Below are 135,453 nucleotides of genomic sequence, written 5' to 3'. Positions count from 1 at the left end.
GGGGAGGCTCAGGACGGTGCTGGGAAGCGAGGTCGGGCGAGGAAGGAGGCTGGGCGTGCTTCCCGTGCGGGACTCCACGCCCCGGGGTAGCTGGGCGGGGGCTGTTTATACTCGGACTAGCACCTGTTCTGCAGCAGGCTGTAGGGAGACCGCGGAGTGAGGCAGAGGAAGGACCCGGGATGACATCCAGGCCCCCAGCTTGGCCGGCCGGCTCGCTGATGCCCTGATTCGCCGGATGGGGGCAGCTGGGTGAGGAGCCGGTCTGCTGAGGGGAAGTCCGGATCTCAGTCCGTGTTCCTGGAAACCACTCAGGAGACGTGTGGCCAGGCTTTGAGGGGAGGTCCTGACAGGGAGAGGTCAGGGAGGAGTCAAGAGAGGCCAGCGAGGTAGAAGGAAACCTGGGAGCTCCCAGGGAGGAGTGTTTGAAGGGGGACCGCCCTCTGAGCGAATGCTGCTGAGAAACGGATCCAGAACATGATGACAAGAAAGCCTCTTTGATTTGGTGGCCTGGAGTTTGGCGAGAAGCTGATAGGAGTGTATTGCAGAGTAAATAGCTTTTCCCCTTGAACTCGATGTGCTGACGCTAGCGTTCACATGCAAAATGAACAAGCAAAAATAGTCCAAAAAACAAAACAAAACAAAACACCACAACCTCTCAGAAAAAAAGAGTGAGAACCGCTTGCCCCACCAGAGAGCAAAACGTGTTAGAAGGTCCATTCCATCCAGCCACGGAGCACAGACGGCTGCAGGGGGACTGGAGGGGCGGTGAGGGGAGACGGGCCTGGACACACCCGGGGGTTCACGTGTGCGGAAGGCCGCCCTCCAGTCCGTGAAGGCGAAGGTGGGCATTTATTTTATTTTACTTACTTTTTTTTTTTAATAGAGGTACTGAGGATTAAACCCAGGCCCTCATGCATGCTAAGCCAGAACTCTGCCACTGAGCTAACCCCTGCCCACAAGGACTATAGTGTTGCTCATCTGAATAACAGTAAAGTTAAGTCCACAGCTTGACCATATACCATTTAGAACGAAAACATCGACCAGAGATATAAATATGAAAACAAAAAGATACATAATGTAAATGTAGAAGAAGTGAAGCTATAAAAAGGCTAGAAGAAGCCTGGCGAATTCCTTAGCATCGGAGCGGACATGGCTGTGGGAGGGTGGGCAGAGGGCCTGGGCACAGTCAGCCCGAATGAAACGACACCAAAGGCCATGTGCACAGGAAAGGCTGGAACCTCACCTATGACGAGCTAAAGGCAAATGGAGGTGATACCAAGAGGCTGTTTCTCACCTGTCAGAGGTTTTAAAGTCCCAAAGTTTGACAGCACTGTGGGGGCAGAGTTGTAGGGGAGCAGGCGCGGGGAGTGGCGGTAGGTGCACCCACCCCCGAGTCAGCCTGGCCCCTGGAGGATTGCAGGTGTTACTGCCCACTGGGAATGCACACCAAACACCCCGGTATGGAAAGATGTACGACCTAGGTGGCTTGCTGGAGCCCTGCTTGTAACACAAGCGTTTGGGAACCACCCAGGTGTCCGTCTCTAGGAAACCAAATGTACGGTGGTACAGCCAGACCAAGGAACACCGTGCAGCCGAGTAGAAGCGAAGCAGTCAAGGAAGTCCCTATGTGCTGATGTGGGAAGATCTCTATGGTCTTTTTATAAGTTTAAAAAAAAAAGCAACATGCAGAACAGAATATATAGTGTGGCACCTCTTCGGGTGATAATGGGAGTAAAAACTATTTGTATTTACAAAGCCATTGGTGAATGCGCAGGAAACGAGTACTGGTGGTAATGTGAAGGTGGGGGTGTACGGAGTGGGGTGCTCCAACGTGTGTCTTAGTGACAAAGAATAAAGTTGGAAACATAATTCTTAGGGAAAAAGGGAAATAGTACACAGAATTAACAACTCACATGAAAAGTCTTGCTGGGAAGAGCAGAAAAATGTCAGCAGATGCCCACGCGGGGTAAAGGAAGAGGCTTTAAATTTTAAGTAACTCGTTGGAATCGGGAACTAATGATTGGTAGCATGATCCAGGATTTTTAAAAGGTCCCCTGTCTTTCCACACCAGCCACCAATCTCCCTCCCCCTAAGTGGTCAGAATTCCAAGTTATTCACTATTTCAAGAATTTTATTATTTCGTTAGTGTCCTTCCGGAAAGATTTTATACCTGCACAAGTCCTGCACATGGAAACGACCCCTCTTCCTGCACAGCCTTCCTGACTTCTCTTCCTAGTAAGGCGTTCATCCTGCACTGCACACAGACTGAGGGCCTGCACTTCCACGGTGTCCATCCTATCAACACGTGGACCTTGGTGTAGTTAGCTGATTCCCCGCCCCTGGGCATTTAAGCCTTTTCCAGTAATAGTCTGATGAGTGCCTTACATGTAAGTCATTTTGCACATGTGCCAGCTCATCTGTAGGGGAGAGTCCTAGAACTCCTGGGTCAAAGCGTCTGTGCCCTTGTGTCGGGGACAGAGTCATCACACTGCCCTCGGAGTCAGCTCCGTGCTGGCCTGCACCCTGCCCCGATGAGTGTGCTGTTGCTCACGGCCTCCTCAGTAAAGGATGATGCCAGGCTGCTGTCTGCCACTCTGATGCACAATGTATCTGGGTTTTTTTTTTTTTTAACCCTAAACATTTATTACGGAAAGTTTCAAGCACACAAGTGTTTTTAAGTACAGTAAGCCCCTCACAGCTATCACCAGTTTCGACAGCTGCCCTCTCCTCACCCTAGACCTTCGTCGACTCTGGCTCTCCTGCGTCTCGGTCTTTACGCCGCGTGCACGGACATGCGCCAAGCTTCCCTGCATTTAGCCCACAGCTACGTAGCGCGGTGCCCTGTAAAACTCTAGAAACATCCATCACCCCAAAGTTCCCTCAGCTGTCCTCATTCTTCCCCAGAGACGACTACTTTCTGACTAGGGGCATCTGCTCCTCCTACCGTGTGGCTGTCCATCCGCCCGCCTCCCCTCAGGACGGTGACTTCTGCCCACGTTGTGCCTCGCCGGCTTGGTCCCTCTGTGTGGGTTCGGCCCCATGGCATGTTCTGCGGTCAGTTTGCTGGTTCTCCAGTTGACAGACATTTGGGCTGTTTCTAGTTTCTGGACCACATGGAAAAGCTACTGTGAACATTCAAGTAAGGTCCCCCTTGGGACACGTGTGTGATTTCCCCTGGTTAATGCCTAGGAGTGGGGCTGTGGGTCAAATGACAGGTGTACGTTTACCTTCGGGAAAAGCCGGTGCTCCCTTTCCCACTCGGCATGTGAAAGTTCCCGTGGCTCCACGTCCCACCGACACCTGGTGGTGTCGGTCTCTGAATTGCAGGCCAGGTGTGTGGCGACGGCTCACCATGGTTTTATTTCACACTCTTTCATGTGCTGCTCAAACGTTTATGTGTATAACTCTCCTCAGGACGTGTCTGTCCACCCCAGTTACATCCTGGGAGATGGGGCGGGGGACGGGGAGCCCAGGGGAGCAAGGAAGGGATGGTGGGTTACCTGGACAGCATGAGCCTCAAGAGAGCGGGGGTTTTGTGAGAGGGGCCAGCAGAAGCGAGAGGCAGTGGGGACAGAGATGTGCCTCCCTTCCTAGCCCCAGTTGGTGGGGGCTGATGGTTGAAAGGGCTTGTCTGTGACCCTTTCCAGGGGAAGCAGGGTCTGTGAGGGGCAGCCAGGTGGGACGAGCTGAGGGGCCACTCTGGGAATGGTGAGCCCACGGGGAGTGTGTGCACCACATCCCCAGGAGTCTGCTCTTGGACAGAGTGAGGGACGGGGCCTGGGTGATGGTGGGCCCTGTGGTGGGTGTGGATGGAACAGGATCATGCCTGGGGGCTCCTGAGGAGGGCAATGACCCCAGAGCTGTGGCTCCGAATAGCAGCTGGCCCACTGTCCTCGGGTGGAGGACAAACGTGGAAATGTCAACAGGCTTTACCGACAAGCGAACTGCGTGGGCTGGCCCGGACCTGGGCAGAGCCAGGCTGGGACCTGGACCTCCCGGCTCCTGGGGTCCTCCGGCCTCCTTGCCCTTCTGAAAGGTGTGGGTTGGACTGCGTCCCCTCAAATCCACAGGTTGAAGCCCTAACCCCCAGGACCCCAGAATGGGACTGCACTTGAAAATAGAGTCTTTACAAAGGTAATTAAGTTAGAATGAGGTCCCTAGGGTCCCAGTCCAGTCTGCCTGATGTCCTTGTAAAAGGAGGTGACGAGGACACACACACACAAAGGACACGGGGGGAAGACAGCCGTCTGCCGGCCCAGGAGAGAGGCCTCAGGGGAGGCCAGCCCTGCGACTCCTGGACCTGGGACGGCTGGCTCCAGGTAGGGAGACGGTAGTGCCTGCTGTCTAAGCCCCCAGCCTGTGGTGCCGGGCAGTGGAGCCCTGCAGCCAACAAAGCAGCAAGCAACAGGTGTAACAGGAAGATGGAGACTTTTAGTCTTCAGCCCTCTGCTGGCACAGGGCTCCTAACACCCTTGGCATTTCCTAAATGAAGAGAGCAGTCAAGGTGTCTTCTGTTCCGTGAATGATGTGACTTTTGGGAGCACCTAAGGGCGGGGGCTGGTGGCCAGGAGAACCAGCCACGTGATTACATGGCTGGAACTTCCGTCCCCCCTGCCCAGGCCTTGAGGAGGGGAGAGGGGCTGGGGGTTGAGTCAGTCATCGTTGGTCAGTGATTGAATCAGTCACATCCACGCAATGAAGCCTCCGTAAGAACCCAAAAGGGCAAGGTTCAGAGAGCCTCCTGGCTGGTGAGCCTGTGGAGATTCAGAGAGAGTGGCCCGTTCAGAGGGAACTTGGAAGCCCCCCTGACCCTTCCCCACACCTTGTCCTGTGTGTCCCTCCCATCTGGCTGTTCCTGTTACATCTTTTTTTTTAATAAACCAGTGATCTGATAAACTGTGTTCCTGAGTTCTGGGAGCCGCTGCAGCAAATCAGTCTAACCCAACAAAGGGGTCATGGGGGGACCTCCGACCTGTAACCCACGGGTCAGAAACACAGGGGACAACCTGGGCTTGTGACTGCCATCGAAATTGGGAGAGCAGGCTCATAGGACTGAGACCTTAACCGTGGGGTCTGAGCTATAGCTGGATGGATAGTGTCAGAAATGAATTGAATTGTAGGACACCCAGCTGGTGCTAAAGAATTGTTTGTTGGGAGGGATGGCAAACCCTCCCAACCACCCCCACACACAGACACAAACAGACACATACAGTGGAATCGGGTCCAAAACCTAATTTTCAAAGCCCCAGCCATCTGCTGAAGAAGGCAAGAGAATGGGTTTCTCTTGACACAGATTTCTGTTCAAACTGGTGAAAACAAACCCATTTGGGTCCAACTCAGGAAGTGAGCACCCCTGGCCCCCAGATTTCCCAGGATCCCTCAGACCCACTGGCTTCTCTCTGGAGCTGCTGCTAGCCAGGCTGGAGCTGGGCTGGGAGGGGGGCCCAGACACTATGTCAGCCCAGCGGGCGTCCTCTCTGAACTGACCCTGCCTGGCCCCAGCCCCAGCCCTCCAGCCAGCTGTCTGCAGACTCCTCTGCAGCTCCTGGAGTGCACCCACTGCCGTTCACCCTTTGGACTGCTGGGGGCTGGGAGGGCCAGCCGCAGGAGTGGGCGGGAGGGAGGACGAGCGGGGGGCAAGTGGCCGAAGGAGGCCTAGGGCCCGACAGCGATGCTCCAGAAACTGCTGTCACATCGCGCACAGCCCAGTACAGCTGGCGCTCCCGGGGTGAGGGGCACTGCAGTCTGCCCTCTGCCCCTGGGTCGGCCCCTCTGACGTGGGCCATGGTACACCCGGCATCAGCAGCGGTGGCACTGCCTGGGTGCCCACTGGACAGGGCCCCAGGCACCTCTCGGCAGCTGTCTGCCACGGTGCCCATTCAAGAGAGGACAGGAAGTGAGCCGGGCATAAAGGACAAGGACAGGTGACTGGGGGACAGGGGCTGAGTAGCCGACCAAGGAGGACTTCCCTCTGTGCTCGCGTTGGGCGGGGAAGGCACCGACTACCTCGCCTTCTTTGGTACAGGAGTGGCCCAGTGACTGGAGGGCTTGGGAGGGGCAGCAGCAGGCGCTGCAGCACCGCCGGGCGGACGTCCACCCCTGTGTGGCTCCTGCCGTGTCTCAGCTGGCAGATAACCGAGCACCAAGTTCTCAACCGGGAAACGCCTAGATTTCGGGGTCAGTCTCTGCGGGGTTCTACCATAAAGGTAGTGGCGGTGGAGGTGATCGTGGATATGGAGGGGGAGGGAGGTAGAGGACAATGGCCTGTGGGGTCTGGACTATCTACGCAGGAGCAAAGCATGGCAGGGGGCCAGGCAGAGGCGGGGCGGCTGGTGTCCCCTCCAAGCCAGGAGGCAGAGACGGGGTCACACCTGCATCCTGCGTGTCTGTCCTAAGTCTCCTTGGGGTGTCTGGGGACCGCCCTCCCTCACCAGTGGAGGTTGCGGTGCCATTTATGAGTCCAGGAAAGGGGCGAGACCAGGTGTGGGTCGGGTGGGCAACTGGCTGACCCCAGGGCAAGGGGCAGAGCAAGTTGGGGAGGGAGGCCTGAGCCGGGCCAGGACTGCTCTGACCTCTCCTGGCTTCCCTAGGGCCCCCGCCAGCCGTCACACACCCAAACCTGCTCACATGTGACCTCTCCCTCTGCCACCATTGCAGCAGCCGGCCCTCTGCCTGAGCGCCTACCTCCATGCTGTCCACCTGCTGGTGCCTGAGCACCCACCCTGCAAGGAAGTCCCGCCCTCTGTACCGTCTGTGGGCTTCTGTTTACTGCCCTGAGTGTCACCAAGCCAACAGGGGACCCAGGCCAGACAGCTTTGGGGGCCTGTGCCCAGCACTGCTGGGGCAGCTCCTCAAGTCTGGGGAGGGAACTCCTGGGTTTGCCACCCACCAGCCAGTTGGGCCTTTCCATGTGCCTCTGTTTACCATCCAGCCCAGGGGATGAGCTGTGTGGCCTCCACTCAGGGGAAATGGGGCCAACAGCTCCGTGAAGGCCTTGGCAGTGCGCTGAGTGTGAGCACAGCCTGGCAGAGCGGGGCTGGGGGAAGGGGTCCGGGAAGCCCCTCCCCAGCTAGCTCCATCCCCCCAGGTACCTTCTAACAGCCCTCCAACCCTGCCTGGTTGGCATGGCAACAACCTCCTCCCGGGTTCTGGGGAGGCCTGGGCTGAACCTTGGGCGAACTTGGAACACGACAGGACCTCCCTGCGGGACAGTGGCTCTGGTCCAGGAGGAAGTCTCCGTGGGAGGCAGGCTGGGTAGCAGGAGGATGTACCAGGCCCACCCCCTAGAAGCAAGGACTTGCACTTGGGGTAAGGACTGGGAACACCTCAAAGCTTGGCCCCAAACCCAGCAGCCCTTCTGGCACCAGTTCAGCTTGGCGCAGTCTCTGAGGACCTTTTGATGAGCGAGGTCCCCCTGCCCTGCCCTGGGGTCTGTTCTGGCTCTTCCTAGAGGAAGCCTGCTTTGGCTAGGACTAGCCTTGGGATACACCTGCCCATCTTCCCGGGGCCAGGGGAGGAAGGCACAGCTCGTAGGAGGCTCAGGGATCCATCAGCTTCCCGCCCCCGTGCGAAGAGGGGAGGGAACACACCCACCCATCAGCCCCCACCAGCCTGGCCTGGCTCAGGGGTCCCGACTTCATTCGGGCCCTCTAGAGATCAGGCAGGGCTCCACAGGGTGGGGGCGGGGGCAGGAGGGACACAATCCCCTCCCAAGCCTTGCCTACTATTTGCCCAGACCCAGGACAGCCCACCCTGCCCTGAGGAGATGGGTACAAATGAGGTGTGGGGGGAGGGGAAGGTAGATGAGAAGAGGGCAATGAGTTGGGGTTGCCTCTGGAGGGCAGGGGGTCAGGAGGACCCAGGACTCCAGGGTCAGGAGCCTCAGATCTGAGCTCCAAGCCTGTGGCTGCTCAGAAGGCCCCCCACCACCAAGGCAGAAGCCACAAGGCCTCTTGGCCAGGTCTCAGGCTGCATCCTGCTCCCCTGGGACTAAATGGGAGGGATACAAATCTGGAAAAGGAGGGTCTGTCACCTGTCCACAGCCGTGCCCCAGCTCACTGCCCCCAGTGGGACACAGCCAGTGGCACCCAGGACAGGGCTCCCAGAGTGCCCCCCACCCCAAGACCAGCAGGGCCCACACCTCCTGCACGCAATCCTGTCCCCAGGAAGAATCACAGCAGTCTCCACCGGGGGTGGGCTTTATTACCACTGTCATTGAGACGATGATGCGCACACAGGAAGGCAGCACTCATTTCCAGACTGTCACGGCAGGGGGCGTGAGCAGACACCCTCCCACCCAGCGACTGGCCTCCGGGCCTGGAGCCACTCCTCAGGGGCAGAGCAGTGGGCAGGAGGCTGGGCCACCCGGGGGGGCCCCACACAGCAGGCTCCACCCAAACGCCTCTACACACACCTCTGCTACACAATCCCACACAATTAGTGTCTTAAATGTGTGTGTGTGTGTGTGTGTGTGTGTGTGTATTTCATCTGAACTGTGTCAGTTACTAAATTTAAAACTGACCACTTCTCCGTACATGAACTTCACAGTAACTGTGGAAGACAATGAATCCAGTGTTGATAACTCGGGGCCGGCTTCCTGCCCCAGGAAAGTCAATTTCTTCCCCGGTGGAAACCCCTTGGGGAAAACCAGGACCGCTGCCTGTCTCTCAGCTGCCTGCTGGGGTCGCGGGGTGGCTGCCTACCACTGCTGGTGGGCTCGGGCCCCGCCTTGCTGGACCTACATGCCCACACAAGACAGACGGACACACACATGCATGCACGCACACGCACAAGGAAACCGACCATGGAGCACATCGTGCCGCATGTGAGGTCCCACCAGCCCTTCTGGAGGTGGAAGGCGGGAGGCCAGGGCAATCAGAAGCCCGGTTCTCCTTCCCCCAGCTCCCTCTCTGGTCTGCAGGCCAGCCGCCCACACAGCCCATGCACCACGAGAGCCCAGGGCCTGCCGAGGGGAACCAACCCCGCCTGGCCACCTGCTGCAAAGGCCAATGGTCCTCTCACTCCAGGCCAGGCAGACGAATAGATATGACATCAAGTGTTGTCAGGAGCCAAAAAAATAATTTAAACTTGAACTCTAACCTCAGCACCACTTTCAGTCACGGCGGAAGGAGCCCACATGGTCGGGGAAACCAGAGTCCAGGTGGCTCTGTCGCCCGCAGGACCTCTTAGGTTCTGGGAGCAAGATCTGCCTGGTGAGCAGATGGGGTGCCCCCTACCGGACAGGACTGCGGTGGCCTTTGAAGTCCCAGGAACATCAGCCTCTCCAGGCTGTGCGTGGGGAGGGGGCTGGGGCCCCAGCCCAGTGGCCGGCTGACATCCCCTCGCCCCTGCCCTCCAGAGCCGCTTTCACCCACAACCCCCTGCAGGGAAGGGAAACCCAGCAAACACTGCTCCTCATAAGCAGCCTTTGGGCCCCCTGCCCAGTGCTCTGGAAATGACCAGCAGCTCCAGGGAGACCCCAAACAGGCAGACAAGAGAACTTCAGGGCCAGCCCTGCCACGACCTGCGACACTCAAGGTGGGTGGCTGTGCTCCCAGCCCTCCTCGACTCCACCCCAGGGATGCTGAGAGGTGCCTGGGACCCTGTGATCAGGCGGGGGCGCGGCATGCCCCGTCGCCCACAGGCAGACAGCTGGCAGCCCCAGAGGCTCTTTCTGCATCTACAGAGAATCACTTCCAAATCCCAGCTTCCGCTACCCTGACTTACAGCGTGGTCAGGACCGAAGGCTCTGATCACCCACCTCCCCGCCCGCGCCTTTAACTCCAGGGCCACTAAGCTTTTGGCGGGCTCTGCTCCTGCCGCCCTGGGGTCTCTGTTGGGGCCTGCACCCCTGCAACATCAGCTGTGCCTGGATGGCCCCAGCTGGCTCTCATGGTGCCCAAGGTCTCTCCTGCGGGGGCTCCCGCTGCCACCCACCAGGAATGGCCTGTTTCATCTGAGCTCCCTGTCAGGGACTCACACTGACAGCATCTGTGGCACTTGCATCCTTCACCAAGCGTGGTGCCAGGCTTGCTGAGGGCACCCCAAGCATGCCAGCATGGTGGTCAGGGGAGCGTGGATGGAGGGTAAACATGCCTCCTCCCGTGGGGAGCCTGGGCCCAGGCAGAGGAGCCCTTCAGACGCCCCTTAGGACTGGCTGGAGGAGATGGAGAGGAGGACTGTGTCTCTGGGAGCAGGAGTGAGTTGGGGCAGAGAGGCAAGGCAAGTCCGACGCTACGTTCCAGGGACAGCAGGGCTCTCTGCTGGGCAGGCCAGCCTCCAGGGCTTCCATCTGCTGAGTTCTGGCCCCTCAGCCTCCATCCCAGTGTCCCATCTGAGAGGTCCTGCTCCTTCCTTCCACCCTCACCCCTGCAGGGACGCGTCACACCAGCAGGGACTTGACCAGTCCACAGTGAAACTTGCGGACGTGGCGGTAGAGGTCCCCCGACTGCGTGAAGCGGCGCTCACACCAGCGGCAGGCGTGCGGCTTCTCCCGCGTGTGTACCACGGCGTGGCGGCTCAGGTTGTGGGAGTACTGGAAGCTCTTGCCGCACTGCTCACACGTGTAGGGCTTCTCGCCCGAGTGCGTGCGCTCGTGCCTCTTCAGCGTGTACGTGCAGGAGAACGTCTTTCGGCAGAGCGGGCAGGTGGGCACGGTACCGTCGGGCGAGAGCCGGGCACGGCTGCCATCCCGTTCACGGAAGTGGGCGCTGAGGTGCAGCTGCAGCACGTGGGCGCTGGGGAACAGCTTGCTGCACAGTGGGCAGATGCAGAGGTGCCCGCCGGGCCCCAGCTCATCCTCCATTGCCCCGCGCGCCGTATCCAGCTCCAGTTCCCCACTGCCCACCTCGCTGAGCTGCAGCGGCTCCAAGCCCCCTGCCAGGCGCGTGGCGGCAGGAATACGGGGCGGCTGCAGGGGACTGGGGGGGCTTCGAGGGGCGCCGCAGTCCTCCTGTTCCGACAGTGAGTCCGGCTCATCCTTCACTAGATCCTGGGGCCCTTGCTTCCTCCGGCTGCAGGGGGCTACCTGGAGGACGCAGGGTGGGCGGACTGGCTCCTGCCCCGGGCCACGCTTCAGCGACAGGTCCAGCGCCCCGCCCGATTCTGCTGGGACCTGCCAGGGAGGAGGCCCCAGTGCTGGTGGAGGGCGGGTGAACTTGACCCTGGCCAGAGGAAGCCTGGCCTTCCGGGCGGCTGGACAGAGCTCGGGGGCCCAGGCAGGCAGGGGGCGCGGGGACCGGCCAGGCGGCTCCGCGCCGGGGGCCGGGGTCTCCGGGGGCGGCACGCGGCCCTTCTCCCTGAGGCTGCCCTTGCAGACCTTGACGATGTCGTTCATGTGCAGGTAGCTGGCCGCCGCCAGGACGTCCTCGACGGGCAGGCTGCGCAGGTCCAGGCGGCCCTCGTACATGAAGTCCAGCAGACGACCGAAGGCGGGTGCCGTGACGATGTCGCCGTTGAGCCGCACGGTGTCGCGGCTCCCGGCGGGCCGGTCCCTGTAGAAGAGATGGAAGTAGACGCTGCACGCGGCCAGCACGGCGCGGTGGGCCGGGAAGCGCGCGTCGCCCACCAGCACGGTGCAGTCGCACAGGAAGCCCAGCTCGCGCTGCTGCCTCAGGCGGCCCAGCAACCGCCCGCCGTGCTCCGGGAACTCCATGTCGCCGCGGTCATCACCTGGGCACAAACGGGACGCCGTGAGCGCGCCTGGGGACGCCGCTGGCCCCTGGCCGTCCGACGAGCCCTTCCCGGGTGCAAGCAACGCGGGAAGAGGGGCGCCGCGCGTAACTGCCCGCCGGGAGCCGCCCTGGGCACCTGCCCCGAGCAGGAAAAACTCGATCGAAAGTAAACAGAAGCCGCTCCGTCGCGGGGGCGGGTCCCGGGGCGCGGGCGGAGGGGGCCAGAGCCGCGCGAACCTGCCCGAGTCCCCGCTCGGTGCGCCCTCCCCCGCCAGGGCGCCCTGAACTTCACTCCTCGGCGGCCGCCCGCCGCGCCCCCGACGCCGGAGTTGCCGCGCCGCCGCCGCCGCCCCGGCCCGCCGCGCCTCCACGCCGCCTCCAGCTGCCGCCCGGCCCGCCAGATGCCGCCGCCGCCGCCGCCGCGGGCCCCATTTATGGCAGTGCGGCCGCGGGGAGCGGGCCGGCGGGCGGGGCGGGCAGAGCCAGGCGCCCGCCCCTCGCGCTCACCTCCGCCGCCCCGAGCTCCTCGCCGGCCGCTGCCCGCGCCGCGCGCCCTCCCCGGTGCCACTCCGGCGCGTGCGGAGCTGCGGGCAGCGCCCCGGCGGGGAGGGCGCGGGGACGGGGAGTGTGCCGGGCGGGGCGCGCTCCAACTTGGCTGGCCCAGCACCACCCGCCGCTCGCCCCGCCCCGGAGAGAGCGAAACTCGGGGCGGGGGCTGGAGGGGGCGGGCCGAGGCGACTTCCCGGAGCGGCGGAACCGCTGAGGTCACCCTCGCCGCCCCTTCCCTGTCCGCCCCGCCCGGTCGGGCCCCGCGCGCCGCCATCTGGGGCGCTGGGGTGGGAGGGAACGCGGGGCGCGGCGAGAGAGGGGGCTCTCTCGCGATACTTGCTGCCTCGGCCTTGGTGTCCCCCCACATGGGGTCCCAACTGTGCCCGTCTGTTAAGGGACCCCTTCCGAGGACCAGCTCCTCGCCTGGCCGGCGCTTTGGCAGTCACCCGAAGGCAGAGCCGGGACCCTGGCCCCCTGCCACCTCACAGGGCGCCTGCTGGGGGATGGAGAAGGGGGAGTTAGTACATTTTGAGAAGATGACACCCCCTTTTTCGTTGAGAGCCTAAGTCATGTTAGCTGGGATCCTCATCCAAACACTCAGGCGGGATCTGGACATTGGAGTCCAGAACGGAGAACTCTCATCCTCTCAGAGGGCCCTAGGACAGCCTCTGCTGGGAGCCAGGCGCACTGAGCTGTGTGTGGGGAAAGCCTGGGGGACAGGGCACGTTCCAGAAGACACGATAGGGTGAGGGGACCATGGCGGTGATGAAGAGAGGGGAGACGCACCCAGAGCCCAGAGCCAGTGGGAAAGGATTCAGGGAGCAGACACACCTCTAAGGGGCTGGGTTGGCACCCCAGGGTCACAGTTTTTCAGGTGGAAGAGCACTGTGAAGCTGCGAGAGGGCCCCAGGGAAGGAAAAAGGCCGAGAACAATAGCAGTGACTTTGGAGAGGTTGGGGCACCGGGGTGAGGTGGACTTACTGTTGGCTCGGTGTCTTTTCCCAGCCGCTCTTGCCGGAGCAGGATTGAGGCACCGTGTAGCACAGTTCAGCTCTCCACCACAGTCCCGTTAGCTGGGTGCTCTGATTATCACACCCGTTTGGTGGGGGTTAGGTAAGGAGCCCATGGCCACACAGCAGGCAGTAGATTGTTGAACAAGGATTCAAATCTTGCAGTGTCCTTCTGAATTTCCACCTGCACAGCCCAGCAGCCTGGGGTGGGGGTGGGGGATGGAGGATGGGTGGAGTAGGGTTCAGCGGAGGGGCAGAAAGGAGGCCTTGACTAGAAGTGGGGGTGGTGTTGGGGGAGGGGCTGGAATGACAGAGGATGGGACCCCCAGCTGGCCAGGTCTACAAGGGCAGAGGAAGCTGAAAGAGGTGAGGTGTGGGGAACCTTCCAGCCGTGCCCATGGGATGCAGGACCCCTGGGAGGAGGGAGTACCTGCTGTGAGATGGGGGTCGGGGGTGGCCGCCCAGGGATTCTATTCAAACCACGGTGTTTTGGAGGGCAGAGGAGTGGCCAGAGGCCTGGGGACCCACTGCAGTTAGGATCGAAAGTCTGTGGGAAGGAAAGCCACATTCTTACACTGAAAAAATTATTCCTTGTTTATCTGAAATTCAGATTTGCCTGGACAGCTTGCATTTTTTAATTTCCTAAATTCGGCAGTCACAGTTTGGAACCCTGGATTTGCCCTGCACTCAGAGCCACTGAAACCACCCTGGCTCCCCTGGCCCTTGCTCTCTGGGGACTCTTCCTGAGGAGGGCTAAACCACCCCCACCACCGGCTCTGCCCCAGCCCCCAGTGGGAGCAGCTGAGTTCCAGTCTGATGAGGGTGAAGCCAGATGGGACTGCCACCTTGGGTCTTGCCTGGGTCCGAGCACTGCCCCTGCCCTGTCCCAGACTTGGGTATGACAGTATGACACTTCACCTCTGAGGATCTTAGTAGTCTCATCTGCAAAATGGGAAGATTAACTGCAGGGCCTGGCCGGACCCCAGGGCCTTTCATGGCCAGCCACTCAGGTTCCACATGTGTTTCCCCGGCGAGCCCTTCCCTGGCTCCTCCCTGTTCCCGTCTGCTCCGGCAGCACCCCCAGGAGTGGCCTTTCCTGAGCACACCGGCTAAGCTCCCCCTCAACTCCCCAGGTCACGTGACCTTGCTAGTCCACACTCTCCACGGTGTCCCTGGTGCCAAGAAGTTGGGGGGACACAAAGCAAGGGAGTAATTGAGTAATCTTCAGCGAAAGCACAGTGATGGTGTTTGTGGGATACCGCCATCCTGACCCTGACTGCTCTGCTCTGCCAACTCTGCAGCCCTGCCTCCACAGGCCAGCCCTGAGCCCAGAGGCAGGGAGGGGAGACAGGCCCCCGGGGGCTCCAGAGTGAGACCCTAGGCAGGCAGAGTGTCCCAGCCTTCCCTGCCTGGCTCCTTGGGGCCCTGATAGAAGCTGTGGGGCATGGGGACGGGTCAGAGCAGGTCAGGACACTCCCAGCAAGAGGCTGGGGTTGGGGAGGCCAGTAGGGGTGTCTGGAGGAGAAGGAGGAATGTGACTGGGGAGGGGACAGTGGGAGAGGCGCCTCGGGGCTGTTCAGGTCAGAAGGTCTGCACTGAGTCCTCCTGGAGTGAAGTCTCGGGTGTGCTGTCCGCCCCTCAGCCCTCAGATCCCTCTTTGGCCTGGCACAGTCGCAGGCCCAAGGATGACAGGAGGCCGTCGCAGTGGTGGGAGCAGAGGTGCCCCGAATGCAGTGGCCAGGCGGCCAGGCGGCCATCTGGCCTGGGAGCTGCACCGAGGCCCTGTCCTGCAGCTGCTGTAGAGACCAGGCAGCCCAGCTCGCTGGTCCCTGAGTCCTGCCCGACAGCCAGCAGCTGCAGAAGGTGACAGATCATCCTCCCCGGGGCCCCATGCAGCCATTTCTGTTGCAAACACCTGGCCAAGGGCCCCCGTCCCCGGTCAAGGTGGGCGTGTGGGGCTGGGTCCTCCCCCTGACATTCCATTCCTGGGGGGCAGGTGGGTGGGAGGTGTTCTTGAGGAGAGGGGCTCTGTTTTCCCTCCACAGGTCAGAGGAGGGCACTAGCCCCACCCGCAGAGATGCCCCAGCCGCACGGCAGGCTCACACCAGCACCGAAGGGCGCCGCGCAGGATGGGGAGTGGGGCTCACAGCAGGTCACAGGCGCTCGGCGGGCAGACCGGGCAGGGAGGCCTCCTGGAGATGGCCAGCGGAGAGGAAGCCGGGAGGCTTTGGACCACTGAGACGCCGCCTCCTGGCCAAAATGTTCTTTAAATGGCCAGCAGGCCCTAGGAGTCACTATATTGTCCACGAGAGGGCGCCCTCCCACTGCTATGCCCCGCCCCTCACCAGTGGCCCCATCTGTTCTTATCCTCACCAGCCCAGGATGGGAGAGGGTGCGGAAACCCCTCCTGGGAGAGCAGTGAGTGGATGGGAAAGTCCCAGAGGGCCTGTCCCCTGAGGGCCCACAGGGAGGGTTTGGGAGATGAGCGATGGTCAGCTGTCTGACACCTGGGGGTGACTCTCAGGTCAGGTGTCTGGCCCCAGCAGCATGGACTGGTCAGGCCTCTCCCTCAGCCCCCTGGACGCAGGGCCTGGGGGTGCACGTTCAGAGCTGGAACAGCTGTTTGGGGTCACAAGGTTGGCGTGCCAAGGAGAGAGACCAGGAACTGGGAGTCCTTGTCCCGAGGAGCGTGTCACCCTGAACAGGGGAGACAGTCCTTCCCTGGGGAGTGTCCTTCTCTAGGACAGCCCCAGGAGGCAGGCACGGAGCCCCAGTTTCAGCTGTGGACGCTGTCCTGAGTGCCTAGCTGCTCCTACCTCTGACCCAGATGAAGTGTCTGTACTCCCCAGGCTGAACTCTGACCCTGGATGAAGAACAAAAATGCCCTCCTTCCCACCAAATACATATCAACCCTGGAAAGGTAGCTCACGAGGCTTCCTTTTACAGAAGGATTACCGTCAACTTGGAGGCCTCCCTCCGGGTTGGGGGGAGGGGCAGCTGTCGGAGAGACTTTCTGCAGGGGCCCGGGGAGGGGTCGGGGCCAAAGCTGTCTGCAGTGTCCTGTGAATCTGTAGGAGGAGAAGGCTGGAGTCCCTCCCCCTCGCTGGCCCCTTAGCTGTCCCCCAGTGGACACGAGGGCCGATACTGGGCAGCCTCAGCTGTCACAGCTCCTCTTGGGTCTGCCTCTGCCCTGGCTCCCGGCATCCCCTCTGGGTGTCTGCACCCAGCTCAGGGTGGCCACTCCAGGCCAGATGTGCTGAATGAAGCCAGTGACAGGTGGATGCCCTTCCACCGGTCTCTGTGGCCCTCTTCTCCCTCCATCACCGCATGGAGTCCCCACCTACATTTGTAGCTGCCAGCTGTCAGTACCTTCCTTGGGGGTGGGGGGGGTGGGGGTGGGGGTGGGGGAAGACCTCTCCAGGGATGGAAGGCTCAGACTCCTTGTTACTCCAGGGCCCAGCCCAGGGCCAGATCCACAGTAGGTGTTCAGCACATAGATGACCCATTGGCCCCAGAACTTCCGGTGTCCACCTTCCAGCCAGCCTCCTGCACGCCCTAAGGGGGATCTGCCCTTGCTCCGCAGGGGCCTTGGATGGGTATTTTAGGACAGTCTTGGCCCCTGGAGCCCCCAGCTCACCATCTTGGAGCTACCCACTCAGGGTGCATTCTGAAAGTCGGACTAACCTGACCCCCTCCCGACCCCCACTCATTGGAGGCAGAAGCCCAGAAGTCGTCCCAGACCAGCCCTTTTAACAAGGCCGTGCATAGAACTGGGCCGAGAAGTGCGGGCTCACTGGACAAACTGGGAAACTGAGGCCAGAGAGGACGTGGCCTGGGGACAGGCCCCAGCAGCGGGGCGGCGGCCGGCCGGGCTCAGCTAGCCGCTCGGCCCTGGCCCCCTTCGCGAGCTCCCGGCCCGCGGTGGGGGCGCCCCGGGCGGGCGGCGGAGGCGGATGTGGGCGGGCGGCCGGGCGGGGCGGGCGCGGGGCGGGGAGAGGGCGGGCCGGCGGGACCGAGCGCGGCGGGCGGGCGGGCGGCCGGCCCAGCGCAGCCAGGGCAGCCAGCGCAGCCCGGAGGAGCGACCCGGCGGCCGCGCACGAGCTCCGGGTCCGGCGGCGCGCGAGGCCCGCCCGAGCAACGCCCGCCGCGGCCTCCAGCCCGGCCCCGGCCGGCCGGCCCGCGGGGATGCGGAGCGGCGGGCGCCGGAGGCCGCGGCCCGGCTAGGCCCGCGCTCGCGCCGGACGCGGCGCCCGGTGAGTCCCCGCCCGCCCGCCTGCCCGCCTGCCCGCCGCCGCCCGCCGCCCGGGCCCGGATTTCCTCCCCGCGGCCCGGCCGCTTTGTTCGCGGCCGGCGGGGCCCGGGCGCGGGCCGCGCGCAGCCGGAATGGAGGAGCGGGAGCAGGAAGTGGCCGAGCGCGGCCTGGGCGGGGAGGGCGCGGGCCGGGCCGCCGCCGGGGGTGCGGGCCGCCGGCCCCTGCCTCCCTCATGACCTTGGGGAAGCGGCTCCGCCGGGCGAGGCCCGGGCCGCGGCGGAGGGGTGCGGCCGGGCGCCGAGGGCCGGAGGCTGGGACACCCTTGCGGCCGGGGGCTCTCCGGGCGCCAGGCCAGCGGGGCGCGGCGCACAGGAGGTGCTCGGGGGGCTGAGGAAAAGGCTCGCCCCGGCCCTCGTTCAAGTTTGTGGGTGGGCCCTGGAAGGAGACCTCGTTTTCCCGTAGACAGAAAGTTGTACATGGTGGCTAGGTGCCCAGGCCAGCCCACAAAGGACTACAACCCTCCTGGGCCCAGAAACTGGTTCCTGACCTGGGTGGGTTCTGGAGTGCTCTCCACCCACCCCAGAGGCTTGGGGCCTGGAGGGCGGCTGGGCCCTGTGGCCCGACCTGGGGTATCCCGGGGCAGCTGGTGAACTTGTCAGTGGGTGGGACTGGTTCCTAAGTATGGCCGTGGTGGACAGAGCTGGGGCCATGGGCCGCGGCATTCACTCCTGGCCTCCTCCCACCTAGCTCCAGACCAGCCCTGACCGTTCTGAGCCCCTGGTCTAAGTAAGGATCGGGGTACACTGGTGGAGGCTTGGTTCCCTGCCACCTAGCCAGACATAACAGATCATAAAACAGTGTTTTGGAGGCAGAGGCAGAGGGCCCCTTCAGAGCATAGATGATGATTATTTTTTTAAAGTTGTGACTTAAGTAACAATAGTAGTAGTACACCTGTATGGTGCAGGCACCCCCAGTACAGAAGCAGCGGGAAACAGAGGGCCCCTCCGTGCCTCCCGCCCTGTGCCCAGAGGCAGCCCTGGCGCTGGCTTGGTGTGCGCATTTCTGTGCAGATGCACACTGCCCTGTGTGTGTGCGCAGATACACTTTTACATACGGGGCTCTCGGCAGCTGTCTGACTCTGTCAGCGGCAGGCCTTGCTCACTCCCAATTCGGGGTGGGGGGAAGTCCAGAGGTCTTTGAGTCCCGCCCTCTGCCTCCAGGCCACGCCCACCCAAGTGTGACCAGAGTCCCCTGTACCTATATGCCCTGTGGAGCTCAGAGCCCTGTCCTTGGTGGGGTCTTCCTCCGGGGTCTTCCTCCAGTGTCGCCATTCCTGCCTGTGGGCCTGCACTTTCTTCAGGCAAAGAGCATCTTTCCTCTCCTTGTGTCAGACACGGGGCAGTGAGTGGGGTCTTCCTGTCCTTCCAAATTTAGCCTAAGATCATCAGTGCACAGCGACCTTCTCTGGATGCCCAGCCCATGCCTCAGGAGGCCAATAAGCTGGGCTGCAGGAGAGTGTCTAGGCGGCTGTAGGAAGACCCACATTGAGAGGGATCTGTTCCAGAGTACTCAGGGTCTCTGCCTGGCCTGGGGGGGTCCCAGGGAGGAGTCTTTACTGGCCTGCCCTCAGGATTGCCCATCAGGAGGGGTAGCAGAGGACTGTTCACGGGAAGAGTGTCCTCTCGCAGGATGCCTGGAACCAGTGACGTGGGAACTGGGTTTTGAGGGATGCCTAGGAGTTCATCTAGTGGCGGAGCCATGGGGAGGGCTGTGCAAGATCAATGACCAGAGTGTCCAAGGCTGCTGGTGGGCCACTGCAGGGCGGTGCCAGTGCCTCTGCATTTGTGCAGGCACCCCCCCCCCCATTTGTTGCTTCCTGAATGCTGTGATTATGGGTCTGTAACCACCCTGGACTGGGTGCTCGTTACAGACAGGGCTCATCTGAACCTCTCTTTGTCCGCATCGCCCAGTGCTGAGCCTGGCAAAACCAAAGATACTGGGTACATGTGGGCCGAATGAATGAACCAGATTCAGACTGGCAGGGGCGCTGTGGTTTAGGAGGGGCTTGGGGTTTCTTTGGGGTGGATGGGGGGGGGGTTCATGTCACCCTGGAGGGCCCCGGGCTCTCGTTTGCACTAGCCGCCTGCACTCCTGGCCCTGACTTCTTCATGTTTGAATTTCTCTCCTCTCCCAGTCTGGGGCAGGGAGGAGGAGCCCTGTGTCTTACCTGGGAACCCCAGCCTGAGGGCAGGAACACCATGGACAGGGAGAACTGGGCACCCTCACCAGAGGATTGGGGAGGCTGAGTGGTGTGGGCCGAAGCAGTCAGGGGGGTCTACCTGGAAGAATTGGCTTCTGCTGGGTCAGCAGGTTAAGGAAGCCAGGATATACCAGGAGGGCCTTTTTGGGGAGGGAGTGATTTGTACAAAGGCCAGGAGGTGGGAATGAGGGCAATAAGGGGGGACAGTGAGCTCTGAGGGCTTGGGGGTCCAGGAGAGGTGGTTGCAAGGGACTTGAAACCCAGGTGGAGGGGAGGCCTTGGCCTAAGGAGCCATGTGAGTGACATGAACTCTATCAGGTTCTGTGGCAGGAAGGCAGTGCTGGGGGTGGCAGTGTCTCTGAAGGCTCCCCTGGGGGTATGAGGAGTGTCCCCAAGCCCAGCACAGCCTTACACTTCCCTTTGCTTCTTCCAGAGGCCGTAGGTGGTGGTTGGGCTCGGGGAGGACCCTGCTGAAAGGAGTGTGAGCGTGGTCTGGGCTGTGTCGGCCCACAGGAGCCTCGGCACCATGAATGACGTGGCCATCGTGAAGGAGGGCTGGCTGCACAAACGAGGTTAGTGTGTGTGAGGTGGCCTGGGCTGGGGGTCCCCAGCTTGCCTGGGCTCCTCAGGTGGCGAGGTGTGGGCAGCCTGGGCTCCTGGACTGGTCTGGGTGAGCGTCCGGGGCCCAATGTCCCTGCAGCCTGAAGGGCGCAGCCTCATGGGACCTCCCGGGCAGGGATGTGAGCCCTGGGGTGGCATGTGGCCTGTAGAGTGGCTGCCTGGCGGGGCTGCGGGCGGGGAGAGCCACCCGCTTTCCTGGAAGGCGGTGAGGACACTGGGGCCCGTCCAAGGCCTGGCACACTGGCGGCCCGGGGCACTGCCCGAGGGCTCCTGAGGGCAGGGCTGGGCCACTTGGCCTGGCCCAGTGCCAGCCTCAGGCCTGGCCATGGAGGGTAGGTGGCTCTGCACCAGCCAGGGCCCTGGCTTAGGGTGTGTTTGTGCTAGAGTGGCTGAGCCTGGTGCCCACCCGGCCTCCCCTCTCCTCACTCACGGGGCCCTGTTCCCAGGGAGGGCTGGGCCAGGAGCTGGTTGGACGAGAACCTGGGCCTTGGCCTCACACTTCCTAGCCCTGCCTATGGCCCCCTGCCCTGCTCCCCTCAGATGCTTAGGGGTCAGCATTGGGGGGATGGACGGGCCACATGGCCAGGGGCCCTGGGCAAGTCACTCCCTCCTGCTCCAGGTTGGGGATTGGCCAGTCACCACCCACCCTCCCCAACTTCCTCTTCCTCCAGACCTGTTCCCTCAAGGCGATCCCACTCTGGCTAGCCACCAGCCAAGTCACTCCTCACGCATGCCCTCTAGGGAGGGTATCCCCCTCCCCACCTCAGGATCCCACAGGCTGTTGGGTGGGGGGGACCTGAGACACAGATGGAGCAGACAGGCATGGCAAAAGTGAGTGTCATGAGACTGGGTTTTGTGGGATGCATAGGAGCTCCCCAGCAGAGCAGGCTGGGAAACTGCAGGAGCTGCGATGGGAAGCAAAGCAGTGACGGAGATGAGACGTCAGGGGGGCTGCAGAGGGCTCGGAGCAGGGCATCGAGGATGTGGTCAGCTGTGTGTGTTTAGTGCTCATTTTGGCAGCTGCAAGGAGGACAGTGTGCTGGGCCTTGAGACCTAAGCGAGGAGGCTGCGGGCGCCTGTGGTCGGTGGTGAGCCCCTCTGCCTGGCGTCCCCCAAGACTTCCTGCACCTGCCAGCCTCCCCCCATGGTTACGTCTTCCTGATGCCAGGAGGACCTCTTCTTGTGCTGGGAGCTCCCTCCATCAGGTCTTGCTCTGTCTGGATCTCATAGTCCTCTTGGTATAAGGGAGCCCCTCCCTGAGTCCCCATCCTCCCCTCTCTGCCTGGTGGCAGCACAAGAACACACCGGGGACCCTTACCTCTTGATCCTTGGCAAATGTTTGTTGACTGCCTGTTAGATTAAGGACCAACCTAGGAGATGCCTGGTCCTTAGGGCTGCCAGGGCCCCTGTCCCAGTTACTGGGGCACTCACTGGGCAGCCAGGGGCAGGAGGGAGTGCCCTCTGACGCCCGGGTGCATCTCAGAGTGCCACTCAGGGTGTACGTTTGGAAGGTGCTGGGGGCACAGGGCATTAGGCCCTGTGGGGCTTCCAGGGAGCTGGATTTTAACCTGATTCGGCCGCCCTGTCACTGTGTCCTTCTCCAAGGGCAAGTCTATTGATTCCTCTGTGGAGGTGGGGGAAGGCTGGAGGGAGCAGAGGGCATGGTTTGTGGGAGGCCCCAGGGACGGGGTGCAGCCCTGCTGCCCAGCCCCCAGTCTCAGGCCAGGAGAGAGGGTCCTAGCCCCCCACTGCCTGGGCTCTTCCTCCAGCCTTCGTGCTACCCCGGGCAGGGTGGTGCAGCAGGGTGGCCGGTCAGGGGCAGCGCTGGCCCTCTTGTGGCCCAAGAGGGGACGTTCCTGCCCCGATGGGTGCCTGGCTCCAGGCCTAGGCCCCGGGTCCCACCTGCACTGCTTGCCCTGCTTGCCCTGCTTGCCGTGGAAGGCCTGCCCTCGAGGATGCCCCCTCCTCCGCCGGCCCCTGGTTCCTGGGGACCCCTGTGCATCGCAGACGTGTCCCGCCGCCCCCACTACTGTCTTATTCTCTCTGGTCTCCCATCCGTCCCTCCTTCCGTCCTTATATGAGTCTGTTATTCCGCACAAGTGGTTGGGCCTCTCCTGCGTGCCTGACGTTGGGGTGACTGGGCAGAAGGGGCAGAGGGGTGGGAGAAGGCTGGGTTTGGGGTAGGTGTTGGGGAACTCAAGGGCGACCCCAACGTGGGGCCGGAAGTACATGGTGGCGCTGTTTCCCGGGGAAAGCGTGCATTTTCTTGGCTGGGGCAGTGGCAGGATCAGGCGGCCTTGGTCCGCAGGCAGGTGGACATGTGGGTTGATAAACTTAATGGGCAGGAGGGTGGATGGTCTGAAGATGCTTCCGCACACGTGCTCCCCTCAAGAGGCCTCCCTGCCTGTGTCCCCACCCCTTCCTCTCAGGAGGAGTTGGAGGAATGGCTGGAGGAGGGAGATGAGCCTCTGTGGGGGCGGCTCTGGGGAGTGGGCAGAGGGCTCCAGCCCTCCTCGGCCCCCCTCCCCATCTGTGGCCAGCAGGGTCATGTTGGCCCAGCCCCTTCTTTGGCCAGGGGTCCGATTCTGAGTGGGAGTGGGGGTAGGTAGGACGGTCCTTTAGGACCCAGCTCCTCACAGACCCGTGCGCCCCCACTCCACACCCCCACGCCCTGCTGTTCCTGCTTCTTCTTACCCGAATACTGGGCGGCTGCTGTGGGATAAAGGCCTGCCCCTGCCCAGTCTGCCGCCTGCCTGGTATCCTGCCTTGGGCCTGCACATGAGGGGTGATGGTACCTTCAGGGGCTGCCTGGGGGTTAAGTTGAGAGTTGCGGGGTGGGGGACAGACCCCTGGGCCCTGCTCCTCCTCCCAGCCCTGGGGACATGGGCTCCCATCTCTTGGGAGTAGCTCAGGCTACTTCCCTGGGGTAGAGCAGCCAAGGAGGCAGAGGACAGCCCGGCTGGGCAGCCCGTGTGGCATCTCTGGTCCCAGCCTTGTGCTGACCTGCAGGACCCAGGCAAGTCCTCCGGGCCCTAGTGCCCCTGAGTGTCCAGCAGGGGGCTGGTCCCCAGGAGAGTGAGGTCAGGCTGCTAAAGGCCCAGAAAGTAGTAAAGAGGAGGGTGGGGCCGGGTGAGGCCAACAGGGACTGGGGGCAGTTGTCCCGGGTGGCAGGTGGACATCCCAAGCTGTGAGTAGGTGTCTCCAGAGGCGGGCGGACTTCTTGAGTGAGAGCGGGACATCCCGCGTGACAGGCAGGTGTTCCGCGTGGTGGGCAGACACCCCAAGTGGTGGGCAGCCCTGCTCCAGCCCTGGTGCTGGGGCCGGCGGATGTGGTGCTGCTCAGATCATTGTTAAAGATTCGGTCTGTTACGTGCGCTCCACTGATTTTTAAAGGTTGATAGTTTATAAAATCCACCCTCCTTCAGGGTCAAAGTCTGGCTGGACTTGGCCCAAGGCCTCTGGTTTGCAGACTGTGTTCTGTGTGCAAGGACCCAGGCCTGAATCTGTGCCCCCAAGGCCCTGTGGTCCCTGCCCACTTGCCCTGGTGCCTGCTGGGCTGTGCATCACCTGGGCTGCCACCCAGCCCCGTAAAGAGCTGCTCCTTCACCAGGAAAGCCCTGCGTGCAGGGTCCCATGCTCGGAGCCTGTGGTGTGGTAGTGGCCACCCAGCCAGGCCTGTGACTGTCCTCCTGGGTGTCCCTAACCCATGGACGGGCCAGCTGGACCAGATGGGCTGGGAGAAGGCAGGAGGCTAGCCAGATGCTGGGCCCGGGGTGGAGGAAGGGACTGCAGGCTTGCACAGCTGAGCAGGGCCTGGGTAGGGGGGAGGGTGCCGCCCTGGGTCACCCCTGGGCTCAAGAGGGACCAGCAGAGGAGCCACCAGGCCACAATCTGGCAACCCAGGGTTGAGGGGCAGGTGGAGGAGAGCCAGCCTGTGGGTGTGAGGATCTTCTCGCCCCTGGGATCCTGCGAGGTTTGCCCGGCGTGTGCACATATGTGTGTATGTCCCAGCTTAACTTCACCTCTGGGAGTGGCGGGCCTGGCGGGGCCCTGTATCCATGGAGCTCTGGGGGCCAGTGCCTGGTGCATCTCAGGCCTTGCTGTGCCCCCCACCCTGAGCCCATTTCTGGCTCGCACCCTCCCCCGGCTCCAGGCCAGAGTGGGCAGGCCCTTGTCACCCCTGCTGAGCTGGTCCCCGGTGTCTGGTGGGGGAGTGGGTTCCTGGGCCCTGGCTCCTCCCCCACCCCCAGACCAGGCTAGATCCTGCTTCCTGGGGCGGCCATAGGCATTACCTGCCCCTTCAGGTGGCTCTGAGATAGAGAGATGGCGGTTCCACTTGCTGACACAGGCTTCCACTCATCCCCAGTCCTGGGGTGCCACAGCAGGGAGCCCTGGAGGGAACATAGAGGGGCCGGCAGCAGGGGCTGAGGCCTGCGGGGGGTCTGTTGATCCCCTCTGAGCACGCACTGCCTGGAGGCCCTGCGGGGCTGAGGGTGTGCACGTGCATGCTGCTAGTTGCTCTGCTGGCGTGAGGGGCCCCTAGGACCATTTGGTGGGGGGGCTGCTTCCATCTCCCTGCGCCCGGGCTGGGGGATGGGCTGTCCTGGGCCTCCAGCCCCTCAGTTTCCCTGGCTGTCGGGTGAGAGGTGCTTAGGTCTCGTCCAGGACGTGCTGCGGTGGATGTGGCTTTGGTCTGAGGGTCCCCTCGGTCTACTGAGGCAGCTCATGCAACACTGGCCTCCACAGGGGTCCAGCGCTACCCGGGGGCAGGTCAGTGCAGGCGGCCAGGCCTGAGGGCCTCTGCTCTGAACAACAGTGCCCAGGACGGAGGGAGCCTGCTTCTGGAGGGGTGCTCCTGAGGCCGCTGGTGGTGGCACGAGGCTGTGGCGTGTGGCTGTGGCCAAGGCTGGCCGGCTGGCGTGGGGCCAGGTTTCCTGTTTTGTGAGTGTGTTGAGTTTTCCTTTCAAAGCAAACAACAAAAGAGGAAGTTGGGGCGTCCTTGCGCTGAGGGGTGAGGGGTCACTGCCCGCCCCCGCCCTGGGTTCCTGGGCCTGAGCCTGCTGGGCCTTGGTGGGCGGTGCTCCCGCCACCTTCCTGGTCCTGAGGTGGAGGGAAGGGGACCCGGGCCACAGGACCCACCCAGCCACCGTGGCCCTGGGACGGCCTCTGCTGACACCCCGGCCGCCCCAGGGAGCAGCATAGTGTGTGCTGGATAGGAGGGAAGCTGAGGCCTGGAACCGGAGGGGCTGGAAGGCCAGGGCAGAGTCTGGAGCCCCAGCCCCAGACCCCTGTCCGCTGCCAGCGCTCAGGAGAGGCCTGGGCTGGGTTGCATTAGGCCAGTTCCTAGAAGTGCCCTGGGAAGGCGGGGGCAGGAGGGACTGGCTCGCCGCGGCTGGCGTCCCCTCTGCCCAGGCACACCCGGCCAGGCTCATGGCCAGCGCCCTCCCCGCGGGCCCTCCAGTAACCAGAGCCAGCGGCTGTCTCTGTGGGTGGAGGAGGCTGCTGCTCCCGCCCCCTCATCACACACCGCCCCGGCCCTGCGGCCTGCGAGAAGGGCCCCCCAGCCCGGACCTGGCCTCGGGCGGGTTGGCAGAGGGCCCTGGGGCCCCAGGCGGGCATGGAGCTGCGTGCCCTCCACTCTGCCACGCCCTCGCTGCCTCTGCCACGCCCTCCGCTCTGCCACGCCCGTGCTGCTCTCTTCCCGCTCTCCGCGTGTTTCTTTAACCTTAGGACACGATAGACTTGTGTTTCAGTGATGTTGGAGTTGATGGTGTAGGCTCTTTGCTGCCAACTGTGCAGGCTTTGGGCTCAGATTCCCTGGGCACTGGATTGGGGCTCACAGATCCCTGGACGGGCCCTGGAGCGCAGCCCTCTGGCCCCGTCATCTCCTGATGGTTCCGCCTGCTCAGAGGCCTCAGCTGGTTTTCCCCATCAGGGGTAGGAGCCCGACAGCGGGCCAGCCTCACGGAGGAGCCCTCCAGCGGGCGAGGGACTGGTGCTCCACTCCGGGCTGGGGGAGGGGGACAGCCAGCCCTGCGTCGGGCATGCAGCCAGCCCGGGTTTGGGGGATCTGTGATGAGCTCAGCTGGGGTGTTGGGGGTGAGGTCCGGGTGAGTGGCCAGGGACATGAGGTGACAGGGTTGGGGACTGGGAGGATGGTCTGCCACCGTCTCACGGTGGGGGCTGAGAGAGGGCGCGCTGTCAGAGCCAGGCCTCGCTGACCTCCAGGCTGTCCTGCCGCGGATGTGGCTCTAAGTTAGTGAACAATAAATGAGGCAGGCAGCTGGGAGGTGGAAGGCCCTTTGGAGGGTCCCTCTTGGCCTGGCCCTCTTTCCGTGGTCCCCTCCCCTGTGCAGGTGTACTTTTTCCTGGGAGATTTAGTGCTTGGAGCCCCACCGCATCCCTGGAGGCCCTGGCTCAGTGAGGCTGGGGGTCACTTAGACGCCAGGGTCTTGCTTCTGCAGGGAGGGAGGTGTGGGTAAGGCTGGCAACCGTGGGCTGTCCTGGCCCCTCAGGCTGCACCCTGGAATGAGTCTCCGCCAAGGCTGTGTCCACGGGGATGGCTCGGCTGCCGTCCCACCTGCCCGCCAGGAGCCAGTGCTGCCTGTGTTCACTCCAGCCCGCTCCCCTCCTCTGCCCTGCCAGGGGAGCCCTGGTACTTCTCTTGGTTTGGCTGGGTCCCTCCTAGGTTCTTGGCACAGCTGTGAGAGGTGTGTCCCTAGGGAAACGTTCTAGAAACCAGAACTTGCATGCCATGTGGACTTGGGCAGGGGCTGCCCGCGGGCCTGGGCCAGGACTGGGGGTGTCAGGAGTCCCTTCTTCTGGAGCCCGTGACCCAGGAGCCAGCGGATGGGGGGATGCTGGTGGACTGAGAGGCCTGGAGGCTGCCCGCTTTACCTCCTGGGTCCCCCCTACCCCTAAAAGTGCAGGCCCCAGATGCCCCTGCAGGCAGAGGTGTCGCTGTGGCTGCCCCTGGACCCTGGACCCAGCCCAGGTCATTCAAACCCAGCTCCCCCGAGCCCTGCAGTGGTGAGGCCAGGTGCACATCAGGTGGAGAGGGCAGGCGAGGCGGTGCCCTAGCAGCCAGCTCAGCTGAGGGAGTCGAGGAACGGGCTGAGGGAGGCACCCACGCGGGGCTCAGGAGGCTGGATAAAGCCCGCTGGGTCCAGCGCAGGGGGAGCAGGTGGGGACGGGAGGAGCCCCTGGGCAGTAGGGCAGTGGTCGTGTCTGGGGTGTCTCTGAATAGGCAGTGATGTGGGTGAGGGTCACTAGGCCTCCAGGGGCAGGGAGACTAGAGGTGGTGGGCGCAGGCCAGGGGCCCAGCAGACCAAGGAAAGGCCCTGGGGACCAAGCCAAGTGAGCAGATCCAGGAGGAACCTGGGGCACCGCTCCAGTGTGCTTGGCAGTGGCCAGGTGTGTGGTGGGCTAGGGTTGGGTGGCCTCTTTTCTGGCCTGTGTGGTGCCCGAGGAGGGGGCAGGGTTTTCAGAGATGGCTGGGCAGGAGGGATGTCCAGGCCGAGGTGGTCTGCAGCTGGCTGCAGCTGAGGGGGGTGGGTGGGGGCAGTAGGTGGTGAGAGGCCCCGAAGCTGGCGCCAGCACTGTCCTGGAGCTGCAGGAGGGAGCAGAGCAGCCCGCAGGGCCTTCGGCTGTGCTGCCCCCGACGGCGTCCCTCCCTCCCTCCCAGCCCATCCCCGGCCTCCAGAATCCGGTGCACTGGGCTGTGGCCTTGGGGCCCTGCCAGCTTGATGGCAGGGACCAAAGGCCTGCGAGGAGTCCTGTTTGTGTCAAGGAGTAAGGCCAGCCCATGCAGCAGGACCTGGGACTCTGGTCACCACATGCCTCCCTGGGACCTGAGAGCCCTTCACGCTGGCCTCAGTGCCCTGGGGAGCCAGTTGGTGGGGTGATCCCGCCTCCTCTGCCTGTCTGCTGCATGGGGCCGGCCCAGCCAGGCTCGGGGCTGTGCTGGGGGAACCCCTGTCTTCCTCCACGTCACCCCCTTGCTCTCCTCTCTTCCAAACTGGTGGTTCATGCCCTTCCGGGGAGGACCCCGGGAGTGCTGCCCTCTGAAAGGCCGTGTCCTGAGAAGCAAGGAGCAGGCTACATGTGTCACCCAACAGGCCAGGGCTCGCCGTGAGTCTGGTGTGCCCCCTGCCCCACGCTGGACACTGGTTCCTGGGCCCCAGGGCTTTGGCCGACTGTTCGTGACCTTGCATTTTGCCAGTGGGACAGGGACGTGGGGATACGGGGGTCTGGGCACAGGCCGAGGCCCAGCAGGCTGGGCTTTGAGATGACCTGAGCCCGCACCAGCCCCGTGCGGACGGACCGCCGTCAGCAGGCCGCTTGCTCACTGCGCTGGAGGAGGGAGGTGGGCGCCCTGCCGCTGTCGGCAAGCGATGGTTGTCTCGACGGCAGGGGACCGCGCGGTCGTCGCTGTCAGCTGGCGCCTGCTCCCCGGGCCTGCTGGGGCTCGCTTTGCTGTGGAGAAACAGCTCGGCGCCGCCTGGCGCCCTGCCAGCCACCGCCTGCCACCGCCACCACCGCTGCGGCAAAGTGTTTATCCAGCAGTTTCCCCGAGAGCTGGAGACTCAGTATTCACGGAGCTCAGGGCGTGGCGGCCGGTGGGCTGTGTGCTGGGGGCTTACAGGCCCCCCACCCCCACCCCGAGACGCCTGGCAGGGGGTACTCACATGTGTCAGGCCTGGGACACAGAGAGCCTGCCCAGGGTAACTGCTTCCTTGCCTGGAGCCCTTGCTGCAGGCGGGTGGGCCTTGGGGTCACGGGTTCAGGGTGACATGGGTCCCCTTCGCTGGTGGCTGGTCAGGACTGGGGTAAGTGTGGTGCCGTAGGAACTGGGGGCATTGTGGGTCCCTCCTCAACCCTGGCCCGGGGCTGGGCTTCTGAGAGAATCCCAAGGGGGCTGAGCAGCTGCCTCCTGCCTGCCCGCCCAGGACAGACCCTCCAGGTGGGGGTGGGCACCCAGGTTCCTCCCGGTGCCTGCCCCCAGGCTCCAGGCTCCGGCAGCAGGCACAGGGGCCTGCTGAACCAGCCATGATGTGGGGCTCCAGGCCCTGGTCTGAAGTGTCCACCCCGGTGGGACAGGGTGGGTGGGGGCCCTTCTGAAGTACTGGGTTGAGCTTGGGTGGAGTGGCAGGGGCTGGGTACCTGCTGACCTTTGACGTGGCCTCTGTCGGGAGATCACCCCAGTTGTGCGTGAGCATCTGGCCTGGGAGAATGGTGGGGAGCCCTATTTAGGGAACAGCTTTCTGAGAGGCAGCCTTGGGCTTCTCTGTCTGTTCCCAGACGGAGGTTTGGCGGCTCCCACTCTGAGCATGGACTGTGCATCTGTCTTGCCTTCATCCCCTTGCTGGCCCATGGGTGTGTATGGCCCAGAGGACAGAGCACAGCTGTGGCGGGGCACGGGGTGGCTGCCTGCTCCCCTCCCCCCATCCTGTGTCACCCCCAGTTCCAGGGGTGAGGAGGGTCTGAGGCCCCATCTGTCTGGGCTGACTGCCCACCCGGTGTCCTGTCTGGCCTGAACTCATTCAGATGCAGGCCACGGCCCAGGTCACAGCTGGAAGCCCCCAAGTGACCAGCTGGCTGGACCTCTGCAGGCGGGAGCGTCCAAGGGGCTGAAGAAAGGGGGCTGTGTGTCTCAGGGTCTTGGCCCTGGCCTCCCCAGTGCCCCCCAGGGTTCCCGCTCCTCCTCTGGGGGCCCGTGTGCCAATCTGCTGAGGAGGAGGCCCAAGGGAGGCTGAGGCCCCAGGGAGGCTGCCTTCCCCGCCGGCCATCGCTCCCCACAGTGTGCTTTCGGCTCCTGTGCCCTTCATGTGGGGTGGCATCAGGGGACAGTGAGGGGCTGGCCCTGGGTCTGGGGGCTGGCAGGAGGGCCCAGCAGGCTTGTGGCCCCTCCCCACAGGCTCAACAGTGTTGGGTGTTTGCCCCCTCCCCTGGTTCTGGGCTCCAGGACCTTCCCAGGCAGGCTCCTGGGGTGTCGGTGCGGGGTCATGTGGCGGGGGGCGGGGCCACGTTCCAGGGGGGTCCCGGACCCGATGAACTGCCAGCCTTACCCACAGCGGGGTCTGAGCCCAGCCTGGTGTGCGGGTCCTGCGGAGCTTGCCGACTGCCTGTGCGGGTGCGGTGCTGGGGGCCGTGCTGGGCGCGGTGGGGGCAGCAGCAGTTGGTGAATCAAGATGGATTTTCGGGGCGGCGCGAGGCGCTCATCACTCTCCCCGTGCAGTTAGCGTCCTGGGGAGCAGCAGCTGGCAGGATGGGAGGCACTCCATCAGGCGCCGACAGCTCCAGACTGGCACGCAGGCGGGTGGGAGCGAGCCCGCTCCGCTTGTGCCCCCACCCCCGCCGCGGCTGTGCTGGCCAGGAAGGGGTGCCCGAGAGGCTGCATGGAACCCGTGAGTGCTGGAGGGGTCCAGGGCTGGGGGGCGGAGCCAGTGTCTGAAGGTGGCCGCACACAGCCTTCCCAGCTGGTGTCCCCAGGGCTTTGGAGGGCTCTGCGGGACTGGGGGGAGGCCTGCCAAATGCTGTTGGGGTTGGGGGCCAGTGACTGGCTGAGTCTTGTGTCTTCCTTGTGTTGGTGGTGACCCCTGCCTGGGCTCCCTGGGGAGGGGTGCTGGTAGTGGCTGGAGCCCTGGTCATCCATCCCCCCAGAGGCCCTGGGTCCTGCATGGGGGGGTGGGGCAGACAGAGGGGGCGCATCTGGGATGGGGCCTTTGCCAGGTGCCTGTGTCTGGGGCCCAGCTTGTCAGGAAAGCCTGGCCTGGAGCTCAGGGACCCCTTCCTGCTCCCCGCCCGCTGCCCGGTGGCCCTCTGTTGGAGCGGGTGCCTAATTAGTAAATTCTTCGTTGTTGTTGTTGTTCAAACTCCTTGCTCGGCAAAATGTAAATGAAACATTTTTTCTGGGTGTCAGTATGAAAAATGGCAGCCGCTGCCGTATCGCAGAGGACATCTGCCGTGGTGCCGAAGTGCAAGCGCCTGTATACAGCTGAGGCTGCAGAACTTGGGGGACACTTCCCTGGGCTCTGAGGTGGCTGTGGTGGGATGCAGGGCCAGGACCGCACAGCTGCCCCCCAGAGCTGGCTTCCCTGCGGAGCCCACGGCAGTGCTCTGGGCCCCTGGGCAGTGAGTGTCGTCCCACGGGTGGCAGGGGGCTCTGTCCGGCGTGCCCACCCTGGGGACGTGCTCCAGGTGGGCTTGTGTCACAGGCAAGTCTGTGCATCCCAGTCTGGGTGTGGTGCCAGCCCTCGCACCGCTGGGTCCAGGCTCTATCCTCTGGGCGGGGGCCAGCTGCGGCGGGCAGCCCGCTCGCCATTGTCACAGTGACTGCTGTAGCCCCCACTTGGCAGGACGCTGGGCGGGCGGGGAGTGCTCTCTGCCCTGAAGCCCCCCGGCTGTAGCTGGTGCCTGCACTGTTGCTGGGGACCCTCAGGCTTGGGCCGGCCTCCCGCCAGTCGTACCCCTGCCCCCATGTCCAGGTGCCCACCCACCCCCTTGCCAGCACAGGTTGTGGGGTGGGCTCGCCATCAGAGGCGCTGCACTTTCACGCAGTGAGCCCTGCTTTCTGGCCCGCCCCCTGCGAATCAGGGTCAGCACCCCAGAGTCAGGGCGTCCTGGGTGCAGCCGTGCCGGCATGACAGCTGCGGTTTGCCCTGGGCATGGGGGTGGGCGTGGGGCCCAGCAGCCGCGCCCCTGACGCCCGCTTGCCCTCAGGGGAGTACATCAAAACCTGGCGGCCCCGGTACTTCCTCCTCAAGAGTGACGGCACCTTCACCGGCTACAAGGAGCGGCCACAGGACGTGGAGCAGCGCGAGTCGCCCCTCAACAACTTCTCCGTGGCACGTGAGTGCGCCCACGGCTGCCGGGTCAGGACCAGGGTGCTGGGCTGGTGGGCAGGGTGGAGGGCGCCCCCATGCTGGGTTCCCGGCCTCTGTCTGGGGCCGGCAGCCGGCCGGGGACCAGGCTGGGCACGCTGGCTCCGAGTCTCCTTGGGGACTGGGCAGCGGCCGGCTCTGCTGCCAGGGTCTCTGTGCTGAGGTCCGTTTTGTTCTGAGCACTCTTGCTCTGGAAGCCAGAGGGCCTGGCCTGGGGCAGCTGGCTGGTGGGGGCCCCATTTCCATCGGGGCCACTAGGCCTCTTTCCACAAAGCCCCTGGGCAGGAGGCAGGAAGAGAGTGTGGAAGGGCCACCCAGCTTCTGGGAGCCTCTGTTGCCCCAGCACTGGGTCTCAGAGGCCCCGGACCCCACACTGGGCCTTTGCATCCGCCCTCCACTGGGTGCGGGTCGGGGCTGCCCCGCCCGTGGAAGGGTGAGTGTAGCACTGCCGGCCTGGGGTATCTCCAAATGCTCAACACACTGGTGCTTTTTCTAGACAAAGTGTTACAAGTGGCCTCGTTCCATACCTGCAGGTGGTAGTGGGGTAGGGGGAGCAACAGGTGTGACCCTCTCCATGGGCTGGGAAGACCCAGGCGTGGAGGCAGGCCAGCTGGTGGGATGCTGGACCAGGCGGGCCTTCCAGCCTGGGCCACGTTCCCAGCGCTCAGCCGGGGCTGCTGCGGGACACGGGCCCAGTGGGCGGGTGAGTGATGGGCTCACTGACTGGCAGACCCCCGGGCCCTCCTCAGGCTGCTGCCTGGGAGGCAGAGCAGTCCCAGCTCCGCCCCAGGCTCCTCCTTCCTGTGCCCCTCACCCTCCCTGCCAAACGCCCTGGGAGCCTAGGTCCTCCAGCCCCCTAGCCCGCCAGACCTCGGGTTCTGGGTCCAGGGTCTTGGGAAGGGGCATAGCGGAGGTGGCCTGTCCTCGGGCTGTCGGGGAAGAACTTCTAGCCTCTGTGGCTACAGATTTCCAGAGGTGGGGGGTGGGGGCCATCCTGTCCACACACCGCCGCCCTCTACCCCCGCCGCCATGTGCCTGGCCCTGTGCTGCAGGGGGAGGGGCACGGCCAGCATTCCCCACCCGAGGGCTTCTAATGTGATCAGCAGGGGCCCTTCCTCACAAGGCCCCAAACTGGGGGGGCTCCCTCAGAGGGGTGCTTTAGCAGGGTCTGGTTTCTATGAGCCCTGAGCCCCCAGCCCAGGCTCCTCAAGTCTCAGCAAAGCAGCAGATAAAACAGGAGCCCTGGGATGAAGGGAGGCCTAGGAGGCAGACACCCTGTTCCTGGCTGCCTCATGGCCGTGTGGGAGCCCCCGCTGCAGGCGCCAGGCTTCCCCTAGGGCCTCCCTGGTGGGGCTGGGGCTTCAGGGCTTGGGTAGGAGGCTCGGCCAGGGCGGGTGCTGCCTTGCTGGGGGGTGAGGCCCCTTGGGAGTGTTTCCCACGCTGAATGCGGGGGGCTGGAGTGCTCTCAGGAGGCACATGGAGGGGTGGGCACCAGCCAGAGGGCCTTCCTGAGCAGTGGGTGGGGCTGGGGCCTTGAACCAGGCTTTAGGCCAGCAGGAGCTCTGGGCCAAGGAGCAGAGCCCTGTGGGAAGGGAGGTGGCCGGGTGGGGGCTCCTGCACCAGGGCCTCTTCTTGGGATGGATCCAGGGATGAGGGGCCGAGAAGTCAGGCCCTAGGATGGGTGTCTCCAGTGGGCTGAGAAAGAGGGGGTGCTGGGGACCCAGAAGGCTGGCCACAAAGATTTCCCTCCCTCCCCTGCCCCGTGGATAGGGCATCATCCCCACAGGGCTGGGCCCCAAGCCCCCTCTTGGCCCCCAGGCCTGGCAGACTGATCCTCACTCCCTTGCACTTGGCTGAGCCCGGCCAGGGCCCCTTGCGGTTGCCAGCGCTTAGACGTTGGAATGTCGGCGGCCCCTGTGCTGGCCCCACGTCCCCCTCCCGCCTCGCACAGGCTGGGCCAGAATCCAGGCTCTCTCCAGGCCTGGGGCACCCCTACAGTTCCCCAGCAGCAGGTGTGCGTGTGCTCCAGGTGTGCATGATGCTGGTGTGTGTTCTACGGGTGTGCACAGTCCAGGTGTGTGTGTGTGCCCCAGGTGTGTGTGTGCTGGTGCGTGTTCTCTGGGTGTGCATGGCCCAGGTGTGCGTGTGCTCCCAGGCGTGCTAGCTTGTTTATATTCCCATGTGCATCCAAGGGCCTGGGCTGCAGCGTGGGGTGGGTACAGCCCAGTGACCCCAGGGCGGACAGGCAGCCTCTCCGGAGGGCAAGTCACTACCAGCCTCCATTCTGGGACTGGCCCTGCTCCAAGCAGGGGAGGTTGGGGCGCTGGTCATCGTGTAGTTGGGAAAATGGTGGGCTGCTCCTACTCAGGTTGGGGGAGCTGCTTTCCCACGAGGCCTCCTCTCTGCTGGCCCCTCCCCAGGACCTCTTAACCTCCAGTCAGTTGAGGGCCATGGCCTGGTACACAGGGGGCCCAGAGACCGAAGGAAGGGCCAGGGAGGGTTAACCTGACCCAGCTCCAGACGCCCCTACGGAGTGCCTCACAGCTCAGAGCCGAGGCCCAGCTGGGGCGGGGAGGGCTGGAGACGGGCTCGGGAGGGGCTGGGCCTGGTGCAGATGGATGCCCCCTGCCTGCAGAATGCCAGCTGATGAAGACAGAGCGGCCACGGCCCAACACCTTCATCATCCGCTGCCTGCAGTGGACCACGGTCATCGAGCGCACCTTCCACGTGGAGACAGCCCGAGGAGCGGTAGGAGCTGGCGCCCTCCTCGCAGCCCCGAGGGCCCCGCCTCCTCAGGCCCCTCTGCAGGGCCTGAGCACCTGTGGCGGGCCCAGGCTTCAGGGCAGCGGTCTCCCCGAGGCCCTCGCGGGGGTCGCTGAGGTGGGGCTGTGGAGGGGGAGGCCCCAGACCTGGGCGAGGCTGGGGCCTACCTGACCGCCTTGCAGGGAGGAGTGGACGGCCGCCATCCAGACAGTGGCCGACGGGCTCAAGAGGCAGGAGGAGGAGCTGATGGACTTCCGGTCGGGCTCGCCCAGCGAGAACTCGGGGGCTGAGGACATGGAGGTTTCTCTGGCCAAGCCCAAGCACCGCGTGGTGAGGCCCGTCCCCCTCACCACGGTCAAGGGTCCCCATGGGCTGGCGCAGGAGGACCTCGGCCTTCTGGGTCCCCACCCTGCCTGACTCTAGCACAGGCCGAAGCGAGGGAGGGTCACCAGATCCGGAGGCCCAGGTGCTGTCACTCCCACCATCCCCTCAAACCCCAGGGCTCCGAGTTGGGGCACGTGGCCCTGCGATCTCCTACGAGCCCAGACCCCCACGGGCCCCACCTGTGCTCAGCCCCGAGGCCAGCCATGGTGGCCCCGGGCCTCTGTCAGCCCCGCTGCCCCCTGACCTGGTGCCTGTCTGCTGCCCTCAGACCATGAATGAGTTTGAGTACCTGAAGCTGCTAGGCAAGGGCACCTTCGGGAAGGTGATCCTGGTGAAGGAGAAGGCCACCGGCCGCTACTACGCCATGAAGATCTTGAAGAAGGAGGTCATTGTGGCCAAGGTAGGGGCGGGGCCTGGGCGGGGCCTGGGCGGGGCCGGGGGCCCTGGGTGGAAGCGGGCCGCTCACCGGGCCCTGTCCTCCAGGACGAGGTGGCCCACACACTCACAGAGAACCGTGTCCTCCAGAACTCCCGGCACCCCTTCCTGACGGTGAGTCCCTCCTGGGCGGGCTCACATGGGCCAGCCTCTGCGGCTCGGCCATCCTGCGTGCTCAGAACTCGGGCCGGCGGTGGGGGGGGGGGCGCTGTGTGTGCTGCCGCTGGTGCACAGAGGGCCAGGAGCTCCCCATGCCAGCCCTTTGCACAGCCTTCCACCCCTTTCCCTTGGAGGCTCACGCCAGCAGGGTCCCTGTCCTGGGGGTCCTTGGCCCAGGCAGGGTGTGTGGAACAGCAAGGAATTAGCGAGAATCAGTCTGCCTCTCTGCCGGGCTCGGCCAGCTCTGCTCCCGGGTGGTGGGAGCAGCTTGTCAGCAGTTGGGTCGATGAGGGTCAGGACTTGGGTCCCGAGTACCTGGGGCTGGCCTCCGGGGTCTTGTCCCCAGGGCTGCCCAACGGGCTATCCCCTCTGCTTAGGTCAGTGTCCTCGCTCCAAGGGACGGCTTGGCCCAAAGCAGGGGCAGAGCAGAGAAGCGGTCACACTTGGGGCGATCTTGCTCCTAGGACAGTTTCTCAAGAGAGACGTCTGCCGTATTTGAGAGCAGGCGCCTTTGCTGCCCAGACTCGCTCATTTGCCTCGTTTTGCCCTTCGTTCCGTCTGTCCGGCTGGACTGGGAGGAAAAGACACGCTCTGGCAGGCCCTGCACCCTTCAGTGGGTCCTGTCCCAGACGCCACGTTGAGCTCTGCACGTCCAGCTGGCCCGACCGTGTCCAGCCTCGTGTGGGTCTCTGTGGGGACAGGGGTGGCAGGGGATCTGAGCGCTGGGGAGGGTCCGCGGCCCGAGGTCTGCAGATGGTCTCTCGTGCGTGTCTCTGTGAATGGGCCAGTGACCAGGCCAGCCCTGCAGGGGAGCCTCACAGGGTCACCGGGACCTGCCAGCTTCCAAGACCTTGACTCACCCCCAGACCTTGGCCTTGGCCTGTGGCGGGGTGGCGGTTCCAGCTCTGCTCCCCTCGTAGGCCCTGAAGTACTCCTTCCAGACCCATGACCGCCTGTGCTTCGTCATGGAGTATGCCAATGGCGGTGAGGTAGGGCCGCATCCTGGGCTGGGGTCTCCTCCCGTGAGCCTGGCCCCCAGGGTCCCTGCCCCCACACTGGGCTGCGGTCTCTGCCCGTGGCTCTGGCCCCCAGGGTCCCCCCCCCACCCCGCGCTGGGCTGGGGTCTCTGCCCGTGGCCCGGCCCCCAGGGTCCCCCCCACCCCGCGCTGGGCTGCGGTCTCTGCCCATGAGCCTGGCCCCCGGGGCCCCGGCCACCCCCACCCCGCGCTGGGCTGGGGTCTCTGCCCGTGGCCCGGCCCCCAGGGCCCCTGCTCAGGCTCCCGTCCTGCAGCTCTTCTTCCACCTGTCCCGGGAGCGGGTGTTCCCCGAGGACCGGGCGCGCTTCTATGGCGCTGAGATCGTGTCGGCACTGGACTACCTGCACTCGGAGAAGAACGTGGTGTACCGGGACCTCAAGGTGCGGCGCGGCCTGGGGTGGCGGGGCCGGGGCACGGGGAGGGCGGGCTGACACGGAGGCCGCCTCCCGCAGCTGGAGAACCTCATGCTGGACAAGGACGGGCACATCAAGATCACCGACTTCGGGCTGTGCAAGGAGGGCATCAAGGACGGCGCCACCATGAAGACCTTCTGCGGGACGCCCGAGTACCTGGCCCCCGAGGTGTGCGCCTGCCCGTCCCCCTGACTCCCGCGCTCCGAGCCCCCGCCCGCCCCCGCTGTCCTCCCAGGCGCCCATGTGGCGGCGCCCCGTGAGCGTGCCCCTTGCCCCCAGGTGCTGGAGGACAACGACTACGGCCGGGCGGTGGACTGGTGGGGGCTGGGCGTGGTCATGTACGAGATGATGTGCGGCCGCCTGCCCTTCTACAACCAGGACCACGAGAAGCTGTTCGAGCTCATCCTCATGGAGGAAATCCGATTCCCGCGCACGCTCGGCCCCGAGGCCAAGTCCCTGCTCTCGGGGCTGCTCAAGAAGGACCCCAGGCAGCGGTGAGCCCCGCCCCGGGCTGGCATGCGGCCAGTGGCCTGTCCCCGACACCCCCAGACTCTGGCCAGCAGTCCCCACTCATGGCCGGGGTGATGTCCTTGGTCCCGGCTGACACAGGCCGAGGAGCCCCTCATCTGCTCAGGGAGACCCGGCCCTGCCAGCAGCCCCTGCCCACCGGTGTCCTGCCAGGGACCGGGGCCGTGCTGTCCGGTGCTGCACCCAACCTCAGCCAGTGGGAGGAGGGGCCTGAGGCCTGGCGGGGTGAGGGGGCAGGTGGGATGGGGTGGGGGCGGCACTGTCACGTGGCCTCCCTCCCCCCACAGGCTCGGCGGGGGCTCCGAGGACGCCAAGGAGATCATGCAGCACCGCTTCTTTGCCAGCATCGTGTGGCAGGACGTGTACGAGAAGAAGGTGGGAGGGGCCGTGCACACCTGTGCACACACACATCCAGCCACTCACACCCACCCCTGCACACTCCCCTGCCTGTGTCCCCTGACTGCTGTCCAGGGCCGTCCTTGTTCCTCCATGTGGACTCCCTGCACCTCGTGCCCCGTGAGGCTTGGGCACCAGGGTTCCCTTCTGCAATGCTGCGTGCTGAAGGCTGCTGGTGGGGTGAGCGCACCGCCTCCCTGCTCTCCTAGTTCCTCCAGTTGTCTGACCTTGATCCTTCCTGCTGCAGGAAGGGCCCAGGTCTGCCCTCTGGGCTTGCGGGAGCAGGGATAGCGCCTGCTGTTCTAGCACGTGAGGAGGCCTCCCAGGAGCGAGGCAGCTGCTTCCTGCCCCTGTGCCCCTATCCTTGACCATCTGAGGGGCCTGGGAGCCCTAGGCCTAGCCCAGGCTGGTGGGGTGGCCTGCAGGCTTGGGAAGGCATGGAGCACACTTGCAGCCCTCTCCTCCCCTGCAGGCCCCACATGGCCACACGGCCTCCATCCTCCCTGAGACAGGGCACCCCCACCTGCTCAGCTTGTCCGGGGTCCTGCCCCGAGGCCTGTCCCCTCCTGGCCCTGCCCTCGAGGCTCTGCTGCCTAGTGCTGACCCAAGACCCACTCTGCTGGCTCTCCTGGCTCATGGGGGCAGCCCTGCCCCAGGCCGGGGTCTGGGGTGTGGGCAGGCTTGCTTCCTCCCGAGGCTGTGTGCTCCCTCCATCCCTCTACTGTTGCCCTCACGTCCTGCCTCGCAGCCTAATACTGCCGGAGGCCACAGGGCCACAGTGGGGACCCTGAAGATGGGATCCCTGAAGGGTGAGGCTCCAGAGGGGCCGTGGGCCGAAGAGGGCCCAGTTGCATTCCCATCTTCCGGGTGGGGAGCTGGGTGAGGAGGTCTTGGGGGGCCCATCACGGCGGTGCTTGGGCATAGCGTCCCCCTCATAGAACCGGCCATCTGGCTGGGGCAGGCACTGGCCGGCTGCTCCCCGCGTTCCCTCCTCTATTTGGCTGGCATTAGCTTCTGCTCCCTGGGCCTGTAGGAAGTTTATAAAAAATGCAGAAAGAAAAACAAGAAAGGTAGAAAGAAAGAAAAGTGGGCTTGTCCCCTTCTGCCTGAGGGTGTGGGGTTGGGGTGGGGGGCCTTCGCAGCCGGGCTGCACTAACTCCTGTCACCTGCAGGGGCTGTGAGCACGGCCAGCCCTGCCCTTCGCCAGGGGCACGTGGGCATGGGTCCCCGACCGCTGCCCTTTCCTCCACAAGTCTCTTCCCAGAACGCTGTCTGTGGGCAGGTGACTGCTTGCCCTTTTCTCGGGGCGTCAGTACTGGCTGGGGACACTCCACTGGAGACGGGACGCATGGCCCAAGCCCGGGGCTCGGCTCCCTGGGGGCCCGGTCCAGGGCCAGGTGCTCAGGTGCCTAACCCAGGCCCCCTTCCTGCAGCTCAGTCCGCCCTTCAAGCCGCAGGTCACATCAGAGACGGACACTAGGTATTTTGATGAGGAGTTCACAGCCCAGATGATCACCATCACGCCACCTGACCAAGGTGAGGGTGGGCCCTCCTCTCCCGGCCACAGGACTCAGAGGCTGCTCCCCGCAGGGAAGCCTGCCGTGTTCAGGGTTTTAGTGGAAAGGTTCCCTTTGGAGGGTGGTGATCAGGGTGGGAAGGCCGCAGTCCCCCTGCCCCGGCATTGCGAGCGTGGGGTCACTGAAGCCTGTGTGGCGTCGGGGAGGCTAGCCTTCTGGGGTCGGCCTCGGATTCCCTGGTGCCCAGGTTCCGAGCCCCCCTTTCTGCCTGCCCTCCCACAGATGACAGCATGGAGGGCATGGACAGTGAGCGGAGGCCTCACTTCCCCCAGTTCTCCTACTCAGCCAGCGGCACGGCCTGAGGGGGCCAGCCGGGTGCGCTCAGGACACTGCCATGGGCAGCCATGTGCTCCGGAAGACGGCTTCCGAGGATCGGGAGGAAGCCTCGCTGGGGGTGATCTGTATTTAATGCCCTTTATTTCTGGATGCGTCTGGGCGGAACCATGCCGCTCCGGTTGCGTGCTGTGGGTAGGGCTGCCTGCCTTGGGCGGCGTCCCCCCTGGCCAGCCAGGGCCAGGGGAGAATGGTCGGCAGTTTTTCTTAATTTATTTCATCCGGTTCTCCAGACGTGGCCTCGACCTTCAGAGAGATTAGATTCATGTGGGGAACTGTTGAGGACTTCTGCAGCCACGGGCAGTCGGGGTCAGGGTGGGCCCCCTGCCCACAGTCCCTCCGTCCCCCTCGCCAGCTGTCCCCGGCTGCATCTGTCTGGGCCCGACCTGGGGGCCCCAGAAGCAACCTGGGCGTGCTGTGCTGGCCTGGCCCCTTCTCCCTCAGGGTGGGCCGCGCGGCAGCCCCTGGTGCTGAGCCTGGAGGAAGGCGGCCCTGAGACGGGGTCAGGCTGGGGCTTGCCCATGAGAGGAGCCAGGTGGAATCTGTTGCTGTGTCTCATGCTGTTCACGTGCATATTGGGGGTTGTTCATCTTAGAAGAAAGCCCTCTGTCCACCCCGTCCTGTCGGGACCGCCCTCCCCGATGGCTTCCCCTGTAGCACTTGTCCTGTAGAAGCTTCACTCTCCCGCTGTCACCCCAGCCCCGCCCCAGCGCCCTCTGGAGGGGCCATTGCTGCATCCCCCGTGCCTCCCGGCCAGACGCTGCACTGCACCATGGCGTTTTTTTATATTCAACTTTAGTATTTTTACTATTATGAGCCTTCCCCCTAAATTCTTCAATAAAAAAATTGCTTTTCAGCTTTGTGGCTTGATTTGCTAGGTGAAGGGTGAAGGAGCGTGTGGCTGGCCTGCTTGTGGGGGAGCGCCCTATCCTTCCTGCCTGGCCTGTGCTGGGGTCGGCCCACCCCGCGGCCTCAGGGATGGCCTTTGAGGGAAGATGTCCCGCGACCCAGCTCCGGCCAGGCTCGCTGGAGGGGAGATACCCTGGCCATCCCTGTCCCCACCTGGCTTCACCCCACCCTCATGCCCCTGAGGAGGCCACCCAGACTGCACGGCCATCTACCCACCAGCTCTGTCCACCCGGCAGACTCTGACCACAGGAAGGAGTGGGACCCTGCAGGACCCAGAGCTGGTCAAGGTGGAGACTCACCACAGCCAGGCCCTGGGCCCCAAGGAGGCCCCAAAGAGCCACCTGCTGGGGGTGGCACAGCAAGCCTGGGACAGTGACCACATGGACAGGGGGACCCGCCCTGAGCCCGAGCAGCCCAGCGGGACATGAGACGGGCGCCACCTTGTGGGCGTGGAGAGGAGTCAGCTGCCCAGCTCCAGCCCAGGTGCCCGCGGAGGGGTGGGCGGAGCCCCAGCTGCCGCATCTGTCCTGGGGTGCGGCCAGGGATGCGACTACCAGACGTTCACAGGACCTGGCAGCCAGGCCTAGGGGAGGGGGCAGGAGCTGCCTGCCTCTCCAGGCTCCTGGACTGTTGGCCCTGACAAAAAGGCACTCCTTGTGGTGGGTGGCCACCCCTCTTCTGCTGGAGGGGGTGCCGGCAAGGAGCATGGGGTCGTGGGGGTCAGTCCGGCTGGGGGCGGTGTCCAGAGCAGCCCAGTTCTCCTCTGGGCAGTCCTTTACAGAACTGGTGGTTTCACTCCAGTACACAGTTTTTTTGGAAACCACAAACACACCAAATGTTACCTATTAAGTGATGCTTTGGATTCAGGTTTCAGATACATAAACATACGCGTCAAGTTGGAGCCCTGGGCACTGCTGGAGGGAATGGAGAACAGCAGGGAGGGTCCTTGAGAAACGAGTTTGCAGTGACCCCACAATTCCACTCTGGATACGCACCACGAAGAGTCGCGAGCAGGCAGGTCTGGAGGAGGTAACCCTGCACCTCTAGCAGCACCCTTCACCGTAGCCTCAAAACGTGGATGCAGCCCAACTGCCCGTGGACCACGAAGGGGCTACCAAGACGTGGTCCAGCCACACGACGCAATGTCATCCGGCCTTGGGGAAAGAAGGAAATTCCGACACCTGCCCAACACGGATGGGCCCTGCGGACGTCACGCTGAGTGAAGAGGAAGCCACAAAGGAGCAGAAACTGTGCGACTCCACCTACTTGAGGTCCCAGAGCCGTCAGATTCTTAGACAGAAAGTAGGGTGGGGGGGCCGGGGCTGGGGGAGGGGAGTGGTGTTCAGCAGGGACAGAGCTTCTGTCTGGGAAGATGAGAAGGTTCTGGGGACAGATGGTGGTGACGGATGCACAACCATGTGAATGCACTCAACGCTACAGAAATGTGCTCTTGAAAGAGGTTCAGGGGCTTTTATGTCACGTGTGTTTTAACACAGTAAAGAAAAGGGTATTGTAGAAACCAGGAAACACAGCAGTGTATCCTCAAACTTGGAGCAAGTGGTACCCTGACGTGGCAGGCGTGCTGTGGAAAACGGAGCTGAAGCTGGGCGTCGGGGGGCCCAGCTGGCCAGGTGGAGGGGCATGAGCTGCTCCTTCCCTCGGGACCCCTTAGCTGATGGGGGGATGACTGGGCTGTGGGAGTGACTGGGTGATGGCCTTAGGGACCGTTCCTGTGGCCCCGGACAGGCTTCAAGGTCATGACCTGGACACAAGCACAATCTTGTGTGTCCCAGCCAGGTGGGTGTGGCCACGAGGAAAAGAGGGAAGGGGGACTCCCTGAGAACACCCTGACCTTCCAGGCAGAGCAGTGGGGGTGCAAGGAGACGGGCACCTGGGGGAGAAAAGACCAGAGCAGACAGGGAGGGGCCTGGGCAGTGAGGACCAGCTGGGCTGCAGGGAGGCTGTGGTGCCTTTCCGTGTCCCACCCTGCTCTTCTGAGCCCTGGGCCGGCCTCCAGAGGGACAGGAAGTCAGGAACAGAGGAGCCTTCAGCACATGGAGTGCCCGCATTTCGGCAGGTGTGCGTAAACGAGGCGCTGACCGCACTGCATGCTGCAGACGAGGCCCTGGGGGCTGTGGGCCGGTCAGCAGCTCTGGGTGAGGAGCCAGCAAGGGGGGTGCAGCTGGGTGCTTCGCGCTGGGGTCAGGACGCCGCCACCCAGTGGCTGCCTGCTCACAGGCGGGTTCATCTCTCGGTAGCTACGTAGTCCATCCTTTCACTTCTTCTGTGCCTTTAGTCGGAAGGTGAACTTCTGCGGACAGCAGACGCGGGGGGCGTGCTCTGCGCTGCTGCCTGGGCTCTCCGACGGACCTCCGTCCTGGTGCCGCCAGTGGGGCCGCAGGTAGACTGGGCGGAGATGCAACAGCCTCCTGCTGTTCTGCGTGTCCCGCTGGCTCTTTGTGCCTTCTTTCTTCTCTGTCAGCCTCATTTTGGACTGCAATGAGTATTTTTTAACATCCCATTTTCTCCCTTTTATTGACTTATTTCGATTTCATCGGTTTTTCCACTGATGTTCCTTTTCTGTTCCAGGATCCAATCCAGGGTTCTGTGTGGGATTTATTTATTTAAAAATTCTAAGAAGTTTTTTTGTTTTATTTATGTATTTTCTTAAACTGACGTACCGCGGATTGAGCCCAGGACCTCATGCATGCTAAGCACATGCCCTACCAGGGAGCTGCACCCTGCCCTCCGTGCAGAACTTAGAATAAATCTCTGCTGAATGGATGACTGTGCTCCGGCCTGGCTGCTTTAGGGCTTCAGTGCCGGTCTTTTAGTCAGTCTACCGGCAGCTGAAACGACAGCGCTTCCCACGTGAACCCCTAGGGCAGCGAGCGACACCTCCATCTCTGGTCTCGATGCCACTGTCGTAACTTTTGTTTCCACAAGTTCAAAACCCCCAAAGAACATTATTATTTTTGCTTTGAACAGTCAATTGTCTTTTTAACCTGTAAAATATTTTAACTGGTAAAATCTGTCAAATTTACCCCTTCAACCACTTTTAAGTGACCAGTTCAGCGGCACTAAGTACATTTGTGTGGTTGTGCCACCGTCACCACCATCGGTCCCCAGACCTTTGCATCTTCACAAAGTGGACCTGTTCCCATTAAACACGAATTCCTCCTGCCTCCCCCAGCCCTGGCACCCCCTCCCTGGCCTCTATGAACCCGGCTGCTCCAGGGACCTCACATGAACGGGACGACACAGAACTTGTCCTCCTGCGACTGTCTTGTCTCACTCAGCATGACGCACACAAGGCCCAGCCATGCTGGAGAAGGTGGCAGGATTTCCTTCCTTTTTTAAGGCCGGGTAATAATCCATTGTGTGGATGGACGACGTTTTGCTTATCCATCCATCCCTCAGTGGACACTTGGTCTGTTTGAGCATTTTTACTACTGTGAATAATATTGCTGCGAACACAGTACACAGGTGTCTGAATCCCTGCTGGGTATTCTCCCGGGAGTGGGGCTGCTGGGTCACGGGGTAGCTCTGCTTACCTTTCTGAGGAACTGCCATGCCGTTTTCCACAGCGGCTGCACCATTTCCCGTCCCCACCAGCAGCGCACACGGTTCCAGTGGCTCCACACCCTTGCCACCACTTGTTTTCTGTTGTTTTTAGCAAGTAGCCACCCTGATGGGTGTGAGGCGGCCCCTCCCTGTGACGCTGACCTGCGTCCCCTGGTGACGCTGAGCATCGACCTTGTCACGCGCTCACTGGGGCTGCAGTCTGCAGGGAACGCTGGAAGGAGGGCCAGGCCCCCGCGGGAAGCCAGGTGACAGGAGGAGACCCCACGATGAGGACAGCTAATGGAGCGCTGTTGCCCGTGTCCAGAGCACAGATGGCCCGACGGCCAGGCCCTCACGCCAGCTGGGCCAGGGTGGCCTCTGGAAGTTCTCAGTTCAGGAAGACCTCAAGTTCTCCCTTGCAACCCTCCCAAGACCCAGCTCCCCTGTGGCCTCCTCAGCCCCGCCCCCGCCTCAGTGGCTTCACACTCAGCCCGCAGCAGCAAACCCCACCCCCGCCCGGCTCCACCCACCACCCAGCTTTCTCTAGGAACCCAGGTCACCTGCCCTCCCACACAGTCCAGAGACCCCACTGCCCCCGGGATGCCGTGCTGGCCCCGCCTGCTCCCCGCCCCAAAGAACCTCTCCACTCATCCACGGTTCCTCAGGGAGGCTGGGGCCCTGCAGAGACCCTGGTGTGTGGGAACTGGGGCCCCAGCACCGGGTGAGGAGGCCCTGTAGCCTGCAACTCTGCCTTCACCCTCGGCTGTCCTCCAGGCCACCCCACCACCTCTCCCATCCACTCCCCTCCCTTCAGGCCACACAGACCGCCCCAAAGGGAGCCAGGCCATCACCCCTGCCGGCCAGCACTCCTGGGGGCAGGTCACCCAGCACCTCAGCCACCCAGACAACGGTGTACGGTGGCATTTCAGGGACAGCCTGGGACACGGCCCCACCCCACGGTGCACTGGAGTCAGACAACCTGGGCCCGCACACGCTGGGCTTGTTTCCCCACCTGTAAACAGGGTGATGGGGCAGCTCCTTACCCAGAGCTCAGGGCGCTGACTGAGCTGCCAGGTGACAGCGGGCGCGCAGGCCTGCCCCCCGCCACCTTGGGCTCCCTCCAGGGCCGGGCAGGCCACACGCCCTAGAGGCTGCTGACAAGTGAGTCCCCTCGTCCAAATATAAAGGGTTTATTCACTTCTGTTGTCAGGAGCACAAAATACAAAATACAAAATAGAACCCCCCCCCCGCCCACCCCACAGTTCCTCAGCGTGGACACCACCAGGTCATCCGGGCAGGGCTGGCGTCCACTCCCGCCCTCAGGCCTCGAACATGGCACAGCTGGCACAGAGCACTTCCTCATGAACGTCACTGCCGCTGCGACACGGCGGGGGCAGGGAGAGAGAGGAGCTGGCGTTAGGCAGGGTCGTGCTCCTGGAGCTACAGGGTGAGGTGCTGCCCCCAGGCCCTTGGCTGTATCAGGAGACAGGCCGTTCACTGCAGATGCAATCAGGATGAGGTCCCGGGCAGTGGGGATCCCAATCCCACATGGATGGTGTCCTTAGATAAAGACACACACGTGGAGGGAAGGCGGCCCAAGGACCTCGAGAGAAGGCCAAGTGTGCTAGCGCCCTGGGCCCAGAGCACCACCTCCTTCAGCCCCTGGGGGTGTCAGCCCCGCTCCTTGACAGCCAGGCTCCGTGTGGGATGTGTGTCTGTATTCAGGCCGCCCCCGCCAACGGACACAGCAGAGGAGCCCACCTGTGGCTCAGCCCAGGTCTCAAGTGGGCCCGAAGCCCCCACAGAAACCTTCCAAGTGGTCGGTGAGGGTTTACTGGCCCCTGATGGTTCCCATGGGAAGCACATCAAACAGGGTGAGGACGAGGCAATTCAGTGAATCACGGGGAAACTGATTCACCAGGAGAGACCCTGAAGGGACAGGAAACTGGCAACATGCTGCCTGTCTGACACACATCAGCATGGAGTTGGAGCCGCGTGCCCCCTGGTGTGTGGACCAGAAGCCCGGGCCGGCTCCCACCAGCACCGCCTGCCCGTGGCCATACTGAGAGCCAGAAGGATGACTGGGTGTGGGCTGAGGCGGCAGGGGGCGGGCAGGGGCTGTGGGTGCAGCAGGCCGAGGCCTGGCTTCGGGGGGAAGGGGGTGCCACTGCAGCCTTGTGACCAAGGCAAGCCATCTGTTTATCAAAGGGGCAGAGCCCCTGCCCTGGCCGTGGCCCAGAGAAATGCGTGCGCGGTGAGAGCAGGCTGCCTAGGCACCTCCGCGTGAGCTCTGAGGGCGTCTGGGGATGAGGACATAGAAAGCAGAGGCGGGAAGAGACCAGCTAGGGACTCCCCGCGGACGGCAGTGGGTCGGGCTGAGGGATCTGGGCAGCTCCCCGCTACCCAGGACCTGCCGGGCGCCCACCTCTCCCCATGGCCTGCCCTTCTGTGTGGTCAGTGGCCCTCCAGGGAAAAGGCACTGGCCGCTGGAAGGGCCCTGCGTTTTTCAGTTTACATATAAACAGGAGAAGAAGAAGAATTAAGCTGGCAAAGACAAAAGAAAGGATTCCACGTCTGTAAGTAGCCCGAAAAGTAATCCCCAGACCAGAGTCCCACGCCCCCCGCTGCCAGTGAGGCACTCCTGGCAGATGTTAACTTTCCACAGCGGGTCTTAAGGACTGTTGGGACTAGGCCAGTTTGAGGTCTGCAGACCCTTTCCTACAGGGCACGGCCCAGTCCCACCGACAGCCAAGAGTGGCCCCTGGGACAGGCCAAGGGCTCCTGGGCAGGGACAAGGGACCCCCTGCCCGCGGCTGCACCCGCTCGAGTCTCCTGCCCTCCCCCGTCAGATATCCTCTGCTAAGGAGCACAGCACACAGAAGCACCACATGAGACTCCCTGACCCGAGGGCTTAACGGACCAGAGCAGGAATCACCCAGGACAGACCACAGCCCAGTACAGAGCTGGCGATCTGCAAGGCCTGGGTTTCCTCCAGAAACAACCCGAGGACTTCAGAAGAAACTCAAGCAGGGCCAAGTATTTACTGCCATCACTGTGGCCACGGGCAACGCTGGACAGGCCTGCTCTCCCGCCCCCCTGTGGGGCCCACACTTACTCCACGAGGGCGCACAGGGCGCAGGCCACGGCGCCACAGCCACAACAGGAGCGCACACAGCGCCCGCACAGGGCGCGCTCACACTGGCCGCATGCCGCCCTCCCGTCTGCAGCTCGCACGCACGACGAGCAGGCTGCCCCGGCCAGGTCTGCGAGGAGGAAACACCTGTCAGCCCAAAGGGGACCTGAGTGCTGGGGGCCACTGCCTCCCCACACCTCACTGGGTCCTCCGGACACTGGGTGAGTCACACAGCACCCAGGCCCGCTTCAACAGGAGACCCCAGGTGGTTTCCGCGACTCCACGCTGACTGCTCCTCCCATTTCTCCCGCCACCTAGATGCCGGTCCTGGAAGGACCAGGCTCCCCTGACTGTCCGCACCAGAGCCCTCCAGGCCCTCGTCCCCTGTGCCTCACATCTGCACCTCAAAGTCTGATCCCCGCACCCTGGGCCCCGCCCAGACCCAGAGTGGGAGAGCTTTTAACCAGGACATGGGCGACAGTTCGAGAAGCACGCCACACTGCACAGGGACCCAAACAGGCACTCCCCACAGACAGGGCCCTTTTGAGGAGCTGCAGGGGGAAAGCCGGCAGGACACACAGGGGGTCACCCCGAGGGGTCTGCTCTTTCTGACCCAACAGTCAGAAGCCGGTCACCACCTCCCGGCATGGGTGTCAGTAGGGGCAGAGCCTCCTAACATTGGCTCTTCTGGCGTCTGCCTGGTTCGGCAGACTGGGCAGAGCTCCTGCCTGGTCAAGGAGGAAGAGATCCATAGAATAAAGGGAAGCCTGCGTGCCGCCCCCCTCCTCCGCACACAGCCGGGAAGGGTACGCTGTCGGCCTCACTCACCGGCTTCAGAGGCCGGGGCTCGGCTCCTGGTCAGCCGGCCGTCGGGTCCGATCAGCATCTGCCCACGTGCAGCGCGAGGGGCTTCCATGGGGCCAGGCTTTGGGGACTCCGGCGTGTCGACGATGGCACAGACCTCCTCCCATGTGTGGTCCATGTAGGTCTGGGCCCCGCGGAAGAGGAGCTGTGTGGTTTTCTCTGGGGAAGACAGATGGTTCCTCCGTTTACAGATCCGCCACGTGGAAGCTCCTGCACTTCATCCTGCCAGCTGTGCTCAGTCCCCTCTCAGCCGTCATCCCGTCACCCCAACCGGCTGCTCCCTAGCGAGCTGGGTCCCACTCCCTCTGCCCTCTTGCTCTTCCTTGCCGGGACTCGGTGGCTACCCACTCCAAGAAGGTTCTGGACCCTGCAGCCCCACCTGAGCTCCCTCTCCTGTCACTCTGCTCATTTTCCATCCGTGTGGCCTCACCTCCTTGCTGCCGCTCTCCGCCCCAGCACCCACAATCTGGCTTTGTTCAGCAGGCAAAGCCCCCGCGCTGTGGTGCACCAGTTCACAGCCAGAGACTCGGAGCTAAGCCTCAGGCCAGCATGCACCCCTTCACCTACCGCAGAGCAGCCGGCAAAAGACATGGCAGCAACTGGCACCCGACAAAGTACCCTAGAACTTTCCAGACCTCTGTGGGCCCTGAACACCCCAACCCCAGAGCTGAGGCGGTTTCTCAGCACCCAGAACAGTGCCTTTCCATCAGGGAACTGGGGCTTCCACAAGGTCAATGCTGGGCGCCAGCCCCAGAAATTGCGGTTTTCTGCCTTGTCCCGACAGAGCCAGGGTGGTGACGTTAGGAGCTGTTGGCGCTATGTGCAATTGACAGAAGCAACAGGTACCAGGGAACTGATGACAGCCCCACCTCCCCCAGCCCCTCCCCCACCCCCCGTGGTAGGACAGGAATGGGGGGTCATGTGGTGAGGTTAACGCTTGTCTTCAAGGGCTTGCAGTTCTTTCAAGATAAAGAGGCCAGGCTTCTGGCTTAGAATTTGTTACAGGAGTTCACACTGGCCTCATTCCATCGGCCCTCCTTCCAGATGCCCAGCAGCCACCCCCTGAGGGGGTCCTGCAAGTGATGAGCCTTGGCAAGTGCTCTAGGACATCATGGTCAAGGAAGAAGGCCAAGGGCTGGACTGACTCCATCTTCATTTGTTACTAATTCTTCTCTCTGTCTGCACAGTGTTTACATTTTTTGAATCTCCTGGTGGGGGAGAGCATGTGCACTTTTGCCATAGTATCAATGAAATGTACCAACGAAGTGGCTTCACTCATTTTTATCACCTGCATGGTCTCGGAAAGCATCAGCATTTGCAACCGGAGTGTCCGAGAAAAGAAAGGGCTGAGCAGTGCTGATGGGGGGAGCTGGGGGCGGGGGGTGGGGAGTGCAGGAACAGCAGGACGAAGAGAAGCAGGGTCTCCCCAGGCTGGGCTCTCCCCCAGGTCCCCACTGCACGGCGGCACACTCCATTACAAACACCCAAGTCACTGTCTAACCACTGCACGGGCACAAACCTTGTGCCCCAACCACTAGGTGAGGTAAGCCCCACTCAGGGGTATTAACCACCTCAAAATGACGACCTGTAATATCAGTGCACCTAGAATCTGCATGACAAAGCCAGATGAGAAGGCCCTGGCATCCAGCCACCCTGAGTCCTACTGCACTCTCCGGCTTTCTGGTTTTCACACAGGCTACTGCCTCCACCAGGAGTTCCCTTCCGCTCCCTCTCTGCCTGCCTAACGCTGTAGGATTCGGCTTAGACTGCTCCTCCCCGCGACCTGGCACTGGCAAGTGGTCCTGCGGCGACCGGTGCCTGCTCTGGTGACCTCTGGAGACCCCTCCTCCTGCGGGTCCCCCACTGGACCGGAGGCAGGGTCTCCCGCGCAGCAGCAGGGCCACGCAGGGAAGGCGCGCTCCACAAACGCCTCTCGGGTGACAACGGGCACTTCCGCGGCTTATCCCGCCCGGGACATCCCACCCCCTGGCCTCTCACTGGGCCCGGAGGCTCTTAGAGCTCGTCAAACATCCCCGCAGGGGAGGTGGGGGCACTCCCGACGCCCTACTCACCGCTCCCAAACCGGCCGGACGGCGCCGGGGGCGCGGCTTGCGGAGACCGCCCGCCCAGGCCCCGCTTCGCAGCGAGGAAGCCCAACCTCGCACTCACCGAAGATCTCCCGCGAGAGGCGCTCGGCGCACACGCCGCGACTCAGCTCCCGCGGACCCACACGCACCTTGAGCTGCAGCGGGGCCGCGTCCGCGAACGGGCAGCCCCGCTTGGGCATGGCCGCTGGCCCAGAGCGGCGCAGCTCCCTCGCCGCGCCTCGGTCGCGCGTGACGTCAGGGCCGCGCGTCTAGCCCCGCGCGGGGCGGAGGCGGGGCTCGTGCGCGGCGCGGCGCGGGATAGGCCGAGGGCGAGGGAAGGGCGGGGCTCGTGCCCGGGGAGACACGGGATAGGCCGAGGGCGGGGCGGGGCTCGCGAGCCGGGAGGCGGGACTCGGCAGCGCGGGAAAGTCCAGGAGAGGTCAAGGGTCGGAGCGGGAGCGCCGGGGGCGGAGGAAGAGGGCGGGGCGGAGGAAGAGGGTGGGCGGGGCGGGGCGCAGGCGCCGCGGTATAGGCCGGGGGCGACGTCGGGGGCGGGACTCGTGTGAGGCGCGGCGTCTGATAGGCGGGGGCGAGTTGGGGGCGGGGCTTGGCGTGGCGGCAAGGAAGGGGCCGGCGACTCAGCGCCCCAAACAGCTCCTGAGGGTGGTTACGTTCCCGGTTGGAGGATGGCTCGCTCTTGTGTGATTCTTAACTTGGAGGAGTTGCCCGCCCGCAGGAAGCGGGGAGTGACGTGTGAGCGTGGGCACAAGTCCCGGGCCCATTGCGTCATCGGGGCGGGCCTGACCCAAGGCCGGGCCCGGGCGCCACGGCGCGCCGGCACCTCCTTGGCCGCTCCTCGGCCCCTGCCCGCCGCCGCCGCCGCCGCCGCCGCCGCCTGCGTGGGGTCCGGGCCCGGAGGCCAGGCCCGCGCGGTCCAGCACGAGGCCTTCTGTTAGGGCTCTGCGGCCACTTGTGCTTATCCTGGGAATAGATGAAGCTCTCGGGGCTGCTGGTTTTCGTCTTACAGGTCTTGGTTGGAGGTTTTAAAAGATTTCTTTGCGTTCAGATTTGAAACTGCCATGGGCTTTTTAAGACACAGTAAATAGTGAATTAAACATCATGATTAAAAGAGACCCTTGTCCGCTCTTCTGTTTCAATCTAATTTTAATTTAAGAAATGTCTGTTGAGGGCCCATTAAGTGTTGGTTAGTTTTGTAGAGTTGCCATAACTGCGCTTAGGCTGGGGGCCCAGACAGCAGACACTTACTCTGCTGCAGCTCTGGAGGCCGGGAGTCCAAGATCGAGGCGTCCGCAGGGCTGGTTTCTCCAGAGGACCCCTCTAGGCTTGCAGACACCCTCCTCCCCAGGTCCTCCCGCGGTCGTTCCTGTGCGAGTCTGTCCTCACATCCTCCTCTGGTAAGGACACCAATCAGACTGGATTAAGGCAAACCCATTTGACCTCTTTAAAACTTAACTACCTCCCTGTTCATCAAACAGTTGAAAATAAAACTACCATCTGATCTAGCAATCCCGCTTCTGGGTGTGCAGAGGAAATCATTGTCTTGGAGAGCTATCTGCACCCCAATGTTCACTGCAGCGTTGTTTACAATAACCTAAGTGTTCATCTCTGGATGAATGGGTAAAGAAAATGTATTTGGAATACATATATCATGGAATACATAATAGGATATCAATCAGCCATAAAAAAGGACATCCCGCCAATTGCAGTGACACCCTGGAAGACATGCTAAGTGAAATAAGTCAAAGAAAGACAAATACAGTACTGTATGATCTCACTTACATGTGCAATCTAAAATCATCAGACTCATGTATACATCTGTCAAAATTCATCAAATTGTACGTCTGAAATACGTGGTTTACTGTACAGGAATCAAACCACAATAAAGGTGTTTAAAAATAAGGGGGGGGGGGTATAGCCCAGTGGTAGAGTGCATGCCTAGCATGTCCAGGGTCCTGGGTTCAATCCCCAGTGCCTATATTAAAATAAATAAATAAATAAACCTAATTATCACCAAAGAAGTCAAACAAAAAAACTAATAAAAAATAAACATAAAAATTGACTTTGCAAAGAAAAAGATTAGTACTTACAAAAAAAAAAGTCATCAGACTCACAGAAGCAGAAGAGATGGTGATTATCAGAGGTTGGGGGTGGGGGAAATGAGGAGATGTTGGTAAAGGGTACAAACTTCCAGTGCGAAGGTGGATACCTTCTGGGGAGCTAATTATAGCACAGCATTATAGGTGACCATAGTTAACCCTGTATTGTGTACTTGAAAGTTGCTAAGAGTGGATCTTAAATGCTCTCACCATAACAAAATAGTGATTATATGAGACAAAGATTATCTAACCTGACTGCGCTAAACATTTTTGCAATGTATGTGTGTTTGAAATCATCACATTGTACACCAGAGTGTTGCAAACATTAAGAAACAGAAACCTCCTTTAAAATGGAGCCAAGAGACCAGGAGAGGGAGCAATCAGGCCCCACCCCTCTAAGTTAACTGCAGACCCAGCAGGAAGAGAGCACCTTGCATCTCGGAGAGAAGGTTGTTGCTTCACTGCCCAGCGGGAGGAGGGATTTCTCTCCGCCTGGCAACAGCCCAGCCAATGAGAGACGGCCACAACTCCGCCAATGAAAGACCACATCTAACTCCCAGTTTCCACCAACAGACTCGGCTTATAACAGCCCCTCCCAACCACCCCCCTTCTCTCTATAAAGGAGTTTCCTCTTTGTTCTCCAGGCTTGCTGTGGTTCACCCTAGATGGCATGTCTCAAATTACAATTCTTTGCTATTCCCAAATAAATCCGTTTTGCTGGTCTGTTTTACTGTTTCAGGCCAACAAGTTACAATGAAAGTGTACATCTTATGTCAATTATGTTGTATGTAAACTCTCTCTCAATATGTTTATGTCAGTTATATCTCACTAAACCTTGGGGAAAAGTTAATTACCTCCTTAAAGACCCTACCTCCAAATACAGTCACGTTCGGAGGTACTGGGAGTTGAGACTTCAACATACCGATTTTAAGGGGACACAGTTGAGCCTTAGTAGGTGCAAAGCTCTGCACTAGGCCCGTAGGGATGGTGTTGAGCAGAGCCAACAGGGTCCTCGCCCTCTGGTGAGACAAATGTCACAAAAGGGGACGTTTAGGGGGCTATGGAAGCAAAGTAAGGAGACCTGCCCTGCCTGGGGCTGGGGGGGATCCCCAGGAAAACTGGCTGGCAGGCACCAAACTCATGGAAAGCTTCTGCGTTATAACATCATTTGACCTTAGAAAGATGGACATTCTAGAAGTGAATATACATTGGGTGAGGAAGGAACACACTTTGTTTTCCAGCGAGAAGCTCAGCAAACTTCCCTTCCGGCAAATGCTTAAGGAGACGCTGGCAGGAAACGTCTTCATCAAGGTGTTCCATCACAGCTGCCTCAGGGCTGTGAACCTTTGGTTAATCATGGTCTCAGCTGTTCCACCGTTGTGGAATGTGGTTGTATTGCTTCTTGTAACTTTTAGCTTGGGGTAGAATTTACTTAGAGTGAAGGTGTGAGTATTTAGCCCAGAGGAATGCCCAGACGGTCGTCGGCGAAGTGTAAGTCCTACCCGCTGCCGCTGTGTCCCAGCTGCGCGGGGGGGCCCCCCTTCACCGCACCCCCCCCCTCGCAGACGGACCATCACTTGCTCTGCTTTACATCCCTGTGTCCCTCCTTGCTGTCCTGGAGCCTCATGTGCTCAGCTCATCCTGCACGTGCACCTCGGCATCTGTGCCTCTCCACACGCCAACTCTGAGACCGTCCATCGCCTGGCACCCCTCAGCGGTCCGTTCATTCTGTTACTGAACGTATTCCATGTGAGGATGGACCACAGTTTCTTTACCTGCCACTGGACACTGCTGTGGTGAAGGCACCTGCTCTGAGCAGCCTTGCATAAGGCTTTTCCTGGACTTCTGTGCTCATTTGTTGTGGGTCGGTGCCTCGGAGTAAAATGGCTTGGTGGGAGGGTAGGTGGACAGCGAACTTCTAAGGAAACTGGCAGCTCTCCAAAGTGCTTGGAAGAAAACATGCTCCATCTGCACAGGGGCCGTGTCACTGGGCCCAAGCAGAGAGAGCCCCTGATTATCATTACGCAGACTCTCACAACTCTGGCGCTCCGGCCAAGGGGGCTGTCTGCCCTAACCCGCCCCACAGAGGACAGAGCCTCCTGTCCCTGAGCCACAGGAGAGTGAGGAAGCTGGCGGCAGGGGAGAACTATTTCTCCTCTACGCTGGTGTCTTTTCACCCTATAGAACACCAGCAGATACTCAGAGACATTGCCTGGGGTCGCCTCCCCGAGCTTTCATCCAGAGACGGAAGGTAAAGGCAATGGGCATCTGAGTGGGAGATGCAGCAGGTTCCACAAAACACAGCGGCTTTTTTTCTTTTGCAGCTTTCTAGTTTAAATTGTGGGTCTACCTTGCAAAGCCAGGCGTGTAGCTTTTTATGCAGAATGAAATGGTTTCTCTTTTGAAAAATGCACACTCTAATTTGCTGCCCAAAGCCTGCATCTTCCTGTGGCAGCAAGACTGGTCCAGCTGGTGGTCCCAGGTGAAGCACAGGCCGCCGGGAGGCAGGGAGGACAGCTGGGGCCCAGTGGCACTGCGAGGGTGGCTGCTCTTTGCCTAGGAACTCACCTGCCTTGGGGCTCTCTCCTTCAGTCTCTCCTGCTCTATCATGGGAGGAAGGAATTCTCGGGAAACCCAAAGATCAGTTTCTGCTCGTGTTTCTCACCCAACACAGCTGGTCCACGTTGTGTTCTCCTGACTTCTTTCAAAGGGCTGAAGGCTGTTCTGGGCACTGTTTGGAAAATTTTGCTAGTGTGTGTGAAGTGACGCACCCAGTATGTGGCCTGCTGACCCAATACACTGTCACATGGGTTCAGGACTCCACGGTGTGAGCCGGTGAGATCAGACCCTATGGAACCTTCTGGGGCCAGCGGAGTTAATGGGAAGCAAGCCAAGTCGGACCTTGTGTGACTGCAGTGAGCCCAGCTGACGTTCTCAGCTCCAAAAAGCGAGGATTTAAGCCTGGTGGATGCTGGGTCTCTCTGTGTGTCTAATTCCTTCTCTCTCTGAACTGGCATCAAAAAACCAGTTACTTTGCTGAACTTACTCCAAACTCTGCTGTTGAAGGCAGAGCTGCTGAAGGCAGCTACACAGTTGCTGGGAGAGAGCAGACCCCAGCTGGTTCTCAGCGGCTTCGGCCAGCGAAGAAGTGGCTTCTCAGTCCAGGGGACTTGGAGGGCTGAGGGCAGACTGTGTCCTGGTAACACGGACAGGGCGGCTGTCTGGGCTCAGGCCCCTAGAGCTAATCTGCTGAAGTGTTCAGTTTGGGGAAACGTGTTTGACGCCCGTGATCCCTCTTCCCCGGGGCTGGTGCCACTTAGTTGTCTGAGCACACAACGGCCCGGCTTCGGAGCACCAAGACCGTGTGTCGCCCAGGCTGCTGAGGCAGCAAGGTGTCAGGGGCGCCCTTCAGTGTTTAAAAGCCGAAACAACAAGGACACAGTCAGAACAAAACAGGCACTGACCGCTACTGTCAGCGGCTGTTGGGTTTGTTTATTGCCAGACGCCTCCAGTCGGACACACAACCACATGACAACTCAGGTGCCGTAAAAGCTCTCTGTTCAGAGCCCTCTGTCTCACTTTAAATAGGAGGGTTTTTAAAAATGTAGACAATGCTGGCTCTCAGATGCTTAGAGTAGAAAGCAGCGGTGGAGCTGAAGGCTTAAAGAGAATTAGAAAAGTACAGAATGTTATTTTCATGTTTCCTTGTTTATGGCGTTGGTTCTGCCAGCCGAGGAAGGGGCACCAGTGTGGCCATCTATGTGGGGATGGGGACCTGCTGTGTCCTGCTGGATTCAGCTCTGTCTTCGTCTAAAACAGCTGGATCATCGAATCTCTTGACTTGCCGACACCAACCCATTTCACTGAAAGGGAAAGCAGAGGTTCAGACCAGGGCGCGGCGGGGAGAGGGAGGGCGGCCGGGGTGCACCCACCTGCCACTCCGACATGGTTCTCCACGAACCGGATGTAGCTCTGGGCCTGCGGGGGGAGGTCTTCCCACTTCCTGGCGCCCGTGGTGTCTGCCTTCCACCCAGGCAGTGTTTCATATTCCACCTCCACCTTCTGCAGTATCTCCTGGTTAGCTGGGGGAGCACACGGGGTGGGGGTGAACAGTGTCCTGCACACGTCCGCTCGGTCACGGCCTCGGGACCCCTGCCTGGGGTTGGCTTGCCCCGGGGGTCAGTGGCGAGCAAGGCAAGCTGCCCTGCTTGGTTCTCGCTGGCCAAGGGGTGGTTCTCAGTCACTGGCTGCAGCCCTTCAAGACCAGGGGACACAGCCACCCTGGACATGGACTCACTACGTGCTTTGCTAGGGTGTCCATGGGTGACTGAGCTAAGGAGCTCTGAGGACTCTGCTTGGAAGTTCTAAGGGATCTAGGACCCTGAAGGGTCTATGCCCTCCTCCCCAGGGCAGGACGCCACTTGGCCGGGACCCCAGGGCTCACAGCAGAGACCAACAACCCATCGTTGTCAAAAGATGCCACAATGAGCTGTCCACTGCAAGAATCCTGGACGTGTTCCAAGTCTGAACGCGCCCCTGGGGTCACACCACACTCCTGCTGCGCCCCCTCAAAGGTCAGGGTCAGTTGGGCTGCAGGACACCGGCCAAAAGGACACACCGGGCTCCCACAGCCATGTGGTGCTGGTGGGTGTCCACACACGTGCGGGGGCGGCAGGTGAAGGGCAGCTCGCCCATGGCCGCCCACGGAGGTGGGGTCAAAATATGACCCCTGTCCAGATGCACAAGTCACTATGAAATCCAGGAAAACAGCACTGCCTTTATGCTTTTTAAAAGAAGTTTGCTTTTTGGGGAGGGTATAGCTCAAGTGGCAGAGTGCATGCTTAGCATGCACAAAGTGCTGGGTTCAATCCCCAGTACTGCCTCTAAAAATAAATAGATAAACCTAATTACCCACCCCCTGAAACAGGAATCTAGTTACAGTGTAGGTGGTAGAACTCTAGTTAGATTGTAAACAGTCTCACCAAAAAAACGCATGTTTTCTTAAATCAGAAGTCATCTTCCCACTTGCCCAGAGCTCTGATTGTCCATAGCCCACATCTGCTGTCTCAGGTGAGCCCCCAGGGCTCCCGGGAGGGGGGCCTTGACCCCCAGCTGCCGGAAGGCCTCGCAGAGTCCCCGGGGTCAGGCGTGGCCCTCCAAGTCCCTCTGAGCCCTTTCCAAACTGTGGGAAGCCCTGCAGCTGCCCTGGGCCAGGCCTCCCGTCGGGCGAGAGCCTGTGACAAACGTCTTCCAGACCTGCTCCTGCCCTCGGAATCAACGTGCAGACCCTTCCCCTCGCCACCAGAAACCACGGGCCATGTGTGCTCCCAAGCCCAGCGGCGAGGCGACCCAGGGGCAGCAGAGCCGCCCAGGCACGGACCTGGGAAGTAGGGGATGCGCTTCCCGCTCAGCTTGTATGAGATGCCGACTTTGATCTCGTCCAGGGCATCCAGGATGTCCAGCTTCGTTAAGGCCAGCCTGTCCAAAATCAAAGAGAAGCCGAGATGTGGTCAGCTATGCAGCTGCTTCCTCTGCCTGGTCTCCACCCCTCGCTTCTCCTCTATTTGCCAAGAACAGAAAAGGAAGGTTAAAAAGGCCGCCGACAGCCAGGCATCCCTGCCCTCCTCACCTCACGCCCCATGGGGACTCTGATCCCATGACCTTGGCCTTTCTGCCCTCCTCACGGCCACGTGTAGGGTCTCAGTGCCCATTCATGCCCCTCCGCCCCATGGAGACCCCGTGACTGTGCACAGACCACAGGTGCCCACGGCAGGATCTTCCGCGCGCCATCCACCCAGCACCCGGGAGAAGCTGGGGTCATGTACGTTCCTTTTCTTCCCTCCCCTCCCCGCCGCTCGGCAAGGCCTGAAAGCCACCTCTGGAGGGGTCCCTGTGCTTCCCGGCCCATGGGGGCCGGTGTACATGGTGCCCTTGCCCGGTCCGGAGCTCGCCCATGGCCTTGTGGCCTCCTGAGGCTGCATTCTCTGTTTTGCACACAAGGACTGAGGGTCAAGGACCTCAGACACTGTGTCCTCAGCCACTTCATCCCTCTGCCTCCTGTGGAGGGACAGCTCTGCACGCACTGAGCATGGCTGTGGCTTATCTGCGTGCCACACAATTTTGGTAACAAATGTGCACCTGGAACCATGGCCCGTCTTTATGAGGGGGAAGCAGCAAGCTCCCCATGAGAAGGTCTGAGTTGCCTGACCCGTGACCATCACCAGGAGGAAGCCCGGCTACCCAGTCAGTCCCAGAAGCAGCGTGGGGGCCCCCCGCCTCCCCAGCTGGGACACCACTTTCGGGATTCCCGCTGACATGAGGAGGGGCGCTCCCACTCCCGGGGCCCTCAGGGTCATCCTGTCCGCAGCCATGCAGACCAGGGCTGCAGAGGGGGGCGGCCTGTGGAGCTCCCGCTGTGGGGCTGTAAACCAGGCTGGCTGTTCTCTGGGTCCAGCCCGAGCCGCGCCCCCACTGCGGCCACCCTGAGGGGTCTCAGGGCTTCAGGGGCGGCCTTTCCTGCTGGGGGTGTGTGTTGTACCTGTCTTCCGAGCCCAGTGTCACCTGGTGGTTCAGGGGAAATGGAATGATGGCATTTGGCGCTGGCACAGCGGGGAGATGGTGCCCCCAGCCAGTGGGCCTGTCGGGGTCTCAGAGCTCAGAGTGGCCTCCTTTAGCACTTGGTCACCCGCTGTGTTGGGACAGCATCTCCCCTCCCCTCCCTGTGGGCCCAGACCTGCACCCTAACAGACCAGAGGCCCACTCAGCAGAGGGCGTTGGGCCCGTGAGGACAAGTGTAGGCCCTCTGCTTTGGGCACTGAACCCTGGGTCCAGATGAACTATTTTAACGTCCTACAGGTGCCAAGACACCCTCTGGCTTTCATGAAGTCACCTTCCCTGCCTGTGCTCAGGACCAGACATGGTGCCAGGCCACAGGGCTGGCTTTGATGTGCCCTGGTTGGGCCCCCACGTCACCCCCACTGTGGCCCCGCAGTGTGGAAGGGTCTACCTCTGGTGACAGCCCCCTGCGTGGGGAGATGGTGGCACTGAGCCCGATGCCCAGCCCTGCTTGCTTCTGCAGGGTCCGGGGAGTCAGGGCGGGACCCCGGGGTGGACGGACCCCAGATGGGTGCGCAGTAGCACGTGTGCCAGAGTGGCGGCTTACGCGGTGAATCCGTTGACCATGTGGGCGTATCTCAGGATCATCAGGTCCAACCAGCCGCAGCGCCTCTTCCGGCCAGTGGTCACGCCCCACTCGTGGCCGCGGCTCTGCAGCAGGTCCCCGATCTCCTGCGTGGAGACAGAGCAGGCCCGATGCTGCACGGAAGGGAGCCTGTGCCCGGCCCAACCAACTCTCAGCGCTTCTCTGCGGCCCCCCCGCCCCCACATCCCTGCGGAGCCCCGTGCCTGCTTCTCTGCTCCCTCGTCCCTGGAGCAGCTGCCCCAGCAGCCTCTCCCCCGGGCAGGGCCTTGCTGACCAGCGCCTCCTCCTGGGCCTGGAGGACGAGGCACAGCCTGGCTCACACACGTGCAGGCAGGTGAGGGCAGAGGGGCCCGGCCTTGCACTGCAGCCTTGGGCAAGGTGTGTGTTCATTTCTCAGGGTCCCTATCCTTGTACACCCTGCCCCATTAAAGCCTCCAGGCACTTCCTTTCCCTCTCCAGCCCTCACACACCTCTCCAGACACAAAGGCACAAGGCCAGGTAAGGAGGAAGGCCAGTGGTGTCCTGAGCTTCCAGAAACACCTGTGAGGCTGGAGAGCATGCTTGCTGGATGAGGCTGTTTCTAGCCCTGCTGTATCGGCTGGGACTGAAACCCAGACCAGCCAAAGCCCCCCAAGGGCAGAGGTGGCCTGTGCCCCCAAGGATGAGGCCGAGAGGAGGCTCTCCGTGTCCTCCCTGAGCCGAGGAGCCCGACATGGACACTCATGCGGTGCCACTGGAGCCTGCAGCCTCTGGCATCTCCCCTGGCTCCACCACTGGATGCCCGCCTGCCCGCTCCCCGCCGTGGGCCCCACAGGATCCCACCAGGGCTGGGGACTCACGTTGATCTGCTCGGTGGGGAAGGCCCCGATGCCCACGCGAGTGGTGTAGGCCTTCACCACACCGTAGACTTCGCCTATGTTCTGGGGGGGGATGCCCAGACCGGTGCACACGCCTCCCACTGTGCAGTTGGATGACGTCACAAAGGGGTAGGTCCCTGCGAGACAGAATTGGTCAGGCCACCATCCCTGCAGATCACCCCAGCCCAGGGGAGCCTCTCGGCAGAGGGCGGTTCAGCCCACCATGTCCCCTCCATGGGTTTCCAGGGCCAGCAGTCTGAGGGACCACCCTGGGGGTGTAGCTGGCACAAGGTGCTATGTGTACAGGCTGGGGGGTTAGGGGAGGAAGAAGGTCACTTGGGCTTGGACAAGGTTGGGGGGAATCTTTCTGGCCTGTGGCCACCATGTGACCCCAATGCTGGTGTGTCCCCAGGTCGGGGACCAGATGGACAAAAGCCCACATGGGGCAGTTGGGGCTCCTCAGCCCCGGGCTGTTCCCTCTAAACCTCCATCCCTCATCTTGAGCTCAGCCTCTCTCTTCCCCTCCTGGAAGTTAGGAAAATGAGGGCAGTACGACCATTTCCTGGGTGCGGATGACAGTGTGGCTGTGGGAGGTGGCCCTACCACACCTGTCTCCCCAGCACACATGAAAGAGAGGGTCCATGGGGATTGGGCCCTGGACATACCAAAGTCAATGTCTAGGAGGGCTGCATTGGCACCTTCCACGAGAATTTTCTTGGGGGGGCCGTGGAGCGCCTCGTACATAAAGTAAACACCGTCTCGGACCATGGGTCGGATCCGCTCGGCAAAGCCCTGGGAGAAGGGGTGAGGATGCGGGAACCCGGGCGTCCACCCACTTCTGGCCTCCTCCCCACTGCCCCTCCTTCCAGCAAATTCCTGCCCATCAAGGCGCCTGGTCTGTAACTATCGCTAGCCGTCCATCCCTGTCCACATTCACAGCCCCAGACAAGGGCTGGAGGAGCTAGGTCCCACCTTTGGAAACTTCCAGAAGGGCTCTGCAGTGACACCCTCCCGTCTCCTGCCTGTCCTGTCCCCGTAAGAGTGAGCTGGGCCAGCTTTACCTCCTGCCCCAGACAGATGGGGTAGGCCTCTGTCCCACCCTGCAAGTCCTGGGCTGTTTCCCCAGAAAGGACGGGAAGGGTCAGACCGAGCAGGTGAGCCCGGGCCTCCTAGAAGACCACCCTGACCACGGCTGGTCAGGGGCTCACACAGGAGGCCCGTGACCCCCAAGCTTGAACACCCCATAATAATGCCCGAAACGAGTGTGGTCCATGAGCGTTCACGGACATCAGATGAGATGCTCCGCGCCCCCGGCCCTCCCCCACAGCCCTATGGCACTGGGCCCCAGCTCCCTGACCTCCCTGCCCACTGCGGCGCCCCGCCCCCTCGCGGCGCCCCCACTCTACCTTCAGCCTTTTGAGTTGACCTTCCACGTCTATCTCCAAAGTGGGGAACATGCACTGGTGCTGATGGGCCAAGTTCTTGAATCTGTGGAAGTGACAATGACTGTGACCCCTCGTCCCCGCCTGGATCCCTGCGCCCTCCTCACGAGCCAGTCTCCCCCTTGGGCCGCGGGCGTTTCAGGTACCGGCTGGAAAATTCGTCAAAGTCCGATAGGAGGTCGCAGATGCGGAGGCCTGTGCGGGCCGCTTTGGATGAGTAAGCTGGGCCGATCCCCTTCCTGGTGGTGCCGATGCTGAAAGACAGCCGCGGGGCCGTCAGCACGGGACGCCCTGGCCAGCCCTGGGCACCCTGAGCCGCCTCGCGCCTCAGTTTTCACCCCTATGATCAGAGGCTGAGCTGGGTGACATCTGAGGCGCCCTCCCAGCACCAGTGCCCAGGAGTCTGGGACGGCCCTGAGAGCCGCCGGACTCCTCTAACAGCCAGCGCTCAGGGCCGGGGGCCGCGTGGTGGCACATGCTCTTAGTCCCAGCCCCACCCCTCCCCCACCCCCTGGCCCCACTCTGAGGCCCAGTGCCCGGTGGTGCCCTCCTTGTCCCATCTGCCAGGCTCCCCCTTACCTGGCACTGAGGCCACTGCTCTGGCTGCCCGCTGCCTCCCCTGGGACTGGCACCCACAGTGCCCAACCTGTAGCCACTGCCCCCTGCAGCCCAGCCCAGGCTCAGCGAATGGGGAAGCTCAGCATGGCCACCTGCCTGTGGCCGAGCAGTGCGTGTACGCACGCGCGTGAGCGTGTGTGTACCCGTGTATGAACATGCAGGGGTGTGAATCGTGCGGTGCAGGCACACGGGCGTGTGCGTACACGTGTGTGCACACATGTGTGAGAGGATGCTTGTCCGCTTCACTCCTGTCCCTCCGTGAGAACCTGTTCCTGGCACATCCTAATAAGTATCTCTGGAGAACCAGGGAAAGGCCACTGAGTGCTGGTGGGCAGGATGTGGCACTGTGGCCGCGCTGTGGCCGCGCATGTGGTCAAGGCTGGCCTGCGATTCCAGCAGTGGCGGTGGACGTGGCAAGTGACAGCCGGGTACTCCTGGGGCGGCAGCTGGGGACGACGGTGCAGTCCCGGGACAGGCGGCTCACTTGGGCTTCAGGCCTGGGGAGGCCCGGGGTGGACCAACAGACGCCGTTCTCAGGGGCTCTGAGAGGACGCACCTGCCCCACCCGACACGCCCAGTGCCCTGGTGGGCAGACTGCGAGCCAGCGGAGAAGATACTCACTTCTTCCCCTCCTGGGCCTGCCGCTGCACCTCCTGGAGCCCGTCCACTGCCTGGTGAAAATCGAACACTGCCCAGCAGGGGAGGGTGCCGCGAGTGGGAGAGACAGGCCAGTCACAGGGACTCGCCCACCACACACTGGGGCCTCTGGGGACAAGCTGGCCTCCCCCCCGGGACTCAGGTTCCCCATCTGCCAGTGGAGGCAGTGAGCCCGGCCCAGCGCCCCCGGGAGCCCTTGGAGCGGGCCTGGTGGAGCCACAGGCCACAGCGAGGGCCACTCATCCACCAGCAGGCAGGCCAGCCTGAAACTCACCGAGGTGGGCGCGGTCAGAGATAATGAGTCTCTTCTCCCAGTCTTTCAGGCCTGTGGACACACAGCCCGTGGTCACCACAGGCCACACAGTCACTTCAGGTGCACAGCGCCACCCCTCACCTTGTGGCCTCTCCCTTTGCCAGGGTCCTGGGCCCTCTCCCCTGGGGGACATAGACCCTGGCACCTGGCCAGTAGCCTCGGTCACTGCCTTGCCTGCCACCGCCACCCCCCGAGGAACCCCCAGGAGCCACATCCTTCCCTGAAGGCTTGGTCGGTCCACTGGTCCCCCATGTCAGCTGGACCTTGGGGTCCCCTGGGAGCCTTGTCAAATTCCAGGGTCCAGGGGTTCTTCCTGGATTGCCTGAGTCTACATCTCCCAGTGCCAGCTGTCCCCAGGGTCATGAGAACTCCCCTGTAACACTGAGGCTGTGGCCCGAAGCCAGAGTTTAGAGCCCGCTCTCTGCTTCTGAGCAAGGACCCGGCTTCCTGCACAGGTAGAGCCAGCGGGAAACCGCCTCGTCTGCCCATCTGATGCTGCCCTAGGGAGGGACCACACAGCAAGGCGCTGGCCAGCACGGCTGCTGGGGACACTCGCTCGTCCTGGACCGGGTGGGTCTCCAGGGGACACACCTTTCTTCTCGTTTTTTTCTGCTTCTTCGAACAAGCCTGGTAAGTGGACAACCACCCCGTTGCCTGCAACACAGACAGGAGACTGGACTGGATCATGGACTTTAGGGACTTAGGTTTAGAACAGCGTGGAATGGCACAGCGCTCAGTGGCTAAGACGGGAAGCAGCCCAGGCACCCGTCAACGTGAAGGGACAAAGCAGACGCAGTCCAGCCGCGTGGCAGGATGCTACTCGGCCTTAGCGAGGAAGGACATGCTGACACAGGCTGCAGCCTGCAGGAAGCTTGAGGACATCATATAAAGTGAAATAAGCCAGACGCTGAAGGACAGGGTCTGTTCCTCCCACTCACATGAGGCCCTAGAGGTGGCGGATTCCCGGACACAGAAAGCAGGATGCTGGGGCCAGGGGCTGAGGGAGGGAAAGGGGCAGTGAGTACTCAATGCAGACGGGGTTTCTGTTTAGGGAGATGAGAAGGTTCTGGAGATGGATGGCGGTGACGGCTGGGATGTGCTTATGGCTGCGGAACTGTACAGTTAAAAATGGCTGAATTTATGTAATGGAGATTTGATCACAAGAAAAAATGTTGAAAACAAAACAAAAACCACCATGAAGCATTTACAGAAGGCAGATCAGCAGTTGCTGGGTTGGGGAGGGAAGGAGGATTACCAACAAGTGACCCGGGGGAACGTCTCAGGATGGAATATTCTAGAACTGAATTGTGGTGATGGAGGTACAGTCGTGCCTTCACCGTGAGTGACTTTCATGGTTTGTAAATTACACCTCAAAGAAGCTGTTATGTTTTATTTAAGTGGCGTGGAAATGGGAAAGCAGGAGGTGCAGGGAAATGCAGCCTCCACCAGCTCCCAGGACCCAAGCACCACGTGAAACGGAAGGAGGTTTGCAGAGATGTCCTGCACAGGCAGAGACACAGGCCAGAGAAGGGAGGCACCTCCTCAAGGTCTCAGGCACGCGTCTGTGGCCCAGGCTAAAGCCGACGCTAGCCCCTTCCTCTTCTACCAAAAGCAGACGGCTGGGGACCACCACCACCTTCCTGGGGAGCCTGACCCCTGTGCTGCCCAGCTAGGGTTGGCCAAAGGAGACCGGACATTGGTCCAGATGGGAGTGACTCAGAGACTACGCAAGCCACACGGAGCACAAAAGGTCACCTAAATGCCACGAGTCCTGAAATGACTGCGAGGCAGGCCTGGGGGGTGACGCAGGCTGAGGGGCAGCTACGTGAGCGCCGGCGCGTCCTGCCCCTTGCTAAGTGGGCTGCCTGGGCGCCATCTGGCCAAGCTGGTGACTGCCAGCCTGGGCTCTGGCCGCCACCCCCAACCCACCCCACCTCTTTGGAGACAAGGCAGGGCACAGGTCAAACAGTGCCTCCTTGGCCTCACTTCCCACCGAGTGGGGCCCCAGACCCAGCAGAAAAGCCTTGTGCTCAGAAGCTTCCCGCAGCAGCTGGGCCACAGGTTCCCGGGGAACTGCTCTGTCCTCAGCCACTGCCGGGCCACGTCTGCCCCCACGGAGAAGGCTCTGGGCCACCCTCTCCTCCCGCTCAGCCTGACTGCACAGCCCCACGGCCTCTCTGCCAACACGCTCCTTCCTCTGCTCACGCACGGCTGGCCACACTGGGCCTCCGCTGGGCACACACCTGCCGGGCCACCCCTACTCCCGGCCGGGGAGGGGGCGCGGGCAGAAAGCCATGAGTGTGGCCCCGCTCGGCCGTGGAAAGAATGGGAGAGAACAGCACTAGAAGCCCCATGAGCGTGTCCACGGGGCCTGGCCAGGCCTGGGGCCCAGGAAGAGCTCCTGGGAGCCTGGGAGCGAGAGCTGGGGGCAGGATGGGCGTCGGGCCCGCCACAGAGAGAGACAGAGACTGACAGAGACAGGGAGAGAGTGAGGGAGGGGGGCAGCGGGGGGAGAGGAGGAGACAGAGACAGAGACAGAGGAGACAGAAAAGAGGAGACGGAGGGAGAGATCCCCACAGTTCTGGAGGCCTCACCTCTCTGGGCACGGAGACATTGGAGAGGGGGCGGGGCAGCGGAAGGGCAGTGGGAAGGGGCAGGGGGCAGGAGACTGCAGAGGGATCTGGGGGGGCCAGGAAAAGCAGAGCTTCCCCACACAGACTCCGCCTCCATCCACGAGGCTGGAAGCCAGGCCCGTCCCACACACACACACTCAGGGCAGGCACGCATGCAGACACCTACACACATCGTACGGACTCATACACACGCACACTCACCCACTCACCAGATGCACTCATGCGGCACATGCACGCGTGCACACTTGCACACCCACACGCTCGGGGAGTGCGAGAGCTCAGCAGAGCCTCCTGCACCTTCCCTCCGTCTGGGGCCCAGCCCTGCACGGCTCTGAGGACGGGCTTGGGGATCAGACACCTCTGCCAGGGCCCTGACTCAGGGCTGGTACCTCGAGCCTCCCGGCCCAGGGCCGAGGCCCCAGGTGAGCAGGTTACTCCCACACAAGCACTTGGGCAGGGCAGGGCCCAGGGCCCAGCCCGCACGTGGGCCCAGGATGGACATCGCCCTAGGCCTTTCCCACCCACACGCTGGGACCTGGGGCCGGGCGGGGCACACTCACCGATGAAGGACACGGCCTTGGTGTTGATGATGCCACTGGGCAGCAGGTGGAAGTCATACTCCTTGCCGTCCACCACCACCGTGTGGCCAGCGTTGTTGCCCCCCTGGGAACAGAGACTGGCTGAGTGCCAGGAGCTCCAGGACTTGGACCCTGCCTGGGAGGGCCTGCCAGGTGCCCAGCCTCACTGCAGGCAGCTCTAATGGCAGGCGCTCAGGAGCTGCCTCTAGGCTGCCTGGAGCGGCAGTTCTGTGCCCAGGGAGCACGAGATGCCATCCACGCTTGGACTTGGGGAGTCTGGGCCAGTGGTTGACTCTGACGCATGCCTGGGGTGCTGGGCCAGGGCCCTGCTTCTTGGGTGGGGTGCAGGGGACTGAATCTGAGATTGGGGCTGGCCCAAGCTGGTCCCAGTGCCCAGGACTGTCTCGGGGGCATGTGCTGATTCTCCAGGGAGGCTGGTTCAGTGTGGCCCGAAGCTGCAGACTCGCTCAAAGCCCTGCCCCGCCCATGAGTCCCTCTTGGGGTGTCCCTCCTCTGATGCAAGAATGAGGGGGCCCAATCCTCTGGGAAACAAACTCAGGACCCCACGGCCCCAGCTGCCACACAGCCTGAGCTCCATGGAGGCAGAGGGTGGGCCAGGCAGCACCACTGTTTTGGGGCCAGGTAAGGAGCCAGGGTGCCGGCACGGGCCATCAGCACCTTCCTCTTGGGCTGGTCCTGTGCAGCCCCACACCATCTAAGAATAAAAAAAAAAAGCCATTCTGAGGTCGGTACTGTTCTGGGGGATGCCCAGATGACAAGCTTCCCTTTTTTCTGAACTACTTGCCGTGGGTGGAGGCCGGTTGGGGTGAGTCAGGGGAGCCCGGGAAAGGTCCCACCTTCCAGTCCCAGTTCTGGCCACTAGAGGGCACTGTGGGCCCCAGGGCCGGGTGGAGGTGGGGCTGGGAGGTGGGCTGGCTGGACCCCAGTGCCTGGGCCTGCCCCGTCCCCAGAGTCCTGGAGCCCAGCCAGCCCCGCTTCTGGCTTGAACCTCCTACAGAAACCCAAGCTTATCTGTGAGGCCTCTCCATGGCTGGGCTTCTGCCCTCCACACCCCACGGTCCTCCTGCCTTGCAGAGGGGGTGATGGGCTGCTGGCTCAGAAGGCCTCACCCCTCTGCACAGGGCCTGGCAGGGTGAGTCTCCCTACACACGTGGCCTCTCCTTGCCCCACCCAGGCAGGCTGAACGAGGGCGGCCTCCTCCCGGCAGGGAGCACTGCCCCTTACGCTGGGTCTGGACAAGATTTACATCTCCCAGTTCCTCCATGGAAATAAGCTAGGCGGTGGGTCGGGGCTGGGGGCCCAGGCGCTCTCCCTCCTGGACCTCACTTCACACAGGGGTAAACTAAGAAGTGGGGCTGGAGTTGGACTTCCCCTTCACCAGGGCTCAGCCCCTGCGATCTGTACCCAGGCCCCGGATGGCCCTGCTGGAAACCAATTCCATGAGCCACCCAAGCAAGCCGCTAATAAAATGCACATCTGCAGGTCTGTCTGGCCTGATGTGGGGGCCTGCAGGGCTGAGGCAGCTTTGCCTCTAATAGACTCCTGGGGTCACCACGATCCTGCTGGGCAGCCCGGCTGCATGACCGTGCTGTCCCCACAGCTCAACCATCTCCGACAGCGGGCCTGCTGCCTCCCCAGGTGCCCTGAGCCAGGTGGCTGGCTGTTGGAACTGACCGACCCACAAGCTCTGAGTAAATGACAGGGGAGCAGGACAAAGGGGATGGTGGAGGGGACTGGGAGCCAAGGAGGGAGTGCCCCACGAGCTGGGTCAGGGGCGGCTCAGGATGGAGGCGGTGCTGGGGGGGCCAGGTGGGCTGCCGCTGAGGGAGACACAGGGGCTGCGGGAGGGAAGGGGGCGAAGGGAGCTGACGAAGTGGTGGGGAGGAGAGGCTGTGGGCTCAGGAATCGCCATGACGGACAGGCCTTGGGTTTGGGGGTCACGATGCTCCCTGGGAGACCCCCGTCTTTGTTCAGACCTCAACTCTGTACAGGTGCAGTGTGTCCCCCCACCCCATCCTCTGTTATGCTCACACCGAATCACAGCTACTGCAGGAGGGGCGGCCCCGGGGGCACGGCCTCCTCTGACAGCCCGGAACACAGGTCCTGAGAAGGGAATCTGCAGCAGAGCCCAGGCTAGACTGGGTGGCAGGCCGACTGCCTCCCTGCAGACGCTCTCCCCATATGCCAGGCATCACCCCACAGCTGTGTCCTGCTTGCCCTGGCCAGAGACCAAACAGCCCAGACACCCCGCCTCCCTCCCCCCTGCCCTCCAAGTGCCCAGTGCCAAGTCAGCTGGCCCGAGCGCACCCCCGCCTCTGTTTGGGGTAAACACAGGCACCCAGGAACAGACACAGGCAGGCCGTTGTGGGCCAGTGGGTGGCAGATGACCCCTGCCAGTAGCAGGGCCCAGGCAGCAGGCCACAGTCCACTCCCAGGGGTGTGAGCCAGCCCTGGACACTGAGCCCAGGGCCTGCTGACCTGCAGGGCACGCCTCCCAGCAGCTCTGCTGAGGTCCAGGTGACCCAGAGAGACCCTCGACTGCCCTCCCACAGGCCACATGCGGGCAGGCGCTGAAGTCGGGGCAGAACACTCCCCTGGCCTCCTAAGCCTCAGACCTGCTGCCGCCTGCTGTCTGAGGGCCCAGGGAGAGCTGCGTGAGCGGCTGTCAGGTGGGTGAGCAGCTCTGCCAGCAGTCCATGCAGGGCTTGACCTGGTTTGGAGAACTACTTGGAGGGGAAGTTTGTCCAGGGCCCCGGGCCCAGCCTGGCTGCCTCTGCAGGGCCTTTGCTCCAGGGCCGCGCTCAGCTTCCCTATCCCCAGGTGGGAAGGTTCTGGAGGCTCCGTATCCCAGACCCTGTCAGAATGAGCTGTCGCCGGCCTCATCCCACTTCTGTGCCAGTGGGGGACTGGCCAAGGTGGCAGGAACTGGGCCCAGAGGTGTCCTGGGTGTCAGCCTCTTGAGGCTCTGCCTGCCTGCAGTTTCTCCCCACCGTGATGGAACCTGGAGCCGGGCACAGTTCCGAGCCCCCAGGGACACTGAAGCCACCTGCCGCGGCCTGGCCGGTCACTCAAAGTCCCCTTGGATGCTCTTGTCAGCTGCCTCCCTGACAGCCGAGATCTAAGAAAGTGGACAGACATGGGAACGGGGCCAAGGCCAAGGCTTGCCCACTTGGGAATCTGACCAGCCCTGGACCTTCCCGCAGGTGTCTGGCCAGCCCAGCCTGCTGGGGACCAGAGAAGAGTGGATGTAGCAAGCAGAGAGGCTGAGTGCGGGGCCACAGCGTCTCAGAGGCTGTGAAGCCGCTCCGGCCCCCGGTGTGGTCCTGGCTGGGGTAGGAGGCCTCTGGGCGGCAGTGGCAGTGGCAGCGGCAGCAGCGGGTTTTATCAGGATCTCACACAACACACGGCCAGGGGCCTGGCTCTCAGGGCGGAGATGCTTCTGACCACACCCCCACCCTCGCCCAGGGTCCAGGCGAAACCTCGAAGTCCACCTATGCAGCCCTCACCTCCTACATGTCAGCCGGCAGGTTCCTGTCATTCATTCATTCAGTCATCCACCCCAAGCAGAGCTGCTCTGCCCTCTGAGGCACTGGCGTGAGGCCTGGAGGAAGCAGGGCGTGCACCCCAGGCTGGCACACAGGTCTCTCCTGCCCCGGGCAGACGCGCCCACAGCCACAAGGGGCCGCCAACCTCAGGGGGCCCTGCCCCTGGAGCCACTGCTGGGTGACCGTCAGAGGGTGCAGACGTGGAGGGGAGACTGCTTCTGGAAGCAACTCCCAGCACTTCCGGTCTCCCCACCCCAGAGGCCCCTGGGCCAGCCTGGGGTTCAAGGTGAGGCATTTCCTGGTCCTCTTCGCCCCAAGAAGAGGTCCCAGAGCACCAACAAGCCACAGGGCACGGCCCTTCTTGCAGGGAGGCCGCCGCGGGAGACGAGACACAGGAGCAGATGCTGCATATGGAGGGGAACCCGGCCCGGCGCCCTTGTGCTGAGCCGCCTCACTGCCGATGGAAGGAGGGGGACCTTAAATCCTAACCAGTGTGTGCTGAGGCCTCGGGATCCTGGGCAGGGGCCCAAAGCCTGACGAAGGAACCCTGGACACAGAGGGAGGGCTGGCACTGCGGGCCCTGCGGCAGGGGAGCCCGAGGCCACGATGGCCTGGCCAGGTGAGTGGGCTCTTAGGCTCCTATCTGGGCCACGGGGAGCAGGAAGGACGCTCAGCAGACACAGAAGGGAGCCCGGCCGAGGTGCAGGGACTCCCAGAAGGGCGGGCAGAGCCCCCGGCCTGAGGGCCGCGGGTCCACACAAGGCAGCAAAGAGGACGGTCTCGGGGGTCCTGCCGTGAAGCCGCAGCAGGGCCGTGGCCTGGGAGAGAGGACAGGCCTGGGGCGGAGGGAGGGCTGGCGGAGAGGGCGCGGGCGCAGTACCCGCTCAGGGAGCGGCTGTAGGGGGCGCTGCCCGGGGGATGGGCCCTCGAGGCACAGAAAACAGCAGGAGAGACTCAAGGTCTGAGACATCTCTGGATGGTGAGAAAGGTCTCGGGCGGCTGCTGGGGTGCACGCTGACCACGAGCCCCAAACCACTGAGATGGGAAAGCCACGAGGACGCTGCTGGATGGGCAGGCGGGTCTGCAGACCACTCCTGGGCAGGTGGGCAGTGAGTCCCAGTCAGCAAGGTGGCCGAAGGCCACGAGGGGGCTTCATCGGTGTATGGACGCTGGGACCGGAAGAGACAGGCCTGTTGGTGGTGGAGGGTCAGTGGGGCAAAACCACAGGTAGGGACCAGGACAGCCAGAGGGGGGTCACAGCTGCCACTCGGGATGGCCCCAGGCCCAGGTGACCCTTCCGGTCACTGGGGCTGGCTGGCTTCAGCTTTCTAGGCAGCCACCCAGATGGGACTCCAGCTCCCCCACCACTGGGTCCACTGCACGCGACTTGGCTGCTGGCTTCCCTCAGCGCCTGGGTCCCGAGCCCTGCCCAGCTCCTGGGGCCGTGGTGTGAAGGCCCTGACTGTGGGCTTCAAGCACAGGCATTCTAAAAGCAGCCTTCCCTGGGCCACAGGGCCGGACCCTCCCTGGCCCAGCCCTCGATGTCCAGTGCTGACACAAGGTGGTGCAGCCCATGTCAGGGCCCATGCATGTTGCTTATCCCAATTCCTCACCTTCTCTGGGCCTGCTTCCCTGCCTCACCTGTTTGTTCAAAGGCTGGAGGAGGGAAGGCACTGTGGGCCCCCAAGGCAGCCTGGAGTTCCTCCCACCACCCTGGAGAGCTGCGGCCTGAAGGTGGAGCTGTATCTGATTGCAGTTAGAGAAGTCGTATGGAGGAGAGGGTGCCCGGGAGGCCCCGTGGTTGGTGAGGGGGTTCCAACCAGCTCTGTCCTTGGTTCCTCCCATCAAAGGTTCTTACAAGCTATGGGAGTGGCCAGGGCCTGGCCTGCAGGTCCAGGTGGCAGAGCAGGGAGGGCCTAGTTCTAGAACCATCTCCATAGCCAGGGGAGACTGGCATCTTCAAGATGAGGGTTATCGAGATGGCCACAGACGGGCATGCGAGGCTGGCCAGAACTGGCTGGCTGCACGGAGGGAGGGCCGTGGGTGTCCCCGGAGCAGACAGGCCTGAGGAGGGGACGCCCTCTACCGGGGAGGGAGAGGAGTGGGCACGGAGCATGCGCCCAGCTGCAGGGTCCAGGGAGACGAGCGGGCTGGCTTGTTGTGGCTTAGGGCAGAGAGAGGATGGGAGACCTCCCACCAGCCCAGAAAGCATCTTCTAGGAATCCACCGTCTGTGTCGGGCAGGAGTGGGCCAGGTGGACCTTCCTTGAGCCCAGTGCGTTGGGCTCCTCTGGGAGTGCTGGAGCCCCAGCTCGCCTGGCGGGAGCTCAGGAATGAGGCCACAGAGCCAGGGAGGAGGAGCTCAGAGGGCATCCCTTCCACATTTTTGGCAACATTCCTGTGTGTGGCTGCAGACCCCAATGCATGCGCCCCACAGCTGGCCACTCTGTGCTCTGAGCTGTAAGTCAGCCCACAGGAGCAAGCGTGGCCTGGGGCCCGTGTGGGGGCAGTGCCCCGGAGGGAGTACCCAGTGGCGGTCAAAACAGACGGGGTGCTGAGAGCAGCCACAGCTGGCAGAAGCCCCGCCCCAGGCCCTCAGGGGACAAAGCCTGTGTCTGGCTTCCTAGGTGGCACTGCCAGGCACTGGGTCACCCTGGCCAGAAGTCCGAGGCCCCTCCCTCTCCTCCTTGTCCCTGGCCCGGCTGCCTTCAGGTCCTGGCCTGCTGTTCTGCCCCGGCCTCTGCCTCCTCTTGGCTGACCCCCCCCCCCCCACCAGGGCCACCGTCCCCTAGGCTCTCGGGCACTCAGCCTCCTCAGCATGCACGGACCCCATGCAATCAGCCAGCTCTATCCCAGACCAGACAGAATGAGGAACTGGGGGCCCTCAAACCACCCAGGAGCCCGGGTCCCTGCCCCCCGAACTGTGGAGGGCCCAAAGTCACAGGCATGGCACACCCCACCCCCTGAGGATCGGGTGTCTCCAACTCAGCGACTTGTATTCATAGCTCTGCCCCTGGCCCACTGCCCCGGGGGTGGGGCTGCTGGGAAAGGCGGGTCCCTGGGGGGCAGTGGGGGAGGGAAGCGTGTGCGCCCCTGAGTGGCAGGGGCTTGTGTGAGTGGGTGGTGTGTGCGGGTGAGGGGGTGGGGGAGGCGGCTGGGAAGGGTGTCGGGGTGGGAAGGAGTCCAGGAGGCGTGTCCGGGGAGGGCCGGAGGACGGGGAGGGCCGGAGGACGGGGAGGGCCGGAGGACAGGGAGGACAGGGTCCGTCTGGGTACGAAGGGAGGGGACGGGGGCTCGCTGGGCGGGTTGGGGAGGGACCCGGCGCCCGGCCCGCACCTGGCAGCGGCTGATGATGTCGGCGTCCGTGGCCAGCAGGTCCACCACCTTGCCTTTGCCCTCGTCCCCCCACTGCGCGCCGAGCACCACAGTCACCCGGGAGCCGGTCGTCGCCGCCTCGTGCTGCAGCCGCCCCCGCTTGACACCGCCCGCGCCGGGGGGCCGGTCGTTGGAGGCTCGGGTCCCCGACATGCTGGCTCGGCTCGTCCGCTGCGCTGGGCCGCCCGAGAGCCCGCCGCACCCGCGCGCCGCGCCATTAAAAGGAGCCGGCCCGGGGCGGGGGGCGGGGCCGGGGGCGGGCTCTCGGGCGCCGTGACGCGCCGCGGTGACCTCCGGGCCGCTGGGTCCCGCCTCCTGCCGCCACCCGGGAGCAGAGTGGGGCTGCGAGCCCTGCCGCGGGGCGCACGGGACGCTGGCGCGCTCCGGGGTCCCTCCGCGGGGCCAGACCCGGGGCGCTCGGGGAAGCCTCATGGGGGCTTCCGCGCTCGCCCTTCCCAAGGCGCGGCCTGGGCGCCGCGAACCCGCCCCGCCGGGCCCCGCCACGCCCAGGACCTCAGGGTCCCAGAAGCTGAGGGGGTCTCCTTCTTGGCGGGAGTGCTGTTGGGCAAAGGGGAGCTGCGTCTGTGCGCCCAGCCGCGAGGGTCTGCACAGTGGCTCGGGGTGCGCACCTGCCCCGCGCGGAACCCCGGGACTGGCGCGCACGCCCTCTGGTGGCCGCAGAAAGGACAGCTCCCCACCTCGCACTGCTCCCTCCCCTCACGCACACACTGGGGCAGTGTCTGGCACTGGGGCACGCCGGTTCCCAGCAGAAGGGTTCCATCCGGGTTCTCAGGGCTGAGTCCAGGGAGAAGGAACCAGTGCTGTCACCTGGCCGGGCAGGGGAGCAGCCAAGGATGCTCACCAGCCACAAAGGGCCGGGGTCTCCAAGAGGCCCCATACCAGACCTTTCCTGCCCCAGCCTGTGGAGGGACTGGGTGCCCAGAGAGGGGGTATCGCGGTCTGCTGGACTCTGCAGTTCCCAGCTGAGTGCACTGCCTGGCCCACCCTGCCAGACACAACCTAAGTACACTTGGGTGTGGACTTGGCTAGCCCTACTGGTCGGAGAAGGGACCAGGGATGAGCCCTCCGGGTGGGCGTGCCCCATTAGGTCCCGCCCCAGGGCTGGGAGTCGGTGCCCCTTGTTCCCTCCCTAGGGGGTCTCTCAGTGCAGAAGGTCCCGGTGCCTGCCCGCTGACTTCCAACCCAGGCTCAGAGAGCTGCTGAGCTGCTTGGGCTCCCAGGCCAGACACAGGGAGACCAGACCCTCCCTGGGAGGGAGGGGGTGGACAGTGGTCTTGTCACATACTCGTGTGTGTGACTGAATCAAGCCCCAGCACAGGAGTGCTCTGCGCAGCTGCCCCTCCTCCCACTCTCTTCTCCCTCCCCTGTCCTCCATCCCCCTGGCCTCCTGGCCGGAGCCCTGGCTCCGACCCTGGCTCCAGGTGGGTGGCTTGGCCCTTCTGTGCCCCAGTCCCTCTTCTGTCACACGAGGACACCGTGGGTTACAAGCAGGGGGACCTTTCCTCAATGACGTGATGGACTCAGGGTACAGTGGGCGGCGCCCCCCGCACTTCCCACTCCCCTGGCCACCAGCCTGGAATCGGCCGCAGAGGGGGCAGGAGGGCTGGGTGTGAGGCTCTGAAGCTTCCAGAGGCTGAGGAGGCTGAGGACGGCAGGGGGAGGTGGGGAACGGGGGGCGAACCGTGGGCCTGCAACCAGGGTGGTCTGTCAGACCGCAGGGTGGAGGGTTTCCGGGAGTCAGAGGGTGGGAGGGAATTTGGGGCAAGGGAGGCTGGCCGTGTAGCCGAGGAAGAGGCGGGACTGTAGCAGGAGGGACTGAGAGAGATGGAGATTTCTTGGTTTGCTTGTTTCCAGATGCAAGAGTCAAATCTTTGAATGTTATCAGGAGCCACATAGAGAGATTTGCTGGCGTCACATGCGATTGGGGGCGGGGTGCTTCCACCACTGGGCTGAAGTCCCCGGGCCGGGGCTGCCGGCTCTGAGCCTTTCCTGGGGGAGGCCCAGGGCTCTGGGCCAGCAGGTGTGAAGTGGAGGCTAGGGGGGGGGGGGGGCCAGGGAGACACCACGGGGGTTCAGTCTCCGCAGGGCCACATGCTGGCCGGGGCACCAGCTCCCGAAGCCCGGGTCTATAAATAGCCAGCAGGCCTGGGGTGGGGTGGGGCTTTTCTATAAACAGACCAGTCGCAGCCCAGCAGCTGCCCCCCCCCCCCCCCCCCCCCGCTGCTCACACGGCCCAGCCGGAATTAGAACAGCCCCCTGCCTGGCCCTGTTCACAGTGGGCCTGTCACCAAGGTGGGGGCAGTATAAGTTTCAGGGGGCTCACTGTGTGACCTGGGGTGGCCCACAGAGAGCACGCAGGCCTGGCCACCTGGGGTTATTACCCCTCTTTGGGGGCCACACCTCCCCACGGGGACCATGTCATACATGGCGCCCAGGACATGACACTGCCGATGCTCATGCCCTTGAAGCTGAAATGGTGCCCCACACGAATGAAAAGGGGTGCAGCTGCTTTGGAAAACAGTTTGGCAATTTCTTAAAAAGTTGAAAATAAACTTAGGACAGGCAACCGGATAAAGTGTGCTCTGTCCACAGAACGGCATATTACTCAGCAGTAAACAAGAGTGGAGTCCTGCCACACACTACGGTGGGGGGGGGGTGAACCTCGAAAACAGGCTAAATGCAACAAGCCAGTCCCCAAAGGCCACGTGTTGTCTGATTCTGTTTATATGAAATGTCCACGAAAAGCAAGTCCAGGGACAGAAGGCAGATTAGTGGCTGCCGGGGGTTGGGGGAGTGGCGGGGGGGGGGGGCGACTGAGGGACTTCAGGAGAGGATGGAAACATCCTAACACTGGGTCACAATGCCAAGCGCACAACCTTGTAAGTCTGCTGGAAGCGGTCGCTGGACTGTGCATACCCTTCCAGTGGGTTGGTTTTACGGGTGTGAATTGTACCCCCAGAGAGCCGTGCTGACCTCACCGCTGCCCCGGGGTCTGCCCATATTCCAGGTGTTCTGTGACACCCACCCCTCCCCCCACCCCTGCAGCCACCTACCTGCTCACGCAGCCACCCACCCATCCAACTGTCCATCATCCATCAGTCCACCCACCCACATCGTCACAGCTGTTGCATTCACACCACAGTCACCCACAGCTTCTGAACACAACGTGGTCACGTGCTGGGCCAGCTCTGCTCTTTATTGGCCGAAGTCCCTCCAGCCTCCAGGCTCAGCAGCTCACACCTGGAGGGGGGTGTGTGCAGGGGGCACGGACAGGCTGCCCACAGGGTCACTGGGGAGAGGTGGCAGCCTCGCTGGCTGGGTCCTTCCTGTCCCCAGGCCTGGATCCTCGCCCCCCTCAGCCCAGCAGGGCCCCCTCTGGAGGCAGGAGGGGCAGCTGCTGTGCGGGCTGTGCTGTTGAAAGGTGGCCAGGTCCTGGCTGTGGCGGGGGCAGGCTTGGTTGTGGCTGCCAGGGCAGACACCTTCCCACCCTCAGGGCTTCCAGGGACAGGTGCCAACTCTGTGGAGTCCCCTGCCCAGCTGAGTAGAGAGACCCTTGCCTTCCCATTCACGGCCAGACAGCCTGCCTCAATTCAGAGGCCCTGGGGTCCCCTCATCCACCTGTTTAACCCCAGCTTGGCCACCACAGAACAGTAGAAACAATCACATTTCAGTAAAAACAACTCTGCTGCAGCCCAGCTGAGTGGGTGGGGGGCAGAGCTGTGGAGCAAGGGCTCCCCGCCTGCCTGGCTCCCGGGGCTTCACGGGGAGAGGTCCACGAGGGCCTGCCCCCAGAAGAATCTGGGAACCAGGTCACTGGAGAGCGGGGTCCAAGTTCAGGGCTGCCCAGGGACGCAGCCACCTGTCCCTGTTCCCCTGCAAGAGGGTGGGTGGGCACCGTGGTGCATGCGGTGTGGGGTCGGGGTCTGACACCGGCGTTTGGAAAGCAGGCCTTGAGTGGCCAGGGGCGTGCAGGGAGTGTAGCAGGGCGCCGGGTGGATGAGGCCCCGGTGCCCGTGGGGGTCCCAGCCACAACACCTCAAAGGCCTCAGGAGGCGGTAGCACTGGCTGGGTAAGGCACGGAGTTTTTGGTTTCCCAGGGCCTGGTCCTAGCCTGGCCCTGGAGGGGCCTCGCTCAGCAGCAGCACGTCCAGTGGCCCCTGCTGTGTGGGTCCACTCACTTGGCTTTGGGCCTGGGCCTGAGGCCTGCAGGGAGGGAGAGGAAAGGGTGTGGTTAGGTGTGGCCTGGCCAGGCTCCTGCTGTCCCCTCATCACCATTGTCCGAGGTCCACTCTGACCTCAGGCCCCTTCTTTGGAGCAGCAAGGCTCACCCAGGAGGAAGGTGCTGGAAGACCCCCAGCAAGCTAGCTCTGGTCCAGCAGTCCAGACAAGGGCTGTTTCATCACCTCTGATGGGCGGGCGGGGCCCGTCACTCCCTCTCCCGCGGCTCACTACGCTGTCGCCCCCCCCCCCCCCGCCAGTGCCCTCGGTCACCTCCCCTCACGTGGAGCCTCCTGCCTTGCCTTTCTCCAGTTCTGTCCTCAGGGCGCCAGGGCCCCACACCCAAGGATCCTGCCGCCCGCCTGCCCCCTGCACCCTCTGTGCTCTCTGGTCCCGGGGCCCTTGCTGGCTGTCCCCCCAAATGCCCTGTCCCCACAGCCACCCCAGAGTCAGGGATGTCCGGTTTGAGAGGACGACCGCTCGAAAGAGACAGGTCACGAAAACGAGTCAGGAGTCAGGCAGATGTGGACAGTCAGTCAGTCGCAGCAGGGCTCCCGCCCCAGTCCCACTGCGGAGCCGGGAGGAGTGCTCAGGCAGGGCCAAGGGTGCCGGGGCAGGATGGAGGGGGAACAGGGTTGAGCTCAAGGAAGGACCCGAGGGGATGGAGGGGGCAGCTTGAGGCCACTCGTCCCATGGCCACAGGACGTCACAGCGGAGGACGGGGGCAGATCACCTGCACTGGAGACGTCCGTGATTGAAAAAGAGGGCAGGAGGGAAGTTTGTGGAAGGAAATCACCATTTTGCAGCCGCTGTGCAAACTGGCAGCAGTCACCCCGGGGCATCACCCCCAGGCTGCCTACTCAGCACAGAGGGAAAAACGGTTCCTGTGCAGCGGGGGGCGGGGGTCCGGCAAAACCACCACTGGAACCACTCAGTCAGTGTCAGTGCCGCTGACCACAGGACAAGCAGGCCCCCACGTCCCTCTCACAACGCTCTGGGGAGGACTCCAGTCGAGGGTGTAGGATTCCTGCCCCAAGACAGCCTGGACGTTGTGCCTTCCACGATGTCAGTGTCACGCAAGACAAAAGGGGCTGGATGTGCGGCCCTGGGCACGATCTCGTTTCCAGAACACTGAAGCAACCGCTATGGGACACGTGGCCACCCTTGCCCGGCCGGGGCTGCGGGTGAAGACAGTATGGTGTCCCGGGTGGGGCAGAACAGCCCTGACCTTGGGAGACCCCGGGGACAAACCCAGGGAAGAAGTGTCCGGACGGCTGTAACTCAAATCAGGCCACGAAGGTGGGCGAGGGCAATACAGCAGGTGTTAGCAATTTTCCTAGTTTTTGCAAGTTTTTGCCATTCTGGGGTGAACAGCAGGTGCTGTTCATTATGACCTTGAAAATTTCCTATTGAATTACAGTTTTTTCAAGTAAGAAGCTGGGGAGACAGGAAGGGTGGGATCCCTCCTCCTGCCCTCACCACTGGGGGGATGGGCCCGGCTGGGGGTGAGTGTCGGGGCACAGATCTGGCACTGGGCACTCTGACCTTTCACCAGACGGTGGCCACACGTGGTTGCTGTCCCCAAACCCATGGACCACATGTCCCAAATGCTCCCCACACGCAGGGCGAGCAGCTGGGGCTGCAAGGACAAATCCTGGCTCCTGAGGGGTGTGCTGGTGAGGTTCTAAAGGCGAATGTTGGTGTTTCACACCAGAGCCACGCTCAGGAAACAGCCCAGACCCGGGGGTGAAGGCTGCACCCAGTGTGAGGGTACACCACGGCGAGACATGCCCTGGACCCTCTCCTGCCGTGGCCTCTTCCGGCACCAGCCAGACCTCACCTTGGTGCCCTGTGCCCTAGGCCCCAGGCCCATGGGCTGGAGGTGCGTGGAAGGCAGAGGGCCCCCACTCATGGGTCTGGTGACCGGGCAGGGGTTCCAGGTCCCTGCACTAGTCTGCCTCCACCAGCACAGGCTGGGATGCGGCAAGGATCTAGGCCGTCGATCTGACTGCATCTCTGAGCCTCATCATAGACCCTGACCATCCTGCCTGCTCTCAAGGGACTAGAAGCGCTGCGCATCCAGCGGAAGCGCCTATAGACCCACTCGCTGTCTCCAGGACCTGGCCTCCAGGGAGAGGAGGCCTGCGCACCCCCTGCAGGGGCTGGCAGCCGACTTGTCCCTGGCAGCGGCCCCTGGGATCTTCCTCACTGCCTCCCTGGGGACATGTGTGGCTGGCACCAGCGCCAGAGGAGGGCTGGGGTGCCCTGTGGACAGATGCAAGGGAAGGGGGGCGCCTTGGGGGCTGGGGTGAGCCAGACAGCTTGGGCACGTGGCTTCCGCCCTCAGAGGCCCTGGAACCCTGCTCCCCGAGGGCTCCCGGGTCAGCCCTGTCCACCCCAGCCGCTCGAGGCCGTCTGCCTGGCGGAAGCTCTGAGGCTGCCCGTTGCCACAGCAGAAGAGACAGCTGCTAAGCGAGGCGTAGCCCCCGCGCTTCCCGGGAGAGGAAGGAAGACAAGGGCCAGGAGCGTCCCACCACCAGCAGCTCAGGAGTGGGAGGGAAGCCAGGTTAGCGCCCAGGAGGGGCCGGGCACGGGGCCCGGCCTCGACGTCACGGTTAGTGCGGAGCGCCGGGCTGCGGACCTACCTTACTGGATCACACACAGCCTTTTTGTTTTACTATCATCAGAGTCAGGGGCAACCTCTGCTTTCAAATAAAAGAGACGCACTCAACAGCTTGTCACTCAGCGAACAACCCTGAACTCGGAGCTGGAGCTGGGGCCACAGGGACCCGGAGCCAAAACGCAGCCCCGCCCCAGGGGCTGTCTTGGCCTCCTGCTGGGGGCCGCGGGGGAGGGGGCAGGAGTTAGTGGGTTAGAGGTGCAGCCACCTCGGCGGTGCCCCCCTCAAGCTGCCCCTCCTGTGGGCCAAGCGCCACTGCCTCCCTCCTGCAGGACGGAGATGCCCTGGGAACCACCCACTCTCGGGGCGGGGCGGCGGGGAGGAGCGGGGGCGGGGCAGCCACTGTGGAGAAAAGCCCAGGCTGCGGGATGGAGGCGCTGCTGCTCCCAGCCCTGCTGACTCGCCCGCCCAGGAGCCCACCTGGGAGGAGGAGGGGACAGGAGGCCCCAGTTACCTTCCTGGCTCCTGCAGGGCCGCTTCTTCCTTCGCCTGCCTGTCCCCTTCGAGGTCCGGCCCTGGGCCCGGGGGAGGGTGCCAGACCCTGACGAGTCAGTTACTGCGTCCTCAGAGAAGGACCTGTCCAGGGACGTGTCCAGCGCAGAGTCGGGGGCTGCGTTCTCATCCTCGTCCCCATCCCTGTCCCCGCCGGCGCCTGCGGCAGCGAGGCCAGCACTGTGACTGCGGGGGGCTGCGTCCTCCAGGCCCTGGCCTGCGCTGTCGGCCTCTGCCTGGCGGGCACCCTGAGGGGCTGCGGGCTCCTCGCTGTCTTGGCTGGAACCCATAGCTCCGGCAGGCCTGTTGCTGGAGAAGCTGAGGGGCTTCAGGGCCTGGGCGTCTTCCAGCACCGCTGGCCAGGCCCCTGCAGTGGGTGGGGGGCCCGGGGGGTCCTCCGTGGCCAGGAAGTCGCTGGCATCCATGTACCAGGAAGAACGCCTCTCCAGGGGCCCAGGACCACCCTTCTCTGACGGGTCTCCGGTGGGCTGGGGGCTGCTGGGGGCTGCATCTGCGAGGTCCCAGCCCTGGGGCTCCCTAGCTGCTACCGCATCAAGACCAGGCTCAGAGGTGGGGAGACCGGGGCCCCTCACGGGATCACTGGTGGCTGCTGTGAATGGAACGCATGTCAGTGGAGAGCCTTGGTGTCCACAGTCTGCTCAGAGTTGGGCAGCAGGGGACACTGGGCCCCAAGGTGATGACACATGACCCCAGCCCCCAGAGTTCCCAGGAGCAGCCTCCCCGGGAGTGGATGCCCCCCCCAGAGCCTCATGCCGGCCTCTTCCACCTCTTCAGAGCCCCTCTGAGCCCCAGGGCTGTGTGTCAACCAGCCAACTGGCCCAGCTCTCCTGCCTGCCGGGGGGCTGGATGGAAGGCTGTCACAACCGCCGGGGAGACCTTGATTGTAGCACAGACAAGGGAAGTACCGTGTGAGTGAGCTGCCCCAAACCTCAGGGCAGCAGGGGAGATGAGCCAGATCTCCCATGAGGTCAGGGAGGGCTTCCTGGAGGAAGGGAGGTGCCGGGCTGCAGGGCCAGCACAGGGCGGGGATGGCGGTAAGGGAACGTGATGGGGAGGCGGGTGAGGGCCTCACCAGGTGCCTTGCTCCTCAGGGGGCCTGCGGCAGCCGCCTTGCTGGGCCCCTCGGCGTCCCCTCGGCCGCGGGCCGTCTTCCGCAGCTGGAAGCCCTTCCGGATGTCAGCCAGCAGGGCGTCGATGACACACACCTCCTCCTGCTTCACGCCTCCCTTCCTGACTGAGGAGCCGAGAGACCCTCAGAGACATGCTCACGGGATCCCCAGAGCCCACCCGGGGGCCCTTGGGAGGGCGCCGCCTTGGAGGAAGGGGTGGGTGGAGTTGCGAGACTTTCAGAGGGAGGAGGGGCCAAAACCCAGACTCGGCGGCCCCACCGTGGCCTGTCCCTGCCCCCAGCCCCAGCCCTGGCCTCACCAGGCTTCCCGTCCTCGCCCCGCAGCCTCCGGGCCTCCTCCTCAGCCGCCAACTGCTGCTTCCTCCTCTCAGCCTTGGCTGCCTGCTCCTTCCGGTCCTTGTTCTCCTGCCAGGCAGACAGGGCCATGACCCCGGCCCCCCATCTCGCAGGAGCCTGGCAGGAGGGGGCAAGGCCGCCCACCCTGCCCAGGCCAGTGGGGCTGCGGGACCAGCATGTGTCCCTCCAGCCCACCTTCAGAGCCCGGATGAAGAGGTCGCGGAAGGTCTTCATAGTGCTGCACGTGTCCTCCAGGGACAGCTGCTGGGCGTCCTCACACAGGTAGCCGGCCAGCTCCAGCCGCTTCTGCTCGATGGCCTGGAACACCTCCTCCAACTCCCGGGAGGCCGCGACGCTGGCCTGGGGGCATGGGGCAGGCACACGGCGGTGAAGGCCCACGGAGAGCACCGCCCACAGCCATCAGAGACGTCGGGCTGGAGCCCCAGGGAGGGGCCGGGGTGCTCAGAGCCGCGGGAGGACAGCCCCCGACACAGGCCCTGCAGGCGTGGGCTCTGAGCAGGACCCTGGTCCGAGCACTTCGGCCCTGGGATCCAGGGAGACCCTGCACCTGTGGGAACTGCTGTGGGGCCAATAAGAGGGGGCCGCCCTCCTGTGGGGGCCCCTTGCCATGGCTGTCTCGTCCCCCAGCCCACCTGCCCCAGCCCAGCTCACTCTGCTCCCAACACTGGAGGGGGCCCTGCCCCCCAGCGCTTGCCTGCAGCCGCTGCGTGTACTGCTCCTGCACTTCCGGGACAGACGAGGACACCTTCCGTTCCATCTCCAGAAGCTTCTTCAGGTTAGTGCTGGACTCTGAGCGGATGATCTCAAGGTTGATCCTGAAAGGCCCCAGACGGGCCGGTGGGGTCAGGTGACAGCAGACATTCAGCCTTGCTGGGACAGTGGGGCCCCGGACCGCACACCCAAAGGCTCACAGAAGGACATTAGAGCTTTGGGACGGGCTGAGCGGCATGAGGGGGGCGTGCCCACCATAGAAGGTGCAGGGGCTGTCGTGTTAGGACAGTGACCCCAATGGCTCAGTCTGTCCTCCTCGCCCGAGCCCTGCAAGGTTCAGTAGCCCCAGGACCTTCTATGGCGGCATGGAGCCAGGCAGGGCTGTGCTGCGAGTGTGGACCCTGGAGTCGGATGGCTGGGGCTGCCCGCCCAGAGCCGCCCGCTGGGCTATGTGATCCCATGGACGTGGCCCTGGCTTCCCTGGGCCTCAGTCTTCCTGCCTGCACAATGGGGGTGGCATGGCTCTGCTCATGAAGGTTAATCTTGTAAAGAGGCTGTGTGAGACCAACTCCTGGTGGGACTGTGGCTGGGTCTCACCCTGTCCCTTGAGGCCGCAGTTTCCCTCTGTCCCTCATGGGGACAGGGCACGGTGGACACGAGGTCCTGTCCCAAAGCGAAAGTGACTGTCTATCAGGCAGCAGTTCCTGGGGGCCCACGGTTGGGCTGCAGCCATAGGACCCAGCCTAGCCCAGCCACCGCACTGGCTGGGACCAGGGCTCAGGGCAAGCCGTGGGCCGGGCAGGTGGGTGGGTGGGGCAGGAGGCGCCTACCCTGCTGCCTGGGCGGGCGGCTCCAGGTCCTGGGGCAGCTGCAGGAGGTCGGGGTGGCTTTCCTCCACTTCCTGCAACACAGTGTGTCCCTGAGACCCACTAAGGCCACATGCTGCTCCGGGGAATGCCCATGCCCACCCTGCAACCCCCAACCCTCAGCAGCCGAGGTCCACACCCCCTGGAAATCCATCTGGACCTCCACTCTCTTCCCTTGGGCCTGGCTGTGGTTCTGTGACAGTTTCGCCTTTCTTGGGGTCAGAGGGACAGAGACCACTCAGAGCAGGAGGAGGCTGTAGGGAGGGCAGTGATTCGCAGGGGAGCTGGAATAGGGCTCCCAGGAGGGACTGTGGGCAGGGCAGCGGGGGCGTGGGCACCCTCCCGCAGGCCCTGGGGTCCCTGGCCCGCGGGGTACCTCCAGCACGTGGTGCAGCAGCGTCACACGGCTCTGCTGGGACTTGGTCTCTGTGAGCTTCAGCAGCGTGCTGATCTTGAAGCCATCTGCGTCACCGGTGTGGCTGCCCTGTGGGGGTGGGGAGTGAGTCTCTGGCGGGCTGGGTGGCCGGAGAGCACGGGTGGGCAGGTGCGGCCCACTTACGTAGTTGAGGAAGTTCCCGATTTTCAGGATCAGCTGGCAGAAGACGGGCAGCCGGTGGCTGGTGAGCAGGCCTGCGGGAGGGGGTCCTGTCACTGCCTCCCGCAGGCCTCCCTACCTCCACCCCGGGCTCGTCCCAGGGCAGGACAGGGCCGCGGGGCAGGAGGCAGGGGGCAGGGCAGCAGAGCCCTGGACACAAGCACGCTTGGGGGCTCTAGAAGCAGGCTGCCCCGACATCAGTGCCCTCTGAACCTCACAACCCGGGGACAGATGACCCCGACCCCGTTCTATGGGTGAGAAGGCTGACGGGAACCTTCTGGAACCTAAGGCCGCCCTGGCTCTTGGCTCTGGTGCGAGGATGACAGGGGACACCCCTGCGTGTGTCCTCAGCAGGAATGAGCTGCATCCCGGTGGTCAGGCTGATCCGTGTCCCTGCCCCGTGTGTGCGGCAACTCCCTCCCTCGGGCGGAGAAAGCGGTGTGTGCACGTGTGTGCACGTCTGCGCGCTCAGGCATGAGTGCACATGCTCGGTGTGGGCCTCAGAACTGGGTGATGCTGCACAGTGAGGCGGGGGAAGCGGGCACACAGAGGCGCTCCCAGTGGCTGTCGGGAGCCCTCGAGCTCCCCAGCTTTGGGCCCCACTCACTCTTGCAGGCGGCCAGCAGCAGCTGGGCCTTGGGCCGCACCAAGTCCAGCACGACGGCCGTGCCCTCACACAGCAGCATGCACTCGACCCGAAGCTGGTAGCTGGGGCGGCAAGGCAGGAGCTCAGGAGCCAGCCTCCCCGCAGAGCCCTGGGCCGGCAGGGTCCGCTCCGCGCAGAGCTGGGGGGCCCGCAGCCCGGCCCTGTGCAGCATGCACGTTCCCGGGCCCGGCGCTGGACAGGGCCCGGCAGGATGGTGCCGGGGCCCAGGAAGGACGTTTCCAGCGAGCGCTCAGGGGTCAAGGACGAGGACAGGCGCCCCTCCCTCCTAGGACAGGCGGAGCCTTCTGGGGTCACACAGGAAGGTCCACGCAGGCCTGCAGGAGGCCATGAGCCCCTTCCTCTGGAAGAGCCCGCCGCTGGGGGGCTCGCACCAGTGACATCTGGACCGTCCCTCATGGACCCCTGAGGAGGGGCCTGGGCCCAGCTTCCACCCTTGCTTCTCCCTGCCCTTCCCCCTGGGGGGCGGCGAGCTCACCAGGGGATGCCCAGCAGGAGGAGGTAGAACTGGTCGGCACTGGCTAACTGGGCCTGATCCTCCGTGAAGGAGCGCAGGTTTTCAATCTGCGGGGAGGAGGCCCACACGTGGGGTTCCAGCTTCTGGCCCCCACCCAGTGCCTGCTCACTTCCGGGGCCCTCCCATGCCCCCTAGCAGGGCTGGGCTGTCTCTCGTCCCCACTCACCTCATTCTTCTCGGGAAGGAGTTTGAGAAGCTGCCTGAGGACCTCCACGTCAAACTTGGTGGTGTCTCCAGCCCGGATCATAGCGGTGACCTCCTCATTGGAGCTGGAGGAGTGAAAGGATGGGGGGTGGTGGAGGCAGGATCCTGCCAGCCTGGGATGGCCCTTGGCCCATGACACCTCTACTGGCCGCACCAGGGTTTCCTCCCACACCTGAGGCTGCAGGAGCCAGGGCTGCTGGGGCACAGAGAAGGCATGCTACCTGCCTGGGGTCACACAGTAATAAGGCTAGGGGCTGAATAATGCACTCCTCGTCTCTCAGAGCACCTCGGCCTCCCCTTTCCAGGGTGCTGGCTGCTTGGGACACAGGAGGAATGGCTGAGTAGCATGCAGTGAGCTCCCAGGCAGGGCCCAAGGCCCTGCATCCACAGCAGGGAAGGACTTGGGGCTGGGCGGCAGGGCCAGGTCCTCATCCTCGCCCTGGCTTGGCCATCACCTGTCTGTGGCTTTGGGGAATCCCAGCCACTCTCTGGGTCTCATTTTCCCTAGGAAGTCTGGGCTGGTGGTCTCCAGGGCCCCTAGTGGGGGTTGTCTGTGACTGTTACCCCACTGTCTCCAGCCCCGGGGATCGTATATGCACTTCCTAGGGGCGTCCTGAAGATGGCACTGCCGAGCCCAAGACAAAGCCTGGGGCAGAGACTGGGAGTCCGATGGGGCTTGGTGGGAGGGGCTGGCCCAGGGACACCGGCTGCTCACCATTTAAACTGCTTCAGGAAGATGTTGAGGTTCAGGCTTTTCTTGGAGTCCAGAAAAGTGATCTGGAAAACACCACGGGCACCTGAGTACCTGGAGGGTGGGCATGAAGTGCCTGGTCTGAGCCCGGGGCCCCATCCCTACCTCCCGGGGCTCCTTCCTGGCCGGGGCCGCTGCCTGCTCCTTGGGCTTGGCCGTGGGGAAGGAGAAGAGCCGCTCGATGCTGGAGAAGTCGGGCTCTACCACCTCGGCGTCCGAGCTGCTCAGCGACGCCCACATGGAGCTGCACTCTGCGGGGGACGGCCGCCAGTCAGCTCACGCCTGCCCCAGGGGTCTGGGAGTCACAGGGCCCCAGCCTCGGAGGCCTGGCAGGGATGCCCTGCCTGGGGCCCAGCCCAGGACAAGCATATAGCCGGCACTTAATAAGTGCCTGACAAAAAAAAAAAGCCCTCTAGCTGCTGTCATGCCGTGCACGTATAGGGCACAGGTGCCCGCGTCCAGGTCGGCCTCGGCCTTCTCTGAGTGTCGGCACCCCCCACCAGGGCACCCAGCACCCAGGGGCCTAGGCAGTGCAGGGTCTGCGGCATCAGAGACTCACACAGGGCTGCAGGGGAGTGGGTGGGAGGAGAGGGTCCTTAGAGATGACTCTGACTCATTCCTGCCCTCCTGCCCCCAGACCACCCAGCAGCCGAGCCTAGAGCAGGAGCCCAGGCAGGAGCACACACGCGCTGCAGGCACCACTGCCACTCTCCTGAGCAGGGCCCAGCCCCCTGCCGCAGAGGGAAGCCACCTGGGGCCCCGGGGCCTCACCTCGGGCCACACTGGAAGGCAGCTTCTGCCAGTTCAGCTTCTTCATGCGCACAGTGGGCGGGTTCACCCGCCTGTGGCTGGGGACCCTGGCAGAGCCCAGGCTGTGGTCCACCTGGGCCACAATAATCTCCTCCATGCCAGGGGCCCCAGAGGTGCTGGGCAGGGGTGGGGGCGGGGGTGGGCACCCCATGCCTGGGAGTGGAGGTGGGGGGGGTATGGCCTCACTAGAGACAAGCAATGGGGGGGGTGGGGGTCGGGTGAATGCAGCCCCCAGGCCCGGCAGGGGTGGGGGAGGTGGCGGTGGGGGAGGTGGGGGTGGAGGGGGAGGAGGAGGGGAGCCGGAAGTGGAACCAGGGAGGTGGGGCACAGGTGGGAGTGGGGTGGGCTCCTGCTGCTCTGGGGCTGTCGGCTGCGGGGCCATCACGTTGCTTTCGCTCTGGACGTCGGCAGCGGGCAGGCTGACGGGGGCCGCCACCGGCTGCGGGCCCTCCACACCCGCCTTCGGTGCACCAGTGTTTTGGGGGGAGCTGTCCTTGTGACTCTGGCCCAGGTCAACCTGGATGCTCTTGTGGGCCTTGTCCAGGGAACGTGGGCGGGGCCGCGCCTTGAGGGACAGGAGCCGCTCGACCATCTCCTCCAGGGTGCACTCCTGGGCTGGGGTGGGGACATCTGAGGTCAGGGTAGGGGACAGCAAGAGAGGTGTGGTCCCCTCCCTCCCGCAGGAGGCGGTTAGGGGCCAAGGATGGCAGCCTTCCCCAACAGAGAACCCAGTGTCTGCCCACCGGGCTGGGGTCAGGGAGGGGGATGTGGGCCGGGGCTGTGGGCAGGGCACCTCTCCCTTGTCCACTCACTGTCACTGGCCAGAAGCACTGCCCGGTTCACCAGGTTCTCCAGGGCCTCCCAGAGCAGCTGGCTGGAGCGGAGGGTGGGCTCTAGGTGCAGGAGGCCCTGCAGCACGGACAGCAGGTGTGCGGATGCTGGGGAGCAGCTCACCTGCGCGGGGCAGGCGAGGAGGGCGTGTCACGGCAGTCCTCTCCCCAGGTGGGCCTGTAACCCCCGGCCTCCCTGGGAGCGTCCCCCGTCACCACTCGATGCCCCGTGGGGGCCCTGGTGATGAGCCTTGGTCAGGGGTCCCCAGTGGCTGCACTGGCGACACCTGGGGCCAGGTCACCGTGTGGGGGCTGCCTGTGCATTGAAGCCAGGAGCACCCCTACCAAACTATGACGACCCCAAAGGTCTCCAGATGTTTCCAGATGTCCCTGGGGACACTGGTCCCCAGCTGGGAGCTGCTGGGTTCAGTGATGGACAGGCCTGAGCTGGACCAGAACTCATCCTCCTGGCTTCTCACCAGTCCTGAAGTTCCCTGGGGCCCAGGACAGTGCAGCCACCTCTGGGCAGGCCTGGCCTCTGGAGCCCTGTCCTCCTGGGGCCTGTGGCCCCAGCTCTGCCCCTGGGTAGGCCCAGACTGTACCTCTTTCCAGCCCCCATCGCTTGCTCTCTGCCCCAGGATGTAGCTCTGGACATGACCCAGGCCCCAGGCCCCAGGCCCCAGGCCCCAGGCCCCAGGGCAGGGCGGGTGGCCGTTGCTGGGCCTGAGACCCCTGGAGGGGCCCCAGCCTGGCCCACCTTGTGGAAGAGGGCGGCAAAGACCTCCTGGTGGCTGTTGATGTCTGTGCCTCCGAAGACTCGCAGCAGCTCCTCTTCGTCCTCGGCCTTGGCCTCCCTGAAGGTCTCGAGCTGGATCAGTAGGTCCCCGTCCTCCAGGTCTCTGAGCGGAAGGGGCCCGGCGGGTTGAGCTGACTGTTCCCACCAGCCTCCCCTCCCTGGACGCACACGCAGACCACCCTGAGAGCCCAGGGCTGCCACAGCCAGGAGGCAGTGGTCTGTTCAGGCTGGCCTCTCTGGCCAGGGGTGGCGACCTTCCATATTCAAGCCGGGGGTCCTGCCCGTCTGCCCACAGGTCAGCTGGCAGCTCCACGCCCCTCAGGGAGGGACGAAGAGGACATGCTGAAGGTGGCACTGCATGGATGGCAGGCCCTCAGTGCTGGGAGGGCAGCACTGAGACCACACCTGAGGGGGTCCACCGGGCCCCTGTGTGGAGGGCCAGGCTTCTGGCCCGACCGTGGGAGCCTGAGCATTCACTGAGCCCAGGACCTGCCCATCGTCTCAGCCTGGCCAGGGCGCTGTGCCGTCAGTGGCAGGGCGGGCCCCTCAGCACCCAGCAGACCTTTGCCTGAGGCCAGCTCAGCACTAGTCACACCAGCTTGGGTTGTCCTCCTGGGGCCCCCTCCCGGACCTGCCCCAAGACGACCTCCTCGGGGTGGGGGCCTCACCCTGGAGAGTGGTCCTGATGGGTTCCTGGGTACCCGTGTACATTTGGATTTCAGGCAAACAAGGAAACATACTTAGCATAAGTATGCCTCAGCCAACATCTAGAATACACTTCCGCTAACAAAGTGACCTGCTGCCTGTCAACGGTCCAGCGCAACCGAGGGTCCTGTCCTGTATCTGGTGACCCTAGCTTCTAAGGGCGGCCGCCAAGCCCTGGGACAGGGAAACTGCAGAATGGCCCGTCCAGCAGTGCCGGGGATGGCAGGCTGGGTCCTCATCGGGACCAAGCCCCAGGAGGGGTAGGCCTGCTGGGGCTACTCGCCGAAGCTCCACCCTGCCCATCTGGAGGCGGTGCTTGGGCCCGGGAAAGGTGGGCCTGGCTTTGGGGAGCGGCGAGCGGGGACTCACCGCAGCCGTGTCAGGACGTCCAGCAGCTGCAGCCCTGCAAAGGAACAGGCAGCACTGGCGGGCCTGGGAGGCTGCCCGCCCCCCGGGGTCGCTGGCACCTTGCGATGCCTTTGCCTCCGCCCTTGCCCTGGGCTCACTCCCACCACCCAAAGCACCCAGCCCGTGAGGCGGGAGGGGAACCTATTCCCACAGGACATGGGGGGGACACAAGGCTCTGGGCGAAGACTGCACTGGATACACAGCAGTGTCCCTTCAGTGGCCACTGCCACAACCAGCAGGGCTGGAACTGGGTATCAGACAACCTGCCTCCCTCTGCTGCTGGGCAGACTTGTACCCAGAGCCCTCGAGGGCTGACGTCCAGGGGTCCCAAGGCCCCGGGTCCACTGAAGGGAGCAGGTGGGGGCAGGAGGCTTGCCAAGCCCAGGACAGAGCCTTCCTCCGGGGCCCTGGAGTGGGGGACGCGGGGCATCTCCCCGGGAAGGGGCAGAGGTCCGGGCAGGGTTACCAATGAACTCGCTGCGCAGCTGGGTGCGGGCACGGATGTCCTCGGGGCCCAGGATGACGGCGTTGATGACGCTGAGCAGGGTGACCACGTAGGGTACGTTGTCACTGTCTGAGAGCTCGCTCATGATGACGCTGAAGCGGTATTGCTGGCTGCACACCGTCTGCGGGGCAGGCAGGGGTCAGTGTGCCCCCAGGCCCCCCCAGGCCCCCCCGGGCCCCAGCCCCCACTGCTCACCTTGTAATGGTCCAGGGCGTCCAGGGTCAAGGCGTGGCCCTCAGGCGAGTAGATGCACAGGGCGGCCAGCAGCTCAAACACCTGCTTCTTGACCATTACGTTGGACGTGTCCAGAGCTATCAAGGACCGGAGGAGTCTCAGCGGCGCCCACCGGCCCCAGGCTGGGGCTCCCCCTCCTCCCAGGCCTGCCCGTCCCTGGCCTGTGCCCGCCTCCCTGCCTGGACGCCTACATTTGAGTTGGGAAGCGCCCAGCTGGCAGAGGCTGGAGGCCTCCCATCCACATCAGGTGCCGACCTCTCCTGATGTGCTGACCTGCCTCTGGGACCACAGGGAGGGGTTGGAGGCACCTGTAGCCCCAGTTACCCGGGATCTACTCTGGCTGGCCCTCAGTTCTGAGAGGGGTCCCTGCTGGCTCTGGGCCCCAGGCCCACGCTGGCACACCTCCCAGGGCCGAGCCTGTGTTCTCTCCAAACTTAGCACTGACTGGTGCCTCTGCGTCCCCATGTACCCCTGCCCCCCACCTCATTCCTGGAGCTGAGAAAGTTTTGGGGGTGTCTCTTGGCTGGCCCTGCTGAGACTAAGTCACAAAGGACTCCACAGACAGAAACAGCTGGGCCTGGGCGGGGTGGAACAGGAATGAGGTGGGAGGCTCACCCACAGGTGCTGCCCCCCCCGTCACCTCCCCCCAACCCCGGAGCCCCAGGCATCAGTGGGAGCAGCACAGCCTGGTGGGCAAGGGGCACACTGTGTGACCACTGTCCCCCAAGGGCAACCTAGGGCCTCTCCCAAGGGCTGAGGACTGAGTCTGGGTGCAAGGTGGGGAGACTTCTTAGAAGAGGTGTCAGCCAACTGGAACTTCAAGGCTGAGCAAGCCTTTGCAGGTACATGAAGGCACAGCAGTCTGAGCAGGAGGGGAGGCCAGAGGGCTGCAGCTCGGGATGAAGTCCCCAGGTGGCCAGAGCAGGGACGGGGGGTGGGGTGGGGGGGTGGAGGTGGATCATGACCCCATCAGCAGGGGCCGGCCAGACTAGAAAGGCTGAGGCCCAGCTAACCCCGAGGAGCTTGGAGCCAGGTGAGTAAAAGCGAGGCCACCTGGGTTTTTGACCTAGTGCCTCCAGTTGCCACAGTGTGGACGGGGGCCTGGAGGCCAGAGACCGGGGAGGGGGCAGGGCCTGAACTAGCACAGGGCTGGATGGAAAAGCAGGGCAAAATCACAGAACAGAGGAGTCAACTAGAGGCAGCTAGCAGGAATATCATGGAGTCTCCAACTTGGGGAGACGGGAAACCGGTGCCTCCTGCAGGAAGCCCTCCCTGCTTGCTGGGCCAAGCTCTCTCCTGTGCCTCAGCCCTCACACTGCCTTGCATGGCCTGGAGCCTCACACTGGGTGGCTCAGGCCCATCCGTGCAGCCGGCCTCCACGGGCCACGGCTCACCCTGGGAGAGCTGGCGCACGTAGGCCTGGTTGCTGAGGATGTACCGGATGCCCTCCTGCGAGTTCATGACGGCACGCACGCAGCTGATGCAGGTGAGCTGCAGCAGGGCGTCGGCGATGCGGGCCACACCGCGGCCCGACAGGCGCGCCAGGGCCTCAAGCAGCAGGTCCAGGCCGCTCTGCTCCAGGAACTGCACCATCCAGCCGCCGTCACTGCTCTCTAGGCGCTTGCGCAGGCCCGAGTAGTTGACCACAGAGGGCATCTGCAGGAGCCGGATGCACAGCTCGGGGTCGGCGTTCTCCAGGTTGGCCTCCGTGGGGTCCGAGTCCTGCGGCCCCAGCCTCTCCTTCAGTGCCGCCCACTTGCGCTGGGCGCCCTCCTTCACCGACATCTTGCCGAACTGCAGGGCCAGAGGGAGACAGGGTATCAGCCTGGAGCCCGGCCCCGGGCCTGGACAGGTTCCATGGGCTCAGCCTGGGCAGGTGAGTGGAGGAAGCGTCCTCTGTGCCAAAACTCCACCTGCCAATCAGGGACTCCCCGTGCTTCCTGCTGAGACCCAACCTGCAGGTGACACACTGTGCTGCTTACCCCTCGCCCCACCAGGGCAGCCACGACCCACAAGCACCTCCTGTGCCAGGTGCTTCTGACACCCATCCCTGTCTCAATCGTCATAGCAACCGAGGAGGCAGCAGCACCATCCTCGCTGGGGGCACTAGGACCCCGAGGAGGCTGCACCAGCAGGAACACCACTAACCCAGCGGTGACGCGCAGCAAAAACAGTGCCTCTGGGGCTCCCTTACCTGGCCCCAGGGTGCTTCCCTTGCCCAGTGGACAGGATTAGATTGGGTCAGTAGGGTGGGCGGGGACAATGCCAGACCCTGGGCACTTCCAGGCCGCCCACAGCATAAGGAATGTGCCTGGGGAGGGCGGCTGACTCTACGGTCATGTTCAACACCCACTGGATTCTGGGCAAGATCAGGGCGCTGTGGAGAGCGGGCCTGTCAGGGCCCAGGTTTTATGGCTTCAGTTTGTCCATCTGTATGCAATGGAGGGCCAGCGTCCCCCCTAGGCCCACTGGCTCTTGGAGATTTACCTGGATTCAGCTGCAACCAGTGTGATCGCAGCCCAGAGGACACCCCGCAGAGGGTAGGGGGTGGCCTGGCCCGGACGTCCCCCCACACGCGTCTCTCCGACAACAGAATAGCACGACAGGCCTCCGTGTCATCACCACACCCACCAAGCCCCCTCCCTGGGGCCCCGAGCCATGACGCTGTCCTTAACCACAGCCCCTGGGACTGGCCCCAAGGGTCAGGGGCAGCCCAGGCTCTTCTACGACCATGTATGGCTCGGGTCTTATATTTAGCGTGTGAGAACGGCAGCAGGAGGCCGGGGGGCAAGGCACAGCGATACTACTGCGCCTCATGCCCAGGGGCTGGTGCCGGCACTGCCTACCCTGGCCCGTGGCCTCCCACCCCCACGCAGGCAGGCACGTACACCCGACTTAACAGGAGGGGAAATGGAGGAGGCACCCAGGAAGGCCAGGTCACACGCCCAGGGCCCCACAGATGGAAACGGCAGAGCAGAGGCTGGACTTCGGAAGGTGGCCAGGAGCCCGTGAGAGGCTGGATGTCCAGCACAGCGTTACTCTAAGGGCTGCTGAGTTACAAGGGAGACCCCAGGGGCTACCTGAGGTCACATGGGAGACAGGCTGAGTGGAGCCAAAGGATCCCCAGCACTCGCTGTTGTCGCCTCTGGAGGTCCCACTCCCTGTCTGCCCGGGGGACAGTCTTGAGTGTCTGCCCTCGAGGTTCTGGAGCCCACCCCAAGCCTGCCAGGGGCAGAGAGCAGCCCCTCTTGTGAGCAGTGGGTCTCAGCCAGGAGTTCAGCATCACCGCCCTTCCCCGGCAGGCCCTCACCCTCCCAACTGTCCAGCTGCCCCGAGGGACCCATGGGGTCCTCCCGGGACGCAGCCTGGCTGCGGCGGGAGACGGCTGAGCTGGGCACACTGGCCCTCGCCCACAGACCTGGCCGAGATGCTTGTTCTGTCCGACCCTGTTTCCTCACCTGCACCAGCCTCAGGCTGCTGGAAGCACCCTGCGAGGCAGGTGACGGGATGTCGGGGTGGGGCATCAGCCATCCCCTATGGGTCCCTGAGGCCTGGGTCCTGGGCTGGGCCTGGTTGGGTGGGAAACTTGGAGCCCTCCCCATGACTCTGAGGCTTAACCCACCCTCCCAGGCCCACCGCCTTGGACCCCCATGCACTCACCCAGATGCGCAGGACCTTTCTGCCGCCTCTGCCCACCCATTCTGGGCCCTGCCTCGGGCTGCCCCTCACGCTCTCCTGGCTGCTCATCACTGCTGACGACTGAACTGCCCAGCTGCCAGCCGTGGCCCTGGTCCCTCCCAGGCAGCCTCTCGGTGGCGGGGGACGGGGTCACTCCCACCAGCACCATGAACAGCACAGCAGACGGACCTCCACACACACTGCCACCCGCCTGAGGTGCTGCTGCTGAAGGAGGACCCAGAACGGACCCTCCCTTCCCCGCCTCCACTGGCCTGAGTCCCTGCCTCCTTGGCATAGGCTGAGTGGACAGAGCACAAAGCCTCCCAGGCCAGGCCTCTGGCCTCCCAAGTGTCGTCTCCAGCCAAGAGCCCCAGGGATCCCTGGTTGCAGAAAAACAACTCAGAGAGACAGCCAGTGTCGCCAGAGCCACCCCTCCTGGAACTTCCCAGTCCCCCTGTACATCTCCCGTTCCTGGGGCCATGGGCTCACTCCCCTGAAAGACCCCACATATGGGGGCCCCCTGGTCTGTGGGGTGGGAGCACAGCAGGTGACCGGCCACCTGTCCAGTGTGCCTCCTGTGCACCGTCCCTGTGTCCTACAGCTCAGCCGCACGAGCTGGCCCTGCCTCACAGTCACTGTGTGCGCAGGGCCTCCGGTGAGGAGAGGGGGCCTGGCTAGGGGCCTGGCAGCTGAGGTGGGGGCAGGTCTTCTCCCTCTGTGATGCCCCCCAGGCTGCCCACCCTCATCCAGAGCCCAAATGGCCAGGCCTTCGGCTGAGGATGTCTTCCTAGAAACGTTCCAACGCTCTTCAGGATGAAGGCTGGATATGTAAACGGATAATGGCCAGACCATATATAAACACAGAACCCTGACCCTCAGCCGCAGCCGCCAGCCCGGGAGCCCAACCCATCATCCACAGGAACCAGCCCAGGAAGCCGCCTGCTCCCCACACGGCAGACCTGCAGGAAGTGAGACCTCTATCTCCAGCGACAGCCCAGGAAGCCAAACAACCTGTAACGGCCCCCCCGTGGCCAGCAGGGGTGTGACCAATAACCGACAGCGTCCATCATTTTGTCCCTGCGTCCGACTTAGGACCAAGCTGAGAAAGCCAGACACGCCCCCAGCCATCACTGCGGCGCCTGAGTCTCGTGGGGGTCTGGCTTCCCCAGCCCACCGCCCGCATCAGGCACCCCTAAGTTCCCCTTTCTATGAAGCTTTCCATACACAGAAAATACTTGACACACCAACTATGTATCACATACCACGCACGCAGACGTGGATGTGTGTGTAACGTTCTAAGGCCTCAGTAACAACGTGCATGCACGCAATAGAAGCACAGGGCAATCCCACTTGGTGCCAGCCTGCCAGCCTGGAGTCCCTGCCGGGCCAGGTGGTGGTGCCAACCCCCTGGCTGCAGCAGCTCAGAACAAACCAGCAGCCTTTGCCTGTTCCCGCCTGGGTGGCAGTTGAGCACTTCTGCAAGGAGCACAGGACGGACTCGTTTACTGCTCTCAGGCGCCCGTGTGGAGACAGCACCCGGAACCCTGCATGGGAGGCAGTGTGCTGGAAGGCGGCAGCCTCCTTCCTGGGCCTCCTGGGCTGTGTGACCAGGCAAGTTACTCTGCCCCCTCTGTTCTCCATCTGCTAGTGACAGCATGTGTCTCAAGAGGGGTGCAGCAGGGTTCCCTGTGCAGGAACTGGACCCCGAGGGCACTGCACGAGCACGTAAGACTCGCGTGGCTATTGTAATACTCATCCAAGGAAGCCTGGCTCTCTGCCCTCCGGCCCTGCTCAACCTGGCCCGGCCCAAGGCCCGCAGCCCGGCCTGGAGAGCTAGATGGGGCGAGGCCACAGGGAACCTTCCCTGGCCTAGGTCTCACCAGGTCTCCCCGTGTCCATCCTGTCCTGGGCGGGGCCTCCCGTGGGGCGTAGCCTCCTGCAGGCGGGGCCACAAGCTCAGGAATGTGTTCCCTGTTCCCAGAGCTCCCCCAGATGAAGGGCGTGGCCAGCCTGCCCTGGACGGGGGCCCCCATGGGGCGGAGCCTATGCAGGGATTTGGAATTGCTGAGCTTGCGTGCAGCCAGCAGCAGACTTCACAAAAGGAGACCCTTCTGGGGCCCCCAGGGCCCAAGAACCTGCTGCTCAGGCCAGACCTGTCCATCGGGCTACTGAAGGGTCAGATGCTTCAGCGCCCTCCAAACAGACCGCCCCTGCCCCCCTCTTTCCCCTGCACCAGAAGAACCATAGAGGCAGGAGCCTCCTGCAGAGGGAGACCCGGGACCCTGACATTGGTGGGACGTTGCCCACTGATCTCTGGGTTCACCTGTTTTCGGCCATTAACATGCAGTTTCCATGGGGCCGGGGTCATGCCTTACCCTTCGTTCTGGGAGGTAGGGTCTCCCTCAGAGCCTTCCTTGGGTCAGCCCACTGACCTGGGTATCCTGCTTGTGGGCACTCACCCAGCTCACACGGAGGCCGCCTCCTTGGACATCTGTCTGGCTTTCCTCCTGCTCCTGGGGCCAGCCTGGCATGGTGATGCCCGCATCTCCACCTGGGCGCCCAAATGCCTGGGCAGCTGTGTGACTCATGGGAAGCCACTGCCCCTGCCTGGCAGTAGACAAACTGTGTGTGTGTGTCAGGGACAGGGTCAAAGGGGTCCCCCAGACCTCAGAGACCAGCTGTGCATATGGAGAAACTGAGCCAGAAGGGGGAAGCCTGTCCAGGCAGGCACCGAACACCAAGCTGTGTCCTGGGCACAGGCTGCTGGGAGGCCCTGCACGGGTCCATCCATCGGGCTTCGAGCTGCATGGGAGGGTGGGGAAGCCCAGATTCGGGACCAGAGCTTAGCGCCTTGTGGAGGTGGGTAATGGCTTCCGTTCCTGGATCCCTGCAAGGGCAGGCGGAGGGGCTCTGGGGATGGGGCAGGGACCAGGCCTAAGGAAGGCACTTGAGATGGGGGGCCGGCTGTCTGAGGCTGGGGAGGCAGCTTCAGGGCAGCTCTGCCAGCATCGGTACACGGGCTGGGGTGCTTCTGGGCCCAGAGCCAGCGAGGGCGGGGGCGGGGTGCACAGAGTGAGCTTGTCTTCCCCCAGGGTGGGCGGCAGAATGGCAGGAGCGGGGTTCCGGAACTCGGAGGCAGGGGCTGCCACACTGTATTTTTAGCTCCTACAAGAACCCAAATTTTTCCACTGCTTGGCAACCCTTGGATTACATTCCTGGCAGCTCCCTGGAGCTCAGGGGCAGCCCAGGCCCTGCCACGTGGGAGGGGGAGCTGAGGCTGTCCTGCTGGGAGCCCCCTATTGCTTTACCCGAATCTCCTTTTGAGCCTCCAGCGTGTGTGTCATCTTCCCTACGAGGCCATGAGCCCTCAGGGGACCTCGACTGACCTGTGTGGGTCACCTGCTGTGGGCTCATCCCAGGCAGGGGTCCTGCGCACAGTGGGCCTCAGGGAAGGAACAACTGAGTGTCCACCCATTGCCTGCCTGTTCCCCTGACGCCAGAAGCAGAATGCACAGGACCTTGGGTGGGCAGTGTCCTCACTGCTCCCTGGCCCGTCTCGTATCCAAGGAGCTCCACCTGCAGTCTCCAGGATGGGGTGCAAGGTCCCTGACTCCCAAGCCCTGCATGTGAGGAGGTGGGCTGGCTGCCGTGGCGTCCAGCAGGAGGACAGAAAGGGCCCGCTGGGATGCTAGGCGCGCCGTGTGGGATTTCAACCACATGAAGTGTGACATGTCACGCGGGACACTCACTGGACCTTAAAAGAAGCTGCATCCAGCGCAAACGTGGTCCTTCTCACAGTTAGAGCGAGCGAAATGGCAGAAGGGGACCAGAAGCATCTCACAGAGGGAGCTGGCCTCAGAGCAGGCCCGCCCTCAGCTCCGGTCATGGGGGGGGGGTCTCCTCCAGGCCGGGGTCCCGGGCTGGTCAGCACTGAGAGCTGGGGGACACCAGTGGTCAGGGGAGCCAGGCCAGGGCTCAGTCCACTCTGCCCCAGAATCTGGGGACAGGTCAGAGTGATTACAGACATGGCATTACCTGGCCCGCTGGCACCCTCCCTGGACCCAACCCTCCCGGGTTAGGAGTAGAAGCCGGTGGAAGCCACAGAGAGGTCGGCCCTGGTGCAGGGGTCGGGGGGGTGGGAGGACTGATTCGGAGAAGGCTGGCGGTGCTGCCCCTGCCCCGGGCTCACTGGGAAGAGGATCTGCGCAGTGCAGCCCTGAGCCGGGCACTGTGTGTGTCTGGGTTTTGGGAATGGGCTGGGGGAGACCTGGGACTGGCTGACTCCAGTGCGGGGAGAGGGCGGGAAGGGCAGAGGCACCCCCAGAAGGAAGCTGGACTTCCACTTCCACCTGCGCTCTCAGGGACCGATCCGTCTTCGCCTCCCACTGTCACCCTATCCCTGGGGCTCGGCCTCCCGGCTGCATGAAGAGCAAGGCTAATGGTGAGCTCCCGGAGGGACTGGCCACCTCTGACACTGTCAGGGTTCTGGTCCGGATCCTGGGGGGCCGAGGCCGGGGGGGACCGCCTGCCTCTCCCAGCAGAGGGAGCGGCACATGGGCTGAAGACAACAGTGACCACCGCCACCTTCCGTGGCTGAGTCGGTTCTGACAACGAACACTGGAGGGGAGTGATGTGTACAGACCTGGGGGGGGGGAAGGCACGGTAAGGAACCTGTGGCCCCGCAGGTGACAAGATGGTGTTAGGCCACCGTTTCTACCCGGAGGACTCCACTGGGCTGCGTGCAGGCCCCCAGCCCGCCACCAGAGTCCCCTCTGCCTGGGTTCTCTCCACGGAGACCAGATGAAGCTCTGAGATGCCTCCTCTCAGAGGCCCCAAGTCCCTCCCCTGCCCCAGTGCTGCCCTCAGGAAAAGGCCTCTCCCAGAGGGGAGGACCCCTGGTGTCCAGGGAAGGGAAGGCGTAGGCCGGGCTTCAGGCCCTGATCGCCCTGGCTTGTTCAGGGTATTGGGGTGGGACGTGAAGGCTGCCCACTACCGGCCCCCCTCCCCCTTGTCCCAGCTCCAGGCTGCCTGCCCAGAGTAGGGAGGACAAAGCTGCAGATTGAAGCTGGGGGAGGGGCCCCAGCCACACAACCCGGCACTGCCAGGGGCTGCGGCCAGGTCCCAGGGCAGGGTTCCAGTGGGGACCAGGCTCTGCCGCTGACCGGCCATGTCCCTTGGACAACCCACGGGATGTCCTGGGCCCTGGTTCCTGTCCTCACGCTGGGATGAGCAGTCAGCACCACCCCCAGCCCGCCCCTTGGTCTGCCAACAGACTGACAAGATGCTGCCTGTAAAGCAGGCCCCTGATTGTTGGAAAGTGCAGCGTCCAACCATCCAGCAGTCCACTCCCCCCGACATCTCCTTGGCCATGCGGCCGGGCTGCTGGGCCCGACACCAAGCTGGGAGGGAGCATGATCCTCCCCAGTCCCTGCTCAGCATCCCTGGGCCACCTGCTGGCGCCAGGAGCCCAGCCCTACCAGGTGAGTGAGGCCTAGAGCATCGGGCACAAGATGCTGGGTGCCATTCTGGCCAGGTACGGAGGGGCCAGGTCCACGCTGGGCTGGGCTTTCTCATCTGCACGACGGCCAGAAGTTCTCCCAGAACCTAGGGCTGGCTGAGCCAGTACCACCTGCACAGGTGCCCGGCCAGCCTGGCCAGCAAGGCCCCTCCCAGGCCGCCCCCTCCTGCCGTCAAAGGTGACCCCCCAGGTACCGCCTCTGGGTCTTTGTCTTGGCTGCTCCTCCCATCACCGGCCACCTCCCACAGGCAGCCCCTCCCTGCACTGCCTCCCACTTGAGGGCCTGGCTCAACCCTAGGGGGACAGCCTGGAAGGACCAGGCGGGGGCCATGGGTGTCCCCAAGGAGGGCAGCATCCAACCTGGGCACTCAGGGCTGCTGTTCTGCCGGTCACGTCTGTGCAGGTGGGGCGGCCGAGCCAGGCGGCGGGGGCGGGGGAATGGGGAGCACCCCCTCCCCACCCTGGGGCCGGGTGAAGAGATGTCTGCTTCCTGGCTGCTGTGCGCAGGCGGCAGTGCCAAGCTGTACTTGGAGCAGAAACAGGGACACGGGCATGGGGACATGGGTGGTGGGCGAGGCAGGCTGCACGCTGAGGCCACATCCCAGGGCCCCAGAGCACCCAGGACCAGGCAGGACAGAGAGATCGAGGCCCTCTCACATGGCAGGGCAGGATCCAGGCTGGCATCTACCAGCAGCTGGCAAGGATCCCAGGTCGAGCTGAGGCATGCAGAAACCCCTGCCCCACCAGCTGGGCCAGCTGGACTCTGTGTGTGCGGAGGGGAAGGGACCAGCACTGCTGGGGCATGGAGAGGGGCTGGGGCTGGCTCTGCCCACAGCGGTAGAGCGGGTGCTCGAAGGCCAGGAGGGGAAACCACCACCCCACGCTGTGTGCAGGTGGAGTGGGACGTCTGGCCTTCTCCTCCTCCCTGACCCACGTGCCTCGATTAACCACAGGGTTAGCCTCTGAGGTCAGGCCTCAGTGGCACCATCTGCAAAGTGGGAAAAGCAGAGCGGGCCTCCACCTCCCCAAGCCTGTTTCTGGCCGGACTCCCACCCACGGAGGGCTTCGCTCCATGGCCCGGGTCAGCCCGGCCTCCCAGCTGCGCGGGCAGTGCACACCTTCCCTGTGGGGCTGGCCCGGGCACAGCCTCGCGGGAGTGGATGGTCCTGCGGTCTGCCCTCCCACCCTACCTGTCCCTCCTTTTCCACTGGGGCCCAGCTTACAGGAGGCAGGTGCTGGAGGCACTCAGGTGCAGCTGGGAAATTTGTAGGGGCGGGAGGGGCAGGCAGAACAGGAGGGCAGCCTTGGCCCTTGCCCTGGGCCATTCTGTCCTCGACAGCTCTGGGAGAGGGGCCTTTCCATCAGTTACCCACCCGCAACGGCCCCCTCTGCCAGGAAGACCCACTGCCTCAATGGACCAGCAGCTCCGGGGCGCAGCTGCCTGTCTGCACAGCCTGCTCTGCTCTGGGCTCACACCGGTGGGCGCCCGAGGTGGGCCGGCACCGTCCCCACCGCTGCTGGCTGTGTGGGGGTGCTGCTGGGCGGGACCTGGTTCTCTGAACGCCCAGAGTGACGGTGCCCACGGGCGTCTGCTCCTGTGGGAACTACGTGGTGACTGGGAGCCGTGGTGACTACACTGCTCACCTGGAGCCGGCCAGTTCTCCCCCGACCCTGGGGAAGCGCTGTCTGCCCAGCGCGGTGTACACCACACCGGCCCACCGCAGCAGTGGGGGGCACTGAAAGCCAGCCCACACAGTAGGAGCTTTATAAATGCAGGCACCAATTCTGTCAGCCAATCACCCTGTGTCTATTTCCTCTTCCACGGAACAGAGATTATGGGGCACCACCCTCACAGGGGGCAGGAGGCTCAGAGACGATGGCAGGCTAGTCCATTCACTCCTCTCCGTTTATTCAGCCCACAGGCTTTCAGACTGCAGGGGAGCTTTGCCTCTGAGCACCCCCAAAAGCCAGGGGCCAGGGCCAGGGCCAGAACCAGGCCAGCTGTGCCCAGGGCGGTGCCCCTGTCTTTGCCCAGTTATTATCCATCCGCGCCGCGCCTTCACAAAGCAGCTAACTTTCCCAACCTGGAAAACAACTGCACTTTAATGAAAGGCGAACGGAGTCTATTTAAGGTAGGACTCCCAGGTCCCGCAGGCGAGGTGTGTGCGCAGGCGAGGTGTGTGCGCGCAGCTCCGACATCCTGTCGACACCTCCACAAAGCCACAAAGCGGGGGACCCACACTTGATGGTTAACTCTTTGCTGGGAAGGAGCGAACCCTCGACAGACAGGCAGCCCCACCTGGTCACCTCGCTCCGCCCCCCCTGCAGCACCCCCCTGCCTGCCTGCTCACCCTGCTGACCCGTCACTCCCGGAGCTGGGGGCCCCTGGGGAAGGGCTGGCAGGGGGGCGGCCCACCGCTGCGCCAGCCTGGCCCTTTCAGCAGAAAGCTGGTGCTGACCTGTGAGAGGCGGGAGCAGCGTGAGGCCTCAGACACCAGACCTGAGCCCAGATGTCGACAGGTGCTACACTAGGGCTGCTCCGTGCACAGCCCGAAGGCCTGCTGCCCTGAATAGCACCGTGACGGGGTTGGGGGCCTTCCCTCTGGGTCCCTGATGGAGCCACTGTCCCTACCCTGCAGAGAGCAGATGGGGAAACTGAGGCCCAGAGAAGGCAAGTGTCCTGGCCAGATCCCACTGCCCAGAGGGAGAAGAGGGCGGGGCTGGTGGGGAGAGGACTTCCCAACTCCAGCTCCTGCGTGGGTGTGCCTGACCTCTGGCCTTGTTCCTGGTTCCTGGCTGGGGCAGGGTCATGGCTATCTTAGACACTCACTCCTGGTGAATTTGGCTGGGATAGGGCACTATTGCTGTGGTCGCAACTCAGACTGGCCACCATGCAGCCTGGGGCCCTGGGTCCCACAGCCTCAGGAGGCCAGGCAGAGGGTCTACCCAGCTGGGGCGACTTCCCTCCTGGGGTTATGGTTACTCCCCGAGTTCCTCCCCAGGAAAGGAGCCCAGGGGTGAGACCACAGGGCCAGCCTACCAGCCCCACCCGGGGAAAGCGAGAGCAGTGATGGGGGCTCGCTCCCCCAAGGCCTGCCTGTGGGTGTGCCAGGACCCTGCGTGCGCCCACCTGCATTCACGCAGCTACAGACCCAGCAGCCCCGTCGCAGTGCCTTGGGTGCCACCAGGGCGGCGGACCCAAAGTTGAAGTTTATTTTCCCAACTGTGGCTGATTCATGGTCAGAATGTGGCAGCCACGAGGCGGGGAAATTCTGCCGGCACCGGGCAGAGCGGAGGCCCGGCCGACCTTCGGCCCACCGCCTGCGGGCAGTGCGCGCTCGGGCAGTCTCCGCGCCGGGGCGGCAGTCCGGGGTGGGGCGCGAGCCGGCGGGGCCGGGGCGCCATGGGGGTCCCCGCCCAGGAGCCGGGATCCCGCAGCCCTGCGTCGCGAGGCTGCTCGCCGCCACCCGGGGCGCACACGCCGCTGCCCCAACCCCACTCCCCAGCCCCACGCATCGCCATCACCCGGACTCAGTTTCCCTGAGGATCCTGCTAGGCCCAGAGGGCGCGGACTTACCGGGAGGAGAAGGCGGCTGAGGGCGGGGGTGCAGCCAGCTCTCTATCCGGGTTGGGTAAGGGCTGCCGACAGCCGGCCCACCGCAGGGGTCCGCAGGGCTCGGGCTCGGGCTCGGGCTCTCCCCGGCGCGCGGGAGGAAGAAGAGGCGCCGCCCGGCGCCGCCCGGCCCCTCCCGCCGGCGGCCACGTGGGGAGCGGGCGCGGGCCGGGGGCGGAGTCGGCGGGGGAGGGGAGGGGTCCCTCTGGGAGGCCCCGCCCCCTCCTGGCAAGCCCGCGGAGGGACTAAGGGAAAATCACCGCGGGCCTATAAATACCCGGGCCTCCTCTCCTGGGGGTCGATCCTTTCCCGGCCCTGCAGGTTTCGCCCTTGGTGGGCGGGGGTGGCACTGGGGGTGGGACGCACGGAGTTGAGGGGAGGGAACCGGGGAAACATCTGGAAGTGGTCTCCCCACCTCAGACCTCGCTGTACGCCCCCTCCCTGGTCTCCACTGCTCCGCCTTCCCCCTCGAAACCTCCTCCAGGTCCACCCCCCCCTGGCAGCGCGCCATCTAACCGGCTCACTCACAGAGGCTGCCTGTCAAAAGTCCGGCTTCCCAGGCCTCCTTCGTCGGCCGTCTGCGCCCTGCGTGGGAACCCCCCTTGGGCTAGCTGATGCCACGTGCCCAGAACTGAGGTTCCCTCCTGGGAGATTGCTCTTCCTGGGCTTCCGGGATGGACAGCGTCCCCATCAACCCGGCCAGTTCGTGGGGCCTCCTTCCAGCAGCACTCCCTGAAGGGGTCTGGGCGGTCTCTGGGCAGCCTGACTCCGCTGGGCGGTGCAGACAGCAGGCCTGAGGAAGCTGCCCCTGACAGCAGCAGCCGCCGCCAGTGCCACCCCCTCTTCCCGTCCTGCCTCACCAGTCCTGCCAGACTCTGCCCCCCCCCCCCGCCCTTGACCCCCCACGTTGCCCAGCGTGAGACCTGCCCATAGGAGGCTCAGGAAACCTGGCTGGCTGGCTGCAGAGAGCCAGCCCCCGCAGCCCCACCCCTTGCTCTGGACTTTAACCCTCAGTCGGAGCTCAGACTGAGCAGACTGCACCAAGCCAGGGGGCCGGGGGGGCGGGGCTGGTTTGAGGTGGGCAGGCCTCCCCCCAGCCCCAGTCTGGTGGAGGAGATGCCATCCTGCCCTAAGGGTCCTGCTCCAGCACCGTCCATGCCTGGTCTCAGGCTTGGTCATGGCGTGAACTGCCAAGCCTCAGTTTCCCTATCTGTAAAGGAGAATGTCACCCCAAAAGGTTACCAAACCAGCACATGTGGGTGAAGTGTCTCTGATGTTGGTTTTGTCTTGACAATTCTCTCCCGAGACCTGCCAGGTGCAGACTGTAGGGGCAGGGTGGGTGGGGAGGGCTCACCATGGGGGGCTCAGGGTGGAGGGAAGGGCACTGGACAAAGATGCTTCAGACCAGGGCCTGGGTGGCTTCACAGCCTTACTCCGGCTTCTGCCCTAGGACCAAGCACATACCCCCTCGGTGCTCAGTGTGTCCCCAGTGGGTGCAGATAAGGCCAGGAGCTCCTGGCCAGTAATGCCTACTGCGCAGCCCCTGCCCAGCCCAGTGGCCCCAGCCCTCGGAAGACTCCTTGGCTTGGCCCCGGGGCGGGAGCAGCTTCTGGCAACAGGCCAACGCTGAATGAGGGCCCCTGAGTGCTGGGCGTGCCCATGTGAGCTGCCAAGGAGGGTGAGCTGACTCCTGGACACTGTCCAGCTGGGGGACGTGTGAATGTGGTGGCCACTCCTGGACAGGGACACTGCCATTCTTGGAATGCTCCACAGGCGTGTCTCTGCCTGGAAGGCAGGCCAGCCCCCAGCCAGCTCCCTGACCCTCTCCCCACCCCTTGGAGCACCCCTCCTGTCCTCCCCAGAGCTGAGTTTCAGGCCTCTCCACGCTCTCTTGGATCCCAGCAGTGGATGTCCAGCAGGCCTTGGCACCTCTTTGGGGTGGGGGTGGGGGGCACCAGCCACTGACTCACCGCTTTCCCAACCTGGTGCCTGGCTGCAGCCGGCTGTGGTCAGTGGGTGTGTTTGTTGATCCAGTGATGGAGGAGCAGCAGGGGAGGAAGGTGGGGAGTGACCTTCCGGCCTCCAGCCTGGGCTGCGGGAGGATGACCCAGCTGGGAGAGCTGTGTAGAGCGGGGGCCGCCAGGCCCCGGACTCCCAGCTCTTATGCACCTGGGATGGGGAGCAGATGGAATCCTGAGCCTCTCCCAGAGCCTGGAGCTGGAGGCCTGGCGTTGGCGAGGGGTCTACATGTAGCTCAGCCACCGGATCAGCCCTTCTGTGACACCCTCATGTGTGAGGACCCCTCCTGTGATGGAGAGGGAGGAGGCCAGGGCCCCCAGGGCTGGCTCCTGCCCAGGGCTTTCTCCCTTGTGCTCCAGCCTGGGACAGGTGGCCCCAGGCCAGGCTCCTGTAGTCTGGCTGGTGTCCTGGAGAGCACCACAGAGGAGGCTTTCCCTGATGGGTGGGTCAGTTCACTGCACCCAGCCGCCTCCCATACACACCCACAGAGGCACCTGTGCAGGCCGAGACTGACCTGCATGCACCCACAGCGATGTGCTTGCGCCCTAGCGAGCCAGCCCGTGGAGACCTGGTCATTGCCTCCTGCTGGGATGCAGGAAAACAGGCTGGGGTGAGGGGAGAGAGCAGGCTTTGGCACTGCCCACGTGAGACCTGGGAGCAGCCAGGCAGGCACGAGCATCTCCCAGAGAGTCTTCCAGCGACTTCGATGCGGCAGTGAGAGACAGGGCAGCCCCGAGTGCGGGGGTGGGCACTCCTGGGCCAAGAGGCGGGCCTGAGGCCCACCCAGGGACCCCAGGCTTGGTCTTGCGTTTCATCTCCTTTGTCAGTTCAGCGCCCAGAATGCTTTTCACTTTTTGTCTTTTGAAGTGTTTTTCCTTTTTTATCCCCCTGGGGTGCCCTTATACGACCTCTGATGCTGCTACAGAGTGAAGTCAGTGAAAGTGTGCCCCCCTACCCATCCATCCACGCACCCACCTAACCATCCACCATCCACCCACCCACCCACCCACCTACCTAACCACCCACCATCCACTCACCGACATAACCATCCATTCACTCACCCACCCAGCCACCTTCCTAACCATCCAGCCACCATCCATCCACCCATCCATCTAGCACCCACCGACTCAACTACCTACCCACCTTTCCATCCATCCATCCATTCACTCCCCCACTCACTCATCCACCCACCTGATCACCACCCATTCACCTATCCGTCTGTTCACTCCAGGGCTAGCTGTACCTGGTGAGTAAGAACGAGGGCACCCAGCTCTGCTACAGAGCAGCTATGGGACTGCAGGCAGCCGTTCTGCCTCTGTGCTTGTTGACAGGGACCTGACCACTCTGGTCACCTCCAGAAAGGTGGGCTGTATTGGGGGCGGCAGTTGCAGCCTCTGGCCCTGGGCCCTGTCCCCCCAGCATCCCTGCCTCTCCCTCACACCTTTCCTCTGCAGCCTGGCAGCTTTGGCCATTGGAACCTCAATACCTGCTCATGGCGGGCTCAGCGTTCCCCACATTTCTCCTGTGGTTCTCAGTCCAAACTCCAGGTGACAGCTGAGTGCCAGCCCATCTGTGCCTAGCGCAGAAGGTGGATGTCAGTCAGGGCCCATCCCTGGGCTGGGGGGCAGGTGGGACCCGGGACCAGACAGCTACTCTCAGAAGGGATGGTGGGCAGGCTGTCCGTCAGACTTGGGCAGGTCAGTGACCTCTAGCTTCACTTGCACTTCGCTCACACACTCAGGAGATTCTTGCAGATCCTGTATTTGGGAACTTGCATACCTGCTAAGATACATTTGGAACCCTAAAATCAATGCTCATTTCACAGTCACTTGCCGACATCTGTAGAGTTGGACAAATGAGGCCACACCCTCTGCCTTCTTGCTTAATCTTTCGCTGCAAACATGGCCTGTCTGCTGCTGAGTTTCCCACATTTTTGTGATTTTTGTTGGCAATTTCGCTGTTTAAAGTGGCCCTGGATAACCCTGAGGTACCATCCAGGGTCCCTGAGCGCACGAAAACACATGGGTCAGAGGGGCTTCCTGCCGCCGAGTTAAACGCTCAGGAACCAATGCCAGGTACCAGGTACAGGGTCTTTGAACAGAACTGCATGTACAACAAGGTTCTGTACTGATCAGTGGGTGAAAAATGACTTATAACGAAAAAGAATATGAAAAAGGATATATACGTATAACTGAATGCAGTATACCAGAACCTAGCCCCACACTGTAAATCAGATGCACTACAATTAAAAAATGAATAAATCAAAATGGGGCCCGAGGCTGGCAGGACCCTGACACCGGGCCCCCCAGGGGTGAGGGCTCAGTTCTCGACACTTCATTCTCTGGGATGGCGAGCCTCCGGGCCTTGGCCCCTGCCCCTTGTCCGCGGCCTGCCTTCCTTTGGTGTCTTCCTGAGCGGTTGGGCCAGTGGGCCTGCAGGCCCCTAGGCGGTGAGTGCCCAGCCCCGGGGAGTGCTGGGGCCACGCCCAAAGATGCAGCCTGTGGAACAAAGAGGGGCTGGGCTGGGGCCCAGTGGCCAGGGGCCTCCGCTGACCCGCAGAGACCTGGACTGTCCCTCACCTCCCCCGCCTCTGCGGGTTGTCTCAGCTACGCAGTCAGGTCTGGACCAGAGGAGCGGCTTTCTCCTTCACGCTGCACAGATAACTCGGCGGCAGCCCTGGGCCCACAGCAGCTCAGCTCTGACTGTTTTACACGTGGGTGAGGCCAGGTCAGGGGAGGGGCGGGTCATCTTTCGCTCAAGTTAAAGTTTCTATAAGGAAAGAGGCAAGAAACCACGGGGCCTGCAGTGCTGGTTCTGGGAGTGCGCAGAGGTGTGTGGGGGGGTGTTGGGGGTTCGCCAGATGGCCCCCCCAGGGGCGGCCCTTAGGGCACTGTAGGGTGGGGAGTTACTCGAGACCCGCGCTGTCCACAGCTAGTGTCCACCGAGGGTAGCAGTTTTCTACTCACCCTGCCCTTGGCCTTGCAGCTGCAGACTGTCTCCCCTCTCCCCTCGAGAGAGGCAGGGCTTGGGGCAGGGGAGAAGGGGGGGGCTGAGTTGGGGGGAGGAGGAGGGCAAGGACAACTAGGCTGGAGAACTGGATGCTCCCCTGCGTTCGCAGAGAGATGGAAGCCAAGCCCGTGGTTGTGGCCACTGGACTCTGTTTCCTAGCGGCTTGGTGCTGGGCCTGGCTCCGCGGTCTTGGTGCTTTTATTCAGGTGGCTGCCTCTCTGTCCCACTCCTCCCGGCTCTAGCCTCAGCCACCCCACCCTAACCCGCCCAGCATAATTGGGTCCTTTCCCCCTGACCCTCCACCCAGCCAGCCATCCTGGAATTAGTCTGTAAGCCTCTTCTCCTTACAGGGAAAAGAATCCCCTGGAACCTTAGCTTTCCAGCGAATGAAGAGTTTACAGATTTCATGTGCTGGGTCAGGGGAAGTGCCCCTCGGCACTCCTGAAGCCCCCAGAACAGGTCCCCTTCACAGCTCCTCCTGCCCATCCCCCCTTGCTGTCGGCATCTTCTGACCCACATCACAACTCTCCTTTCTCCTCTAGAGCAGTGGGGGAGGTGTAAGGGTTAAAAATAACCCCCAAACCCGAAACCAGGCACGGTTCTGCTGTGTACAATGGCCACGTCAGTCCTAGCCTAAGGCCTCCCTGTCTCTGCCAGCCCTCTGCACAGGCTCTGCTGGGGGCACCCCCCACTGCCCTCGTCTCCCCCACCTCCCAGAGAACTCCCCCCACCCCTTCAAGGCGCCCCCTCCACGGAGGCTCTCCATGCGTCTGCGCCCTTCCGGTCCCCGGCAGGATCACTGTTCTCTTTCCCCCAGAAAACTCTGACCTCCCGCTCCTTACGCAGGCCAGCGTGAGCGTCCTCGCTCTCCCTGACTGGACTGTGAGCTCCCCGTGGGGTGCGTCTGAGGGTCCGGGATGAGGGCGGGGCGTGTGGGTGCGAGTCGGGGGTGGCAGGTATGAGTGCCTCCGAAAGAACCCCGACTGTCCCCACTCCTTGTGCCACCCCACACCCCTCGGCCCCGCCCCGCGAGCCTCTCCAGGCCCTGCGCGTCCTCCTTCAGGTCAGCGCAAGTCCTCTCCCCCTGGAGGCCCTCGGTGGCCGTCCCGGGTGACGTCACCATTTCCTTTCATCCATCAATTCCTTATTACCTTGGCCATATTTTTGAAGTTAATAGAAATCAAGCTCGAATTTGCCGAGCGGAGCGGTGACGGGACACCGCCAAGAGGGGGTGGCGGCCCCACCGCGAGTGGGGACGGCGGGTGGTTCCGAGCGCCCTGCGGCGGGAGGCGCCGTGGGCGGGCGCGTCGGGCGCCAAGTGCTACCCGGACAGCGTCCCCAGGCTGCGCGAGCGCAGCGGGGCGCAGCCAGCGCCACATCCAGCGCCTCGAAGGCCAGGGTCGGGCACGGCGCGGAGCCTTCTCTAGATGGCTCTCACGGACGTTCGTTTTGTCTTTTCCGCATTTTAAATTGGATCACTTGTCTATTGAACACTGAATACCTTCTTAAGATCAGACCCTCAGCTGCACGGTGGGGAGGGGGTCAGCGAGATGCCCCTTCCCTGCTTTAGCTGCTTGGGACCCCTTCGCCTCTCCTCCCCGTTTCTTCTCGCCATCTAGTCTGAGGATCCCCCATCACTTTGCCCCCCATGCCTGCACCCCCCAAGGCACCGCTCTATTTTCTCATCTGCGCCCAGCTCCGGCCCTGGCTCGGAGGGTGCTGGGCGATGTTTGCTGGGGGTGTGAGTGGGCAGGTATCCAGTGGGGAGCGCGTGGGGGGCTGCAGTTTGAGTGAGCCCAGAAGGCTCCTCCTGGGGAGACCCCCCCGCCACTGTATCCGGTTCCTCTTCCACCGGCTGGGCTGTCCTTGGCCTCTCCCCGCCTCCCCCCGCCTACCGCCAGGGTGGGCTTTGTGTGTGAATCAATTTTTCCCAGGAGAGGGCTCCAGGGCTGCGGGGCGGGACTGCGCCGGGTGTGACTGGTTCATTCCTATCCGGGGGTCCTTGCTGATCCCAGCTCACAGGGCCTTTCTGGATCCCCCGCCACTTGTGTTGGCAAAGATGTGGCCATGTCCTCTCCTGAAGCTGCTGACTCAGGCGTGAGTCACCATCCACCGGCAGCTGAGGGGGAGCAGAGAGTGGGGCAATGGGCGGGCTGTGTGTGTGCTGTGCTGAGGGTGTGCAGAGGCCCTGAGAGATGGGTGTGGCCTGACCACCGCCCAGAAGGGCCCTGTGCAGACAGGGAGTACCTCCCATGGTACTGAATTCCAGAGCTCTGGGCTTGTCCTGGCCTGCCTAGGGAGGGCCCTGCTGGAGGCCACTTACGTCCCTGTGGACAGTGGGCACTGTGGTCCAGAGGCCCAACCCAGATCCTGGCTCTGCTGCTTATAAGCTGCTTGGCTTTGGCTGCTCAGAGCTGGGGCTCCCCACTACCTCCCCGCCATGTCCCCGCCCCCCCAAAGTGAGGACACCAGTGACCTTCCTGCCTAGGGCTGGGGGAGGATTGGATGAAGTCTTCTGAGCAACTCCCCTGCCGCCTGCAAAAATGAGCTCCATGTCCAAGGCCCAGCAGGAGGTGAGGCCCAGCTGCCAGCAGCTTACCAATGACCTGGCTGAAGTCCAGGTTTGGTGGTGACTGGGCCACTTTGTTGGGGGCAGGGAAAGTTCCTTTGGACACACCAAGGGGAGGGAGGGGCAAGAATCATTGGAGAAGGTCACCCAGGACAAGGAGAGTATGATTCTGACTTTATTGATTTGTTTGATTGATGTACAGTGTTGTGTTAGTAGCAGGTGTACAGCGAAGCGATACAGTTACATATACGTATTCTTCTCCAGATTCTTTTTCATTATGGGTCATTATAAGATGTTGAATACAGGTCCCTGTGCTATAGAGTAGGTCCTTGCTGTTTGTCTATTTTATATGCAATAGTGTGTATGTACGGTAGTCCCGAACTCCCAGTCTATCCCTCCCCCCTTTCCCCTTTGGTAGCTGGAACTTTGTTTTCTGTCTGTGAGTCTGTTTCTATTTTGCAAATAACTCCATTTGTCTCATTTTTTTCAGATTCCATAGATAAGTGGTATCATATGATATTTGTCTTTCTAACTTACTTCACTTAATATGATCATCTCTGGGTCCATCCATGTTGCTGCAATTGGCATTATTTTATTCTTTTTATGGCTGACTAGTATTCCATTGTATAAATGTACCACATCTTCTTTATCCAGTCATCTGTGGATGGACACTTAGGTTGCTTCCGTGTCTTGGCTGTTGTAAATAGTGCTGCTGTGAACACTGGAGTGCATGTATCTTTTCGAATTACAATTCTCTCAGGATATATGCCCAGGAGTGGGATTGCTGGATCATATGGTAGCTCTATTTTTAGTTTGTTAAGGAATTTCCATACTGTTTAAGGAAAGTAGGTTTTACTCTGAGAGCAGGGGGAAGGAATTGCGGTTTAAGCAAGAATGAGGGTGGGGACCCTGACTTGTGATGTCACAGATCCCTCTGGAGCGGGGAGAGAAGGGGCGGCAGGGCCAGGGGAGGCTGTGACATAGGGGCTGGGCTGGCAGGGTCTGGTGGGAGTTAGACAGTAGTGTGCACATGTGGGAGTGTGTTGGGGAGCCAGCTTTTGGTTCCTGCAAGGCGAGGAGGCCACCGCCCGGCTGTTGGGAAGATGGTGGGAGTCGCGGGTGCCGGATGGTGAAGGCGGCCAGGACGCCCAGTATGGGCCGAGAATGAGTAAGCTTAGGTCTCTGGGGACAGCTGGCAATTTACAAAGGTTGGGGACCCCGTCTCCGCCACTGTGCTGCCTTCCTCTGAGACCACAGTCCCCATGCAGCTTATGACTGTCCAGAGAAAGCCCAGAACCCCCTTCCCCACAGCCCTGCGCTAAAACCACCAGAGCGGCAGACCCAGCGGCCGGGACCTGGGAGCTTGGGTTTTGCTGCGGTCCTCCCTGGGTGGCTCAGTGCGGCCCAGCTTTGCTGTTTGCCTCATTGATGGATGTGGGCAGTGCCCACGGCCCTAGAACATGCAGCAGGCAGCCAGGGGGACAAAGAGACAAGGAGGCCCAGCCCTGCCCTAGAAGGGCTCCGAGGGCGGTGCACGCACACAGCAGGCACTCAGCCTGGGACGCAGGGCACCTGCTGAGACCCAGCTCCTTCGACCCTCATACAGCTCTGCCCTGCAGGTGTCACCCGTAGGCAGATGGGCAAACCCGGGGTCCATGATGCTATGGGCTTGCTCTCGGCCACACGGAAGGCAGGTGCTTGGAGCCCACGTCCCATGTCTCCCTCTGGAACTAGCTCCAGTTTGAAGTCAGCATCTCCCACCTTAGAGAAGACAAACCCCCAGCACCACCCCCCCAGCTCCTTCACCTCCACACCCACCCCTTTCCTCCTGGAGGGCAGGTTGGGACCTGAGTGGGGGATCTTGGCATCCCCAACCTACAGATGAAGAAACTGAAGCTCACGTGGGGAGCAGCCCAGTCAAGGAGGCCTGAGAGGAACCCCAGGATGGTGCTGGATTCTGCAGGTATCTGGGTGAAGCTGTCAGGGGCCCCTGGGGGTGTGGGAGGGCCCAGGGACCTCCCAGGACCTGTCAGCATTGGTGTCCCTCATGCAGGCCCATCCTAGCTCCTAGGGAACTGCCCAGGCCGAGATGAGGGGATGTCCCCACGGAGGGAACTGCAGGCTAGGGTCTGGGGTCTAGGGTCCTAGACCGGCCCTGGAAAGGGTGTTAACCTCCTTGGGCCTCAGTTTCTGCAGCTGACAGCTGGGCCTGGGGGTGGGGGAGGGTGGTGGGATGAGAGGGTGGGATGGGGGCCATGGTGGCTCTCTGGGAAGAGAATTCTGTTTTCAGCGTCCTGCCAGGTTAGACGGGTGTGTGCCTGTGTGTGCATGTGTGTATCTGAGTCCTGGGAAACAGCTCGAGACAGGAGAGACAGAGAGACGGGGTGGGCTGGCAGGGAGAAGCTGGCCGCAATTCCAGCAGTGCCCCACCCAGCGGAGGTTCCCCAGGTCCCACCCTAGAGTATCCTTGGGGACTTCCAGGGGGAATCCTTGTGGGGGGAGGGGGAGTGGCCTCCTGAGCTCAGAGCAGTTAGTGTCCCTGGGGGGGGGGGGGGATTCCTGGGTGACCTCTGCCCTGCTCAGCCTCTGGCTCACATTCTCCTGGGAGGAGGCCGGTCTGCCTACTTCCTGCAACATTCCACACTGACCGCTGCTGGCGGGACCTCCTGCATCTGGAAACTTCTCTAGTCCTCCTCTCTCAGGATGCCCTGCTAGCCCTCGCCCCACCCCCCAGCCCTCCCCTGGGCCACGGCCGTGTCCCTGAGAAGCGGAGCTCAGCCAGGCACCGGTGCAGGTGCCTCCACCGGCCCAGTCCCCACTCCTCCCCCCAGCCCTGACCCCTGGGGGCCACTTCCCCTGGCAGCTCAGACCCCTGAGGGGCCCGGGACACGCTTCCCCCTGCCACTTGGGGGTAGGGTGCTCGTGCCAGCAGCGGGCAGGGAGGCGTGAGTGGCCTGGGTAGGGGGTTCTGGCAGGGAGTGTCCAGCCCCTCCACCCTGCATTTTCCAGGTGGAGTCTTCTCGGGGAGGGCTCTGGGAGCCCCTGGCCCCCTGCCGGCTGCAGGCTGCTGCTGGGGCTGAGAGGGCAGCTGCATCTGAGTCACGTTCCGGAAAATGAAGGAAGCGCTTCCACCACCATTTGTCTCCTTGGGAAGGTTACGGGGAGAGGAGAGGCAGGGGGCAGGGCTGCGGGGGGGCCCACACCTCAGGCCTGTCCTCTCTGAGGGTCCCTGGGCTGCCTGGGGTGGGGGTGGAGGCTCTTTCCACCCAGCCCCCAGTGGGACCCCAGAAGTCCACAGGGAGGGGTGTCCGGTGCTCACAATAGCAAACCCAGGCCACCCCGGGGGCTCCAGCGAGGGGGCTTCAGAGGGACCCCCTCACCCCCGTTCAGGGGCCCCAGAGCCCGCACACTGCAGGGCACCAGGTGACCCGCTCCGGCCCCTGGTGTGTCCAGGACCTGAAACCTGCTGTCCCTGGTTGTGGGAATCTTGGCTCCGAGCACTTTGAGCAGCCCTGAGCCTTCCGTTCAACACATCCCTGAGACGACCACCCTGCAGGAGATGGGGGCTGGGCATGAGAGGGTGACTCTGCATGGGCTCTGGTGGCGTTCCGGCCCCTCCTCTGCTCTGTCGGCCCCTCCCCCCGAGGGGCAGGGGTGGTGGTGGAGGCAACACCCTTTCTGGCTGGGGCACCTCCTGGGCTGCACTGCCTTCCTACCCTGGAGTTATGACAGATCCCCTGTGTCATGTTATGTGCAGAAGGGACCGATGCAGGAAAAACGGATGTGGGGCGTGAGGAGGGCCGTGTCGCAGGATTCAGTTGAGCCCCTGGGACGTGCCCCGCCAAGCGTGGGTCCTTGGCTTCGCGCAGGGAAGAATTCAAGAGTGAGCCACAGTTGAGTGAAGGTGGATTTATGCAGAGAGATACACTGAGAGGCAAGAGAAAGGCCACGAGGTGTGAGGGTGGGTGCTCAGATTAACAGTAGGTACACCCTCCATGGACAGATTGCGGGCCGTCTCCGTAGAGGGAGAGAGAGGGGCGGCTGCGAGGCGCCGTGTTGCTGGTTTTCATGGGCTTGGTGGCTTCACATGCTAATAAGTGGAAGGACCAGTCTAAGTGGCCTGGGGAAGGGGCTGGGATTCCCAGGAAGTTGGCCATTTCCCACTCTTTGACGTTTTGTGGCCAGCCTTGGGGCTGCCGTGGAGCCTGTGGGTGTGTTATTCACCATGTTAACATATTACAATGGGCGTATAATGAAGCTCAAAGTCTCCTAGAAGTTAAATCTCCCACCATCTTGGGCCTCAAGGCCTACCGGGGGCTAAATCTTTCACTTCTTGATGTTAATTGCTATGGCCTTCCTTGAACGGCTGTGCCCTGCCCCCCTCCATCCTGTCTCATTCCCCCCTCACAGATTTTACTCCCATAATCTTATGGGGTTGCAGAGGGGCGAAGGTCCGTCTTCTGAAACTGCTTCCAGGCTGAGTAGGGGTGTTGACCTTGCCTATCAGGGAGTAAAAATCTCTGAATGTCTAATCTAGGGGCCCAAGGGGCAGGACAGCCTTTTGTTTTAGCGTCCGAGGGCTGAGGGTGTGGGCTGGAATCCTCGCACAGCCATCGTCTGATGTGGGGCTGCTGTGACCACGGTTTCCATGGACTTCTGATGAATTTTCTTAAAGATGAAGCACCTTTGTAACAGCAGTTTGACAGTCTGTAATGAAAAAAAGACTTAAAAGGCATGGTTAAACACTTGCAATCACCACTACACGATATTATTTGTTATTCTGAAACAGGTACCTGAGGTCGTGTATTGCCTCGCAAGTGCAGGTGTCTCCTGGCTCCTGCTGGGGCTTGTAAGTTGCAGGCTTTATTCTGGACCGATGGACCCAACTGGCAGTCCCTCGTAGCTCAACAGCAGCTGGGGTGCTCAGTGTTACCTGACATGGTCCCTTCTGTTCTGGCTGCAGCTGGTCTTCAGGGGACCCTCCTTCCAAGTTTTTAGTAAAACAGAGGCTGCTGATTGGACAGGGACGTCAGCCTTTTCCTCTGCGGGAGAGGGCAACATTTTGTTTCCATGTTCTTGGAGAGCCTTTGACCTTGACTGAAGCTAACAATGTGGGAAGCTAATCTATGAACTTCCCCACCAAGCAGGAAATCTGCAGTTAAAAGGGCCTCCACACATCGTTTCAAATGGGCTAAGTTTTAACATTCCCTTAGGGGCCTGTCCTTATTCTTAGGAGGGCTACAGGCAGGAGGGGGACCCAGGTTTCTGAAGTCTCCTGACACAGCTCAGCAAGTGTTCTCCTTAGAACGTGATTGGCTTTTTCCACCTTGCCTGAGGACTGGGGCCTCCAGGAAGAGAGGAGGCGATGGTTCATACCCAGAGCGGAGGAGACCTGTTGAGCCACCGTGGCAGTGAAGGAGGGTCCATTATCAATCACCCTGTAAGCTCTTTGGTAGCCCAAATCTCGGGATTATTTCTTTGAGCAGAAATTTTGACACTTCTATTGCTTTTTCTGTTCTGGTGGGGAAAGCTTCTACCCACCCTGTAAAGGTGTCTATGAATCCCAACAGGTACTTCCATCCCTTACAAGGGGGCATCTGAGTAAAGCCCACTTGCCAATCTTCCCCTGGATAAGCTCCCCGATGTTGTGTGGGCCGGAGTAGGGGTGGGGGTAGAGGGTGGCTCCCTGGGTCACAGCGGGCACATATTTCACTGGACCTAGGGACTTCCTTAACCGTTTGGGACAGTCCCTGGCCTGGGAACACTTGAGAAATTAGTCTGAGTGTGGAGTCCCGCCTAGGTAGGTGGACTCGTGGAGATGCTTGATTATTTTCCACTGCTTGTCCCCAGGAATGAGGAGCTTATTACCTTTTCTCAGCCACCCTGAGAGGTTCTTCTCTAGCCGCCTGTGTTTTGCCCACCTGCCCGCTTCAGGTGTAGAGGACGGCGCAGTTGGGAGAGGCTGGCCCTCAGGTGGGAGACCTGCAGCTGTGAGCCCGGCTGTGCTCTGGCCGCAGCCTCGGCGCCTTGTCTGCGCCGGGGTTTCCCGTTATCAGGGCAGAATCGCCCTTCGGGCGTCCCCTGCGGTGTGTGACCGCAGCCTCTTGCTTCTAGGGGTTTTAGAGTTTCTGCCTGGTGTTTGATCGGGGACCCCTGGCTGTCAGCAGTCCCCTCTCTTTCCATACGGCAGCGGCAGCGTGGGCTTGTCACACCAGGAAGCCATATTTAGCATCAGTATAGATGTTAGTCCTTAAAGCTTTTCCTAACTGGAGTGCTCTGACTAAAGCCCTTAGTTCAGGCTTTTGGGCCGAAGTCTGGGCTGAAGAGACTCAATGACTGTTTGTAGCTTTACTGTAGCGTAACCAGCCCTCCTTGTTCCATTGTGTATAAAGCTGCTTCCACCGGTAAACCATCCTGCATCCGGACCGGACAGGGGCTCGCCCCTGAGAGCTGGCCGGCTGGAGTAAGCTGTTCAGGAGTCCCCACACAGGAGTGAGTGAGGGGGAGTCTGGATGCGGAGGAATGCAAAAGGAAGCATCCTTTAAGTCTAGCACTGGGAGCTAGGCCGCATTTTCTGGGACCTGGTCAACAAAGTGTATGGATTAGGGACTGTAGGATGAACTGGGGCCACTGCCTCGTTAACTGCCCTCAGGTCCTGAGCAAACCAGTATTCTCCATTTTGCTCCTTTATGGGCAGCACAGGAGTACTACACGGAGACTGGCAGGATCGTAACCGCCTGTACTTTAAGAACTTGGTTATCAAAAGCTGGACACCTCGCTGGGTCTCAGGCCTCAAGGGATACTGTCTCCTCCATGGGTAATCAGCATTTGGCTTTAACGAGATCTGAACTGGGGGCACGTTAGTGGCCTTGCCAGGGACCTCAGTTTCCCAGACAGCAGGGTTTACTTGCGAAACAATACGGGGTGGAAGGGAGATCTCCCCTGATTTAGTGCTGAGGTGGGTTCCCCAGGACATGGGATCTGACAGCTGCCGTATAAGACTGCCAGCCTCCCTGGGCGCCAAATGGAGTCTTTTTTCTTGGTGGGCGCCTTCTTCATGAGGGTCTCCAAGTTGTATTACTGCCTGGAATGTGGTGAGTAAATCCCTTCCCGACAAGGGGAGGGGGCACTCGATATGAGCAGAAACTGATGTGCAAAGGTAAAATCTGCTAGCAGGCCGCCAAGGGGGGCTGAAAATTGCTTGGTTTGGGGCTTTCTGTCAACCCCTGTTACTTCGCAGGATGGGGAGGACAAGGGTCCAGGGGAATCAGTCAGCACAGAGTAGGTGGCTCCCGTATCTGGTAAGAAGACAGCTCTTCTGCCTGCCACGTCAAGGTTCCCCGAGGCTCCTCCGGAGGAATGACCCCGTGTCCTGTGGGAGCCAGGGAGGGCCTTGGGCCCCGTCAGTCTTCAGTCATCTCAGCCATCATTGGTTTGGGAGCCCCAAGCCCCCTTCGGGACTAGGGGCAGTCCCGCTTCCAGTGGCCTTTTTGTTTGCATATAGGGCAGGGTCCCAATGGACTGTCCCATACATGGGGCATTCATTTTTCCAGCGGCCCTCCTGGCCGCACCTTAAACAGGTCCCTTTTTGGCAAGGCAGTGGCTCTGATCCAGGCAACCTGGAACCTGTCCTCGCCATGGGTCTTTGTGGAGGGTGACACTGAGGTGGTGCAGGGGTTAAGGCTGCCGCTAGGAATGTGTCTTTCGCTGTTGTCCTTGGATCCTTTTTGCCTCTTCAGCCCTGTCTCCATTGTTGAATACTTTAAACGCCAGCTCCACGAGCTGATTCATGGGGATCTGCGGTCCCCAGCTGCCCAGAAGGGGCTCAGGGGTAGATGATTGGGAAGACTACCCCCCTCAGAGTCGAGGGAGGTCAAAGCTCCTGGCTGTGGACCTCGGGGAGGTGGCCCCATAAGGAGTCGCCTAAAACATCGAGCTCCTGTGGGGGAGACGCTCTGAAGGGCACGGGAGCCAGGCACACCCGGCAGGGGGTCCCTACAGCTGGGTCTTGGGGCGGGGTCAGGGACTTTCGGACACGTGGGACTTCCCCATTTACCTCCTCTTACAAAGCAGGTCCAGCTGTGAGACAGCATTGTAATTTAATGACCCATTGTTTGGCCAGACCTCTTGGTCCCCTGGTTTGCACAGGGGCCATGCAGTCCTGCAAAGGAAAATTAACTCCTTTTTCTTTCAACTACCCTATTTAAGCTTTTCCCGGTGTACTAATACGCACCCTAACGGGGCCCCTTTGGGCACTTGTAGTTGTCCCCATCTCGGTTAGGCTGTCCTGGTTAAGGGAAGGAGCAAGGGCCAGCGGGAGAAGGTGGCTAGAGTCCCAGGGTCTAAGCCCTTTAGAGGGAAGGAGACCTAGGTCCTGAGGCAACTAAGCTGATTACCTTTTGCGAAAGGGGAAACAAAATAGCTCCAAAAGGTAAAAATCCAGGACAAAACGGGAAAGCTGCAGCCACAGCGCTTCCTACACTAGAGATCCTTAGGCCCACCGAGGGAGTGCCCTCCCGCCACTCCCTCTCAGAGGCACTGAAACCTGTGACCCGCCGAGGGGTTCGAGAAACCACGATCCGATAGATCCGCAGATAGATCCGCAAGGGGAGTGCCTGCCCATGGCTCCCGCCCACGGGTGCAATGACGCCGTGAGCCCCGAGGGCACTCGGGCAGGGCTGGGCTGCAAATTTTTAAAGGGGAACTCCCAGAGTTCCCACAGTTTGGGCCCCTTTCGCAGTTCCAGCATCCCTCCCACAACTGGACCAAGACTGTGTAGGGAAAGGGAATTGGGCTCAAGGAAACATGGAGAGGAATCTCGCCAGTTACTTGCCACGTGGTCTTGGTTTGGGTGTCCGAGGGGTCTCCTTGGTGGATCTTCTCGAGTCCAGAGATAGAGCGGTAGAGGGGAGAGTGAGAAAAGACCGAGGAGAACAGCCTTGGGCCCTTGGGCTCGGGGCTCCTTCGCAGCTGGAGAGCTGCTCTCTGCCAGACCCTGCGGGCAGCGCCAGCCGCCACCCAAGGGCTACGTGAATCTGCACAGCGTGGGAGAAGCCCCCCGCCACCCTCCAAAGAGAGGGGAGCCGTAGCCCAATAGGTGGGTCGAGATTACGCCCTTTGAGCCCCGTTTCTTTACGTAAATGCCCCATGTTGGGTGCCAGAGATGTGATGCAGGGAAACGGGTGTGGGGCGTGAGGAGGGCCAGGTCCCAGGCCTCAGCTGAGCCCCTGGGACGTGCCCCGCCAGACGTGGGTCCTTGGCTCCGCACAGGAAAGAATTCAGGAGCGAGCCACAGTTGAGTGAAGGTAGATTTACTCAGAGATACGTTGAAAGGCAAGAGAAAGGCCACGAGGTGTGGGGGCTGGGTGTTCATATTAAAAGTAGGTGCACTCTCCACAGACAGAGTGTGGGAGAGAGGGGGCGGCCGCGAGGCGCCGTGTTGCTGGTTTTTATGGGCTCTGTGGCTCCATATGCTAGTAAGTGCAAGGGCCAGTCTGAGTGGCCTGGGGAAGGGGCCGGGACTCCCAGGAGGTTGGCCATTTCCCACTCTGACCTTTTGTGGCCAGCCTTGGGACTGCTGTGGCGCCTGTGGGTGTGTTATTCACCATGTTAACATATTACAATGAGCGTATAATGGAGCTCAAGGTCTACTAGAAGTCAAACCCAATACCATCCCAATCCTCAAGGCCTACTGGGAGTTCAATCTTCCACCATTTTGGTGTTAATTGCTGTCATTCCTTGAATGGCTGTGCCCTGTCGCCTTCCCTCCTGTCTCAAAGTGGTTGCCAGGGTCAGACACCCAACCTGACGGAGGAGAGGAGAGAAAGAGGAATTCACTGACCGATGTCTCAAGGAGAGGGGTGCGGGTCAGGATGGCTGTCTGGTCTCAGCTCAGCTTTGCCCTGTCAGCGATGTCCCTCCCCCAGGCTGGTGCCCTGTCTGGTGCCTCCCGCTCGCTGTCCCTTGCCTGGGGCCCTCAGAGGAAGGGCTGCATTGATGATGAGAGGCCCCACCCCCAGGAAGAGTCTTCTGGATGGTCTGGGTCCCACGCCCACCCTGGGCAGCCTGTGGGAGGGAGGGGGGAGGGGAGAGTGAGGTGCTGGGAACGGAACACCTTTTCTTCAGTGCCTTGGTTCAACGGTGGGTGCGGGCAGCTCTCTAAAAGAGGGGAGGCTGGAGCTGGTCAGCAAGATGTACCTGGCACGAGGCCCTTCCCTGCAGGTGGAGGTGGGTCTCTCTGCAAAAGCGCAGTTCTCGTGGCCCCCGATCCCCGGGTGGGAGAGGTGTATCTGACTGGACACCAGGTCTGAGGAGGCCTCTTCAGGGCTGCCAGGAGACACTGACTGCCAGTTTGGGCATGGCCACGGGGCGGTCAGCTGTCTGGGATCAGCTCCTTGGTCCTGGGAGTTGCGAGATGACCGCTTGTGTGAAGGTGGAAGCTGGGAAGCCAGGGACACCAGCAGGGATGTGAAGCCTGCAGGAAAGTCATGCTACATGGGGACGTGTAGTCTGTGCCCCAGCGCACTGGCTTCCTCTTGTTTGGGGCACAACAGACTATTCCCTTTTACACATAAGGAATCTGAGCAGGGCAGTCCCCGAGACAGTGAGATGTGTTAGAGCTGTGGGTCTTCCCGTCAGTAGGCACTTCCTGGCTCTGTCATGAGACCCTTAAGGCTACTTAGTGTTAAAACCCTTACAGAATCCAACATCCATCCATCCATCCATCCCTCCACCCACCCATCCGTCATCTGTCCATCCATCCCTTCATCCATCTACCCACCCAACCACCCACCCATCTAACATTTACTGAAAGCCTGCCATGTGCTGGGCACAGGGTTAGCACTGCTTATAGCAGGCAAGCAAAGGCGCAGCATGACCCTTGAGTAGGGTTGCCCGCTGAGGTGAAGAGCAATACAAGGCATCCTGTTAAATTTGGATTTCAGATAAACAGAGAATACTGTTTCAGTGTCAGTGTGCCCTATGCAGCAATTCAGGCAAGTGTGCTCCAAGTGCGGCATGGGGCGTCGCTACACTGAAGCTCATTTGCTGCTTATCTGAAATTAAGGTTTAACCGGACATTCTGTATTTTATCTGGCAGCCCCACCCCGAGGTGCTCACTGCAGCTGGTAAAATGATGCAGGTGGCAGGTGCGTCGGCATGCCAAGTGAGCGGGCTCTGGGGGCACCCAGGGCCGGGCAGCTCTTCCTGCCTCTAGGAGTCGGGACAGGCCTCGCTGAGGGGCCCCGCCGGTGTACCGAACGCCTTCTGTCTTCTCGAAAGCCTCAGTCCATCAGTCCTGGCGTGCCTCGGCTGCAGCTTCAGTATCTTCCTCCCAGAAGACTCTCTTCCCATAGCACAGAGTGAGTCTGTGGCCCCGGAGCAAGGCACAGGTCAAAGGCGCCCATTTCCGAAGTGTGAGCCCTGGGGACGTCAGTGCCTTCCAGCCCTTCACCCTCCTGCAGGCAGGCCTGTGACGGGTTCCCCCTGGTCGAGCTGCCTGGTCCCTCTACCTCTTTTTCAGGATGGGAGACTCGGGGACCAGGAGTTCCTGACTTTCTGGTCTTGGGGCCCAGCAATGAGGGCTCCATGCCCCCCGGACCGGACACTGACCCAGATCCCATCGAGTGTGTGGTCCTGCGGTGCCCCGGCCCCGGCCACCTCTCTGTCCCCTCCCGGCGCTGCTCCCTGCCTTTCACCCCTGGCGGCCACTCCCAGAGCAGCAAGCAGGCTGTGGCCGGCTCTGGTGTCGCCTCATCTCCTTCTGCTGGGCCCCACCGTCCTTGCTGGAAGGGTGAGCCTTTCTGTTTTATCTCCTGTTCACGCCCGCCCGACAACAACAGCTCCTGTGCACTAAGGGCCTCCTCCTCCAGAGGAGCTTTGAAAGCTGATCTAATATAATCCCTACAAAAATCTATGAAAAGGTTTTTCGTAGAAAATGGAAGGGGGTGGGAAGGGATAAAATGGGAGTTTGACATTTGCCGATAGTACTGCTCTATGTAAAACAGACAAGCAGCAAGTACGTACTGGAGAGCACAGGGAACTATACCGAACGTCTTGTAACCTCTAACGAAAAAGAATATGAAAACGAACCTGTGTATGTACACGTGTGACTGAAACACGGTGCTGTGCACCAGAAACCGACACAGCATTGTAAACTGACTAGGTTTCAGTTAAAAAAAAAGAAAAAGAAGAATAAAATCCATGAACTTGGCAAGTTTTATCTACATTTTAAAGTTGTAAATACTGAGGCTCAGAGAGGTTAAGAAACCTCCTCAAGTTTACCCAGCTATTGATGACTAAGCAAGGGGCACAAAAGAACAGTTTAGCATCCTGAAAAGTGCTTGTTATGAAAATATCAATGAATGCAAAAAATGACAGAAAGAGTCTGTGAAAGTCACTCGAAATCCCATCACTAAGAGGCAAGCATCGTTAAGGCGCTCAGCCTGCTCCAAACAGCTTGCTTTGCAAACGTGCAGAGGGAAGAGGGCTGGAAACAATAGAAAAACAGTGGGCTGATGCTTTACTCAAATAAAATATCAAACTTGGCTTCATTTGGATTTCCATGGGAGGAGCTGCTGAATTTCAGATAAATATTTTATTACAACCAGAGAGACTGGTTCTTCAAAGAGCTGTGTGTTTTCCATAGTCATTTTTTATTTTTAAAATTTTTTTTTGATGTAAATAGTAGCAATACTCTTTTAGGTCTGTCTCCTAAGGTAAGAGAAATGAAAGCAAAGATAAACAGATGGAATCTAATGAAACTTGGAAGTTTATGCGCAGCAACGCAAAGACGACCTGCAGAGCGGGAAAGACATTTGCGAAGGATGTGGCTGGCGAAGCATTAAGGTGCAAAATCTATAAACAGCCTACACAGTCAGTATGAAAAAGACAAACAGCCCAATCAATAAATGGGCAGAAGACTCGAATAGATATTTCTTCAAAGAGGACTGCTTTTTCCTTTCAGCACTTCAACAGTTTGTTCTTTTGTCTTCTGGCCTCCATCCATGCTTTTTCTTGAGTCTCAGTCACACCTTCCTGCTTCTCTGCGTGTGTGCTGGTTTTGTGTGTTTTCCTCACGTATTGTGAATGACGTGCTGTCGGGACTCAGGATTCTGTTAGGTTCTCTTTAAAATTAGTAATGTTTGCCTGTTTGTTTCATTCAGTGGTTAACTCGACTGGACGCAAACTGTGCACCGGCCCCCGTGGTGGGTGGCCGATGCAATCTCTGTGCTGCTGGCCCAGCGGCTGAGACCCCGTCCTGTGCAAGCAGGGCTCACAGACCCGCCAGAGGTTTGAGACAGGTTTATCACGGGGTATCTGCGGCTGCCTCTATGTGGCTCTCTCTGTTCTGGGATTTCCCTCGTGGTCACCCCGAACTCCATCCTCTGGTTCTTCACACATGTAAGACCGTGTTTCATCGTGGCTTAGGCGCCCGGCAGGGCACAGACCGCAGGAGCCCGCCCAGCTGTCCCCTTCTTCCCAGCACCCGTCCCCTCCAGTCTCTGTTTCTGGATGCTCTCCAGTGCTGTGGGACGGTTGTCTGTGTCCAGCCACTGTAGTTGCTACCTGTGCAAGATTTGGTCCAGTAGGAGCCACTTGGTCATGACTGGAGAAGCCTGTGGGCAGCTGGGGCTGGAGGGGCGCAGACCCCACAGCCCGGCCGGGATTGAGCCGGGGCAGGACGGGCACGGTTTGTCTGGCTCTGGCCCATCTGGTTTGGGGGCCGGTGTCTTCCGAGATTTAACCGAGAGCCTGTAGGTCTTAGCCTCCTGCCCAATACAGCACCAGGATTTTACAAATGTTTTGGACTGAGAGAGTGAAGTCTCTAGTTTTACCGCCTCTGCTCCCGCGCCTGCAAAAAGCTTTGCTGAGTCCTCGTCCCCTGGGCCTAGCCGAGGGCCTAGACAGACAAGTGTCTCCAGGGGTCAAGATGGCTGTGAGTCGTCGGCCCTTCCTGACGGTTCCCCCGTCTCCGGAACTTTGGCCCATTAAGTCCTGTGGCGCCCACAGCTCCGACCCTCTGCGGTAGGGCTTTGTAGCGTGCTTGGCCTCTTTCAATTGCTGCCTTCGGGGCTGACGGCCTTCCGTGTGGGGCCCGCCCTTTCCTCCTCAGAAGCAGACGTCCGGTAGCAACTCACACGTTTGTATCCCTTCCCTCTGGTCTGGGCCTGACCGCTCCGCCTCGGTCCTGCAGTGGAGTGGTTCAGGTTGGAAAGAGCAAGCGAGGGGCCAGGCAAAAAGGACCTGCTGAAATCTCCTCTGTCCAGCTGGTACGTAAGCAGACAAACCAGCCTTTCAGATGTGAGCACCTCTGCCCAGCAGTGCCAGTCCTGGGACTTCATCTCAAGACGAGGATTTAGAATGTGCTCAGAGGGCAAGCTTCCAGGATGCTTCTGGCAGTACTATTTTCAATGTTCAAAGATAACCCTTGGAACAATAGGTAATTCGTTGAGAAAAATGTGGTGTATGCATGCAGTATGAAGTCGTGCAGCCATTAAAAATGGTGGCAGACTCAGTGGAAGCACGATCACGGGATCCAGGGCAGCTGTGTGGTCTGAAGACCTTTGTGTGCACGTCGCCGGTGGGGAGGGGTGTCTGGAGGGACCAGGGCACCTGTGGTCACAGCCACTGACTGCGGGTCCAACGGCAATTATTCAGTGTCTTCTGGTGGTCTGTATTTCTGATTTTTAAGACAATGACTGTTTTTTTGACTGTGGTTTTGAGGTATGATTTACAAACTGCAAAATGCATAGGCCTGAAGTGTGCAGCTTGGTGGGTTTTGACAGATAAATAGAGCCATGTGACCTCCACCCAGGACAAGGCATGTTCCCGCCACTCAGAGTGCCCGTGTCGTGCTCTGGTCTGCCGCGAACTGAGGACCGCGAGGAAATCAGAGAGGCTCTCTGAGGCTGAAGGGAGAGGCGGTGTTTGCAGCCGGGCTCTCAGGGGGCTGTGCCCACATCACGCTCCTCTCTGAGGCCCTGCAGCGGGGGTCGGGGGGGGGTTAGACGCAGTCCTCTCCCCACTCAGGTGCCCCACAGGCGGGCCTGGGCGGGGAGGGGCTCTGCAGCAGGTGGGGGCCGCCTTGGCCCCGCCCACCCTGGCTACCTTTCCTCCAGCTCCCAGGTCGGCTCTGGGTCACCTGGCCAGAGGGACAGAAGGCCATTCATTGTACCAGGAGTGTCATCTGTCCTGCATTAGGAGTGGGAGGCAGGAAGGGCTGCATTCCTACCAGTGAGGGAGCACTGGGCTCAAGGCCTTTCTTTCTGAGCTGCTGGTGGAGTGTCACCCAGCTCCCGGGACCCAGCTGGGGCCGCAGTGGCCTCCGGGTGGCACCTCTAACCAGCCTCGAGGGCAGTGGCGGATGAGGGTGGGGCCTACTCAGGCTGCAGCGCCAGAGAGAAGAGCTCAGTCTGGGGGTGATCGCTGTGCTGGCCCCCGCTGCCGACCCCCGGGGCGCGTCGCTGTCACTCCCAAAACACTGCAGACCATTTGACTCTCAGCACAGCCTGAGGCTGGAAGCCTGAGACCCAGGTGTGGGTGTGGTCCTGTGTGGGAAGACTACTTGGGTGGCAGGCGGCCGCCTTCTCACTGTGTACACAGCAGAGAGAATCTGAGCCTGGTTTCTGCTTCTTCTCTTCTCATAAGGACACCAGCCCTGTGGAACCTTACAACCTCACAGGCCCTGTAAGTGAAAAACATTGCGGCCTTATCAGTACACAGAGGACGCTGCGGCCATCAAGTCATCGGGTGCTCCCGCCACCCCCGGCAGTGAGCCGAGGGGGCTCTGGATGCGGACAAGCAGGCAGCCCGGCCTCTGCAGCCCCCAGCCATGCCCCCCTCTCCCCCAGGGAGCTCAGGATGTGGAGGAACAGGACACGGGCCCTGGACTGCTAGGTGCACATCAGAGGAACGGTTTCAGTGAGCCCAGACCTTTGCACCTTCTCATACACAGAAAAGCGCTAAATTTCCTAACTTGAAATACCCGGTTTTCTTTAATTAACGGTAATCCTTTGATGTTCTGACTACCTGGTCTTTGTTACAAAAACCCCTAAACATCCTGGCCCCTCCCGTCCCCCCAGCAGAGCAGTCTCTCGGGGGAGGGGGGTCTGAGCTGCTGCCTCCCGGCGCCGGCCCTCAGCCCGCCCGCTGAGTGAAAGTTCCTCTCGGCTTACAGGCCGTGCCCCATTTCAGCTGACAGCCCCACCTCCACGTACAGCCACACGGGTGTCTTTCCCACACCAAGCAATTCTCCCACACCAGCTGTTGTCCCACAGCTCAGCTCAGTTCTGTCACTACCTGGAAGCAGCATCAGACCCTACAGGTTAAGGGCTCAGTCCCACGGGACTGCCTCCTTCCCACTCCCCCAACCCCAGTCGCAAGTCCAGGTTGCCACTTGTGCCTCTGACCTAGTGGCTAGGGCAGAGGTTCCAATGGCCCCCTCTTTGGGTCCCATGGACTTGCTAGAGTGGCTCACGGAGCTCACAGAGACAGCTGACTTGCTAGATTACCTATGTGTTATAACAGGACACAGACTCAGGAACAGCCGAATGGAAGGGACACATGGGACAAGGTGTGGGGAAGGCGCGGGGGGGCTTCCAAGCGCCCCGTGCATGGACCTCCCTCCCCAAATCTCCACGGGCTCACCAGCCCGGAAGCTCTCTGAACCTCGTCCTTTCTGGCTCTGACGGGAGTTTCATTACGCAGGTGCCATTAGTTAAATCATTGGCCATTGATGCCTGACTCAACCCCCAGCCCCTCTCCCCTCCCCAGGGTCTGGGGGGTGGGGGGCGGAAGTTCCAGCCACGTAAGCACGGGGCTGGTTCTCCTGGCCACCAGCCCCCACCCTTAGGTGCTCCCAAAAGTCGCGTCAGTCACAGAACAGAAGACCCCGTGCCCGCTCTCTCCACCTGGGAAACGCCAGGGCTCTGTAGGAGCCCTGTGCCAGAAATGGGGTGAAGGCTGAACACAGACGTCTTCCTTTCACACGCCTCAGTCTCCCGGGGAGGCTCTGAGGAGAACCGCCAGCAGGTGCGCCCCTTCAAGCCCGGAACCAGAACACGGGTCTCACCCAGGGGCGCGGCCCCAGTGTAGCAGCAAGAATGAGCCTGGCTCCACGTTAGATCTGCTCCTTTGGCTCAAACCCCCTGCTCTGCTTCCTGTGCTCAGTCAGACTGGTTCTGCACCTCTTGTGAAAGAATATTGCCTGGAGCCTGAAGTAGACGGGACAGGCCATTCTCAAGGCTCTGACTTCTAAGAGTATAACCCTTTCCATCCATATAAAGACAGCAAGTTGCAGAAGAGAAAATAACATTTGTTTTGTTGGAAGTTTGCAGGGACACCGTGACCTGACCCATGTGGACGGCTGCAAGAACAAAGGGTTCCAAGAACAGAGGATTCAGACACCAAGAAGTTTGCAATAAACAAGCAAATTTCCTCCCCCTTTTAGTATAAAAGGAGCCTGATTTCTAACTCAGGACAGATGGTTCTCTGGGACATGAGTCTCCCATCTTCTCGCTCTGCCAGCTTTCCACATAAAGTCGCCATTCCTTGCCTTGACACCTCGCCTCCCGATTTACTGGCCTGTTGTGCAGGGAGCAGAACGAGTCTGGACTCGGTAACTCCAGGAAGGGAAGCAGCCGCCCAGCTCTAGCCAGGGTGTCAGGCACTGCTGTTGGAGCAGACGGACCAGGCAGGTAAAACAAGCATGAGGCAAAATGAAGTCAAAGGGGTACATCTATTTCAGTAGCTAAAGGAGGAGTGTCCTAACAAGAAGCAAACACAAAATGATGAAAGAAAGGACCAGGTGGAAACGTTAGGTTTGATGACCATGACTGTGGCAATAAACCACACGACAGACGAGCTGAGCAGGGGACGGGGCGGTGCGCGCCTGGGCAGGGGCACAGGTGAGAGAGCGTCCGAGAGGCAGCCGGAAACCACGGCGAGACGAGATGGGAAATGTCCCCAGCAGCTGAGGGGCACAGGGGGACAAAAGCAGAGGTGTGACCCTGGGCCACAGGGGTCCCAGAGAGGAGAGGAGGGGAAGCGTTGGAAAAGTAAGGGAGGGACGTTCTTAGAGTCCGTGTGGGGAGAATTCACAGGCTCAGGTGCCAGCGGGAGAGGTGAGGGCAGGCAGGCACGTTTTTGTTTCCAAATGTTGGAGACAAAAAGAAAATTCTGAAAGTTTCCAGAGAAAGAAGAGGATTCCCCACCAAAGGGCAAAAGTCAGGGTCGCACCTAGTGTCTCAACAGTAATACCGGATGTGGGAAGGAGAAATGCTCATCCTTACAAGTGTTTATGGAGTCAAGGGAAAGTGCGCGAACCTCAGAGTGCATGTTCGGTCAAACCAGGGGGTACAGGGGGAAGGGAAACGCCCCCCGAGGACGAGGACGAGGCGTCCCGGTGGGCGTCTGCCCCACAAGGCCCCCAGGGCGAAACTGGGGGAGTACCCGGGGGCGGAGGACCAAGGAATCTGGGAGGGAGGGTGTGGCCCCACAAGGCAGTGTGAAGGAGGGGGGCCAGCGCCCTGGCTCAGATCCCAGTCGTCTGAGAACATTTAGGACCAAAGGAAAAGGAGACCTGTATTCTGATGAAGGAAACGCCCACCCTGTGCTGACTCCCTGTGTTCCTGCTGGTCTGTTTGTTTGTTTTGGAAACCTTGAAGGAATGTACCCTTGACTTGTTAATCTTCCTTTGCTCTGACAGGACAAAAAACTGTGCTGGAAACCACATTTCTCTAGAGCAGGTTCTCAGCGTCATCTGGGAACTGGGCTTCTGGGCTAATAGTCCTCAGTTCAGTTCAAATAAAACTCTTTTCTATTATTCTTCTTGATTGTTTTTGCTTGTTTGTTTTTGGGAGAGTTAGCTAGGCTTATTTATTTATTTTTAGAGGAGGTACTGGGGATTGAACCCAGGACCCTGTGTGTGCTAATGTGCGCTCTGCCACTTCAGCCACACCCAGTTTCTTGATTGCTCATTGATGATTTTCTCTGACAGTTCACACTGGGTGTAAACTACAGCGGGCTCCTGAATTGGAATGCACCGAGGACAGAGCTCAGGGCGTCCGTGAACTCAGGCGGGAAAGGTTCTGTCTTTGTTTTCACTGACCCCTCACCTCAACCGAGCGCTCACCTGTGAAGGCAGGAGGACCCGAGAGCCGGCAGCAGGAAGCCCTGCGAACTGCCCCATCCCGTCCAGCCGCTGCAGGGTCTCAGCAGGACTTTTGTTGATGCTTTAGTTCTCGTGGTCGTTACACCGGCTGCTAGAGCTAGGCTCATCTATTATGGTGTAAGAAAGTATTCTTCAAAAAAAATTATTCTAGTAACTGTATTTCAATGTAAGTGGTTTCCTTTGCAGCTTGATGTGTTTTATTTTATGCACTTACAAATTGTGTTTGGGGATGGGGATCCACACATGAGGACCCCACCTGTCATCAGTGACCATCTGACGTATGTAATAGTGTTTGTAACTGCTTAACTGTGTAATGGTTTAAGGGGTTGTTCTCATGCTCTTGCTGGCTGGGGTTAGGGTGGAGAGAAGGGGGCTTGGGTGGCCTGTCTAGCCCCCCTGTGGCCCAGGGATCATGCTGAGTACCCTGCTTTTGCCCCCAGTGCCCTTCTCTTGACTCCTTGTGGTTTCCTTGTATCCTGTTGTTCGAGCTGCAGAGCCCAGCCTGCAGCAGGAGATCCCAGGCCTCAACCCAAAAGGCTAAAAGCATTTATCAACTTGACTTTAATCTGCACAAATTTTTCTCTAGAGCACTTTTCCACAGAGCCTCTTCCCACCCGCCGTTTGTTCTAGGTACAAGAATATTGAGTCTCAAAGCCAGAGGAGGACTTCGTGCCCAGCAGAGGGAAAGGGACGCCTGCATCTGCAAAACCAGGAACAGCTTTACAACAATTTGTTACCCTGTATGTGATCTCTATGGAAATTAGCTCTGCCCCTGGAACTCTTGATTTTGACTATAAAGCCCTCGCCTTCTCTCCCCGGCAGGCTCACAGTCTTAGAGGCATTAGCCCCCTGTGACCTCCTTTGCCTGCAAAGAAATAAAGCTGCCTTTTCTACTTCATCCAAAAGTCTGTCCTCAAGCCTCAATATCGTAAGCTGGGTTTGGAGGTCGAGTTTCAGCAACATACAGGCTTCCCCAGAGGTGCCGAGGAGAAGGTTGAGCACCCTCCCCTCAGGGGGCAAGTGCCTCCGTATCCCCGTCTGTAGAACAGGGAAAACAGAGGTCCCGCTGGACAGACTCGCCGGGGGCTGGGGCTGGGCGCGCACATCCGCCTCCCGGTCAGGGCTCCACACGTGGAGCACTTACCGCTGCTTCCGGGCCACTGGGCTGAGCAGGAAACCAGTCATTCTTAGGATTAAATAATGGGCACAGCACGTGCCAAGATTCGCAAGGCCAGCTGTGCAGTCCTCAGAAGGGATCTTATATACACAATAGGTTCCACATTAGCGGAGGGCCGTGCACGGTGCTGCCATTTCAGACGGTAAGCCCGAACAGCCAGACGGGGCGGGAGAGCGCCGGGACGAACGCCCAGCACCGGGGCGGCACAGGGGAGGGAGACCCGGAGAACTGACGAGTCGGGAGGAGCCGGAAACAGCAGTCAGACCCTCCCTCCCCCGACGCCCCCAGGCCCAGCTGGTCTTACTGGGGATTCTACCACATTTTAAAGGAACAGTTACTTCCTTTCTTAGGCAAAGTGTTTCAGAAAAGAGAAGACAAGAGAACGGCAAAAAAACATTGCCCAGGAAGCTCTCTGGCCAGCCCCCCCACCAACCTGGCTTTTCCCATTGCAGCCATTAAAAGCAGAAGTCCGGTGTTGTCCCAGAGGAAGCCAGCGGTTTGGGACACACTGACCCCTGGCTCAGGGCAGAGGGGCCTGCTGGTCTCCCTTGTGGTCTTGGGATGTCCTCAGTGTCTGCGTGGGGCCCTGACAAGGTCAGGTGTGGGCCCCAGGTGACCCCAAAGAGATGCAGCAAGGCAGGCTGTGGGAGCCCGGGTCCCACTGGGCTCTGCTGGGAAACAGAGGCCGGGTGGGGGAGGGGTGTGGCAAGCTGGGTGGACGGTAAAGCCCTGGTCAAGGGAGGCTGGAGTCCGAGGTGGGAATCTGGGTGCCCTGGTGCCCCAGGACGTGTGCCCCAGTTTACCTACTTCTACCGTGCAGGGACCAGCCTTCCTGCTCCCAGGTCGGAGGAGGATTCGGTGTGATGCTGGCTGTGGCCTGGGCAGACGGAGGTGGAGGGGTGTTGAGGGAGGGTCCATGGCTGCCGGGAGAGAAGAGGTGGCGGTGCTGGGGCAAGGAGGTGAGAGACAGGGGAAAGGTGGACTGGTGGGGGAAGCAGCTGGTGGCTGTGGAGGTCCCCGGGATGCTGCAGGTGGGCATGGGCCCGCAGCCTTGGTGGGTTGCCTTGAGGGGGGATCTGTGACCTCAGGGCAGCTCACGAGCTCCCAGGTTTCAGATTTGGTGAGTGGGGAGGAACCCTGCCCCTCAAGGAGAAGGGCTGATGGCCTGGGTACCCTGCAGGTGTGGTCACCTGGATGCTCTGTCTGACCCCATGGTTTGGAGGACCCCAGCCAGGATCTGTTGGGGGGCAGGGCTGGGCTTGGGGAATAAGGGAGGACCCGTTGCCAGTTGCCTGCCAGGACAGGCCCAGGCCTGGGAGAGTGATCTGGACAGCGCGTCTCACCCTGCAGCCAGTGATCTGGCTGAGACATGGGTACTGGGGGTGCTGGACAACCCAGGGGCCCTGCCCGAATCCAGGACCCACCTGTGCGGGGTGCTGGAGGTGTGGGCTGCCTTGCCACCCCACCCCACTGCAGACCCTCCCGGGGGAGTCCCAACATTGACCGCAGAGGCAGGAAGGGTGGAGCCCCAACCCCGCCCTCCATGAGGTGCCCCCTCTTCTGGAGTACACTGACCCCTCCCTGAAGGGCCTCTGATTAAGCATAAACCAGAAAATAAGGTTCCAGGAACCAAACTGATAAAAAGGTACATTTTCAAGTTCAGTTTCTTCATTTCCCCTTTCAGGGGCAGGAGGTGAACTCGCCCAGTCCGGCTGATGGCGGGGTCCTCAGCCCCTCCCGGGAAGGCCTCCCTCCCTCTGCTTTGGGAGCTGCCTCGGCGGGCCCCCTGGTCTGGCACAGGCAGTGTGACCACACAACTGACCCTCCAAACCAGGACACTTTTGAGAGAGAAACTTGGCATCCAGTGACGGTGCCAAGGACCACAGGGAGGACGGGCATCTCTGGCCGCCCTCCGCGGAGCAACCCAGGCTCTGCTGTGGGCAAAGGGCGCCTGTGCGTGTAGCAGCCTATGGCTGCCTTCGCAGACTTCAACGCGGCTCACAGGCTGTCCGTCCACATGGCGCTGGCCTGGGCGGCAGGGTCCACGAGTGGGCGGGCAGGGAGAACGCGGGAGGTGCGTGGGATCGTTAGAACCTGGGTTTCCAGGTCACCCAGCACCCCTTCTGCCGTCGCCCCGCCGGCCCAGGGCCGGGGGGGGGGGGCGTGGGCTCTCCCTCCGGACAAGGTGCTGGGAGGACGTGCGGGATGAGAGACACTGCGCGGCCGCTCTTGGCAAGCGCCTCTTCCCCTGAGGGATGCAGGCCGGCTCTGCGTCTCCCCGACAGAGCCCCGCGGGGCAGCTGGGTCTCAGCAGTGCCTGCCTGCGAGCGTCGAGATGGTTCCCCCTGAACGTGGATTTGTGGCTGCACCTCCCTGAATCCAGCCGTTTCTGGAGCGGTGTGTGCGTGCCTTTTTTTATTTTTAAACTAATAGACTTTATTTTTTTAGAGCAGTTTCAGATTCACAGCAGAATTGAGCAGAAAACACAGAGAGTTCGCACACACACTCCCCCCGCCCTCAGCCTCGCTCCTCAGTGCTGCGCGCCGCCTCGTTTGAGGGCTTTGCTGTAGGCCGGGTCCCTCTCCGTCCTCGGTGGGCCGCCCCGACGTGGTCTCGACTTCCCTCTGACTTGTTAGCCTGCTTGGCAGCCACAGAGCAGCAGAGACCGGCGGGAGCCTGAGGTCAGGGGTTTCTGCTGGGGCCTCGCTCCCTCCCGCCGTGCCCTCACGCAGCCCCTCGTGTCTTCCTCTCCTTGTGAGGCCGCTGTCCTGTTGGCTTAGGGCCCAGCCTCTAGGCCCTCGTTTGACCTCTACTACCTCCTAAAGATGCTGTCTCTGAGTGGAGTCCCAGTGGGGGCTGGGGCTCCAACATGTGGACTTGGGGGACACGAGTCAACCCAGGACACCCCTTACTGCCTGGCTGCGCCATCTCCTCTCCTGACTCTGAACGTCCCAGTGCCCAGGGCGGGGTCCTGGGCCGCTTCTCCTTTCTGTCCCTCAGC

General features: G+C 62.2%; 5 protein-coding genes and 1 long non-coding RNA gene across 19 annotated transcripts; 2 read left to right on the top strand and 4 right to left on the bottom strand.

The window, feature by feature from the left end:
* Positions 1-8,182: 8,182 nt before the first annotated feature.
* On the bottom strand, positions 8,183-12,448 carry ZBTB42 (zinc finger and BTB domain containing 42). 2 transcript variants are annotated; one of them, XM_032482825.1, is made up of 2 exons: positions 12,180-12,448; positions 8,183-11,670 (listed from the first exon to the last, which is right to left on the bottom strand). In XM_032482825.1, the coding sequence occupies exon 2, from the start codon at positions 11,651-11,653 to the stop codon at positions 10,382-10,384; it is 1,272 nt and encodes a 423-aa protein (XP_032338716.1). In that variant the 5' UTR covers positions 11,654-11,670; positions 12,180-12,448; the 3' UTR covers positions 8,183-10,381. The 2 variants fall into 2 exon arrangements, with proteins under 2 accessions (XP_032338716.1, XP_032338717.1); XM_032482826.1 differs by lacking the exon at positions 12,180-12,448 and adding an exon at positions 11,671-12,147 and having other exon boundaries at positions 8,183-11,492.
* Positions 12,449-17,238: 4,790 nt separating this feature from the next.
* Positions 17,239-41,127, top strand: AKT1 (AKT serine/threonine kinase 1). The gene is given in 15 exon segments (XM_032482819.1): positions 17,239-17,484; positions 20,177-20,315; positions 32,086-32,214; positions 34,882-34,982; positions 34,984-34,994; positions 35,192-35,339; positions 35,662-35,793; positions 35,877-35,942; positions 36,908-36,976; positions 37,279-37,404; positions 37,477-37,605; positions 37,717-37,931; positions 38,253-38,340; positions 39,795-39,897; positions 40,161-41,127. Coding segments are annotated over 14 exon segments (1,443 nt in total). The 5' UTR covers positions 17,239-17,484; positions 20,177-20,269; the 3' UTR covers positions 40,241-41,127.
* A 4,842-nt stretch (positions 41,128-45,969) lies between these two features.
* Positions 45,970-51,096, bottom strand: SIVA1 (SIVA1 apoptosis inducing factor). 2 transcript variants are annotated; one of them, XM_032482818.1, is made up of 4 exons: positions 50,911-51,093; positions 48,706-48,900; positions 47,860-48,007; positions 45,970-46,121 (listed from the first exon to the last, which is right to left on the bottom strand). In XM_032482818.1, the coding sequence occupies exons 1-4, from the start codon at positions 51,026-51,028 to the stop codon at positions 46,064-46,066; spliced, it is 519 nt and encodes a 172-aa protein (XP_032338709.1). In that variant the 5' UTR covers positions 51,029-51,093; the 3' UTR covers positions 45,970-46,063. The 2 variants fall into 2 exon arrangements, with proteins under 2 accessions (XP_032338709.1, XP_032338708.1); XM_032482817.1 differs by lacking the exon at positions 45,970-46,121 and adding an exon at positions 46,128-46,304 and having other exon boundaries at positions 50,911-51,096.
* Positions 51,097-56,398: 5,302 nt separating this feature from the next.
* On the bottom strand, positions 56,399-74,432 carry ADSS1 (adenylosuccinate synthase 1). Of its 2 annotated transcripts, none has more exons than XM_032482814.1 (13): positions 74,146-74,432; positions 67,227-67,329; positions 64,625-64,687; positions 63,995-64,045; positions 63,685-63,751; positions 62,592-62,699; positions 62,410-62,491; positions 61,669-61,795; positions 60,986-61,140; positions 60,108-60,232; positions 58,326-58,423; positions 56,907-57,027; positions 56,399-56,808 (listed from the first exon to the last, which is right to left on the bottom strand). In XM_032482814.1, the coding sequence occupies exons 1-13, from the start codon at positions 74,335-74,337 to the stop codon at positions 56,703-56,705; spliced, it is 1,398 nt and encodes a 465-aa protein (XP_032338705.1). In that variant the 5' UTR covers positions 74,338-74,432; the 3' UTR covers positions 56,399-56,702. The 2 variants fall into 2 exon arrangements, with proteins under 2 accessions (XP_032338705.1, XP_032338707.1); XM_032482816.1 differs by having other exon boundaries at positions 56,878-57,027; positions 74,146-74,430.
* A 2,943-nt stretch (positions 74,433-77,375) lies between these two features.
* On the bottom strand, positions 77,376-105,350 carry INF2 (inverted formin 2). Of its 8 annotated transcripts, XM_032482810.1 has the most exons (24): positions 105,036-105,350; positions 104,472-104,856; positions 93,093-93,492; positions 91,660-91,775; positions 91,426-91,585; positions 90,921-90,954; positions 89,808-89,949; positions 89,033-89,174; positions 88,182-88,835; positions 87,516-87,661; positions 87,375-87,436; positions 86,622-86,724; positions 86,417-86,502; positions 85,882-85,982; positions 85,239-85,309; positions 85,056-85,163; positions 84,644-84,714; positions 83,797-83,917; positions 83,277-83,441; positions 83,045-83,150; positions 82,689-82,850; positions 81,558-82,205; positions 81,069-81,128; positions 77,376-78,408 (listed from the first exon to the last, which is right to left on the bottom strand). In XM_032482810.1, the coding sequence occupies exons 3-23, from the start codon at positions 93,481-93,483 to the stop codon at positions 81,070-81,072; spliced, it is 3,648 nt and encodes a 1,215-aa protein (XP_032338701.1). In that variant the 5' UTR covers positions 93,484-93,492; positions 104,472-104,856; positions 105,036-105,350; the 3' UTR covers positions 77,376-78,408; position 81,069. The 8 variants fall into 8 exon arrangements, with proteins under 8 accessions (XP_032338701.1, XP_032338702.1, XP_032338699.1 ...); XM_032482811.1 differs by lacking the exon at positions 104,472-104,856; XM_032482808.1 differs by lacking the exons at positions 104,472-104,856; positions 105,036-105,350 and adding an exon at positions 97,836-97,983.
* A 4,986-nt stretch (positions 105,351-110,336) lies between these two features.
* On the top strand, positions 110,337-132,173 carry LOC116664427. Of its 4 annotated transcripts, none has more exons than XR_004320977.1 (3): positions 110,337-110,433; positions 113,944-114,067; positions 127,753-132,173. It is a non-coding gene; the product is annotated as an uncharacterized LOC116664427 (long non-coding RNA). The 4 variants fall into 4 exon arrangements; XR_004320979.1 differs by lacking the exon at positions 110,337-110,433 and adding an exon at positions 111,556-112,108; XR_004320980.1 differs by lacking the exons at positions 110,337-110,433; positions 113,944-114,067 and adding an exon at positions 124,898-126,374.
* The last annotated feature ends 3,280 nt before the right edge of the window (positions 132,174-135,453 follow it).

Source organism: Camelus ferus, chromosome 6 (genome assembly GCF_009834535.1).
Source record: "Camelus ferus isolate YT-003-E chromosome 6, BCGSAC_Cfer_1.0, whole genome shotgun sequence".
Classification (NCBI taxonomy): Eukaryota; Metazoa; Chordata; class Mammalia; order Artiodactyla; family Camelidae; genus Camelus; species Camelus ferus.
Note: the sequence above shows the minus strand (reverse complement) of the source record. Positions and strands in the feature narration are given on the sequence as shown.

Coding starts and splice junctions, on each gene's coding strand:
- ADSS1 (XM_032482814.1), bottom strand. CDS start 74,337: ATGTCGGGGACCCGAGCCTCCAACGACCGGCCCCCCGGCGCGGGCGGT. Junction 67,330..74,145: donor ACATCATCAGCCGCTGCCAG/GTGCGGGCCGGG, acceptor CTCTGTTCCCAG/GGGGGCAACAACGCTGGCCA. Junction 60,233..60,985: donor TCCCCACCGAGCAGATCAAC/GTGAGTCCCCAG, acceptor GTCTCCACGCAG/GAGATCGGGGACCTGCTGCA.
- SIVA1 (XM_032482817.1), bottom strand. CDS start 51,028: ATGCCCAAGCGGGGCTGCCCGTTCGCGGACGCGGCCCCGCTGCAGCTC. Junction 48,008..48,705: donor AGCCCCGGCCTCTGAAGCCG/GTGAGTGAGGCC, acceptor TCCTCCTCGCAG/ACCTGGCCGGGGCAGCCTGC. Junction 46,305..47,859: donor GCCCTGTGCGCCCTCGTGGA/GTAAGTGTGGGC, acceptor TCTTTATCTAAG/GACACCATCCATGTGGGATT.
- ZBTB42 (XM_032482825.1), bottom strand. CDS start 11,653: ATGGAGTTCCCGGAGCACGGCGGGCGGTTGCTGGGCCGCCTGAGGCAG.
- INF2 (XM_032482808.1), bottom strand. CDS start 97,964: ATGAGTCACACAGCTGCCCAGGCATTTGGGCGCCCAGGTGGAGATGCG. Junction 91,586..91,659: donor ACGCCCTGGACCATTACAAG/GTGAGCAGTGGG, acceptor CCTGCCCCGCAG/ACGGTGTGCAGCCAGCAATA. Junction 89,175..89,807: donor TTGCCGCCCTCTTCCACAAG/GTGGGCCAGGCT, acceptor TGCCCCGCGCAG/GTGAGCTGCTCCCCAGCATC.